The following is a 140,514-nucleotide window of genomic DNA, read 5'->3' on the forward strand; positions in this document are numbered from 1 at the left end:
TGTTTTGAGTAACTGGGCAGCCTCAGATTCAGTTTCATTGAGCTGTACAGTGGGGTGCGCCACTGCTGCTGCCGCAAAGTTCATTGGCATAAAACCAGAGGCAGTACCGTGCAGTTGAACGCATACTCAAAAAGCATAGCCTGATAACTGTATTCCTCTCTGTAGCGCTCCATAATGAATAATTGATTTTGATGCCGAGTTTGATTATCATGACCACTTAACAGCAGAGATCTGTGGAGCTTAGCGTGTCTGTGTGTACCACTTAAACACACACGCACACGCGCACACACACACGCACACGACTGTAACGGGGTAAAAACGCATGGGTTGGTTTTCAGCTCCCCCTCAAGCAGGGGGGGGGGGGGGGTTTTCAACAGCTCTAATAGTTCTATAGGCAGCCGGCCCTAATGTGTAGTATTAGCAAGGATCATGTTTTGTTTACGATATGCGTCCCATGACTGGTTTCATGACTGCCCGCAGGTCTACTGTTCTGGGGTAGGGCAGTCTCACCTCTCTCTCTGTCTCGGCTCACATAATGCAACTAAGATTCCTCACCTGTCTGCGCCTCTCTGAGAAAATACTGCTTCCAATGGGGACGTGGAGGAGGAGGGGGGGGGCGGGGGTGAGAAGGACCCAAACTAGATTCTAGCCAGGGGCTAGGGACAGGCTGTTAGCTGGGAGAGGAGAGGTGAGGACGGAGGGAGGAATGGGTGACGAGTATAGAACTGACGGAAGCAGGGAGAGACAGGAGGGAGGGAGGGATGGGGGGGGCCAGGGGAAAGGGAGAAAGTGAGAGGGAGGGTGTTTGACGGGATGCAGGGTGTCCGTCGTGACCCTGGTCAGACCTGATCTGCAGCCCTGCCGTAGGGGAAGAGGACCAAGTATTTAGTAAACAGCCCTTGCAAGTGAGTGGATTTGAGAACGCGGGAGATTAGCATGCTAATAAGCCGGCTCCACCAATAAGTTCCCTCCGTCGTCCTTTGCCCCTATTAATTCGCACAGCCCCCCCCACCCCATCCCACCTCTCGCATTCACTCTTCACCTACCCTGCTCACTCTCTTTCTCTCTCCCACTCCTTCTCTCTCTCTCTCTCTCTCTGGCTCCCTCCATCTTTCTCTTGCTCCTCTGATACAGTCGGCTTGGCAGCTTTTCGCAGCGCGACAGCAGCAGCACCAGCCATAGCTTATCCGTGCCTGAAACGCCTGCGAGAGACTGTGTCTTTTCTCTCTCTCACACACACACGCACATGTAATTCCTTTGGACTATGGAAGGATTGTTTTGTTTTTGGACTCTCCTGTTTTTGTTGCGGTGTCGTTGCGGATTATACTGACAGTCACCAAGCGGGGAGGTGAGGTGTGTGTGTGTGGGTGCGGGTGTGTGTCGAGTGCTGCCGCCACAGCCAAGAGTGGACCTGAGGAGAAAGTCATCAGAGGACACGGAGGCGGACTACATCAATTTCCACTCTCTTTTTCTCTCTCTCTCTTTTTTTCTCTCTCTCTCTTTTTCTCTCTCTCTGTCTTTTTCCATCTGCTTCAGTTTCCCTGAAGTCTGTCTCTCCATTCTCTTCCTCTCCCTCTCTCTCTCCATCTTTCTCTTTCTCGCTTTCTCTCAGAGTGACAAACACCTTCCCCGGCTTGGACACTGCCAGGCAGGCAGAAATGGATCGTGGAAAATGTCAGTATCGTTTTGACTGATCCGTCACCTCTCTCCCCGCCTTTGCCCCTTTCTCCTGGCTCTCCATCCTGCCTGTCGCGTCAGGACCTGTGTGGGGGTCCGAGCCAGGCCGTAGACGGCCCCTCCAATCTGGAGTGGGCCAGGGCACCACAGTTGAGTGTGTTTGTGTGTGTGCTGAGGGGCAGAAGCAGCCCCTGGGCTCTATGCGGGTGTGGAGGGCAGGGGGCCGGGGCAGTCGTGTGGCCGCTGGGCCTGGGAAAGAGCGACGGGTGGCTCTGGGGGGGCGACCATGGAGAAGAGCGGCTGCATCCCCCTCTGCTGGGCCCGGGGGGCCTGCGTCTACGCACACGCTCCGCCTCTACCAAGTATGTATGCAGCCTGCGGCCTCCTACACTACCCAGTACTAGTATACTGCACTCATACTGACTGCAGCCTCGTCCACTATCTGATAGCCTATATTATGCTTCCTCATCATCCACTACACACAGCATAGCTTTATCGACTGCATATACAACCTTTTCCGCTTCGGAGTATTCCTAGTCTATGACTGCCGGGTTTACGTACACTAGGTACCAATACGTACTGAGAATATTCTGTTCCATATTGGTAAAGCACACTTCTTAATTGTGGACTGATTCTCTCAGTCCTGCATCAGCCTGCGACTGCGAGTCCATGACTGGAGGAGGGGCTGAATTCCCACCAGCCGTGAACTGATTAAGCGACAGGCCGTGATTGGTCGATCGGGGCGGTGAGGGGGCTGAGAAGTAGGCCAGGTACAGTGGCTGGCAGTGCCCAGAGGGGAACAAACACTGCCAGAGCAACAGATCTCTTTCCTCCTCCTCTGACTAGAGGCTGGGGCTCAAATCTATCTTCCTCGGCACCAGGCCTCACAGGCATATTGGTCCAGGGGCTTTGGGGCGATGAGGGTATGAAGTATCTCTGATGGTGCTATGGGACAACTGTGGGGGTGGCGAGATTTGTCTTCCATCTTATTTCTAGGCTGATTGCATGAGGATGTAGCCCCCAGATTGTGAAAGGAAGAGACCCTGGTGGAATGCGGAGTGGGAAGCAAAGCGAATGGGTGGGTGGAAGGATGGAGAGGAGATGTAGAGAGAGCATGAAAAGGGACTGAGAACGTCAAGTCGAGTAGAAAAGGAGGCAAACCGGAGGCTACAAACAGGGGAGAAGATGATGGGATCCGAGGATGAGAGGAGCAAGTCGTCCTTTAATCCCGTCTGTAGAAGCAGGTCTTAATGAGGATGAGAGAGGGAGGAAAGGAGATAGAAGAGCGAGGCTCAGGGATTCTGCTAAGCTCAGCTATCTCCGATGCATTCACTCCCAGGGAGGAGATCTGTTGAAATGCGCACACACACACACACACACACGCACACACACTTTATATATTTCTGGAGTGAAAAAACGGTATTCCCTTGCCTGGAATATGTGTTCTAATCTATCGTATCCCCAACACAGATAGACTGAAGCGAAGCTAAGTGGAATGTTTGTGATTGTCCTCTCCCAATAAATAACCAGCACTGCGCCAGACTCGGAGAAGCATACTCCCAAAGGGCTGACAGGCAAAATGTGAACCTGGCCTACAGGACCGTTAGTCCACCTGGGTTTCCTAGCGTGACGTGTTCCAATGCAGTCGAGGCCAAACTGATTTGACGCGACTGGAAAACCGTGTCCCGTCTCCTTTCTATCGCTCTCACTCTGTTCCCCCGGGTCAGTGTGGGGTTTACTGCCGAGCACAGCTATCGGTCTCCCAGGCCTCCCAGCCACGGGCTGATAAGCTGCAGTAGCTGGGAGACCTGAGGAAGGAATGCTACGGTTGGTTCTCAGTAGGAAATAGGAGATGCGGAACACAAGGAGACAGCCCTCGGAGGCCTAGGCGTTAGTGTCACGGGTGGGGGAAGTTGAGCGAAGGAGCCTCTCAGAGAGAGGGTCACGGATAAGTAAAGTGACGGTGAAAGCTTTTTGAGTGTGTGTTGTTGTGTGCGAGAAGGTGAGAAGGCGAGAGCGAACGTAAGAGGGCGTGTGAGAAAATATCTGAGAATGCGCGGAGGATAAGAAAAGGGACAGGAGCGCGCCATGCTAGCGGGGGCAGCCCGGGCGAGCCCCTGAGCCTGATGTAATCACCCCTGCGCCGCGCTGCACTGTCCTCTACAGCCCTGCGGTATAGCTTTACACAGCGGGAGATACGACTCCTCTATCTCTGCCTCTCTCTGTAATCCCCCCCCCCCCAGGAGCCAAGTTACTTCCCAGAACGGGGGGGCTGTAGGGAGTGAAGTTTAGAGTAAGAGTAAAAAGGAGAGAGAAGGAGAAAGAAAGGGGGAGGAGGAGAGTCGGGGGTGTCTTTCATTCCTTCTCCTCATCTGCATCACATGGGTGGTGGTATTTGAGTGTTTACAAACTGGGCAGCTCCCTAGACAGCCTGAGAACTGAGGACTTTAACCCCCCCCCGCCCCCACCTCCCCACACACACACACACACAAGCTTACAGGGGCCTAACAGGGGAACACCGAGGTGAGGTTTCTAACGATTTACATGAAACAAATGAGTACACGTAGCGTCCACTCTGGGAGGACAATAGTCATTCGGTTAATGCTCTTTCATTCATTTAAATCCAATACACAAGCACGGGCACATCATATCTTTTTGAGTACTGTTGTTGTTTCACAAGATTAGATCAAAGAGTCTGTAATTGGATTTGCGGTGGAACATAAGCCGTGTCTGTCTGCAGTGGTCCAATAGGAATCGTGCTCCGGTCGTGGAGCGTCGCTCGGTTGCCGGGACGCTACTAAGCTGGCTGTTAGAGGAGAGAAGCACCTCGTTTGCTGTTGAGAGTGGCCTACTCAGACGGAATAGAAGGCCTTCTGCAGCTCACACAATTGACAGACCGTTTGAGGGAGGGACGAGTGGGAGGGAAATGGAGTGAAAAGCGAGAAATGGGGAGCAAGGGAGAGGGCTGGAAGGAGGGAGAGTGGGAGTGAACTGTAGAGAAGGAGCGAGAGGTTGAGAGAGGTTGGGAGGAAGGCAGCCAGAGGGAGAGGGAGAGAGAACGGGCATTGTTCTCTCCTGTGCTACTTGATCCCTGCTGTGTGAGAGGATGGAGGGGGAGAGGCAGGGAGCCGGAGAGAGATGTGTGTGTGTTCAGTGGAAGAGGCTGCCTCGGAAGACAGTCTGACAGAGGGACCGGGAGACGGACCTGTGTCACGGTTGCGGCTCGCCGAGTCGTCTCTGCCTCAGTAGTGGAGAGACAAGCCCTCAGGTTTCTGAGCGGGCTCTCCCCTCAATGTCCCCAACACGCATTACTCCAGTTTGTTTCTGTCAAGTAGATGTAAGGGCGGGGGGGGGGGGGGGTGTGTCTCGGGGTGTGTGCAAACTTGTGTTGCCAACCACTAGTAAGCTCCAACAAGTCGTGTTCTAGCTGTCTTGCATGACACTTTTTTAATCCTTTTGACATTGTGGTTGTCTCACTCTTGTACTGTCTAAATTGATGTGCTATTATTTTCCAAAATGCACTTATACATGAATTTATTTTTATTTTTTTTATTTTTTTTTACAATCAGGGCCAACAAGTCGTGTTCTAGCTGTCTTGCATGACACTTTTTTAATCCTTTTGACATTGTGGTTGTCTCACTCTTGTACTGTCTAAATTGATGTGCTATTATTTTCCAAAATGCACTTATACATGAATTTATTTATTTTTATTTATTTATTTTTTTACAATCAGGGCCACTGGAACTCTATGCCCTATGACTAGGAGACAGGTGCCAGAGGCTGATGGGATATTTTTTTTGAAAGGCCGTGTTCATATCTGCAGCCTGAAAACTGGGGAAGATAAATCCATGATTGCTCAGCAGTGCTAACCAAGGCATCCAGGACAGAGATTCCTATTGACATGTGTTTGTATAGCAGCTGGGGCTAGCCAACCACTGCAGCCAGTTCTGTCAATATCCCCTCAAAGTGCAGTCGCAGTGTTCAAACTGTGTTGGCCTAGCTTCTGCTAGCCTCGGTTCTGTTCCACTCCACCAGCTTGTTAATATCTCGCCAGCCTATATCCTGTTGCCATCCTCCACAACTACTTTCTCTCAGTTGGTTGCTTACTCGTGGATAGTGACTCGTTTGGCTACAAGTTGGAGTAGCCACGATTTTGAACAGCAACTTTTTTGTCTCATACACGCGACGCATATGTGACCTGTGTATGTTTCTGTGTCGTCATGAACAAATCTTTCAAATTGCAGACTACGTTAAGACTATAAACTCAAAAGCAAACAGGCCATTCTTCACAGAGCTGATAGGTAGAGCTACCTATTAGTGCTAGCTTGGCTTTTCTGCTACTAACGCCTCTCCGACTCAACCACTCTCTAATGTTGAGTTCATTAACTAATCAACCCTATGTAAGCTCCTCTCAGAGAGCGATATCAGGCTAATGAGACTATTATCCTCAATGGATGTGACTCCTCCTTTTGTAACAAAGGTACATAGGTAATTTCACTTCTCCCATCCCCCAACTAAGGATTTGGTTGAACAACTCCACAGGAACAGTGGACATTGTGTGATTTTGTAGTCTTGTTCTGTCTGTGGAACGTACCAACCTACTTAATTGTGCCTGTACCAGGGAGGGATTTCAGTGTGAAAGTGCAAGACAGCTGTTATGACACAGTGAAAACTGTTCGTACAGCTGTTAACTATTCACTCAGGGAGATTAGTATGCAGAAGTAGCCTATGTTACTCTGAGCACTGCTTACAGGCATGCACATATTACAGCCTTTAGCCCTTTGTGTTACAGTAAAGATATCCTCTCAGTTGGACTGGCTCATTATTGCCTGCCTTTTACCCCCATTATGATCTACTGTAATCCACACCCTGTCGTGTGTGTGTGTGTGTATGAATGTAAATGTGTGGGGAGGTTTTGGGTGTTGTTGGTGTGAGAGATGACTGGAGTCTAGTCAACTAGTAAAAATCCTTAGTCAGCTGCTTTAGCTAAATCCTACTGCCTTTCCCAGTCTTACTCCTAGCCTCCTCCCCGCTTCTCTGTGTAAAGGGTAAACCTATGACAGCCCCTTCTCCTTCCCAGCTTCCACAGAACTGCAAGCAGGGCCATGTTTACATCCCCATGCTCACCCAGCCAATCAGAACCAGACCCTGGACTTTGGCTCCTGGGTGAGGCTCAGCTTGGCGGTTTTCGGATCAAATGACCTCCCCCGGGTCCTAGCCCTGGATGGGTTGAACAGACCAATATGTTGAGGAGATAATATGAGTTTGTTGCTCTACAAGGCGCTATCCCTGCCCTGTCGGCCTCAGGACAGGAAGATGAGAAGTCTTTGTGCCAGGAGAGAAGGAAGTGACACAGGAAAAGGGGGAGGGCCCAACGTGCCAGGAGAGGACAGGAGAGGGGAGTGACATGTTGATGACTCACTGGGGCGCCTGGGAGGAACGACACATTGTCATGCCCAGGATGTGAGGAGAGAGAGCACAGGAAACACCGGGCTTGTGTTGTTTCAGAAAGAGTAGGGACAGAGAGAGAGAGAGAGAGAGACGCCGAGAAGGGAGAAGCAGGCTCACACGTCAAATAGAAGAATGGAAGATAAGGAGAGAGAATGAAAGTGCGTAAAAAAAGAGAGAAGAGAAATCGAGCGGGAGAGTGTTTGTCCCGTTCTCAGAGGAATGTGGTTGTTGTGACATTGAAACCAAGCGCACACCTTGTGGGCAAGGCCAGAGGGACCTATGCAGCTTATGTAGCAGCCTGCCTACCTGAGCTGCCATGTTGTCAGAGGAGAGGAGGAGCAGGAGGAAGGTCTCTGACCGGGACTGTGATGTGACATGTGACTGCTGGCCCTTCCTCCACACAGGTAGGACCCACAACTGTTTTGGGACTACGATTTGGGAGTTGGATTTCATACAAGAATTGGGCACAAGGATTTGGGGACTAGGTGTAGGACAGACTTCGGATTAAATACATACTGATTTTTTTCATCCTCAAAGGTAAATTGTGGACCATTGAGATACCTACATCAGGTTCCATACCGTTTAGAGTCTATAGGACAGGCTTGCAGGTTAAACATGGTGTTTGACGTGACTGGGTGGACATGTGACGACTGTTAACTAGCTCGTAAACAACTGCTTGGCTTCCACTTCAGTGGTCGTTGCAGCGTCGTCTTGCGTGCGTTGCTCACATTTGTAGCAACCCTGGGTCCTGCTGTTGTTCACTCAATCTCTGATGATGTTGTGTGGGAATGCGGTAAAAGTGACATGTTGTGACAAATGCCTTCAGCTTCACTTAACTGAGATGTATGTTTGCGTTTCTGTACGTACATGACATGACACTTCCGGTTGGAAATGACAAGCAAAAGGTATACAAAGCATGAACACAAAATATTTGATTGTTGACCTTGCGGTCGGATAAATCCCTCTGTCATAAATCGTTCTTGTATGTCACTTTGTTTGAAACATTAAGCCCTTTCTCTTAGGTAATCTAAAGGACGGTCTATTGAGTGATTTGTGATCCACTTCTAAAGCCTGATGCCCCTCTGAATGTTGTTCCAGTGCTCTCACAGTGTATTAAAAAACGTGCATTTGCAAAAGATTACCAAGAAGCAGTCATCTTTGTATTGCATCCTTGAACTCATTGTCCTCCCTTTCTCCCTCCCTACCTCCCTACCTTCCGCCCATCCTCCCTCCTACCCTATTTCTCTGTTCTCTCTCTCTTTCTCTTTTCCAGAATATGACAGACAGCTAGCACCAGCCAAGGGCGGCATGGCATCTGCGTACATGGAGCCCGGGCTGAACCACACGCTGGGCTGCGGGTTCAAGTCCCGGGGTGGGCCCGGCATGGAGCGCCCGGCGGCCAGCATGGACCGCGTTCTCAAGATCTTCCACTACTTCGAGAGCAACAGCGAGCCATGCACCTGGGCCAGCAACATACGCCACGGAGACGCCACCGACGTCAGGGTAGGGCGACCACGCACGCACACACACACAGAACTTTGCAGTTGGTCAACCATAGCCCTGTGTCTGACTGTGTCGGGTCCTCATTGATGCGTGCCAGTGATAGATTCTCTAAGCTGCCTGGACACGAGATGCAAAGCTGCAACCCTCCTGAGTGTCCAATCTATCACTACCAGTCAGTCAGTCAGTCCCAGGCACACTGCGCTGCCAAGCTCGTCTCCTTAGATCCTCTCAGATAAGTCACAGCGCGTACTGGGACTCGTCTTGTCTATGCTGGGGGATCCCTTTGTTGAAGTGCACACACACACACGCACACACACGCACATACTACCAACTTCTTGACCCTCTTGACTTTGTCTCATGCTGTCACTCAATAACCATCGTGTAGGACAGTTAGGACTCCGGTCTGTCAGCTTTGCGTCTGGTCTCCTGTGTGCCCCCTGGGGGGGGGGGGGGGGGGGCCTGGGGCACAGGAGGAGACCAGCCCCCCTTCTAAGCCTCCATCCATCCCTTCCTCCCTGTCTGTCTGTCTGTCTGCCTGGTGATGTATCTGTCTGCATTCTCAAGATGTAGAATGACTCTTACTCCCTACTTATCTCTGTCTCTGCGGTCTAAATCCCCCTTCCTCTGACATGCTCTCACTCTTTCTCTCTTCCCCTCTCTTTTCCCCTCTGTCTTCCCCTGCTATCTCTCTCTCTCTCTCTCTCTCTCTCTCTGTGTCTGTCTGTCTCTTTTTCTGTCTCTCTCTTCCGCACTCTCTCCCTTTTTCTCCCTCTCTCTTCCTCTTTCTCTCTTCCCCTCTCTCTCCCTGCCCCCTCTCTCTCCCTGCTCCTCTCTCTCTCTCTCTCTCTCTCTCTCTCTCTCTCTCTCTCTCTCTCTCTCTCTCTGTGTCTCTCTCTTCCTCTCTCTCTCTCTCACTCTACCCAGGGTGTCATCCAAAAGATTGCAGACATCCACAAGGTGAAGTGTGTATCGTGTCTTGGACTCCGCCTCAGCCACCTGCTGTCCGGCGAGGTCCACTGGCTCCACCCAGACCTGGGCGTGTCCCACATCAGGGAGCGCTTTGAGCAGCAGCACCCCCTGGAGGAGTGGAGGTGAGGCTGACTTACCCACGTTTCCTAGCCGATGTTTAGGTTTTGTGGATGTCAACTGCAAAACCATAAACACACAGGGCTTATATTTCCCTACTGATCTACATATTTTCATTTGGTTCCACTTATTTGATTCTGGTCCACGCATTGCTATTGGAAACTAGGTTTTGGTCTCCTCCAACTGTCAAAGCAGCTAATATGGTTGCCTGCAACACTTTCAGCTGTGTTCAGCTGGGAGGAGACAGCAAGAAACTTCTTCTCATGTTTAAATGGATTCAGTCCGGGGGGCAAGCTCAAGGGCAGAAATATGCCCGGGATATATAGTTACTTTTGTTGCCATGGTGATGTGCGCAAGGCAGCAGTATGGGACGTGTGATGGTTTGGGGTGTGGAGAACTGTTCTGGTCTTCTTGAATGTAAACCCATAGCCTGCTTTTGGAGGTCTGGGTGGCATCAACATTCAGGAGCAGCAAGCGAATGAGTTTGGACAATTTTTCGTTTTCAAACCAACCTGGCGCTCAGACTCTCCCCTGCGGCCTGATGTCCAGCAACGGCAGCATTTATTCTGCTGAAGCCCTCCCCCAACCACCGATAAAAGGAAACCTCATACCCACTTCCCCAACTGTAGTTAGGATTTATCAACACCGAGGGAATCTGTGTGTTTGGCCTTTAGAGCGGTGGTGGAATCGTTTTTCGATGCAATCAGCTCTTTTCATTTGACTTCAGCATGACTGACATTGTCAGTGGTCCCTAAGAGGCTGGTCTGTGGGGGCATGCAGGGAGGATTCTTGAGCAGGGGTTGTAGCTATTCTATCTGAGCTCCGGTGAATTGAACCTGATTGGTTTCTCAATTGCACATTGGAAACTGTCCATCATTCCAGCTCCGACAGAATTAGATTAGCCCTGCCGTTGACTCGTCGTGGTTGCTTAGGAGTATTGTGCATGTGTGTGTTACTGTTTTGAGTGTATTGCATCCAAATCTAATCTAATGTATTGTCTGTGTATGCGTGTCTGTATCCGTGCACGTGGTGTGTGCTAGTATGTATCGTGTGTACGTGTGTGGGTGCGCTCATCCTTCAAATGTAATTAGAGACGATTTAACTGCGTGTTTCCTTCACCCCGTATGCGTGTGTGATGTGTGATGAGTGGATGCTGACAGATATATTGCCGAGGGATGTCGCGACATACTTAACATCTGAAATCATTGAGATGGCCGGAAGATGCTTTCGGCCTCTCCCTTTGCAGTGAGCCCTATGCTGGTCTGTTGAGTTCTGTTCCCAAACGTATCTGTGTGTATATTGGGTGTGTATTTAAATAGCAATACATATATTTAAGAACAGTTTGAGGTGAAAGGAAAGGTTATTTAATGTATTATGAATTGTAAAAAGAATCACGTTTTGCATAGTAAAGGCATAGTATTTCTACTTCCCTGAGCCTTCTTGAGAATACACCATTAAATCAGGGATGTGTCTAATGATAAGCCTACAAACTTTGAATTTTCGCTCTTACTTAATCGGATTTGTAACGTTAATGTTCAAGTTCAAGTCTTTTATTTGTCAGGTACACAGACCAACCAGGCCCGTCACGGAAACGCATGAGGCCCCGCCGCAGAATAAGCTTGAGAGGCCCCCCCACCCCCACCCCCCGCGATCAACTGAACTTTTTGGAACAATCTGAAGAGCCGTATAATACATGCAAGATATCAAAACTCAAGCTTGTCTTGTTAGGGAAATCACAAAAAAACGCTCAAACAGAGCATATGGCATATGTTACAACAACATAACAAATTACGAATAGGTCTACATATAGTCGATACACTTTCTACAAGTTTGAATACACATGTGCGCGTCTTTTTGCAAATCTGTGTGCAAAGTCTTTTACCACACTCTTTACATCTAAACTGCGCGCACGTTCATTTTCTATGCTAAGGATGGCCAGACCTGACAGCCTCTCCTGTGAGATGGAGCTTTTGAGATATGTTTTGATCACTTAATTTCAGCTTGGAAAATGACCTTTCAGCGCTTGCGACAGTCACGGGTATTGTCAGAAATAATTTGATGGCCGGGGCTACATCAGGCACACTTGATAGTATGGAGTTTTGTTTTATTATTAGCGTGTTCGCTAAATCATAAATTGAGCCACCTCACTGCAGCCTGGCTCCTCACTGCTGCCTGACTTCGCTGGACTTGCAGAACCTTGCCGCACGCCTGGCTCTCCCTTATCCTCTGTCACAGAATATGATTTAAGTGTCAACGGTGAATGGGACTATTACTTTGACGCCCATAGAGATCGTAACTAGATCGTTATTGTAACTTTGATTGTTTTTTGTAGCCTATGTTTAAATAGTCAAACGCAATCGCTGCAACTACACGATACTGTCGCATACGTTAGCATGTTTGCTAATAATGTCAGTTATGGAATATTTATAATTAAGCATTTTTCTACTTTCTCTTTTTTGTAATTTCACGTTCAACGTTTCATGTTGTCAGCTTGATAGGAAGTCAAAAAAGGAACAAGAAGGCTAATTTTCCTGGCTCTTGGAAAGGAGGCTCGCACAACACAGACAAAGCAGTACAGCTGTCGAAGTATAACGTTAGCTACGTGGTAGGCTACAGTAATGTTAGCTAGCTATATACAGCAAACAGTAGGCTACAATACCTGTCTCTTCTGGCAGATGAGTGCATCCTTCACCGGCTGGTCGAAAAAGTTTGGCATTTAATTCAGAAATGTTCTGTTTTGAATGCCGCTTTTGGGCACCGCTTTTAAATGTACGTTTCATTTTTTCTACGCGACAGTTAGCTAAGCTACCTATTTGCAGCGGGCTCGCCGGTCTGTGTGACCATCTGACCTACTTCATCACGTCACTTACCTAGCTAACAAAGAAAGCACAATTAAATATACTTTATTTTTATATCAACTCTGGAAACACAGACAAGACAATAAGACATCCCATGTAATTCAAATTGGATAAAAAAATGTACAAAACGGGGGGCCTGCCATGCGAGGCCCCCCATCCCTGCGAGGCCCCCCCGCGGTGCGGGGGCTGCGGGGGTAATCTTTACGGGCCTGAGACCAACACAAGGTGAGACTGGGCACTGACATTCTTAAGACAACGCAAGCACCTGGCGTAACATAACATATACCAACCCTAGTACTAAAACTTCCTAAATATAGCCTACAGATGACAATGAATAATACACTATACTAAACCTAAATGCACATAAAACCTATTACAACCCTATAACCTATTCTAACCTAGGTAGAGTACAGTACAATAGTGCAAAATTGCAGATCAGTGACATGCAGTAATGGACATGCCTGTCGAATTATCTAGCTCTGTATACATGTTTTAAAAGGATGCTAGTAAAAACATAGCCATTTGTCCATCCAAAATTAGATTTTTGTCCATCTACAAATGCACGAGGTGTACATGAAAAATAAATATTGTATCGACCGATGCCGTATATTTTATGACAATCGCAGCCTATGCCGGTTTTCCATCCAGCTCTGGATTATTTAGTTCCGTCTCTACTGCCTGAGGTGGATTCAGCTGTGCTATTGTTAGCCCACTCAGAGAGCTAGTGGCGCTAGCTCTGGGGAATCTCTCTGGGCTCTACCCCCATCCTCATTCATTATAGAAGGAAATCTTTTATTCAGTTGTTCTTCCACAAACCGAAATTCTTTTGTTGGTTGAAAAGAGGAACCCCTAGCGTTCAGAGAAAAAAACCCACACACGTACAATAAACTCCCAAATCGAGGCTGAAGATGGCCCAGTTCTTTAGATAGAAGGAGCATGGCTGCTGTCTTTAGTTGCTAGGCTGCTGCAGCTCTCCTGGGGTTCACTTGCTTTCTGGCCACACACGCCATGACGTACTGGATGACCTGGCGTTCCTCAGAAATCTCCCATGATGAACAGGTCAAAAAGAAAGCTGTACGATCGTGTGTGTGTACTTGATCCTCTTTTCATCTTCCCGCCATAGGCATGTTGGCACTTGTTTTATTGTGTGTGTAGTATCAGTGTATATTTTCCACGGTGAAAAAGAACTTGTCTTTAGAATTTGGAATGAGAAGGCTGTGTGAGTTGATCGCCTGTGTCCACATATTCCTACCGGCGCTCTTAAAGCAATGAATGGGAACTGTCAGGCTGGCTTTCACATTCCAGTAACTCCTGCCCTCATGTTTGCTTAACATCAGGGCTTAATATAGCACAGCACTTTGGCGCCTTCTGAGGTCTCTCTGATGATATTTATTTTTATTTTAAAGAACTAGCAAAGGAACACACACACACACACACACACACACACTTATACTCAAACACATCTACATGCACCCACAAGCTCAATGGCTACCAGTCAGCTGGGCTCTGAGACCCAGATGAAGAAGTCTCCCTCTTCTTCTTCTTCTTCATCCTCCTCTCTGCCGCCTTTGATTGTATCCATGTGAAAGAGAAACCTCCGTAAACCGCGGGATAATGACCACATGTGCCGTCTTGGACTGACGTTAACGACACAGATCAGACAAAGCCTGGAGCACGAGACTCACAGACTGTTTTTAATCAACGTAACACAGTCGGCTGCCTAACATGAACTCGTCCTTGTTCTCCTCCGAGCACAGATTGGAATGAAAACGATTCTTTTGATTACAAACCAAGAAGAAAGCCTCTTCTTCAAACCTCCTTTTTGTCTGTTCTTTATAGTGTAGCCTCTGACAAAAGAAAATAACACATTTGCCACAACACAGCCTTTTGCTTTGCTTTGCTCTTGCACTGAACCCTAGCCTTCCCTGCCATGCTGTCAGTCTTGCGAGCATCGTGTGACTCTTTTGTGTTCCCAGGTATGAACTCCGGATACGCTACCTGCCCAAAGGGTTCCTCAGCCACTTCACGGAGGACAAGCCCACGCTTAACTACTTCTACCATCAGGTGAGAGACAACATCACGCTCCACTCTCCATGCAAAAAAAAAAAACTAACATCTAAGAAATTCCTTGCAAGATAGAAATTAAGAATCTCTCTTAACTGAGTGGTACTGTAACATTTCTGGGAGTAGGCAGGGTTGTTTGCACAGGTTTATCAGTTGACTGTAACCTGACGGGGTCTGGAGGCTGTGTGGAGATTAGGGAAGGGGTCAGCGGGTTTCTGTCCTGCTCCGCTGAGAACCTGTTAGACAAAGACCTGACAGCAGAGAAACAGCTCCAGGCTTCCCTTCTGCTAGGGACGATGTGTGCCCATGTCAGCATGAAATCCCTCATCTCCGATGCCAGAGTCGCACTAACTAGCTCAACCGAAGCCGGAGGTCAGACTTCTCCGAAAACATCCTCTTCATCACTCGTCTTCTTCCTTAATCACGGTGTGTTGCTCCCTCACCGCTGGATTCCACTTGAAATAGCCAGACAGTGTCATTTTCGAGGACCTTTCGTTCTTTTGCGATGTGAACAGTTGGTGCAATCCTCCCGTATCACCTGGCAGGGTCTACAGCAGATAGAAAGCTCAGTTGCCTATACCACTGTATGAATTCTGTCCATTCCTAACTCCTTGTGCTAGTGGTCTGCGTGATGAAGACGTGATGCTGACGTGTAAATGCCTAAGTCAGTTAACTTCTCACTGCTGACCTTGGGCCTATCAGAGCAGCATACAAGATTCTCTCTATCTTGTTATTAACGTCAGAAGCAGGTTTGTCAAACTAACAATGACATGGTTTACTTTCCTCAGGTGAAGAGTGACTACATGTTGGAAATAGCAGATCATGTGGAGCAGGACATTGCACTGAAACTGGGCTGCCTGGAAATCAGGTAAGGTCAAGAGGTTTTGAATAGTCTCATTTTGCATGACAAATACCACACTCAGACTTAAATGCTCACAGTGAACTTGTAAAAATACGCTGCCATATCTGACTTTCGTCTTCTTCTTTTTCTCTGCATTCTAGGAGGTTCTTTAGAGAAATGCCAGGGAACGCACTGGACAAGAAATCAAACTATGAATTACTAGAGTAAGTTGTCTTCTTACTCGACAGTGTGTACAAACATGTGATTTCTGTTACACCTCACATCATTGTTAACATATCCAAATAGATGTGGTATTGATACCCTACTGACAACATTGTTGCTTCGTTGCCCACTTTGACTGACCAGTTAGTGTTAGTGTCTGACATGTCTATTTGATTATCTATTTTACTCTGTAAAAGTGTGATACAAGTAAAAATCTCTTCAAAGTCTGTGTTGTCTTAAATATGTCTTATTATTATTATAATGTAGCAGCCCACTGCTGTAGTCATAACTCCACTCATGTTGTGTACAGGCAGCCTCGTCGGAATCTGTCACTTCATGCTTAAAAAAAAAGTATAGCTGGCTATATGTGGGTCAGGCTAATGGTTCATTGATTGGCCAGCTTTATAAAAACAAAAAAAGGAAAAAGAGAGACTGCTCTTTAGTAAATCCGATCCTCAGTTCAGTCAAGACAATCACGTATTAGATTTGAGCATTTATTGTTACATGACATGGACATGTAGATTTAACTTTGGCGGAGTGGATGATCTAAGGGAAGCACTCCCTGCCTCTTCGATGCAACACATACATACATGACATATGAGGCAGGGAGCAATAGAGATATAATCCCCCTGGTGGATAGAACATACAGACAGCATGGGGGAGAAGGGGCTGGTGGAGGGCGGCAGCAGCACTGATCATACAACAGCCGGGGTGAGTGTGTGCGTATCTGCGCGTCTTTTAAAGACGCCTTATCGGACGTGGTCCAATGGATATTCACTGCTAACATCGGTGTGGTAGTGAGCGTAGGAAAGGAAGGTGGAGTAAGATGCCTTACGTCCCCGACAAATGGATGACGTGCGCTGCCCGATTGCCCTGCCTGAACTAGCTGCGCTTAATTATCTCCAACTGTGTGGTTATGTTCCCCACCACAGACCTCACAGGCCCCCTGGTGGGTAATAGCTGTTACTCCACAGGGGAAGTGCTGTTAGGTGTCCTGACGCTAACAGTTAGCCTAGCGCCAGGACACCTACCTGAAGTCCATTTAAACGACATTAACTACAATTTACCCCAACACAAGGCCATTAAGGACAACACATTTTGTCTCATAAAGGGAAATTGTCTGGGGAAATTGTATTAAAGAGACGGTCAACTCCAAACAGCAGGCCTGGTGCCGACTCTCCTAGTTTGTTTCAGAACAGAGCAGCCTCAGTAGTTGTGTCTTTTGGTACAAAGCTTCTATCTGATGTTTTGCCGTATGCTGTATTCAGCTCTATGGCTTGCATTCTTGGCCACTGAGGATGGTGGTGTAATTTGAAAGCTGAAAGCAAATGATGGTTTGCAAATACATGCAAATTCATTGTAAATATTCCACTCTCACTCTGGCAGGTGGACATGTGCAACCAACTGAAATAAAACTGAAGCTTTCAAGTCATTTAACTCTTGTTTTTAGTGTTTCTGTATCAAACACATAAAGATGATGAAACGGAATGACAAATGTGTCCTGTCTCTATGTTCTCTTGTGCTTTCATAACCGTCCAGTGCTTGTGCTCTTTTTTTCCACAGAAAAGATGTGGGCTTGAGAAGATTCTTCCCTAAGAGCTTGCTGGACTCTCTGAAGGTAAGAAGAACTGGAGCTCTTTATGTCACTGACCTGCCCCAAAGGCTCAGCCATTCCTGAGGACGCAGAGAAGGCTTCAATCTGAGTCATTATAACTGGCTGGCTGGCTAGCTAGCTGACTGGCTGGCTACTTGGCTGGTTGGCTTGCTAGCTGGTTGGCTTGCTGATTGGTTGGTTGGCTGGCTGAGTGGGTGGGTGGCAAACAGCCTGTGTCTGACCTGCTGTCTGTCTGGTTCTCAGTCCTGCTGACTAGCTAAAGAACTTACTGAACTGCTGGTTAAAGTCCTTGCTGGATGATTTGCTATAGAGCTGACTGGCTGGTTCAACTAACCATTTTCACCCAGTCTTTCTGGACAGATAGGAGCCCAAGTTTAGCCTGGGTGACACAGCCCCCTGGTGTCAGATAGAGGCCGAGGCTGCAGTGTCATAGTGTTGGTGGTCTGGTCCCCCTCGTCCTCCCCAAGATTCTTTGCATCTCCATCTTTAGAGGCCAGCTGGTTTTTCATAGCGTAGAAGGTAGAGACCTCACTTGTGTTTTGTTTTTTTCTCTCTCTCGCTCTCTTGTTCTCTCTCTCTCCCCCCTTTTTCTCGCTCTGTGTCTCTCCCTCTCTCTCTTTCTTCCCATACCTCCCGTCCCGGGGGAATACGTTGTGTATTCTAGCTGCTTCACTGGGTCTTCCCCTCCTATTACAGAACTAGAATCTGCCCCGAGGTCTGTTGTTCCAAACAAAGTGATTCTGTCTCTCCCATGTCTGACCAGAAACATTTGTTTACACAGCCCCCCAAAAAAACTGATCTGTGACGAAGCGTGTTAAATCAGGACATTTAATCTTTCAACGTTGCTGAGTACCCAGTCGCTCAGAAGGCCTTGATAAAATGGTTTAGTCTGGCTTCCCACATGCACTCTGAACTCAGACCCTGTCTCTGTTGTCAATGTGGATTCTCGTTGTTCAAGATGTAGGTGCTGCTGTATTGTACTGCCTGCTAACATAGTCCAGTCTGCTCATGTGCTTGTAGTTGAGGTCTTAAGCTCTGTGTGTTTGATGATCCATGTTGGGGAGACAATTAAAGATGATGTTTGTCTGACTCTTAAGTTGTAAGCATAAATATGATGTACACCCTGAGGTAATTAGGAGTGCATCTTTGTCAGGTTAGGGTTGGGCAGGGTAGGGTAGAGATTTGAGCCTAAATGGTAAAATAGTGGAGGAACAACAAAATACAACATATTTCCCAAAAGTGGATTAAATGTGTAAGTGTAAATCTACTATACCAGCATCTTTGTCCTGGGTGTTTTTGCCAGGATGTTGTGCGCTCTACTTGTAAAGAGACAAAGATGAACGATTTTCAATTGACATCTCCTTCAGAGCACATTCACGGATCCTTGTCCTTTGAGAGATTACCCCAACTGTTGTTACCCAATTAGGCGGATGGTAATAGATGCCCCAAGCTAGCATAAAGAAAGATGCTTGTGGCATTTCCATCGTTAACGTCGCCGTAAATGTCCTCAAGAACGCAATTAAGAATGGAAATCGAATGTTAATTGGATTCAGTTGGAAAAGATTTGTGGGATTTTTGCAATTTCTTAGTAGGAGGTGTCAGGTTAGGCTTTTGTCTAAAATCCCAGTAATAAGAGGGAGGCTTTTGGTGAAAATGACACACAATACACAACAATAACTGACAGGATGGGAAACAAAAATACTTATTTTAAGGGGTTTATCTGTAAACATGACATTATCATGTCTCTCGCATCAGGCTAAGACCCTCAGGAAGCTGATCCAGCAGACCTTCAAGCAGTTTGCCAACCTGAATGACGAGCAGAGCATCCACAAGTTCTTCGAGATCCTGTCCCCCATCTACCGCTTCGACAAGGAGTGCTTCAAATGCGCCCTGGGCGTGAGTGGATATGTAAAAGATTTGCTCTAAGGAACCTGCCACACTCTCTTACTCTGTTTGTAGTCTGCTGGTAGACCACTGTGAGGCTGTATGAGAAGTGTACTGTAGCACCACCTGCTGGACTGTTGTGTTCTGCCCTCCCTGGCCTTGGTCTGTGGTCATGTTAGATAGAATATAAACATCTGCCTTACTTGCTCTTAGTGTAATAGATTATATTATATAGTATGCAGGTTCTATTTCAGACATTATTAGCAGTTTGAGTGGATTGGGTTAGATGATATTGCATGTTTTACTTATGCTGTCATCTTTGATCAGATCATGCTAATAGATTGCACATGCTGTAGAAAATTGTAGAAATGGTGTGGTTTTATGAAAGACCTCACAATGCGTCTCTCTCTCTCGCGCTCTCTCTCTCTCGCTCTCTCTCACGCTCTCTCTCTCGCGCTCTCTCTCTGTCTCTCTCTCTCGCTCTGTCTCTTTCTCACCCACTTTCATTTCTACCTCCCTACTGTCTCTCCATTTAGTCGAGTTGGGTCATATCTGTGGAATTGGCCATCGGCCCTGAGGAGGGCATTAGCTACCTGACAGACAAAGGCTCCACGGTAAGATAGAACACTCCCTCACAAACACACCCATTATTTCATTAAATTATGAATATATATTCTGTCATTCAGGGCTAAATCCACTTACTGTATACTGCTGAAGTATTTGAAGTAGTATTTGAAGTATTTAATAGTTATTTGTAGATGTTAGGAGGTATAGGTGTATAACTAGGATGTATAACTATTGATTCAAGTTAGGATTGACTCATTTGGGACTCGTACTGTGAGCCTGCCAGAGAGGTGCTGATATGTAATCTGTGTGTGTTTGTGTGCGCGTGTGCGTGTGTGTGTGTGTGTTACAGCCAACCCACCTGGCTAACTTCACCCAGGTTCAGTCCATCCAGTACTCCAGCACTGAGGACAAGGACAGGAAAGGCATGCTGCAACTGAATGTGGCAGGTGCTGCAGAGGTACACACCATACATACACACATACACAAACACACACACAGACACATTAACAAACACTCATTAACAACCTCACCCCCCCCCCCCCCCCCCCACACACACACACACACACACCAGCTAGATTTGCATGGTTGTGAGGTGCCGTCCACTAACCTGAACGCGTTTTGCCACCCCGCAGCCTCTGACCGTGACCACGTCCACCCTGACCACAGCCGAGAACATGGCCGACCTCATTGACGGCTACTGCCGCCTGGTCGGTGCTACCTCTCAGTCGTTCATCATACGCCTGCTGAAAGGTACTCAGCACCTCACCTGCCTCCAGCCAGACAGTCTCTGACTGGAGGGCTCAGAAAAACATGGCTTCTATCAATGTACACCCAAGTCTCACCCTGGTTCTTCCCCTCTTCAGCAGAGGGAGAGAGGAAACTGCCTTCCATCCCAAAGTGAGTTCACAGTGTGCTTAGTCTCTCTCTCCTCTCTCTCTCCTCTCTCTCTCTCTCCCTCTCTCTCTCTCTCCCTCTCTCTCTCTCTCTCCCTCTCTCTCTCTCTCCCTCTCTCTCTCTCTCTCCCTCTCTCTCTCTCTCTCCCTCTCTCTCCCTCTCTCTCTCTCTCTCTCTCTCTCTCTCTCTCTCTCTCTCTCTCTCTCTCTCTCTCTCTCTCTCTGATTATTACTGTCTCCCTCCGTCTCTCTGTTCATTACTGTATCTTTCTCTACTAATACTGGCTCTGTCTTTCTTTCTGTTTATTACAATCTCTCCCTACATGTCCCTCGCTTTCTCTCTCTGTTTTATTACTGTGTCTCGCTCCTTTTCTCCCCTCCTCCCTTTTCTCTCTCTCCATTTCCATCCTACATCTGGAAGACATCTCCCCCAGCTGCCGAGTTCAGGTTTCAGTTTGTGTTTGATCACTAGTTGGCGGACAGCAGAACTCTCTTCCTCTCCTATCTTTCCCTCTCTCCTCTTTTTTTCCTCTCCTCTTGTCTCCTCTACTTTTTCAGTCCCCTCTCCCCTGCTCTACTATACTGTACTCTACTCCCCTCTCCTTTCCACTATTTGACTCTCTCATGAGGAATGTACCAGTGTGCCGTCAAATCTATATGATCCTCAGTCCCATGGCCCGCCCCCCCTACTGACCACTTCCTTTTTGATAAGCCAATAAGGAAAACATGCAGCCTCCCCACTCAACATGCCTGGCCAATCAAAGGGCCCGTTCAAGTCGGTAGTACTGTGCTACAGTAGAAGCCAGTGTGGAAAGGGCAGGGTCAGTCAGTGTCTCCCTGTGAGAGAGCGTGAGTGTGTGGGTATGAGAGTGTGTGTTGTCAGAAGGCCGTATCCTGCTGTGGACAATGTACAGCATTCAGATCCTCCAGCCTTTCCCCCACAGGGTCTCCAACCACGAGAAGAGGCTTGACGGGGTCCGCACCAGGGCGGTGTGTGTCTCAGGTAAACCCAGCCGCACGCACACACACACATACTCTCCCTATTTGTCTCTTTTTCTGTCTGTCTCTCTCCTCTCCCACTGTCTCTCTCACAAACACACACGCTCACACACGTTGATGTCAGTTGGATGTGTGATTTCATAACAAACCAGACCGATAAAGAAGTAGTTGGCTCGTGGAAAATCTCTGAATAATAGCCTATATTACTGGAAGTGCACTTTTTGGTTATTAATTCATGAGACAAGTGTCGAGGGTATGCCTGTGGAAGCCCCTGATTGGTTAGGAAGAAATCAGTAGGGTAAAGATGAGAAACATTCCAGAACCATCTGTGCACTGTTCTGGTCTGATAAGGACAACTTAATGCACCAGTCAGTCAGATGTGGACGTGAATGAGATGAACATTCCCTTGTTGTCAGCCACAGACTTTCACTACCCTGTTACGCAGTCCACACTGCGCTAGTCGCACTCCTCCTCCCTTTCCTGTGTGTGTGTGTGTGAGAGCTTGTGTGTGTCCCATTTTAAATGCCATGTTGCCCTACTGCCAGCATCCTGTCCTCACTCCAGCAGAATGTGAATAAGCCTGGTCTGACAGCCATATAGAAGGGTCGATAGAGAAAGCGAGGAGGAAAGAGTGAAGAGAGGAGAAGACTTCATTTAGGGGACACACAGGCCTCTGTACATATGGACAGTGCCTTTGGAGTGTGTGTGTGTGTGTGTCTTGTGGGGTTGCCACTCATAAAGAGACCCTTGTCTGAGGGCTGAGGAGCCCCTCGTTTCACCCAGATGCCACTCTGGAGGAAGTGGGAGTGTCCGGCTGTTTTTGTCAGAACCCCCTCCTCGGCACAAACAGTCGGCAAACCCTTCTGCCGTTTACTCCTCGTCTTCCGTCCACTCATCTTGTGTCCTCTCCTCCTGTCTCCTCTCCCCTCCTCCCCTTTCTTCTGCCCTCATCTCTCCCCTGTTCTTCCCCCCCCTCCTCTACCCCTTTTTCTCTTCTCTCTCTCTCTCTCCCCTCCTCCCTCCTCCTCTTAACATCCTCAGCTCTCCATTCCTCTCCCATCCTCTCCTCTTCTTAACCCCCCTCTCTGCTCTTCTTCTTTTCTTTTCTTTCCTTTCCCCTACCCTACCCCCCTCTCCTCTACCCCTCCTCTCATTTAATTTCCTCTCCTTCTGTCCTCCATTCTGTTTCCTCTGCTACTCACACACAGACCCAGTGAGTGGGACCTTGTTAAGTGTGTGTGTGTCTGTCTTTCTGTTTGGACAGGGATAGTGCTGTGTGTTGATGAGAATGAATCCAGATATGCAATGTTGGGTGTGTTGATGTGTGTGTGTGTGTGTGTGTGTGTATGTGGGATACATTGAGAGATACAGCAGCATGGACAATATATGTGATGAATAAACAGTTGAAACAGCATGACTTCAATAAAACACTGAGTAGTTGCTTTGGTTTAAGATCGACATGTGACTGAGTCCTCCTATATGTCAACGCTTCACTTTACCGCATGTTCTAATAAATAAACCAACATTTCTTTCCTCATCCAGAAAATTCCTGAAACTAACCTCCATGTCTCTCTTCTCTCCCCCCCCCCCCATCCCACCCACCCGCACACCTATCTCTCTGTCTCTCTCTCTGTGTCCCCTGCATGCTTGCTGGATCTGAAGGTCACACTAGTGGGGACGGTAAAGTCAATTTTTTCCTCACTGTCTTTCTACTAACACTAAACTGTGTGAGACAGTTAGAAGACTGGGCATATTATCTCTAACCCCATGTGCGCCCCCCCCCCCCCCACCACCACCACCATCATCCCCACTTCCTCAGGGAAATGATAGCACATTACAAAAACATTCCACAGATTTTAGACACTAGTAGCTAGCTACCTTGTGAATGTTATCAGCAGCGTACGTTCCTCTGGGTCACACGCATAAGAAACAGACGCACGCACATAGACACATACACACTGGCCGTCGGGACAGACACAGTGGGCTGTGGAGCTACCCATGACTCAATCTGTTTTCCCCGAAGATGTTTCTGTGGAAGGAAAAAAAAAAGAGAAAAGCAATCCCTCCGTCCCTCCCACTAGACTCAAATACCACAGCTGTGTTGACTGCTTCTTATTGGGCGGCCCAGGCTGCTGAGCACATGGCCAGCCACTGTGCTGACCAGGTCTAGAGACGAGCACACGCTGTGTCAGGGTGCAGTGGATAGTGTGGATAGGATTGCAGCAAACTCGTTTGACTTCTGTAGTAGGTACTCCTCTACATGGTAGGTGTTGACTATGGGGAGGTTGTTTTGTCAGTGTGTGTGTGTTTCCTGTGCTATCTAACAGTTGGTTCTGCATGTTTTTCCTCGCAGAGACGGATGATTATGCTGAGATCATAGATGAGGAGGACACCTACACCATGCCCTCCAGTGAGTAGCAAGTGTGTGTGTGTGTGTGTGTCAGAGACAGAGAGGGGGGGCTGCCAGCTGCCAGCTCCAGACCTCACTGTTTTAGCAAACCAGATGTTCTCTAAACTAGACAGGCCTGTGCGTGTGTGTACGCGCACAACTTCGACCCAGTTTAGATCCATCATGCCCCACATGATTAGTTCTTGCTGTGGCTGTGTCTCCACCCTCTCTACGCCTAGACTAGAACCAGCAATGTTAACAAGGGGTTCAGCAGTTGAATAAACATGACACCGATTTCCAGCTCGCTGTTCAACGCCATGGTATCTTTAAGACAGACTTTGTTTCAAATTGTTTACATGGAGCATGTGTGCCGTCTGGAAATACAACCCTGTGTGTGTATAGACAATTCTGGCTAATTCTGTCTCCCATCCACAGTCACATGTATTCATATGAGACGAGTCTCAGAGCTGTCACCAGACCAGCAGGCGTCTATTAGTAGAATAGACATGGCATGAGTGTGACTGTCAGCCGCCATCGCTGCTACCTCTGCTGGCATTAGCGCTCCAAAGCTAGCTTTCCACGCAGCTCCCATACCATCGCCATGCCCGCCTGCCTTGCCCGCCTCGGACGGCCGTAAACCGCTTCGGGGGCCTTGAGGGGTTTTTACCTCAAACCTTTAAACCTGCACCCCCCCGCCCCCTCTCCGCGGTCGCGTCTATATACGGTCATGGAACGACCGAGTTCAACGTGCGCTGTTAAGTTATCACAGCAGGCTGGGAGCAGTTTGTAAACAAAAGACTTTCCTCGCAGAGCCCGAGCGTACGGAACACACGTCAGCAGCCAAGGAGCAGCTGCAGAGGCCGTGTTCCAGGAGCGTTATAAATCTCTGTGTTGGTTTTTTTTTTTATTCGACTTGGAACGTCTGTTCCGTGGAACGCAGGTCCCCTTCTCCCTGCCAGCGGAGCACTTTAGCTTGGCCCTCTGGTTTATGGAGCTGTCGGTTTATAGACTGTAGCAGAAGAACGTGGGCAGGTGGAGGAGACTGTATGACGTTAAATGCTACAGACGGATGCCATGCTAAGTAATACCCTCAGCTTCACACCAAAAAAAAGCAGATAAGAAAATAAAAGAATATACTTTTTGATTGCATTGTGAATAACGTTGTTATAAACCCCTTGTGGGTTGATCTAGTGTGTAGGTCGTGTGTTTCTGTGCCTCCCAGACCTGTGTGTGTGTGTTTGTGTTGATCAATGCTGTGATGTTTCTAAAAGCGAGCTCTCTGTTTCTCCTGGCACTAACGGCCTCACAGGGTACTATGGACTAGAGGAAGGTAATGCTGCTGTTCTGGACTGCCCCCTTGGTCGTGTCGTGACTTTGTGACAGTGGTTTTTGTGACAGTGGTTTTTGTGATGACTTTGTATTGCTTTTGCCTGCTTAGATATGTGTTGTATATTGATTTGATTGATTGATTTATCCCCTTTCTGCATTCAAATGTTTAATTTGATATATTATATAGATGCAGAGACACTGTCCCTTTTAACCTGAAAGGGTACTAGCCCTAAGGTGCCCATGAGTCCAGTTATAATCACCGGGTTACAACAAGACAGATCTACTGGACCACCACTCTCTGGCTCTCCAGTTCTTGATGTGACGTTTGAAATGCGAAATTTGCGAGACCTCTATCACAATTTTTGCACTCAAATGGAAAAACACGGGGTATTATCCGACGAACCACTGCATGGCGATTTCGTTTTTGTGTGGTATCATGCTGCTGTTTCCAGATCCTTTCTATCCATTCAGCCATTGACTGCATGTTTGATCCTTTACGGAGGAGGATGTGGTGGATGTGACTCTTGGAGCCCGAACCTTTTGTGGAACAATCATTTTGCTTAAAAGGGATCTGATCTGGCCATTAGGATGTCATACGGAAGGGTTGCACAACCCTGTTCCTGGACAATACCAATTTGTAGTTTTACACTTTAATCCCAGTTACACCCAACCTGAATCAGTTTATCCACCAGCTAAATATTACAATGAAGTGCTGCATATTACGTCTGGAGTAAAAACCTAAAGAATAATTGCACACAAGGAACAGTTTTGGGCACACCTGCCATAGAGGTGTAAACACAGCAAGTGAATATGCTTCCATTCTTGTACTGTTGAAGAACATCATACTGCTCTCAGTCATGAATGGACTGTCAAATGTCTGTGCTGTTGTACCATCCAATACAATGCAGCCATTGTATTCCAAATGTCAAGGTCTTTGGAGGCAGTGTTACACACTCCTGCCATCTGCTTGGGTGTGTGAGTGTAAGATGTAATGTCCTTGTACGTAACTCAGGCAGTGTGTGTGTGTGTGTCCACAGCCCGGGACTATGAGATTCAGAGGGACCGTATCGAGCTGGGACGCTGCATCGGAGAGGGACAGTTTGGAGATGTTCACCAGGGAGTTTACATGAGCCCGGTACTGTCTTACACACACACACAGTCCATTCCGACTTGATACCTGCTGTCTGGATATGGTGACTGAGGTAGTATGTGTACTTGTGTAACAGCTGAATGAATGCACTAGTAAACTGTGTTCATATCCCTACCGGTTAAGAAGAAGGTGTTTTCAAAGTAAGCTGGTGTACTATAGTATGTGTACATATTATGGGTGTAACAGTACATGTATCATTGTGCACGCAGTCAGACAAAGAATACATCTGTGCGGGTCAAAGGCTTTTCTACTTTATGAACACTGATTATGAGTTAGATCAGATTAAATAAGCGAAAAAGTGGCACAATTGTCCATCTGTCCGTATTTTTGTGCCAAGATTTTGAAAAATGCTTGTGACAAGCCATCTCGATTGATGCTCAAAATGTAAAACAGAGGCACTCATCGGACTTAAGATCAAATATCTCCAAAGTCCCAAATGGATAATGTCAGCCCTTTTTAAGTTTGGGTTTTGTAGCTTTTTACCTGTTGTATCAAACCGTGACCATTTATTTATACAGACACACACACACACACACATCGCTGGAGTATATATACACACACAGTTCTACAGTATAAACAGTACTACAGCATGTGTACAGTCATCACTAACGTCGTCCGTGTCTCTGCGCAGGAGAACCCGGCTCTGTCCGTGGCCGTCAAGACATGCAAGAACTCCACCTCCGACAGCGTCCGAGAGAAGTTCCTGCAGGAGGCCCGTAAGTCCCCGCACCTGTCCCAGCCTCAGCCACCTCAGGTCAGCCCCGGGTGCAGGCACCCCCTCCGCGCCTCGTCTGGAGGTCAACCGTAGCAAGGGTAGCAGTCCCACTAGCCAGGCGCACCTCACCTTCCTCCCAACTGAGGCCTTGTATTCCGTGGAGCGCGCAAGCTATGAGGGGAAGCTGGGATAGTTCTGCCTTTTTAGGAATCGGATGTGTGGGTTGGGGGGTGGGGGCCTGTGCTCTTCCTCAGCCTTGGCTGGGAGAGGGAGGAGAGACGCCCTTCAAAACTTGGTGAAATACCCAGACAAGGAGGGACTGAGCCCCCCCCCCCCTTCTCCCTGTAGAGAAGGGGAAACTCAGCCTCTGTGCGGTGCCGAGGACGGAGGGTTGAGACTGTGTTTGCTTTAGTGCAAAGAAAATGATTTCCCTAGTGACAAATACACACACACACACGCCACATGGATACTCACTCAGTTTGAAAAGCCCCTGCTCACCATGGGGTCTGTGTGTGTTTGCCCCAGTGCCTCTGTAGCAGATAGACAGCTGTGGGGTGAGGGGGGGGGGGGGGGGGGGTCAGAGTGTGTGTGGGGTGGGGGGGAGGGGTTGTCATGTGATTGTGTGGGGGTTTGTTTAGGTTGAAGAGTTGTCGCCTAGGAGCAAACACGCTTTACGTACACACACAAAATCTTCTGAAATGAAGGATTAGACTGGCTGCTGTTCTAACTCTGATCCTCCCCCACCTTCCTCCCTCCCTCAGTGACAATGCGTCAGTTTGACCATCCCCACATTGTGAAGCTCATTGGCGTGATAACAGAAAACCCTGTGTGGATCATCATGGAGCTGTGCACCGTGGGAGAGGTACGTACACCAAACTAGCCCAGCCTAGCCTAACCCTGGCCCCTCCAATAGCCCAGCCTAGCCCAGCCCTGGCCCCTCCAATAGCCCAGCCTAGCCCAGCCCTGGCCCCTCCAATAGCCCAGCCTAGCCCAGCCCTGGCCCCTCCAATAGCCCAGCCTAGCCCAGCCCTGGCCCCTCCAATAGCCCAGCCTAGCCTAACCCTGGCCCGTCCATTAGCCCAGCCTAGCCCAGCCCTGTCCCTTCCAATAGCCCAGCCTAGCCTAACCCTGGCCCCTCCAACAGCCCAGCCTAGCCTAACCCTGGCCCCTCCAATAGCCCAGCCTAGCCTAACCCTAGCCCCTCCAATAGCCCAGCCAGCCCAGGCCCCTCCAATAGCCCAGCCTAGCCCAGCCTGCCCAGCCTGCCCAGGCCGCTCCAATAGCCCAGCCTAGCCCAGCGTGCCCAGGCCACTCCAATAGCCCAGCCTAGCCCTGGCCCCTCCTGTAGCCCAGCCCAGCTCAGTATCTTAAAAACATACTAAATGTATTCCACCTCTTTTAGGCAATGAACAGGCTCCATCTAGTGGTAAACAGATGTACTTCATCCTCATTGCAGAAGATTATTTTGTTAAACAGCCTTGGTACTCACAACATGGCAGGAGGGAACTGAGGTTGTAGGAACATACATTCAGAAAGTGTAGCTTAGTTGAACTAGTTCAACTCACCTCTCAGTATAAATACCACCCACACGCTTCATCAAAATTGCTAGCTTGTCCACGGCGCAGCTGCCACCAGCGACATTTCTGAGAGACGGTCGGTAGCATGTACAAGTCAGACGACTCAAAAGTGTAACCCCGTAGAGAGGCCAGGCGAGAGAGGACACGAAAGCCAATAGCAACGAGCGACACCATCTGTGAAAATCAGTCCGTCCCTAAAGTAGCCGCCCTCCCCCATGGTGCTGATCTCCTGGTTCCTGTGTGCTCCCCCAGCTGAGGTCCTTCCTGCAGGTGAGGAAGTACAACCTGGATCTGGCCTCCCTCATCCTGTACGCCTACCAGCTGAGCACGGCGCTCGCATACCTGGAGAGCAAGCGCTTCGTACACAGGTAGCGTGTGACCACCTCCGTCTGTCAAGCAAGTAGGTCAGCTGACCCCGGAGTCAGGTTCAGGATCAAACGGCGGGGGAAGGAGGGTGGCGTTAAATGTTGTTTATTTTTGCGATGGGAGTAACCTGGTGTACTGTCCTGCAGAGACATAGCAGCCAGGAATGTGCTGGTGTCCTCCGTAGACTGTGTGAAGCTGGGAGACTTTGGCCTGTCCAGATACATGGAGGACAGCTCCTACTACAAAGGTACTGTACACAAGCACTATCACTCTCCAGTCAGCGGTCCAACATTTATATTAAAAATATACATTGCAATTTATTGTATTTTATTTATATAGATTTATATTGTCATTGAATATTGAAAAGGCTCTGCTGGCATGTACATATCGGTTACAGTTGTTGTGTTTTTGGTGTCCTCTCAGCTTCCAAAGGGAAATTACCAATCAAGTGGATGGCTCCAGAGTCGATCAACTTCAGACGCTTCACCTCAGCCAGCGACGTGTGGATGTTCGGTGAGTCAAGGGAACTCATCATTCCAAATTCTTCACTCAAAGAGTTAGGAGGGACAATCGTTTCAAAGCCAATTTCCCTGAAGTACATGGGTCCGCTGGACTGTGTGTGTCTCCGTGTGTGTTTGCCGTGTCCTAACCCCACCCCTCGTTTACTTTCAGGGGTATGCATGTGGGAGATCCTCATGTACGGCATCAAACCCTTCCAGGGCGTGAAGAACAACGACGTGATTGGTCGGATCGAGAACGGCGAGCGTCTGGCCATGCCCCACCAGTGCCCGCCCACCCTGTACAGCCTCATGACCAAGTGCTGGTCATACGACCCCAGCAAGAGACCCCGCTTCACCGAGCTCAAGGTTCAGCTCAGGTCAGTCCGGCCTTGACGTCAGCACACCCTCTTTAAAAAAACCTGGATCTGAAACAGAGTTGAGTTTGAATTCCACATAGATGATGCTACAGTATTATTCAGGAGAGGTGTTGCAGTACTACACCCGGAACATGTATATTTGATAAATAATAATTTAGAGCAGGAAAGTATCATATATACTTTATTTAATCTAAAATATATTCCATCACCACAAGGTGGCGCTGTGACAAAGCTAGCCACTCTTGTGACTGTAGAGCAGGGGTGGTCAATTTCATTTTCCCGAAGGGCCACATGAGAAATTGGGACCGTTGTGGTGGGCCTAACCAATGGGCTGAACTTAATTCTGCTCAATATTAATTGTATTACTTTATAAAAAACTGTAAATTACATTTAAATAGTTTTTAACATACCTTTAATCCTTCACAAAAATGCATAAGATAGACCAGCAATTGATTCACTTTGTAGAAAAGCAATAAGTTATTTTTATGTTTTCCAGTTCAGTTGTTCTTACTCAGTGAGAAAAATCCAGTCTGTTTTGGTGCTTGAACAAGTGCATTGAAGTCTGGTTGAATGTCTGGGGTATATATGCGAACGACAGTCCCGTAGTGCCGATTCAAAATGAAATCCTTCAACACAGCGACCTGTTCTCCACAAACTAAGCACACATCTTTGACTTCAGTAAATAGATGTACTTAGAAGTCCATGTCTTGTTAAAAACACATTCTGTATCAAGCTTTGTATTTTACCGTGAGATGACATTTTTGAGGGCTATCCAACAGCTGACTCAGTGTCTCCTGTCGGTGTAGCTGCGTAAGCGCACATACGTAAACGCGGGCCAGACTGGGACAGCTCCTAAAATGCCCAGGTCTGCTGTAGAAGAAATTTACAGACTGATAGTGGGTTCTGTAGATGGCTGTACCTTTAGCGCGAGTTCAAGAAAGGCGCATAACAAATATCTTTGATTATTTTTACTGAACCACTGACCCGAGTTGAGGACACCAACCCACTTCCTGTCTGACACAACCTTGTTGTCGGCATGGTTACTTAGCGGGAAGACGCCATATGAGCCACACCCTATCTTTGCTCATCAAAAGTGTGCTCATCTGAAACACTCACACACACATTCAGGTCACATCAAGCCCATGTTGCGGTGAGGCAACGCTGGAAGTTTCCCAGCATTTGCAGTGGCGGTGTCTGTGGACGAGGGAGCTAGCTGACTAGACGGGACCAGGCCTGTCCTTCTCATTGACGCTAACTGGCCAGGTAGATGGAGTTGTTAAACCCCCCTCCCCTCTCCACACACTACACTAGTTTCAGGGCTTCCCACGTGCTAAAAAGGTGTATTTATATTGTTTTGGGTGACTTTTTCCAACCACTTATTAAAATATTTGAGTAAGCTATTTCTTTGCCAGATTTCTAGTTCTTACTGGAGACATTTCTCCTCCGTGGGCAAGTTTGTGTAGCACAGCTGTGTAGGAAATATAGTCCTTGTGGTGAGAAACCAGATGAGGCCTGCTATTTTTCCTGGTAAAATGTGACACACACACACCTATACACATACATAAAGAGGCAGGAAAGTAAGTGCATGTAAGAGGTTGTGGTTTCGTCACACTGAAACCCCAGCATGACTCACACCTTCAGTTTTCCTCCTCCTCCTCCGCTCTCCTGGTCTCCACGGTAGCAGGCCTGTGTCTAGGAGACCAGGTCAATATTTAGACTGAGACCTCTTTAAATAGCCAAAGACTGCCCTATATGGCACCTTATGTCAACGCTGTTCAGCGTGGTTTTAAATCATAATCATGTCAATTAGGAGTAAGGCTGCTGGGGAAGTGTGTGTGTGTGTGTGTGTGTGTGTGTGTGCATGCTTGCATGCAGGGATTTGTTTATATGATCCAACAGTGCAGTCCAGTAAAGTACTAATAAAGTTGTGCTCTTCCAAATGTCCTGTTTAAGACGTTTAGGGTGTGTTGAGTGCAGCACGTTCATCCTCCCAGGATTATCTCACTCTCCTGCGACTCTAAAGCCCTGATTCAGAGACTGATAAGCGAGGCCGGATCTATTTGGATTTACAAAAGGCAGTAAAGGAGATTGACTTTGATGTCTTTCCTACTGTTACGTTGTGGCAAATAGGTTAATGCTAACAATTGTGTCATCATTTGGAGTCATCAATAAGCCAATATTGTGAAATCATTTTTTAATGGAAACCTCCATCATTGAGGAAAGTGACTAAGTTAGGGTTGGAAGCTGGCTGGGCCTGGACTTGAAGAATCTTCCTTTGGCTTCTCCTAGCCTACTATATATCTTGCAGTCTACATCCTCTCCCGGTCTACAGCCTCTAGCCTCACCTATTATACTGCCTCTCCCAGTCTACAGCCTCTAGCCTCAGCTATCATACTGCCTCGTCCAGTCTACAGCCTCTAGCCTCAGCTATCATACTGCCTCGTCCAGTCTATTACTTCTAGCCTACCCTAGAATACTGCCTCTCCTGGCCTCCCCAAGAATATGGTCTCTCCCAGCCTCTAGACGCACCTAGCATACTGCTTCTCCCAGCCCCTATACTCACCTACCATAGTGCCTCTCTCTCCAGTCTCCAGCCTCCCCTGCCTGCAGCTGCGTCTCTGGAGTGGCTAGTCTCATGTGCTGCTCGTGTGTTTACACAGCAGCAAACAGCTGCCAGCACCTCCAGCTTGTTAGAGCAGGGAGGAGGCAGCTAGAGAGACCAGAGGGGGAGAGGGAGAAAGGATTAGTCCTTCCCAGGGCTAGTACTGAGGGCACTTCCCACCGCCACCACTCTCAACTGGCATCAAGACTCCCTTGCAGTCGTGTCCCAAGACTCTTCAGAGTCTCGCTGCTGACTCACTGCTTCCTGGGACCCGGGGCTGCTGGGATACGGGGTTGCTGGGACTGTACCCGTACTGCAAACGTGCATGTGGGCGACCCAGGCTGACTCTGACTCTGTGACTGGCCGTACATGGACTTAGTGTGCCAGCATCAGCTGTAAACTCGGACGGACTCGGACCTCGAGCGTCAAGGTAACAGTTAAGTTCACAATTTAAAAGTCTCCGACCGTAATCAACGTTGTAGTCCAATGTGTCTTTAGGCAGCTGGTGGAGCCGCGGAACAATGTGGGCGCGTGTGCGGGCCCTGTTAGTCGCTTTTGCATTTGAGGAGGGGGAAATAGGACTGTGTTTAAATAGCGATCAGATTGTGTGCGTGGTCAGGTTGTGTGTGTGAGCGTGTTGTCACCACAAGTGACAGGACAGGTGGCCGGCCAGCATGTTGACGGTATGTTGTTGTTCCCCCCTACTCTGCTGTTGTCCCCCCCCCCCCACCCCCCTAGAGGCATAACACTAAAGCTGTGGCTACAAATAACCCCCCCCCACCCACCCACGGAGAGGGAGAGAGAGAGAGAGAGAGAGAAAGGGAGAGGGAGAGAATGTAAAGCAGAGAGGAGAAAGAGTGTGGGAGGGGGGGATGAAGTGGGAGAAAAGTAGAAGAAGGAGACGAAGGAAGACTGGACCTGTTGAGGTTCAGGGCACGCTGCGTGTCTGCTCCGTTTGGAACCCTGCCCGTCCATCTTTCTCCTCAGCCTGTTTAGTTTGGAATTAGTCCACTAGAATTCTCCCACACCATAACCTGAGGTATGTACTGTTTACAGTGGAGCGGGGAATGCTTTCTGTTCAGATAAGCCTTTTTTCTGGCATTGCGTACCTTAGCAAACGTCCATTCTGTTTGTAACATTGGCATCCGTGATGTAAAACAGCATTTTAATTATCTTTAATCGCTTGTTAAGGAACGTTCTCCAGCATTTTATACCCTGAGGGCTGAGCCCTGGCCTAATAGCGAGCTTTAAAAAATCTCTTGCTTCTCTAATGGTTGTAGCAGGCTCGGAGGAAGCAGTTTCATATGTGTGAGCAGCTTTCTTCAGGGTCCTTGTCCTTTGCCTCCCTCCCTGACAGAGCTGGGGAAAATCTATCTAGCAGATCCTGATGTACAGGAACCACTATCTAACTCTTTATTTCCTGTTACTGACCCGCTGTGGCACGTGTGTGTGTGTGTGTGTGTTACTGTACCTCAGGGTTGGGGGATATGGCTAATTTGAGCCAGTCATTTTAGTATAGTGTGTGTGAACGTGGACACGTGATCCAGTATTCTGCTGTACGGTGGCTTTGCATGCAGTGCTGTCAGGTATCTAGGTGAGTGAAGAGGACAGTTCCAACCGCTTCCACCCACCCTCTGCTACAGAGACAGTCACCAGAGGTATGACGTCAGCGGCAATGCTAGCGTGCCTCTGCTGCCTCTGCTACCTCTGCTGCTGGCTTCACGCTTGTACAACAACGACCCCCCATTCCGTGACCATAACCTTTGGCACGGAACTGCGAGGTGCTATGAAGCCGGAACATTCCCACAGGCTGTGTAAATGGGTTTGGGATTACCCCCGGACAGCTACCCATGTAGCTGTAGGTGACCCTGCCACCTACAGCTCTGTGGGAACTCGTTTTTCACTGACCTGTCTTAGACAACTGTTTGTTTTTTTTTTACTTGGGATATTACTGCTCATTTGCATTATCAGTGAAGTTGTTTATTCATTAACATGAATATCATATTCCCTGTATCTGTACTGAAAAAAACAAGGTATTTACCTTATATTGTCTTGTTGCTAGTTAGCAAGCCAGCATTATATCATTGCGATCAGCCAATCACATTGTGAGGTGGGAGCTACTCGTTATATGTTGCACCTGATATAATTGTGATCACACCCTGTCGTGGTTTGAATGCTTGAACATGTCTGATATATTTACTTGGATGTGTGTGTGTTGAAAGCTCTATCCGTGTGTGTGTTCACAGTACAATCCTTGAGGAGGAGAAGGTCCAGCAGAAGGAGAGGGCCAGGATGGAGATGAGGAGGCAGGTGACCGTGTCTTGGGACTCCGGGGGGTCCGACGAGGCACCGCCCAAAGTAAGTCCCCCCCCTCAGCACCCCTCCCCGGTCCAAAGTCCCTACTTGCCTAGTCCCTGCACCCTCATCCCCTGTCTAGTGTCCTACCCCCTGCCCAGTCTCCTAGGGGTGGGGGGGTGGTCCTGTTGTGGCGGGAGCCCGGTCTCAGCAGGGTGTCGGGGGGGGGGGGGTGGTGGGTGTTGGCAGGCTGTAAAGAGGGGCCACTTGTCAGCCTGGACACCTGTTTGTCTGGCTGTTTGTCTGACCACTCTGACCTCCCTATGAAAACAAGATTGCATTGTTGTTTGTAAAAAAAACAAATGCAAAATCAAATGTTTGTCAATGCAATGTCCTCCACCACAATGTGAATAATGCATATCCATTTGAGCCGGGGATCCAGTCAGGGTGAGTGTGTATTGCGGCGGCTTTACACCATCTCAGGTTGTTTTCTCTGTATCTACGTTTACCCTGCATCTAATGTCAGCACGTCAGATCTGGTTTGTGCTTGTCAATCATTTATAACGTAGATATCCATGTGGGTCCCATGTATAGTAATATTCTGTTGTGTTCAGGATCAGTTTCTTATCTGGTAACTACACACCCTTCTGTTCTCCACCTTCTGTAAATGTTGACGAGTGCGTAGACTTCTTTTAGTTTCTTAAACATGACGTCGTTCCTGGTAGATTTGTTATGTTTAGCTTGTTGGCCCTGCCCTCTAATGTGCGCACACACACACACACCTGTTCAGAAGCACACACACATCATCACTTGCCTGCTTCTGGCTTCTTCTGAACTCCATGCTTCTGTGTGTCTGCGTTGTTATTTGTTGATGTTGATCCACTGCTCAGCTAGCTAGCGTCTCTCTCCCTATTCTGCTCTGTTTATCTCATCCCTGTCTCTCTTCACTCTGTCTCTCTTCACTCTCTCTGTCTGTCTGTCTCTTTCTTTCTCTCTGTCTCCCTGTCTCTCTCTCTCCCTGTCTCTCTCCCTGTCTCTCTCTCTCTCTCTGTCCGTCTTCCCTGTCAGCCCCCCCGCCAGCCCCCCTTGCAGCCCAGCTTCAGCCTGGAGTGCCTGTCGTCGGCCCCGCCCCCCCTATCCCAGCGCTTCACCTCCCAGCTCTCCCTCTGCTGCAGCGCCCCCCTGCACCGCTACCCCTGCCCCCTGCTGCCCCCCCCCGCCGCCCCGCACCCCCGCTGGGGTAGACCCCCGCCGCGGGCCCCCCGCCACCCCCATACCCCCCCCCCACCCCCCACTGTACGGTCAGCAGCAGCTGGGAAGACCCCCCAGCACAATCCTACAGGCAGGTGTGACAGGAGAGTCTCAACCCGCAACGGCTCTAAACTAAAACCACCACACGGTTTTAATCTATAGACCAGCTCTAAACTACTAAGAGTTTAACCTCACTAACCTGTGTTTTAACCAGAGGGTTGGTCACCTTTGTGTGTGTGTGTGTGTGTGTGCGGACCATGTTACTAAACTAAAACGCATACACGACCACGGACTGTCGGCTCAGTGTACACATGGCGCGTTGGTTTGCATGCTAAACCAGACCTCACATTGTCACTATTTGCAGACTGGCCCGAATGCCTGTCTAATCCTCAACCCAGCTGAGCAATGCAGATCACCTTCACACCTCAACGCTGTTCACACTGCTCCGCTCAGTCACCTTGACCCCTCTGGAAGTGGGGACACCTCTGCCAGGCCTTACGGTGTCATTGTAGGCTTTTTGAGTGACAGTGTATATAGACTGGAGCAGACGTCTTGGAACAACTGTTTTTTGGGCTCGCAGGAGTAGTTTCCCCTCAATCTTTGTTTGGTTCAGTGTGTTGATATTAAAGGATGTGAGGCGTGAGTCTATGATAATATTACACGTAACCATTTCTGCTAGACTCTTGCTTATCCAGTGCATTTAAACCAATTGAATAGCAATGGCGAGTCAAAACAAACTCTCAAGTACTTTGAAATACTCTGTGTCATGGTACAGTCTCTGGTGAAATCTTCAGGACTTGTGAATGACCTGATGGAGGGAAAAAACGTACAAAGCCAAGACAGTACTGTAAAACTCCTGGCCTTGGTTGGTAACCTGTCTGAGGAGGGTTTAGCCCGCCTAGACCCTCTTTGTGACGCCGGTGAATGTGGCTGTACAAGCCAGGGGAGTCCATTAGATGGAGATGTTGCTCTGTTGGAAAGTTCAGGGGTCTCATTTATAAAGCTTGCATACTCACAAAACGGGCTGAAAATGTGTGTACGCCACTTTCCACGCAAAGGTTGTGATTTATAAAAAACGAACTTGACGGGAGAATGTGCAGTCCCCCACGCAAACTCTGACCCTCCCGTAGGCCTACGCACATTTTGGAAACATTTGGAATTGGCGACGCAGATGACCGTACTGTAGTCAGACTGCAGAAATTGAATGAGGGAAGAACATTACTCGTAATATTTATATATTTTGTTTTCCCCACACTTTTTTTTCATTCAATTTCATGATTATCATGAAGATTACATCCAGCAGTGTTATTTGCTCTTGTACTGAGTCATAATTGTTCCATAAAAACCTTGTACAATCCAACTCAAATTTTAAATCAAAATTCAGCGCTTCCTCACCATCAGATTGTCCACTACGGGAGTGCAGGAGGGGGAGACTCCCCGACTGCATGGAATAGGCTACAGGATAACATCACATATCCTACCTTTAGATAACTGCAGAACACAGTGTATAACTAAATATATTTCTTTAATACTGTACAAATATCCTCATATGTCAAAAACTGGAAATACAGTTTCACAATTACAGTTACAATCGCTACACCCTACGTCCTCGTTATCAGTCCAGACTTAAATAGATACTGTTCATAACAAAAAGCTTTTCTTTTCAAATTGTATCTCGACTCCGGGTATGGTCTGGCACAGTTGACACCACTTGCACAGTTTTTTTTATTGGTGATCCACCGGCCACCAAATAATGTGGTTTTCGGGCCTCCACCAATAGGTTAACAGTGTCTGAGAACTTTTTTTTGCTTTTTTGTTTTTTTGGTCGCCGAACAATCGCATGCCAGGGTCATGAGATACTAGATTAGCATTCATGAGGTGCTTTGAATTGACCAAAAATGGGCGGGGTACAATGCTGATTCACGTACGCACACTTGTGGGTAATCAGTGATTTATAAAGGGAACATTGCGTACAGGTGTGCGTACGCACGGTTTTATAAATCTGAATTTTTGTGTGCGTACGCCATTTTAGGCTTTAGGGCGTACGTACACTTTTAGGAAGAATCCTACGCATAGTTTTATAAATGAGAACCCTGGTGTTTGGAGGGACCACCACACAATCATCTCCCCTCTCTCTCTTTTTTTTTCTGTCTTTCTCTGTTCTCTTGTTTTCTCTCTCTCTACCCCCCCCCCCCCCCCCCTTAAGACACATGTTGAAATGCTCTGTCCAAACCCCGTACGTCAATCACGCCAACATCCTCCCACTGTCCCACATCAGACATGACACATCAGACACGTTCCTCGTGTTCCCCTCCTCCATGTCGCTGTGTTGTCTGTCTGTCTGTCTGTCTGTCTGTCAGCCTGTCTGTCTGTATGTCTGTTCTCACCCCGCTGTTGTCTTTCTGTCTGTCTGCCCTCCTCTCTCCCTCGCTACTCTGGAGCACTGGCCCCGGGAGGCCTTCTATGAAAGGCTGTGTAAGGTACACCCTCTCCCCCCCCCCCCCCCCCCTCCATGGTCAAATTAACATACAGGGAAAACCACTGCTCTCAATTCAGAGTCGGTGAGAACATTGTGTTGCAAGTTCATTACCCCCTTCTAATGATATTTACCCATCACCACCCCCTCCCCCCCATCCTGCACCAAACCCTAACCCCAGCCCCTTTAGGTTCCTCATAACCGGACTGTGGATGTCCAACTAACTGCCTGCTTGTTCTGCAGCCTTGACTGTGCCCCCTCCTTCCCCATCTCTCCTCAGACTGCAGCTCTAACCCTGTCCACACAAACAGCATCTGGGGGGGTCTGTGTGTCCGTTGGGAGTGATCACCTCCACCCCCTCCACCCCCACCCCTCTCTAACCAGGAACATCGGGAAATACAACGTGTCTGACGATAACCTTGTCTTTCTCTCTCTCTTTGTGTGTCCGTGTACATTTCTGTCCTCCTCCCTTCTCCTCTGCCTGCCCCCCCCCCCCCACCCCCATCACTCCTTCCTCCTCCACCTCCCTCCCCTCCCACCCTGCTTCCCCACAGCCAAGCAGACCGGGCTACCCCAGCCCCCGCTCCAGTGAGGGCTTCTACCCCAGCCCCCAGCACATGGGGCAGGGCCAACACAACCACTACCAGGTACGCTTCTACACACACACACACACACTTTGGGTTGCACTTGATTTAACACACCAGCGTTTCAAGTGAATAATATACAACAGTGTGAATGGCAGTCTAAGATATCCTCCCTCCTCTCAGATGGCGGGGTACCCAGGCCCCCATGGCTTGCCCTCCATGTACCCCCCCCAGGCCTCCCACCTGGACCCCCACCACCCCCGCCACCAGGACATGACCCACTGGGGGCCCGGCATGGAGGTAAGAGGGCCAAGGCCTGGTGATGTTGGATCCATTGCTCTGCTTTGTGTGGGAAAAGGTGCCCTGACGTTGTGTGTGTGTTCATGTGTGTGTGCATATTTGTCTGTGTGTGTGTGTCAACGTGTGTGTGTATCCACGTGTGTGCTATGTATCCGTGTGTGTGTGTGTGTGTGTCAGGACATGCAGGGCCTGGGCCAGAGCCTGCCTCCTCTCCTGATGGAAGAGCAGCTGATGATGCAGCAGCAGCAGATGGAGGAGGACCAGAGGTGGCTGGAGCAGGAGGAACGCTTCCTGGTAGGAGCACACACACACACAGACCTGCTGCAGGAAAAACACTTCCTGATATGGATACACACTCACACACTCACTGGAGCATTGTCTTTGGGTTTCGGGTGTTGACACAAAACAGTGTCTTAACACCATGAGAAGCTAGAGAGAGATTCCTGAAGGGGTGAAGTTAATTGTTTACAGATGTGGTGCATGATGGGGTTTTTTCTGAGCCGGTTTCCACCCGTCAGTTATTTCAGTCGTACCGTGTCATTATCTCTGAGATGTTCCTCCGCGAGACCCAATCCACTTCCTGTGCCGTGTTTATGTTTCTACGAACGAAAAGATTCCCAGAGGAGAGAGAGTGAAACATTTATTTTCATTTGTATTCTTTCGTATTTTTCTGCTTTTTACTCTGAGGGAAAAAGCTTGGCTCGGTGTCTGAGTTTGATTTGTGTGTGAACCGAGAGAAAGAAAAAATATTTTTGTATCCATTTTTCTTTCACAAAGTATAGTAGAAAGTCCTCAGTTTTTTTCATGTATAGTGTGTGTGTGTGTGTGCCTGTGTGTGTCTAACCCAGGTGTGGCTAGAGTGAATTCCTGGCTAATGATAGGTTTGTGTCTCTCTATGAGCCATGAAGTATGGTAAACTCACTCTGACCCACAGTTGGTGAAAGCCAAACGATCTTTGCTGGAAAGCTGAGGAGGCTGAGTGCGTGTTTTTACCCCAGATTCCTATAATCACTTCTCCCCTAAGAGGAGGATGGACTGGGAAGGAGGGAGGGGAGAAAGAAAGGGAGGGGAAAGAAGGAGAATAGAGGGAGGAGAGAAAGAGAGGGAGGCAGTGAGGGATAGGCAGACGGAATGATAGACAGCTAGCTGGCAGCACTTTTCTCTCTCTCTCTCTCACTCTCTCTCTCTCTCTCTCTCACACACACACACTCCCCCTCTATCTCTCTCTCTCTCTCTCACACACACTCTCTCTCTCTGTAAGCTGGGAAGACCGATATAAGCTCTCCTCAGACAGGAAGTGAGGCGTCAAAGCGCCCGGAGCCTGCCGTCTGGTTGATGGCCTTGCTAGCAGCTCACAGATAGACAGACAGACACAGACCCAGGCAGCAGAGAGGAACAGCTCAGAGGATGCAGGTCTTCAAGTCCTGCCTCGGAAGACTGGTACAGGACTGGGGGGGGGGCGGTGGTGTGGGGGGTCACAGGTTTATTGTGGAGGGGGCAGAGGGGGGAGAGCAGGGGAGGCAGATGTGTGTGTGTGTGTGTGTGTGTTTGTGTGTGTGAAAGGAAAGGAAGAACAGGGGGGGTGCAGATGTTTTATGGCAAATAGTTGGCGCAGAACGTATGCAGGCGCAGAACGAACGGTGTGAAGATGGCAAGTTGAGATAAGTTAGCCAGAGGAGCTAGTGCTGGAATGAGACTGTGTGGACCAGAATTTACCATTGTTGTCTTTAATGAGAAGCAGAGAGGCTGAATGCACACTTCCTGGAGTTTTATAACATGGACTTAATTCCCATTCTAGTGGATACACTGGATTCCTCCATATGGTGGCCGTGGTGTAGATGTATAGATGAACTGTATGGGTTTACATTTTTGTTGTTTACGGTGCTTTCCACTTCATTCGAGATGTAATGTTTTTTTTTTTCCTGTGTGCTGCCAACCTGTTACTTATCATACAGTTTGTCAGGGAAAATTATTTGCCAATGAAAGTGTTTTTATTCTGTAAAAGAATAACTTCCTTGACTGGTGCTACTTGTGTTATTGACTGGTTGGTGTTTATGTATGGGTGTATGAATTATTTTCCTCTCCCTCTTTTTTCTCTGACCTTGACTGCTCTGCCCTTGTTCTGTCCTCTCTCTGTCCTTTTCACCACTGTCCCTTCTGCATTCATTTGTCTCCCTGTTTTCTAACCGTCTCCCAGTTCTCTAATTCTCTCCCTCTTTCTTTTTCTCTCTGTCTCCAGAAGCCAGAGTCAAGGAACTCCAGAGGGAGTCTGGAGAGAGAAGACTGCGCCCTCCAGGGAACAGTGAGTCCCCTCATCTCCTTTCCCCCTCATCTCCTAGTCTCAATATCACCCTGTCACCTCGTCTCCTAGTCTGTTCATCTCCTAGTCCTCTCATCTCCTAGTCTCATTATCCCCTTGTTGCCTCATCTCCTAGTCCTGTAATCTCCTAGTCCCCTCATCTCCAAGTCCCCTTATCTCCTAGCCCCCGGTTTTTCTCCCTACGTCTAATGTAGCCGCATGTCACTGCGTGTTGTGGCGGCACATGGTAATGGTTGCCAGGGGAGGTGTTGGGTTACTCTGCTAGGCAAGTCTATGGTATGATGACATCACCAATTGATCAGCCTTTAGGTGCTCACATGCCGTAGTTTCCACAGAGTTTGTCCTGGGTAACCTTGCCAGTGCGACAGACTAGCCAGAGTGACCACGGAGTTTGTTGGGGCTGTGTGTTTGACTAAGCTCTCAAGGGGGAAATGGGCCCAGCGCAGTATTTGACCTGGACCAGGGAGGGAAGGGGTTATGAGGTCACCAGATTCACACACATAATCTGGGGTTTGACGAATGGGAATAAATGAGGGAAAGAAAAGATAAATGTGGAAAGGGGAAATGGGGGCGGGGTAGAGTTTGGTGTGGTCCTTTCACACGGCTGGAACTCTTCAGCGTAGTAGAATACACTCTCACACTGGGCCAGTCTCTCAGTATAGGGTAATACCTGCTCACTTACATTAGACAGGTCAAACTTCAGTTTCCAGCTCATGATGATTCTTTTTTTCCCTCAGACTGTCTTTGGCCCAGCCCAGCCTATGCTAGCAACACCAGCCACATTAAAGCTACTGTCACACCAGCCTCTCAAATTTACCAGTCAATTTGCAAAACTCCAACTTCACAGCTAGATATCTCTCTGTAGTTGTGTAGTAATTATGTCAGGGCAGAATGTTGCTGGGAGGAACAGACTGTTTAGCTAGCATGTTTGGAGAGAGAGGTTGGAGTGTCCTTGGGAGAATTCAACGTGGGTGTTGGGAGTAAATGGAATGGAAATGGGTGCTGATGTTAGTCATTGGCATTATTTATTTTTTAGCTTTGAAAGCAGACCTAGAGATGTAGAGCAGACTGGAGATATTTTCGACTGTGTTATTGTACACTGCTTGTCGTCCCTTTGAATTTGCTGTGGTCTCGTCAAGTGTGTGTGTGGTTGTTTCTGTTACTCTTTCTGTCTGTGTGTGTCAGCGTGTGTGTGTGTGTGTGTGTCTCGAAGCATGCAAAGTATTTTGGGTGTTGGTTTGAAACAACCACAACAACTCAGAAGGCACTGGGGACGTTGAACCAAACAAGAACATTTTGGAAAACAGGGTTGGAACCCTTGGCTGCATTCATGCATATTTTTAATCCCCTGTGTGTGTGTGTGTGTGTGTGTGTGTGTGTGTGTGTGTTTGTTTGTGCAGACAGGAAACCAACACATCTACCAGCCTGTTGGCAAACCAGGTAATGCCCCCATCCATGTGACCGCCCCATAGCACTTGGCTTAGTTACACATCCTCAGCCCTGGTATTGTGTTCCGTCTTCACTGCGGTTCAGCTTTGGATTCGACTACAAAGCTCTGAGGAGGCCGGAACTTGGCTCACATAGCAGCCATTTCAAATTCTGTCATTTGCTTGAATTGCACTTCAATTAGCCTACCCAGCTTTATAAAGTATGCCATAATACCACCCATAAGCAGAAATCAAACGGACCCAGGTATGCTAAACCTGAGGAAACACACAAAGCTCCAATGCTGCGGTCACAGTTATTTTGTTAACTGTGTGTTAAATTGCTGTTAGTCTCTAGATTGATTGGAAATCACATATTCATTCAGATTGGACTTGTAACCTATAACACTGTCAGAACATCAGAAGAGAAACTGTCCTACTGGACTCGACATGAGGAGGGTGCTGATACAACCCACATGTTTTTTTTTTTTTTTTTTGCTTTGAAAGCTTCCTAAACTACTGTAGCATTTTTGAAATCCAACTTGTCTAACCTTATTGAAAATACGTACATAGAAACATACTTTTTAATCCTTGCATCTTGGGCAACTGTTTGTGAACTGCCTTCAAATGCATTCTCACTGTCGGTTTAAGACAATTGGTTGATGTTGTTTGTGAGTATTTCGAAACCAAACTGTATGTGCTCATCACTGTCTATCCCCGGGCCCACCAGAACATGCAGCCCCCCCTAAGAAGCCCCCCCGGCCAGGAGCCCCCAGCCACCTGGGCAGTCTGGCCTGCCTCAACCCTGTGGACAGCTACAACGAAGGGGTCAAGGTACACATACACACGAGTGACACATCTGCTGCTATACGGCCTTGACTGTTTGACGATTTACACTTAGCAAGTGATATTGTATTACTAAAACTGTAAAGGGATTGTAACCTAAAACTGTCCACATATTCAAGGCTAAAGTGAACGTTTTTAGCAGCTATGTCGTCCAGTTGCGTTGCATGGGTGTTCTATTTGCTGTGTGTTCAGTGGAACTCGTATACAAAATGCAACCAGCTAACATATCTTTGCTAGTAGAATTTTATTGAATATAAATAATTGTACTGTATTACTCTAGCTGTTTGACCTGATTCCATGGCATGTACCACCAAATCTTGCCTAGATTGCATGGCAGTAATATTAGCCATTGGAGTGCACTTGATTTAGGTCACTCGGTAAAGTCAACAGGAGAGTCCCATGGTCCTGACTGCAATCTTCAATCAAACTCAGACACATACTGCATTTCACCCTGGCTGGATACATGTCTGGCTCCCTCTATAGGGAACAGTTATCTGGGTTCATCACACACCCACACACACACACACACAATGTTTGCTAAAGCAGTCCCAGCTGTGATAGTCCCACCCTTCATTCAACACTCGTAAAAAACACCTCCAGTTAGGCCTGCGGTGGAAACTCTCCATTCTATGACACTGCCTTTTAAACAGCCCTGTGGAAAGTTAGCATTGTTCCATAAAGGGGGGGATAACTAGCTACAATGTGGTTCCCTCTCTGAGAACAGTCGAGTACACACGTTCCTGCTACACCGTGACCAACTCCATAGTGGACTCTATAAGGGGTCACTGGATCTGAGCTTAGCGATTTGTCCTTGCACTAGCCGTCATGTGCTAGCATCTCTACTGTAGCCACATGCCTCCTTGCCCCTTGGTCAGAGCAGTAGGATTCATGCTCAGATTGGCTTTGGTCAGACGGCTAGTTTGTTCTTGGTTTAGCATGTTGCTCCTACCACACACAGCCGCTGTCTGTCTCTGTGTGTTTGTGTGTGTTGGTTTTACATCCCAGGACCGGCCTAGCTGCCCTGGTGTTGGTGCATGCGTGTTTGCGATTGCTTGTGGCATTAATCTTCTCTCCTCCTTTTTCCTCTGGCTGCCCTTTGTGCTCCTGCTCTTCCTCCTCTTCTCTGCCTTTCTGTTGTTGACCTTATAGCCCTGGAGGGTAAGCTCACTCTGTGTGTTAGTGTGTGTCACACACTCTTGTGTGTCTGCGTTGTTAGTGTGTGTGTTACACTCCTAGCTTGTGTGTGTTTTACCTCATGGTCTGTTCTCCCACTCAGTAGCCCTATCACTTATCAGCTTTTCGCTCGAAAACATTGATCAGAACAGCGAGAGCGTGGCTCCTCACAGGAGATTGTAGCCGTCCATAGAATCATGTTCCTTGTCATCTTGCGTCGACCCTACTGTTTCCTGAAGCTGTAGATACATAGGCTGTCATTGTGATTCATGATCATGGCTTTTGTGTGTTTGCGTCTCCACAACGTTTGTCTCGGTTGTGTAATCTCACGCAAACCACCAAATCCTTTAAACTAACTCGCCGATGTCCTAAAATACAATCCAACCTTGTGGCTGTTTGTTTTCAATCACCCCCGTAGAGATTCTGCCACATCACTCACTATCTGATCTGTAGCTCTCCCTACTGGTGAGAGTAGAGAACTACCATGTGATTTTCATATTATTTTTTTACCCTAACCCATAACCCTCTTATCTGACTCCTCCTCTTGTCTGACCGACCTCTCCGCTCATTGGTCTAGCTCCAGCCTCAGGAGATCAGCCCGCCCCCAACAGCCAACCTGGATCGCTCCAATGACAAAGTCTACGAGAATGTGACGGGATTGGTCAAGGCGGTTATCGAGATGTCCAGTAAGATTCAGCCGGCCCCTCCAGAGGAGTATGTTCCCATGGTGAAGGTGAGAGACTCCCAAGCCGCCCCAGTCAGCAGCGAGGCGGTGAAACCATGTGACACAGCAGGGACATTGCTATAGATTTTCAAACAATGTATACTGTTTGGAAAGGAACATCTTTTTTTCATCACACCGTTTGTCCAGCCCCTGGGTTATCATGTTGAATAGAGTGTGTGTGTGTGTTCCCAGGACGTAGGTCTGGCTCTCAGGACGTTACTTGCTACCGTTGACGAGACAATCCCCCAGCTTCCCGCCAGCACTCACAGAGAGGTAAACACAAACACACACACACTCCAATGCTCACAATAGAGTTTGGCCGGTCTGAAGTATCCACAATCTGTCAACTCTGCGATGCACAAACCCTCCTGTCCCTGTCCAAAACAGACGTAGACGCAAAATCCATCACATGGACGCCGGTAAAGCCTGTAACTCACTCTCTCTCTCGCTCTCGCTCTCGCTCTCTCGCTCTCCAGATTGAGATGGCCCAGAAGTTGTTGAACTCTGACCTGGCGGAGCTGATCAGTAAGATGAAGCTGGCCCAGCAGTACGTGATGACGTCGCTGCAGCAGGACTACAAGAAGCAGATGCTGACAGCCGCCCACGCGCTCGCCGTCGACGCCAAGAACCTGCTGGACGTCATCGACCAGGCGCGCCTCAAGATGATGGGACAGGGCCGGGGGCCCGCCCCCTCCACGCACTAGCTCCGGGGGGGGGGGGGGGGGGGGTGTAGGTGCCGTCGGGGGGGATAGGGGGCCAGGGGGAAGGGGTTTGGTCGAGGATCCCAGAGCCGGTCCTGGATTGACTGTGGATGGGGAGGGAGGGGGGGCTGCTTCAACTGGCCTGGTGCTGAGGGAGGAGGAGGAGGAAAGACGGAGGAGGAGAATGATATGAGGAGAAGGAGGGATGATGGGGCGGTTCAGCTAGATTAGATCGGGGCCACAGGGGGAAAGGACTATGGAGCCAGCTGAAGAAGCTCTGCACAAGCAGCGACAGGACACACTTCTACCTCCCCCCTCCATCTCCCTCCCTCCCTGAACCAGACCTCATTTTTATAGACTCAGACTGTGAATAGGTCCGCCTGGACAGACTATGGGATATTATTTCAGTTCCTACTGGCTCCTCCTGGTTTCCTACAGCCGAGGGTTGGTGTCACACTGTAGAAGTGTCCCCAGGGGGACATTCCCAGAGACATGGGATCTGCAGAAACGACAAAACTGGAACCTCCTACAAGAGATAGGACTCTGAACCCTACACACTACAGATACAATCATTCATTGATGACACTCACTGTTGCTTCCTGGAGACAAACACGGAGAATCCCGTTGAACTGGTATATAGAAGATATACTGGTCTACACTGGTATATATTTTGTCTCGGCTCAGTCAGCCATCTTGTCAAATAGATGAAATAAACAAATGAAATAAAAATGACAGAGTAAAAGCAGGCAACCTGTCACTGCCTCCTATTTTCATGTATTGCTGTGTCATAGTAAGGCAATGTCATGTTTTTGTGTTTTTAAAGACCCAACTATTGGCCATTTAGAAATGGACTTCAACATGTCATTCATGATAGCAATAACAAGATAATAACTTGTACAATTGGGTTATAATAATGTCCACATGTTAGAAGAAGATATAGTATGATAGAACAGGTCCTCCTTTGTAAACTAGGGATCTTCATAAGAATGACAATCAAACTGGGAAGGTGTTGAAAGTTAACTTATCTATTTAATTTAAATGAAGGATTTACAGTTTCAGAAATGATTGATCTTGGTCTTATATACTGTAAGACCATGAGGATGGTCACGCACTGAGTGAACTGCATATCTAAACAGCTAAAAGAGTTCTAAAAACTAAAGTAACTTAACCCTTGAGAAACCAGGTTGAGCACTGTGGAGTCAGGCGCCTCTTAGTGGTAAAGACTAGGTGGTGCAGGCACGTAAACAGCTTCATGCTTGAGACCTACTTATATTAGTAATCAATGAGGAACAGTCGTATAATGCCATACAGAGAGGTTGGGTGCATCACATGCTATTAACAACTGCTGATTGCTGTCTAACATGGTGGATATGGATGTGTTTCTGCTTCTGTTAAAAAAAAAAGAGGAAAGAAACCTGCACTGAAGTACAATTCATTCATGCAGGCATTTATTCAGTCATCCTTCTAAACTCATTCATCATGGCCTCATCCATTCATAAATATTTAACTGTTTCATTCATTAATTTGTTGTCTTGTTCGTGGTGATTGTCACTGTCTCACTGGGCTTTGAGTTTCTTGCTGTGTGCAGCTCTGTATTCCTGCCCTGAAGTCTTGCTGACAGCGTAACGCCTGCAGAGGGAACAAAAGGAGGGCTCAGAAGGTTTGGTGTAGAAAGAGGAAGAGCGAGAGGAGGAAAGATGAGAAAGAAAGAAAAAGATGGGGAAGTGTGTCTGACCTCTGGTAGAGGTAGATGGAGGGGAGAGAGAGAGGTGTGTGACCTCTGGTAGAGGTAGATGGAGGGAGAGAGAGAGAGAGAGGTGTGTCTGACCTCTGGTAGAGGTAGATGGAGGGGAGAGAGAGAGGTGTGTGACCTCTGGTAGAGGTAGATGGAGAGAGAGAGAGGTGTGTCTGACCTCTGGTAGAGGTAGATGGAGGGAGAGAGAGAGAGAGGTGTGTCTGACCTCTGGTAGAGGTAGATGGAGGGGAGAGAGAGAGGTGTCTGACCTCTGGTAGAGGTAGATGGAGGGGAGAGAGAGAGGTGTGTCTGACCTCTGGTAGAGGTAGATGGAGGGGAGAGAGAGAGGTGTGTGACCTCTGGTAGAGGTAGATGGAGAGAGAGAGAGGTGTGTGACCTCTGGTAGAGGTAGATGGAGAGAGAGAGAGGTGTGTCTGACCTCTGGTAGAGGTAGATGGAGGGAGAGAGAGAGAGGTGTGTCTGACCTCTGGTAGAGGTAGATGGAGGGGAGAGAGAGAGGTGTGAGACCTCTGGTAGAGGTAGATGGAGAGAGAGAGAGGTGTGTGACCTCTGGTAGAGGTAGATGGAGAGAGAGAGAGGTGTGTCTGACCTCTGGTAGAGGTAGATGGAGGGAGAGAGAGAGAGGTGTCTGACCTCTGGTAGAGGTAGATGGAGGGGAGAGAGAGAGGTGTGTCTGACCTCTGGTAGAGGTAGATGGAGGGGAGAGAGAGAGGTGTGTGACCTCTGGTAGAGGTAGATGGAGAGAGAGAAAGAAAGGTGTGTCTGACCTCTGGTAGAGGTAGATGAAGAGGAGGAGCTCATCTCTGAAGCAGGACAGCTGGAGGGAGGAGTGGCCACTGAACAGACTGGAGAACACGTCATTCACCAGCGTGCTGAGACCCTTTAAACACACACACAACACACGTACATATACACACATGCACACACAGGCACAGTCATCGATATTAGTCGATGATTAAATCCATTAGGATGTGAACTAGATTATATCATGAGCAGGGTTCAAATTGAGTGTGTGTGGGGGGGATTAGAGAAATATTTAAATATTGGGGAGGGTCCCATCCATGTACTGTTCCCCACCACCCCATTTATCCTCCACCTAAGGAACTCCTTACACCTCTGACACAATTCAAACACCGATAAATGTTCGGTCGATGTGAAGCACTCACCCTGTACACCAGCACATTCCCCTGCATGTGAGCCACTGATCTCATCTGTTAGAATGGGCAAGGAGGGAAAAAACGGCAGCATTGACTTCACCTCCAGTAGGTGTCCTTCAAAACTGAAGAATTACCTTCACATGACCTTGACGGAACTGACCTTGTAGTTGATGAAGAGCTGAGGTGTCATGGACAGGAAACCAAAGGCATACACCCCTGCAGGAATGGAAACATCTTGATGTGACTAGGTTGGTCTCTACCAGAGGTGTAGTAAAGCATGCGCTGTTTTCCAACAAGTAAGCCACAATTAAATGAGCAGTTAGCTGGAATATGGTATAGGGATGAGGGGGAGGCTTAACCAATTACCATCAGTGGGCCTGTTTACTGAAATAACACCTTAGCTATTGGTCATCTTTAAAGACTACTAAGGAATACTGCAGCTACATCTTGAAATATGAGTTATGTTCAACTTACCGGTTATAAGACTGTTGATAAACCACAAATAATAACTGTGAACATAAATAAACGGTTTCAGATATGCTAGTCAGCCATCACAGCTACTAACACTGAATGAAACTAGTAAAAGATCAGATTCATTGCTCACCTCTTATACTTGAGGTAGACCAGAGAGAACATGACTCCACTGATGCACAGAGGGTACACGAGGTAAGACAGGTATCTAATGGCCTGGAGAGAGAAACCTTTGTCATTACAATCCCTTTTTGTTACAAAAAAAATTTGAAAGCTTTTGATCCCTACTGGTTTCTGACCTGTGAATCATGTTCCATGGTCTTCTTCTCTGGTTCGTCCAGCTTACCTAACTGCAAGAAACATAGTTTCATTACAATGGACTCATAATAATTGTGTGTTTTTTGGCAATTAATATTATTTTACTATATAAAATGATCTATGTTGTTTGTATGGAACGTGAAGAATCTGGATCACAATGCGCTTACTTCAAATATGGACCGAGACTTTTTCCACTGGAGCTGTATCTTGAAGACTTTTTTGACCTTCCAAACCTAGAAAGGAAAAGAAAAGGCAACTTTGAATAGTAGCTTCCTGTCAATCAGTCTTTCTATCTTTTCTGTCTCTCTCCCTCTCTCTGTCTCTCCTGCTCTCTCTCTCTGTCTCTCTCTCTGTCTCTCTCTCTCTCTTCCTCCTCCTCCTCCATTCAGATGTACCTCAATGATGGAGCCCACAGCGAGCGGCAGCAGGACCAGCACACTGCTGCCCTCCTGCAGGAGGTGGAGCAAGATCACCACAGTGCTGAAACACCTCCACAGCACTGACACACACACACGGTCCGGTTACCAGACAACAAAGAAAGTCAAAATTAAAAACAGGTTCGAGTACTGAGTCATTCTGAAAGAGCTGTTTGTATTCTTTCCCTTAAAAGATAATAAACATACGTTACTGTATAAAATGTTTACTGTTTATATATTTGAGTTGCTCTTCCTCAATCCTACATTTTTCTTTTCCCTTGCATGTGCAAAGTAATGGCATTCATTATTCTCACCTGACTTGCGAGACATTCCCACCATGGTTTTTTTCCTCCTCCAGAAGCTGATGTCATTCTTCAAGGCCAGGAAGTCACACAGAATCTGTCAAATAAACAGCAGAGTGTGACATATCAGTCTCGAGTCAGCAGGTATAGGATGACAAGTGTATTTTTTTGTGGCTGTATTCCGATAAAGTATATATCTTACATGGAAGACTGTGACCAGGGCAGTCAATGCTAGGAGATAAAGATTAGTATCCACTAAGATCTCTTTGATTTCATCAATACTGTCCTCGGTGAAGCCTAGACAAACACACCGACCAAAAGAAGGTTCATATTATTTTTACCGTGATTAATTTACTCGCTAAACTATATCTGACTTATCAGAATTTACAAAATCTCCAAACTACCTTCTGTGGCTAGGCTCACTAACTTAAACTACCTATCAACTTAAGTCCCAACCTACTAACTAGTAACTGTTGACTAAATAGTCTGTACCGTGGCTAAATCCGGCTCTCTCACCAAACTGTCGGAGGGAGTACACCACATCCTGTAAGTGGACCCAGAAGCGGAAGTTTCTCAAGGAGATGCCCTCGTAGGAGATAGTCAGAGGAAGCTCAGTCAACGTGCCGTTGATTTCCTAAGATCGCAACAACAACATGAGGATACTTTTACGTTCTTATCTCATAGAACAATATGATCTGTCATTGCAAGTGTCACCCAGGTCCTGTAGTTTTTGTGAGTACTACCCCACCCACCATAAGATCCTTCAGTCGGAAACTGAGCTCATCAATCAGAAGAAGGGGCAGATATGTCATCATCCTCCCGTCCTTGAAACTAGGCATACGGACACAGACAAATGTTACAAATCTAATCATTTTATAACTAATAAAATATTGTTTGTGTGTTTTTCACAATCTCTGTTCTAGTGACTGGGAGATGGGAGGAGACGTACACTCTCATGTAGCGTCGTACGTCGCTGGGCAGGTTGCCCCTGGTGAAGGTGAACTCCTCTGCCATGACGGAGAGTCTGAGAGTGGGGCGCCAGAAGGAGACTGAGCCGTCAGCTCTGGATACTGGGATGGGGTTAGGGTTCTGGGAGAGGTCAAAGGTGAAGAAGAGATAAGAGACTGTGTTTCGGCCTCACAGGGTACTATGGACTAGAGGAAGGTAATGCTGCTGTTCTGGACTGCCCCCTTGGTCGTGTCGTGACTTTGTGACAGTGGTTTTTGTGACAGTGGTTTTTGTGATGACTTTGTATTGCTTTTGCCTGCTTAAATATGTGTTGATTTGATTGATTTATTTCCTTTCTGCATTCAAATGTTTAATTTGATATATTATATAGATGCAAAGACACTGTCCCTTTTAACCTGAAAGGGTACTATCCCTAAGGTGCCCATGAGTCCAGTTATAATCACCGGGTTACAACAAGACAGATCTACTGGACCACCACTCTCTGGCTCTCCAGTTCTTGATGTGACGATTGAAATGCGAAATTTGCGAGACCTCTATCACAATTTTTGCACTGTATTTATTTGATTAAATGCTGCCCTCCAATAAACTCCGCCCTGGATTAAATGCTGAATTAAAATCTGATACATATAAATCAACACAACCTTCGAATAAACGCTGCAACATTTTATTTGTATTTACCGTAATTTATATGAAATTTGACTACACACAAATACAAGTACAAAGAAACTGTCACTAAATATACCTTTCTGCATCACTATCAGTGTCCTCACCGACATTAGTTAGAAACATCTAAACAGCATCTAACTCTACGCTCACAGTTTATGCTTTGCTGGCTGTTAACATTGTTGACAGCACGCTTACTTGCTTACTTACACTGTTACGAGACACCAGATATGTACTAATAAAAAAACTTCTCTGTGCTGTTCTTACTTAAATAACAAATAAATAAACGCTGCCTTCGTATAAGCGCTGCACTACAAAAACATGTAGTTCTATAAATGCTGCGGGGAATAGAAATACGGTACTTCAAACTGCAGATTTAGATTAGTTTCAACCTCAGATTGTAGTGCATTGAATGAGCAGTTCCTGTAAAGGGTCATGCCGTTTAAAGAACATACAATTTAAAACGTACATGGATTAAGTTAATTCTGTGTTTTACTTTGAGTTTGTGTTTGCCTGGGCTCTTTTGACGTCTGGGCAGCATCTGGGTGGTCATCTTAGTAGCAAGGTGAACCTGTCTGCTATCCTCCAGTGGAGACCGTCCAGCCTGGTGTATAAACACCATCACATACAAGGTCCCATTGTTATGAGTCTCCTCTGGCTGGGACACATTCACTGTCCTGGAACACAGGCACACAGTGCTGACTCATGAGAAAGGACCGCATGATTGACTTGACCTTGAAAGTAACACAGGCTATTGTTTGTGCTATGTTTGTATACCCGTTTCTTGAGGATTTTAGTTTGCAATGGAATGAAATGATGCGCTTCGCCTACCTTTCATATTTAGAATGTATGTCAAACTCATCTATCTTGGTGATGAGGTTAAGCTCACTATGGTCTGGTCTCAAACAGGAGTATATGCTGATCTGGAATAGAATGGAATAGTAAAATCACAGTCCCTATACAGATTAAAATTGTTAAGCGTCTCCGTAAGAGCAGAGTCCGTATGCAGTAGAGTTCAATCACAGTACACAATTGTGAGTCTTAAGACAGCATTACTGACCTGAAGTCGGGGCCTAGTTGCCAAATAGGAGGATATGCAATGTTCCCCACTCCCGCTTTCGCAAGGTTTGGTGTAGACAAAGCCATATATCACCCAGCAAGTGTGTAACATGTACACGATAAAAACTCCTAGCAATATTTTTGCCAGAGATGTCCTTTGAAAGACACTGTCCGTAGGTTTAGAGTAGCAAGAAGGAAACATGGCGAGTTAACACGTCAAACCGTCAGCTAGAACTGTCTGTATTATTTACGTTCATAAACACTGCAACACATTAAACTGCCCGTTCGAAATTGCAACACACTGCCCGTCTGAAATTCCAACTGGTCAAAATAATCCCCTTTCCTCATCCTACGCATCCTTCCGGGGTACCACGATCTGCATCCCGCAAAGATCACGCCTCCTGAGAAACGTCACAGGCAGCTAAACACGAAGATTGCAAAGGGGGATAACATGCTAGGCTATTAGCTTGTGTGTCTTGAATGGATAATATGACAAAAAACACTGAGAACATGCATTATTGCAGAGACAGCGCACTAACTGACAGTAATTATATCCTCTTCAATCACTCATCAAAACTGACATGCACGTGTACGTAGGATAGCAACAACACCCCATTGCATTGTGGTTATCGTCATTCGCCCCTCCAGTCGGTAATGCCTGCATGTAGCTAGTTAGGCTAGCTTACGAACTCAAATGTGTTGACTTCCACATTTGTAGCTTCAGTAGCTATTCAATTCGCCAATTAACCTTAAACTAGTCGATATTTTATTTGCTAGTAAGATGGCTCGCACGTGTTCGTCATAGCAAGCTAGCTAGAGCAGTCTGTCTGAGGTTAAAAACTCAATAGTTCAACCCAAGTCAAAAGTACAGTAGCTAGTTAGCTGCCAAGGTAGCATCGAAATAGATAACAAGCTATATCTTTTATATTTGTCCTAGCAGATCAATTAAGGCTTAGTGGATATATTTAGTGAGCCTATACTCCTGTATTCCCCTGTCAGCGTAAAGTGACTCCAAAATGCAGTGAGAAAAGTGCAGTAGTTTAAAGCTACAAGCTACTGTAAAATAATGGAAGTCATTTTCAAGTCATTGACGAATGGAGGTTTTCGGAAAACTATAGAGTTTAGGTTTAGCAGAGTCCTCTTCGCAAACCTTCTGATCTGCAGGAGTCTGAGTAGCTTATCAGCTGTTACTTGTGCGCCCTCCAAACATCAGCTGAGGAGGTCGACATGTGGGAGAGCTGTAGCACTACACAGATCGTGCCCGCCTTGTGAGTACGGGTTACATCATCTAATACCCCTTGATTGTTTTTACGTGGTGCAACACACTTTATTATTCATGCAGCATGACGTTTGACTCATTTTAAAGAAGAAGAATAATTAAGTGTTTTCTTTAACAGGGTCATTTATTCGTCACAGAGTGACAGAGGCATCTCTTTCCAGTGTGGCACCTGTTTTTGTTGTCGTAAGCTTTGAGTCTGTTCAAATGTACTAATGGATTCATTATCAAATGTTTAAATGTGTAACATTATTGTAATGTGCTAGACAAAACAGTGTGTACTTTTTGTTCTCACCCAGATGAAATTTGAACAAAATGGAAATGTTACCTCATTTGGTAAGTAAGCTAGTTACTTCTTCCAGCTTCATAATTTTTTGGGTGAAATGTATAATGTTATTGCCTCTGATAAAGGTAAATTTCTATAGTGTGAACCCCCTGTCCTACCTGGTCCACTAGAGAAGAAGAAGACTGAGCTGTACCAAGAGCTGAGTCTGCAGGCCAGAGATCTGCGATTCCAGCACCTCACCAGCATCACCACCAGGAACAACAACATCATCATACGGATGGAGGTAACTGTGTCACACACACACACACACTTAAGTAAATGTAATCATTTATTAACCATCACCCAGTACAGGACGAGATGAGTCAAGATGCACCCATGTTCTTTGTAGTTATATTATATGAAGCTAGTGGGAAAGTTCACTTGTCATCAACAAAAAGGGCAGTCCTCACAAGTAGGACCCCTGTACATGTTTGAGCACACACACCTTTCACACATGCAGTTTCCCTGGTTGTTACAAATCAACTGGTTGGACGCCAGGCAGGAAGAGATGCCCATGGAGCAATCACAGCTACTTCCTGTCCAGTCGACGTCGCAGACGCACCTCCCGCACTCACAGCGACCGTGCCCCCCGCACAATACGCCATTGGCGCGTTCGCAGGTGAAGTTGTCGCACTCGCAGTACCTGCCGCTGTAGCGCTCCTCTAGATTTATCCTACTGTTGCACTCGCACATCCCTTCCACGCAGTCACCGTGGTTACTGCAGACCGGGGATTTGGGAGTCTGCCTGCATTGGTCATATAACGAATCATCAGCGAGTTCAGTCTCACAGTGTACGCCGGCATGTGGCTTGTTGCACCTGCAGACGCCGCACTCGAGTGCTCCGTTGGTACCGCAAGCGAGGCTGTTCTCCACCCGTTGCTTTTGACAGTCGCAACTGCAAACCGGGTTGATCTCAATGTCCAGCTGCTCAGTGAAACCCAGTGGCTTGATGCTAATGGTTGTTGGAAGGGGGCCCCGCTTAGGACACTGGGTAAGCCCAAGGCTGAGGTTAAACACCACCTGGTGACCGACGGAGACGTTCCGGCAGGCGGCGCCGTCCTCGCCCTCCCGGAGGAGGCCATCCAGGCAGCGGGTGCGGTAGGACAGGGTCACGCCCTCCGGGACTGGGCTGTTCCTGAGGGAGATCCCCCTGCTGCTCTGGGCGTTTACGATCAAGTCGACGAGGTTGTCGGAGTTACCCGACAGGGTGCCTTCCATGTTGTGAGCAATGAGCTTTTGGGCCAGTGAGATAAAGTCCGATAAAGTGCCGGATCGCTGGTTGTTATTCAGCAGGTCATCGGTGACCGCCAGGAGCACCGCAATGTCGTTGGCGTTCACCGTGTCAAAGGTCCTCCTGGCGTTGACGCGCTGAGGGGAGCTGGAAGGGGTGTACACGTTGTTCTGCAGCTGGCACGTCTTGGCCTTAGACCCTGCGACGAAGTTGCCTTGACGTTTACGGTCGGCCGAGTAGACCAGCAGGCGGCTTCCGTTCCTCCAGCCAATCTCTTCCTGACACACGGACACCTGCACTATGGCGTCCACTGCCCCCTGCTGCCCCCTGTCCTCCTCCTCCCCAGGTGCCTGGCTCCGTACCTGGCCAATCGCCTCTGTAAACCTCTGGAAGTCTCCGGTGAGGCTCAGCACGTGTCTGAACCGGGGTGCCTTGGTGCCCGCGCTGGTCTCGATCAAGCCAAAACCCAGCCTTAGGTCTTTGGTGATGTGGGCCATCTTCTGGGCCAGTCTGGTCCCTAGCTGGAGGATGTTCTCCAGGTGGTCCTTCATGGAGGGAGACAGGTCCAGCAGGTAGTAGACATCCATGGGCTGCTCACTGGTGGGAGATACCTGCAGACTGAAGGACCAGGCCTCCCCAGGCCGAAGGCTGGGGCTGAACCTCCGGGGCTGGACTTGGGCCCCAGCCTCTACCATGGTCCCCTTTGCCACCTCCATGCTGCTCCATGTGACCTCAATGGTGGGTTTGGGGACATGTGTGTGACTGAGGATCTTCAGGCTTCCATGGGGATCATGGAGCTGGGACAGCTCACAGCCAGCTTTCCTCAAGTCCTTTAGTTTGCCACAGCGAGCCCTCTGAAAGGATGGCTCGGAACACCAGGCACACCTAGGATCTTCCTGGATACACTCTGCACAATTGGTCGCTAATACACACCTGGATTACAAGGACAAAGATGGTGTTCATTTAGGATACTCCCTGATAGCTGGGGCTGCATTTCAAATGAACGGTCTGTGGTACACTGTAACCTTTACGTAGTGTAAAAAAAAGATTGGGTAAAGTCAACATTACCTGTTCCCATCAGTTTCACTGTTGCCACGGGAAAAGAGCCCCAGTAGGAGACTAAAGCAGATTATCTTCCAGTCCATGACTTTATTTCCAGTCCTAATGTCTCCTTAGTATTTAAGGCTATAGGACTATTCTGTTCGGGTTGGATTGGCTGCTTTGATCAACGTCATCATGTATTCTCTTTTTTGGGCATCAGTTAGCAGACATATGAACTCTGGTTTGGAGATGGGACACCGTCAAATATTTACCGGTCAAAGTAACAAATTGTTATCTGAGTGTTTTTGTGTGTGTGTGTTTTTTGTGTGCGTGCGTGCACGTGTGCTTCTCAGTCTCTGAAGGCAGTGGTGACTCCCCAATGCCTGCTGGTGCTGGACTTCCGAGGGTTGGGTCTGGAGCGCTGGCTGGTGCTGGAGCTGGGCCCCCAGCTAGCGGGGGACGGGGGCCTGGCCACACACTCCCTGCCCTTCGAGTTCAGAGCCCTGGAGGCCATCCTACAGCACAGGGTAACTTAGCCTTAGATCCAGGGTATCAATCAAGTCAGTGCCCCGTGTGTGAGCTAACTGAGTGTGGGAATGCATCCATGTGGAAGCCAGTTTCAAATGCTGTAGCTGTGTTGGTTTAACCACATATCAGAGTGATTGGATGCCTTGTTAGGGAGACCTGGAAGGTTCAACATTGGATACGTCTACAGGGCCGGCCCTAGGGTTTTGGAGGCCCTATACAAAAATAGCCTTATGATTGGCAATTTTTCAAACTAAACAAATGTTTAGTTTGTTTATTGGGTTGGGCCAGCCCTGTATGTCCACTATAGAAATATCTCTCATAAGAGGTGTATCCCAGCAAGAAGGCAGGATGTGCTACTATTAAAACCATATTCTGTACTACTCGTCTCATCTGATATTGTACGTTAGATATATGATGGATACCAGTTCTCAAACCATGTCTTATCATGTCAATACCCTGTGTTTTGTTGTTTCCAGGTCAACACCATCCAGGCTCACCTGAACGAGATGCAGCCGGTGATCCTGGACACACTGGAGTCTCTGGTGGACCCCAAGTTGCTGTCTGCCGACCGCAGCAAGCTGCACGTGCTGCTGCAGAGCAGCAAGGGGTGAGGGGGACGGGAGAGACCGGCGCCTGGACACACCTCGCTTGTTGACGTGTTCACGTCCTCACAGGCCGACCACAGCAGAATTTGTGTTATCTACTTGTTCCAGATTAACCCAAAAAATTGTATCTGGGTAATGTTGAGAAACTGTAAATTTAACCCCCCAGAGTCCTAGAATCCGGAATGACATTCAGTACAGAACATATTGGTCCGAAGCCAACAATACATTTAGAGTGCAGTCTCTTTGCGACTTTGAGTATCTACTCTATGAAGCGCTTGAGGTAGCCTTTGAGGTAATGACCTAAAAAGGTTAATGAAATTGTCTCATGGTTTTGTGTGTGTGTGCGCTGCCTGAAGCCTGTCGGAGCTTGAGACAGACATTAAGATGTTCAAGGAGACCTTGCTGAAGATCCTGGACGAGGAGGAAATGATCGAGGAGCTGTGCCTCACCAAGTGGACTGACCCTCGAGTGTTGTAGGTTCACATGACCTCATCGCAAGTCTCTGATTGGATGTCTCATCACATGCAGAAGTAATTTTCTAGCTGGTCTTTTGAGATGCTCCTGTGGTGTGTGTGTGTGGGTGTGTCTGTATGTGTAAATGTGCGTGGGTGTGAGACAGCGAGGAGAGCAGCCTGGGCATAGACCACGCTGAGGAGATGGAGCTGCTTCTGGAGAACTACTTCATGCAGGCAGAGGAGCTGGGGAACACCACCAGGGAGCTGAAAGGCCTGATAGATGACTCCGAGAGCATCATCTTCATCAACCTGGACAGGTATCCTGTCTCATCGCTAGACTCACCGGGTAGACATTTACCAAACATTGACCAGACATACCTTAGCAGTGTTTCCCCTAGGCAGGTCAGGTCTAACCCCCCCCCCCCTCCCACCTCCCCCGGCCAAAACAAAGTGCTAACCCTAACCCTATATTTCGGAGCAGATTCATGTAATAGTCTAATAGCTAATAATATTGCACATATTTTCGTCCTGTTTCCCCTAAAGAAAGTTAGCATACTTAAAGACACCTTACAGTATGTTCTAAATTGCAGAAATGCTGCCAATTAATAATTGACGTAACAACTTATTGTTAATGGTCAGTGGCCTAGCCTATTGATTAAGGTAGGCCACTCGGAAGCATGTACACTGTCTGCTTCATTTGATCTTGATAGGCTAAGCATTCTGTAGCAAATAATAACAACATACCCACTATTTATTCATTAAAACTACTTAAGCATAATAATGCACCTAAGATACAAACGTGAGCAAGGGCAGCAATCGCTATCAAATCAACAGACGTGCAATTTCGCTAGCAGGGGAAGAATACAAACAACAAAAATGACCAGTTAACTTCATTTACATTTGCAAGAACTATAGACTAATACAATAACAGGCTTAAATGAACTGACGACATACGTTATACAACTTACAGTTCTCAAGGACGCACACGCGCAATCTCAACTGCGCTGTGAAGCGCGTCTGTGCTATTCTCTGACATGCGCTCTAACAATCACGGCTGATAAGACGGCCTAAAATTGTGTACAGCCCTATTTCTGATACCGTGGCGGCAGAAATGTTTGTCACCGTGGCGGGCCGCCACGGAAAAATCAACATAGGGGAAACACTGCTTAGCGTTGATGGCCTAAATGTCTTGTTCAAGCCTCGTCACCCTTTTGTTTACATAATTTCTTACTATTGGTAGCCTGGGGTCTTGACTCTATTTTTCTCTCTGCCATCCCCACCCCCAGCCACCGAAATGTGATGATGCGTCTAAACCTGCAGCTCACCATGGGAACCTTCTCCCTCTCCTTATTTGGCTTGATGGGCGTGGCTTTCGGTATGAACTTGGAGTCGTCCTTTGAAGAGGTGTGTTGTGTTCTTTCCAGAATATCATTTCTGTGTGTGTGATGACACGCCTCTATACCTGCGTAGACATGTAACGCAGTGAGTGTGTGTCTAGTTTCAAACTGCAGAACGTTCAGTTGCATAACATACAGGCTAGTTTACAATGTTATAATTTAAGGCTAGAATGCAACTACAAAGGTATTGTGTGGATGTGTGTTCTCCCCAGGACCCCCGTGTGTTCTGGCTGGTGACAGGCTTCATGTTCCTGGGCAGTGGGCTGATTTGGAGACGCCTGCTCTCCTTCCTGGGCCGCCACCTGGAGCCTGCAGTCCCTCCTCCGGTACACTAGGGGAGCCCCTGCCCCTCCTGCTCCCTGTGTTTAGCTTAATGCTTTGGCGGCTAATTTAAGTTTCAAATCTGTATGATATGAACTTCCCTTTATGTCTTTCAGTGTCAATGACTTTGACCATGAAAGTAAATGATCATGTGTGGGTAACATACTAAGAATGTATACATCAGGGTGTAAATGGAGAACATATCTTTGGGAGAATAGTCGAGAACCAGGCTGCCGAAGCGTGTGTTGATGTTCCATGTTCGTCCCCAGATTCCACCAGTTTGGAAGAGAAACCACATCACCCAGCTGAAAGGAAGTGAAGTGAAGAGTGGCGTCAGATGATGATGGAACCTTGCAGAACCAGAACTGGCTTTCAGACAAACCCACACTGGTCAAACTGATGGTCTGACTGCAAACTGGTCTGCACTTGACCAACATTCTGATCTCAAGGTAAAGCATATTGATTGGAAAGGAATGTTTTTTTTAGGTTTGTTTTGTAAGTACTGTGTTTATTGATTGTATTATCATGGGTTTAATTATAACATTTCAACACAAAGTATACCTCAATCTGTATAATATACAGGAGTATAGATATTATAAGGATGACCTTGTGAAAAATCAACAAAAGAAAATATTGAAATAATATTCATCCTTAGAGTGAACTTCCTAGTAACAAATCTTTTTACAAAAGTTGTATGTGAATCATGCATCTGATGCAATATATGTACACAGACAGAGATCCACATACGTAACTGGCTGCACTTTAGACTACATGTTTGTCTGCTAACATGTGAAAGCTAGGTAGTGTCCCTGGTTGTGTGTGTGGTGGTCTTGCCAAAAACAATTTGTTGACCTTGGATAGGTATACACAACTGCCAGAAATTCACAGATGGCCAATCAGTGGGCAGGATCTTCTTATCTCATATCTGAAGGCAGATAAAGATCTGGAATGGAATAAATCACCTTGTTAGAACATCCCATTTTACTTAGTTGATGGACTACATACTTCCAACTCTGTTGAAAGTATTAAGGATCCCAACTGCATGAGAGACTGTTTAAATCATCATCTTTACAACTAAAATGTACCTTCAACCGCAATTTTCTGGCCTGCACATAATATGTTACTGGATGTACTGGATTTCCCTCTGTTCTACTGCTTGAGGATTACGTGCCATCCATGAACAATAACTTTTAACTTTATTTTCAAGTAAATTGCTTTTATTTAATAAATGTACAAAACAGGGAATTGTGCAGTCTTAATTTCTCCATGAAACCAATGTTAATGAACCACTATATTCCAATAGGGGGTAGCAAAATGCAATTTACCTTTCATGGTGGTAATGTACAGTATATGCTTTTGATATAATTTTTTTTTTTTAATCCATTGGACCTCATTGTAGCGTATTTTATTTGCTTTGACTTTGGCTACCTTATATTGGTTCATTATAACCTCAGTTAGAAGTAAGTTAATTTTGGCTACCTTGTATTGGTTCATTATAACCTCCGTTTAAAGTTAATTCAATCATCTCTTGTATTATTTACAATAGAGAATCCTGAGCACTGTTTGCGGCGTACAAATAAATCTGAAAAGGCTGATAATAGACCAGAGTTTCATCACTCGCGCCATTTGTAAAGGTTAAAATGATCAGAGATCTGTAATCCAGGACATACAAGAAAGGTCTTTTTCGCATTTTTTTCTTTTGAGTTTCTCGAATCATGCTTTGCAAGCTGAGCGCATCAGTTTGCGTAATACCCTCTACGCTAAAGAGCTCTTCGTTTCACGTCCATAGAAAAGTAGGAAAGCAGGTTTAGGAGCATACGTGGAGGAACTGCCTATATATTTATCATCGCGGTGTACGTTTAGCGGACTTTCGAATGATAAATTATTTGGTCGTAGTCTTTTAGGAGTGAAAGAGTGACAGATTTTAGTAAATTGTTAGCGCGTTTTACAGTTTTTTTTTCTACGTAACATCACAGCACCAGAGAATAATGAGGAATGTTTGGATGCTGCTGTTTGTCGCGGTAGCGACGAGTTTTATGAGTGAAAAGGTAAGTTATTTCCCATAACTGAGTTCTGAATTAGTTTTACCACCTATATGTCGTGTCGAGGTTTGGTTGCGTATTTCGAACCAGTCATGATGAATTCATATAAACATGAAAAATGTGGGCACAACCGCTGATAGTCCATTGGTTGTTTTGTTCGTCTTTAAAGTATATGCTCATTAACATAATTAGGGGACTTTCTCTTGTAAGGGAGACCAATTAAACCCACATGTAGCCTATAGCCTCTACTCAAGATAAAGTTATTTTGAGAAAAGTGACGTTAAGGCTAAAAAAAGTTTACTCTAATGTCAACATCGAGACATGCCACTTGATATAATCTCGTTATGGTTTGAGTTTACTTTTGTCCTAGACCTGCATCGTCTGTGTAAGAATGTCAGTTTTTACAGCATTGGCTGGCATTCTGGTATCATTACTTCAAAAGAGCAGTTTCATATCGTGTCATCATAGCGGAGGTGGTATACCACCACTCGTGGTTAGCCTTCCAATTTACTTAAACAAGCTCGGCTGGCGGATTTTGACTAGGCCTACACCACACAGTTTTCTTCGTCAATGTAAATCTATGATCTTAATTTTGTGAAGTGGGACCATGACTCGAACCCAGGCATTATGTCTTTGTGTTGACCAGGCCATGCATCTTTCCAGTTTGAACCTGGCAGGTTATATAACCATAAACAACAAGATCATAACATCTACAGCGCCCTTCACAGTTTGAAAGCTGATGTGAACCTATTTGTAAGCACCTGACAAATTCTATCATGAGCCACTCGGTAGGCTTGGCACAGAGGTGTGAAGGACTGCATGCCTCTACTGCTACTGGAATAACCAGTATTACTTGATTACTATTGACATATTTTGCATTGGGTCTAACTTGGAATTTGATTGGATGAATTAAGTACTATATTTAGAATTAGACGTGTCATCAAAAGCATGAAGTGGTAGTGATAATTGTTGTTCCCTTTGTTGTTCATAAACCTACACTGTAGAGCAGTGGTCTTCAACCCTGGTCCTCAAGGCCCATGTTTTTGATGTCTCCCTGCTCCAACACATCTAATTCAAATGAAGGGTTGTTATCTGGCTTCTGCAGAGCCTGATAACCACCCAGTACTGCTGTAGAGCACACCCTCTTCATAACCGCCATCAGATTTTCAGCCAAGTGAGACTTACTATGTTGAATCTGCACCTGAGATTGACTTGTTACAACTATTGCGTCGATTCCCTGAGTGGCACAGTTACCTCTGAGGAGGCCACCCATCCACCCTTCTGTCTGTGCCTGCCTCTCCAGGCTCTCTGTCACTCATCTTGGCTACACTTCCTAATAAACACTAGCTGGAAGCCTCCTGCAGCAGCCTTGGAGGAGGTGATGAGATGACTGGAAACTCCCCACCATCTTAGTCTGCGCTTGGGTGTTCGTGTGTGTGTGTGTGTGTGTATAAGGGAACAGATTCTATTTGGATAATACTGAGGCTTTAGGAAATGACATGAAGTCATAACATTCCCTGAGGGTTTGTTTTTTTAAGGTGCTCAATGGGGAAGTTCCACATGAAGCTCGTCAATGCGCTGAAACTCTGACTACGGGGAAACACCTGGGGTTAGTCGCAGTGGCTGTCTGTGATCAAACACCAACCCGCTCAAGACATTTGTCAAAAGCAAGAGTGGTGAAAATAGGGTATGAAATAGAAAACTGTCGTACAGAATTCTCCCCGGGCTGGAAAATGGCAGAGTGGAACACTGCGTTGAAGCAGCTCTGCTTTCATTCCTCCTCTGGGTTAATTAGCTTAGCTAACGGAAAGTAGTGGTGAAGACCTGGATTTAGTGAGTGGAGGAGGTAGAGAAAATTGACATAGACATAGCCCTAACCCTAACCCATAGGAGACAGATAGGCAATTCAGTTACAATAAAGCGAAAGACAGACAGAGTGTGGAGGCATACAAAAAAAGCTTATTCCCGTAGGAGAGCATCCTTGGAACACATCCTGTTGTGAGCCTAAATGCTATAGCTCTGGACATAGATCAGCTTAACCTGGCGTTGGTTTGATGAAGATGTTGGAGACAACATAATGGAAACTGAAAAGAACATTGTGTGTCCTTTATGACTCATGGGAGAAGTTTTTTTTTTTTTTTTTTTTTACTGCGCTTGTGATTTTTGACCTTCCCAGACTTGGACATGGATGGTTCAATACAGAGCAGGGAATCACCTTGGTCTATATGGCATGTATGTCTGGCTAGGGTTAACTGAATTTAATTTGTACCGTACCCTATATTCACCTTCCTAAGAAGTCGTTCCCGGTGTCCTCTGAGCCGTTGAGGGTCTGTCCTGGCGTTGTCAACCCCGATGTTGCTCACCTCCCTTTGACCCAATGTCTCCACAGCAACGGGGACCAGATGTTCCGTGATGGCAGCTGACTGTACTAAACTCTGTTTATACACCGCCCCCCCCCCCCCCACACACACACACACACCGTTGTGTGTGTTACGCAAGCTGACATGTTGTTTACCTGAGCCGACGGACGTCCTACGGTCAGAATCACCCTCTTGTCGACTGTGCTGATAGATATGACTGCCTATCATGCCCGGAATGCTCCCCCCTTCCCTCCCTCCTCACGATGTATGTCTCCAGCGCTGTCTGGGTAACAAAGCTGCCCTCTCCAGATGTTTTTTGTATGCATCTGCTGCAGATGTGTGTTTCTTCCTGGTAAAACTGGAACCAAACAAGTGAGTCAGAGTTGGAAGGTCAACTGGATGTATGGCGAGAGAGGGGGGGGGGGGGCGGAGTAGGGGGAGAGGGGGAGACGTAGGTTACCAAAATGAGCACAGAGGCCCATTTGGCAATTGTAACAATCACATTTGTTCTGGAAATCAGCAACCAAAGCTGTGCACTGTATATATTTAGTTTCACCAAACAAGATGGTAGTCAAAGCAGTCTGAAGTGGACTTCTGATCCCACACAGCCTAGCACCTTGAGAGAGTAGTCTACTTGATTTCATCTTGGGATAGAGAAAAACACACCCAGCCTAACATGTCCTAAATACAGCTGTGTGGCTTTGCAAGAGCCTCTCAGTCTCTAAGTGCCAGAAATGTCTGTCTCTGGTATTACAGTGGCAGCCTGTCACTGTAGCTTAGTCCTTCTGGCCTACACAAGGAATGTAGAGAAGTATATAAGTATATCTGCGCTTGTAGACAAGGACACTGAGTTTACTCTGTGTCAAGGGGCTATAGGTGACCCCATAGTGAGGGGGTTAACTGCATGAACTGTTATCTGCAGTTACTTTCTATGGTTTGAGCCTGTAGGTGCAGTCAGATTGGATGTCTGCATGGTGAGGTTGGATGACTCGGGAGAGCTCCCCTGTAGCTCATTTTCCAGTCGTGTAGTTCTTCCCCCTTGTTAGCTTTCCCCTGCTAATGATGCCAGTTGTTCACTCAGACTGCTAATTGTTTTAACCCACTTCAGCGTGGCAGGCAGGTGTGCAGCAGAGACCACGGAGCTGTCTCAGGCTACCCTCAGGTGTTTGTGTTTGTGTGTGTGTGTGTGTGTGCATCTGCATCCACAAACGTGTCGCATGTGTGTGTGTGTGTGCGCCCCAGTGGTGTCACTTTAGCTCCGTGCTCAGTTGGGAGTGATCGGTTGCTCGGCGCTCTCAGTTCAGAGCGTGGGATCCAGTTAGAGAACTTGTGAAAGTCTGTAATTACCCCGAGTCTGACTGAGACAGTAATTGTCTGGTAATCCCATGTTATGAAGGGATCTGTGATGGGCACACTCCACCACTGTCAGCAGATAGCAACGCTGAGAGAGAGAGAGAGAGAGAGAGAGAGAGAGAGAGAGAGAGAGAGAGAGAGAGAGAGAGAGAGAGAGAGAGAGAGAGAGAGAGAGAGAGAGAGAGAGAGAGAGAGAGAGAGAGAGAGAGAGAGAGAGAGAGAGAGAGAGAGAGAGAGAGAGAGAGAGAGAGAGAGAGAGAGAGAGAGAGAGAGAGGGAGAGAGGGAGAGAGGGAGAGAGGGAGAGAGGGAAGCTAAAGGAGAGTCAAGTCTTGAGAGGCTAAGGGTGGTTTGTTCCATTAATTTGATCAGGGCTGATGTCCAGACAGCCGAAGTAGTAGTCTTGTGACCTCTACTGAACATCTCCTCTCTAAGTGAGGCGGTCCCAGGTGACATCTGCAAAATGTTCCATCATTGTTCAAACAAAAAGAGCTGCTCAAATGCAGTTACATTTAGATTTGTAAATATTTCAGAGGGATTTGCAACATTCCAGCTGTCAACTCCCCATCAGCTAGTCTCCTTGGATCATCTCCCTGGAGGACAAGATCATTATTGTGCTAGTTACTTAATGATGACACAGTGTTGTCAAAAAGCAAAGATAAGCCATTCATTAACACTTGTCAGTCGATTGCAATGTGTTGCATCAGACTGAGCCAGAGAATGTGTCACACGCCGACTACATGATGGAATGTAGAAGTGGCCTTTGGGGCTCCAAACTGATTGATGGTGATTGACGTAAGACATCGACCATAGGTTATACAGCACATCCTTTCCTTAAAAGTCTTGGGGCAGTAATATTGGAGAAAACAGTGTTCCCTCCTCCCTCCTTCCCTTCCCCCTGTCCCCCTCCTTTGCTTGCGTCCTGGCTAACACCTGTGTTAGTGGAAGCACATCAGGCATACCATACATGCCTGTGGTCTGAAAGGGCTGTATTCATCCCTGAGCCGAACGTAGCTCTCTCTCTGCCACCGTGCTCTGCCTGCTTCGCGATGGTGTGTCGGTGCTCCTCCTGTGGTCTCCTCAGTTTGTGTGTGTGTGTTTTCGTTGATGTCCTTCCTGTGTTTTCTGTGTGTGGTACTGTACCATCTGGCTTACCACAAGAGTTCCTATTCTTGTAGGTGTATGTTTGTGTACCACACTTCTACCAACAGTCCTAAAAACAAGATACAGTTTAGCTATAAGTAGATTTAGAAAATGAATCCTCTGACTGTTTCATTGATGGAATATGTTATTTACTTAATCTGGTGGGGTAGGTGGCTGGCTGAATGGGGAGCTCACTCATTTTTTTGGGAGAGACCAAAACAGAGAGATGCGCTAACAGGAATTCAACCTGGGTCGCTGCATCAGGGGCCTCATATGGCACTCTACCTGGTGAGCCATGGGGGCTCCCCCGAGCTGACTTTACTTACTGCCTGGATATCTGTCTGGGTGGACGTGTGGCCGATTTCTTTACTCACAGGTCAGCCAGCTTGCCGGCTGGCTGACTGGCTTGTCATCTGGCTGGCTGTCTGGCTTATCGGTGAGCTGTCTGGGTGGGTGTCTGGCCGGCCTGCCGGCAGGGTTGTGTGTAGGGATCAAGCAGGAGGTTGGCGCCCGGTGAGCAGAGGGTGTGTTTCCTTCTCAGCTGCGGTCCTGGCGCTGACTGAAAGACCTGTCTGAAGCCTAACTTAGACCGGCGTACAATGTCCCCCCTTGTTCTGCCTTCATGCTCCTGACCAGCAACACCAAGCTTACCTTCGTATGACACATGCACACACAATTCTGTATATACAAACACACATATTCAGGCATACGCAAGCAGATATGCACACATGGGTATGTACACACATACACAAACAGGCACACGTAAATGTACACATACGAACACACACACAGCCATCCAGTCTAAATTGGGGGTTTTCAGCAGGTCAGGTAACGGTAACTCTGTCCTGCTCCATCACCATCTCTTTCTCATTAAACAGTGAGGAGAACGAGGGTCAATCTGTCTTGCCATGACGTTGTACACGTTTAGCCTGAGGTGCTCAACTGTGCTAAAATTCCTGTCTAATGACGTACCGCAGCCAGTTAGAACTTAGGCTGGCTTATTTGAACTTCCACAGGCTTGTGTTGGCTCTTTTCTTTGGTCACATAGAAGGGGTTAGGCTGACTGTTTTCAAAGACATCCTGAAGATGGATGAAAACTCGCCAAGGCGGTTGAACGATGTAGGTAGCAGGCAAGAATGTTTGCTTTTGTGTGTGTGTGCGTGTGGTCCACTATTTATGACATTTCTATGAACGCCATCTGGGATTCACCTCCATTCATTTGTGTTTTTACACACTCATTCAGTTTGTGGAATACAAATGGCCTATTTGCAATTCTCCCTCTGATCTTTTAGTCACACACACACACACACACACCAAAGGCCGTTGTTGTCTTGTGCAGAGAACAACAGAACACAGGGGCACCAGTCAACTGCTTGTCTGTGTCTCCACCGATTCCCTGACTGATCCCAAACAGAAGACCAGAAGTGAATGTCTGTTTATCTTGCAAGGCTGTTTAGACTCACACAAGCGCCTTCACGTGTAGTCTTTTGAACCCATGTTCTCCTTGAGTGGGCCTGAAACAGCCCGGAACCACCATGGCCAGTTCTGCTCTGCTGATGGCTTTGAAGCAGCAGTCCTGGCCATTAGCCTTGTCTGTCACTTTGTCTTTGTCATCCTCACAACCAGCACTGTGTAATTGAACCAGGGCCTCGCTATTGTCGACACATCAGCTGAGCCAAATGGCTCACGCACGCGTAGAGATGCACACATCCACCCACAGACAAACACACACAATGCAGTTTGTTGTACGAGTTCAATGAACCCCTCCCCTCTTCCCTCCAGACCTTCGTCTCGGCCCGGTCCCCCTCCCACCCCTCCTCCTCCTCCTCGGCAGATGACCTGTATCTGGAGGACCAGCAGTCAGGTGACTACCCTGACGATGACGACTTCAACTCTGGTTCAGGCTCCGGAGACATCAGTATGTACCGCTCACGTCCGCACACACACACACACACACACCAAAGAGCTTAACCTTGTGTAGGCACGATTTTAAAAACAAAATGACTGAATGGCATTTTTGTAGTGTGCTATACTGTTTGTGTTGTTTGCATGTTTCTTTGTAGTTACAAAATGGTCCATAATGAAAATATTGATTTTAAATGGATCCAGTAAGTTTCCCTTAAGGTTTGTTGGGTTAGACAGAGCGGAACTGAATATCCTGACATCAGTGGTATTATCAGGAACTGAAGCTGACACAACTTGTGTTAGCCAGACAGTGGCTGTTTATCAATCCACGTTTTTTCCTGTTCTTGCGAACTCGTTTGATGTCATCTTTCATTGCCCAAGTACGGTTCCAATCCAAAGAACACAAGTCACCAAGAACGCCAAAAATACCCGGAAATGTTCTTGATCCGCCCCTTTTATTGAAGATGCATCGGATGGTGACTTGGTCTGCGAGAACGCATCCGATTTCCAAGAAATAATTGCAAGAACACGCATCTCAAATTGTTCTCCGTCCTTGCGGTCTTGCGAGACCGTTCTAGCAAGACGCTTGGCAAGAACGTTCTTCTCAAGAAGTTGCGTGTGTTCTTGCAATGACTTTTGGGAAATCAGATGAAATAAAAATGGATTGATAAAAGGCCATACTCAACCACCCAGTATTCTTGTATGAATTGCAACCAGAGACATTATAGGGTGTTTACTTTGACCAGTTTCGGCATTCATTTCTGAAAGAGTCTTTTAAATGAGGATACATGATTCTATAGTCCTGCAGGTTACTTTCCAGTGTGAAAGCTGTCTGTTCCAACACAGATGTGTGACCTCGCGGTGGTGTGCGTTCAGCCAGCGCTGGTGTAATCACACAGCAGATGTCTGATAGAGAGGCCATCTTAATAATGAATGACTTGTTCCGCGAGCCCGCTACACAAAAAGGATGGTGTGGACACACTAGACCAACTACATCTGTGGCCGGACGGCTGCGTTTTGTATCTCTCCTCATTGACATGTTTGCTTGCCTTGCCTTGTTGTGATTGGTTGTTTTATTCACTAGGTGTTGATGAGGTCGTGGATGCTGTCATCTTGAGTAGGAACTTTGCCCCCAAGGAGGAGCCTATGCAGAACACGCCCACAAAGACCACACCCCTTCTACCCACCTACCCGGTAGAGACGTTCAGTCGCGAGGAAGATGACAAGCTCGCCGTTACAGAGGTAGGTCACCTGACCCTCCGTTTCTTTGGCTAGCACACCTACCAGTTTGCCCACCTAACTGACTGCTCCGTCTGGCTGTCTGCCTCTCCACCTCTTTCATTTTTATTTGTGGATGTTAAAACCTGTCTGTCTCTCCCAGGTACCAGTAGATGAACCAGAAGATTGGATCAGCACCAGTACCAGTATCAGTACCACTTTCAGCAGCAGTGAGGCTCCCAGCACCATTTCTAATAGCAGAGAGGTGCCTGACAAGGACTCTTTGAGCAAAGAGGTCCACTCTGAGAACCTGTTCCAGAGGACAGAGGTGCTAGCAGGTTGGTTTTCAGCTGTATCCTCCTGGGCAGAAATATTCTGTTCCTGTCAATTCAATGATTCACCCTTTTCCCCAAGTATTACCGATTGGGCTGCCTTGTCTGATTTCCTTAAATATGTCTACTTTATTCTATTGTCTTCTACTTTTTGATGTAATGACACAAGCGTTGTTTGCTGTTCTGGTGCAGCGGTGATCGCAGGCGGGGTGATCGGCTTCCTGTTCGCCATCTTCCTCATCCTCCTCCTGGTCTACCGCATGAGGAAGAAGGATGAGGGCAGCTATGACCTCGGCGAGCGCAAGCTTCCCCCCTCCACTTACCAGAAGGCCCCCACCAAGGAGTTCTATGCCTGAACTACGAGTCCCTGAACCGCCCTCAGAGGCAGCGTCTCAATAGTGTAGAGTGGCTTCCTTTCTTTGCCTCCTTCCCCATAGCTGTACTTGTGTGTTGGAATAAGGACAGGCTTTTTTATATCAGTGTAGGTGATGGATGGCAATCAAAGTGAGGGAGCCGCTTTAAAGTATTGGGAGGCATCCATAGACTTTTCTGAAACAGCAGAGAATTTCAGGCTCTTACAATGCTGTTGGTTGATACCACATGGTACTGAAGGAGGAATTTTTTCAACAACAAATATATACCTTTTTATGAGGCCAAGTTGGTTCTAATTTTAAGTTCAGTTGTGTTACATTTCATGTTTATTCTGGAGATGTTTTGTTGAGAACATTGTCACCTAGGAAAGTGAAACTGATTTTCTATGTTGTTGGTGTCTTGGTCTTTGACCTTTTCGTTACTTTATAGATACATGTGTAGCCTGTCTCTTTTTGACAAACGATGAAATTCAAGAAATAGAAAAATGGCTAATTATAATTAAATAAAGACTGTCAGAGCACGTTAGCTTGCATTTCCATATTATGATGTTTATAGTTCCATAAAGCCAGTAGCCGTCTTATTTTTTACTTGATGAATTAATATAGTTGTTGTCATGTAGCATAACCATGATCTCATGTTCCTAGAACTGACTAAAAGAGATATTCCTTTTTAGGAAAGGTCTTTTGATGAAGGTCCAGCCCATGAACTAACTTGAATCTCGGTTCCCATTTTTAGCACAGATATGCTCCAGTTAGTGTTTCATATATCTGCTAGGATTTTGTAGATGTCAACAACATTGCAACCAGCTGAAGCAGTTTCCGTCCGTGGTGCCCAGGCATACCCGGTCCTCTCAAATCTGTGAAGGGTACGATCAAGGGTACAAAGGAGGGAGCATTTTTGGTAATGATATCCATGATGTCTCCTTCTGTCTAGTGTAGTCTGGTATGTTAAGCACCGTCTCTCTGTCTTAAGTACTATAATTTATGTGCATTAATTTATACATATTAGGAGTATTTCATTTGAAAATCTTACCATGTATGGTCACAAAATATATTTTAAGCCTTTGAAGTGCCTACCATTCTATCATTTCTTTTTTTGTTACGGACCAAGGAAGTGTTTTTAAGTGAACATAAGCATAGTTTAATATGGCAATGTTGTGTTACAGAATCAATCAGTATTGTGATGGCAAATATTGAATAAACAAAGTGGCTTGATATAAAATATTTCCCTTTCTCCGTTTTTTTTACTTATATTGATGCAAGCTCCATTTAAATTCGGTTTGAAAATAGTGTTACGATGATTTTGCACCTAAACTACGCCTACTTAATCGAATGTTGGATGAAAGTTCCAAAATTACATAGTTATCAGCGATGAGTGGGCCTATTAGTGGGCCTTAAGTTAAAAAGATGCTAAACGGTCAACTGCTGGTAATTTGATTACTGACAGTCACAATAATGACATGAAGATGGTAGAAAACAAGCCTGTGCGAAACGTTGGAGCTGTAATTGACAAAGGCACTGGCAGCAAAGTTAAAGCACCGCTCCTACATTTCTTGTTAGGCACTGTCTAATCCAATTGAATATGACAGGGTACAGCTGGCAGCGATGTAGGAAACCCATAAACTTCCTTTGTACTATATGTCCTCACTGTTACTCCGTATTCATTTGTTATGCTATCACGGAAGTTAGGCTACTGACTAAAATCAGAGAACCGCAGTGTTGTTACTTAGCTACAGGAAATACCGTTACAGTATCAGTTGTAGTGAATAGACGTTTCTCTGAACATCTTGCAAACCGAAAAGTCAAAGGTTTGTCAGATTTTTTCTTAGTCTTTTTCTTGTTGCGAGAATGTCATAACACTGCTGCACAGAACAGCATGCGTGACAACATAAATTAGGGTGACCAGACGTTGTCTCAACCCGACATGTCCTCTTTTCGAGACCCAAAAAATGCGTTCGGCAGGGATTCCAAAATTGTCCGCTAGCTAGTATTTAACAGCTGAACACTGCCGAAGTGTTTCGAGTAATGCTATCTAAACAGTGGCGAAAATCTGTTATCAATTTTGGGGGGAACAATTATATGATATTTTCAATTGCAATTTCTGAGGAGGACACAAATTACGGCTGTAAAACTTAGCCTACATTGTAATATGTTAAATGTAAATTATTAATAATTTCCTTGTGTTTACAGTGATTTATTGGGGGGGACAAATCCTATTTTTCCCTGGATGGGGGGGTTGTGTCCTCCCGGTATTTCCAACAATGTATCTAAATGTGTGGTCTTTTCCCCCCCAGATGATTAAACAGTTGAGAAAGCTTATTTTCTTAGCTGTCCTCCCCTACCTACTTGTTAAACAATGTGACTGCAACCTACACCATGTGAAACCCTTCTCACATGTAGCCAAGGAGATAGCCGGCTATGCAGACGTGGCTAAAAGCATCATAGACTTGGCCGTCAATGGCAAAGCTCAGAACCGCTCTTACAACCGGCTGGCAGACTTCACAGATACCGTGGGGAACCGCGTTAGTGGATCACAGAACCTGGACCTGGCCATTAAGTATGTGTATAACAGCCTGCGTAAAGATGGCCTGGACAATGTTCACTTAGAACCGGCAAAGATCCCTCACTGGGTGAGGGGGAAGGAGAGTGCTGTGATGCTACTGCCAAGGAACCACACCCTTGCCATCCTAGGGCTGGGCAGCAGTGTGGGCACACCAGTAGGAGGTAAAGCCACACTACATACACAGGTGCTATGTGTCTCCCTTTACCAACCCCAACACCCTGCTAAGCACCTCCCCAGATCACTGCTGAACAATTGATGGTTTCGTAGTCAGCTCTCAAGTGTGAAGACAAGACACATAGGTTATGCTACTCTCATTGAGTGTTGTCTGACGGGTCACAGGGGTGATAGCTGAAATAATAGCACTTGTTGACTTCTTGAGGCCTTGAACTAACCTGACGTCACCAGATGGTTCATAACACAACCATCTGGGAAGTCGTCCTTCGGAACTGTTTGGAGAAGGGCAGGTACTTTACTTGCAACACCTTTGCAGGTGATTGGATGAACCACCTGTCTATCACGGACTAACTTTAACCATGCCTGCAGCTGCCTTCCTCATAGGAAGCTGATTTGTGCCCGAACCAAAGTGGTTTGGACCAAACAAATAACTTTGAGCTTGGATGGGTGGATGGATTCTCGCATGGTCATGATCTCGCAAATCCAGCTGTCACGCAAGATGAGACTTAAACTGTGTCTATAGATATAACTATGTTGGCTATAGATGGAACACAAGCCTATGGTAACACTATTAGCAGCTACTAGAAACATGTTTCTTAAACATTCTGGCTGCTGCTGGACTGGGACCCCTCATCTTTTCCCTGGTCAGGCATCCAGGCGGAGGTGCTGGTGGTGGAGTCGTTCAAGGAGCTGGAGCGGAGGGCAGGAGAGGCGGAAGGGAAAATTGTGGTGTTCAACCAGCCGTTCGTCAGCTATGGGGAGACTGTTGAGTACCGCGAGCTGGGGGCCAGCAAAGCTGCCAGGGTGGGAGCAGTAGCCTCCCTCATCAGGTCCATCACCCCCCTCTCCATCAACAGGTGGGCAACGCCATATAATCCCATCCACCTCAGGATCGATCTGTGCGATTTACTGATTGGTATTTGTCAAACCCTGGGCTTGTGTCTAGCAAGAAGCTTATTTCTCTGGGATCAGCTTTCACTTTTTGAAGGTGCTTGAATTGACTGGTTCCAGATCAGATATGATGCTTGTATATACTCATGAGCCCCTGTGATGTTGTTGTAGTCAGTGTTTGAATTAAGGGGGAAGTTGATGGAGTTGGTAGCTTTGGGAGGTCTGTGCTAGTAGTGTAACCCATATGCCTGTCGTGTCTGTCAGCCCTCATACAGGCTGGCAAGACTACGAGGTGGGGGTGAGGAGGATCCCCACGGCCTGCATCACGGTGGAGGACGCCCAGATGATGGGCAGGATGGCCCGCAGAGGCCAGAAGATCTTGGTCCACCTCAGCATGGATGCTCATACCCTGCCTGATGCTGATTCCTTTAACACCGTGGCTGAGATTAAGGGCATGGAGCATTCTGAACAGGTACATGCATGAGGTGGGGGTTTACGGCAGGGCTTGGGAATAGGGAGGGTGGGGGTGCATTCGTTTTCAAGTACCCCTCATTGCAATAATGTGCAATTTGGGGCGTGGCTCAATATGGGCGATGCACAACGTTGATTAACCAACAACAGGCTCAACGTAGCCTCAATGTGGGCAAGGCTCATTTTGATTGACCAAACACAGTTGACTTGAGCCGGAAGTAACATTCTCCAAAGTCAAAACTGCCTGATGTTACCTGTCTCCATCTCAGTAACTTTGTTTCATGACTTGGTTATACGATCCTGGTTTTTACAATGCTTCGGTTTTCATTTAAGGAGTGATAGTAAGCTATAATGAGCTTTTAGCCGTTTCCGAGTTTTGATGCTTAAGGTGACGAGTTGCCTTATGTTATAGTCATGTTGAATAAAGCAATAACTAGCCTATGAATAGGCCACTGTGTGGTTAGGAAACCAAACATGTCCAGAAAGGAAAGACTCACAAAGGATGTTAAAATAGCCAGCAAGACAAGTTTTGCCAATAGACTATGTCATTGTCTTGCAACTATGTGACAGAATACTTTGTATTCTTTCCTAAAATTCATATTCCACACACCCACCATTAGCCTACACTTAAAATGTCATTGTATATAGTTCAGTATTCCATAACTGAGCCAGAGCAAAGTTGGCTCGTTTTTAATTCAGTTGGAGCGGAATGCCTTTTTCTTTTGAGTTAATAGTGCGCTCTTTTGCAATCTGCTGTCTCATTTGAGAATGTTACCTCCGCCTCAAGTCAATTGTCAATTAGTCAATCAAAATGTTGAGCCTTGCCCACATTGAGGCCTCGCGACTTCTCATCGTTTTCCGAGTAGTTGGTGTTGAAGAAGCCAATGCAGAACCATACAAATGTCGCCTATGGGTGCACTCCTTCTGTTGGCAAATCCTTCCAGGTGGCTACCACATATAGCTGGCTGGCATTCACCGTTATTATTCACTGTGCAAAATAGTACAAAACAATAAACTGGAATGAGTAGGTGTCCAAACCTTTGACTGGTGCTCGATATTGATTGTGTGGGAACACTCCTCTTCGCGTGCCGTTGTGTGTGACCTTATATGTAGTCTAGTCAGGGCAGCATGGGCACCATTGCCCCCACCCTCTTCCAATGATCCTATTAGAGAGCCAGCTTGGTATTGGAATGTCAATCAAAAAAAAAAAAAAATCTCTCTCCGGAGGACAGAGAGCAACAAATGAGCCCAGCCAGCCCACTCCATACCCGGGTCATTATAAATGTGCTCAGACCTCCAGCCGTGCGTGCCCACACAGGTTCTCATTAGCCACCTAGCGCCAGGTCTCTGCGCAAGATCTGACACCACTGTCACTGCGCTGGTGTGTGCTCGAGTCCAACATCGGACCGCTGCTGTCACTCCCAGCGCTAGTTTGTACTCTGCTGCAGCTGTTCGTCTGTTGGAAGGAGAATCTGTTGATGTTGTTGTGGTGCTATGCACCGTGGGGTTTATACTGCCAAAATGAAATTATTCATGTGGATGTATGTTGTGTTGGCAATGGAAAGATCTACTAAAGGCTATCAAACGAGGCTCAATGCAGCTTGGATCTAGCCCTCCAGATGCTTCCATACTGCTGTTGGTGGGCTCTTAGACCCTTGAAATATAGCACATATTTAGAGGAAGACTTGTGTTGTGATTTGGAATGGTATTGTAAACTCCATGGCACTTTGTTCATTCTGGCGCTATGCACGTTTGCTTGATTTGATTTATGTAGCAGACCCTTTCACCTGAAGTGACGTAGGCCTTCAAATTGTGCATCTAAGTGCAGCATATAATTAAGGACCAGAACTGCACAGCATTTCAGTGGTTAGTGCCAAGGAACGGTTTGTATTTAATATTTCAAGCGGTATGTATACATACTGTACATGCACATCTGCAACCCTAGATTGTCAGGTTCAACTTGGTATCAACATTTCTTAAGTCACAAATCAGTTGTTCCAGCGTGTTCAGTTGGGATCATGCTGTATATGTCTGTATACACCCCCCCCCCCTTCACCAGTCAGCCTCGTGGGTGATGTCATGTGGAAAGATTGCTCCATCCCTCTGCTGACTGCTGCTTCCCACAGCTGTTTGCTCTGTGCCCTGCTCTGATGTCATCAGGAAGTGTGAATCTGAGAGCCCGGGATATTGTTTCGACACTTGAAGGTGACTACATTCCGAGTCATCCGGGTCATCAACCTCCTCTTCCTTTATTGCCCTGACCTGTGACCTCTATGGGTCATCAAGGGAAAATGGATCAGTTTGTGTCTTGCGGATGACTACAGCCTAATACAGTTTGTGTGAATGGAAGTTATTTACTTTGGTTGGTTAAATTGGTATTGTAACAAATTCTAATTGCATGTACTCTAAAATGAGATGGTTAGTCCAAGGCACACTAAAAATCACCATTCTAAATCCAACTTTTCTTATGGCATACAATAAGGAAAAAGTGTGAAGTACCAGCATTAGGATTACCCTGGTGGATGCTGTATTTGACAAAAAAAGTTTTTGAAATTGAATCTGTGAAATGCGTGCCTTGGACTATTTCTCAAGGACAAATACGCTTACTTTCAAATCCTCTTGTCAAACTTTTTTTTGACATGTAAGTAGCATTCCAGTGTCTCATCTCATCTATTGAAAATCTGATGCAAGTGAAGCAAGTGCCTCAGCTGTAATATGAATATCAGCTGTAATCCCTCTGTGTCCTCATCAGTAAAGCAAACTCATTTAGTGCTTTTAATTGTCTTCACCAGGTTGATGTCACCTCGACAAGCAATTTAATCTTTCTTTCTTTCCATACAAATGGACAATGTTGGAGACAACCATGAGACGTATGGATGAAACGGCCCTTTTGTTACATCAGAGTTTTAGCGCTTCTTGAGCCTTACTGTAAACTGATTGGAACATTGTGACAGTTAATCAATCCGTGAGTGAGTCACATCAGCGCTGAACTGGGCCTCACTCTGCGCTTCCGCGCCGTGGGCCGCTGTTGCTAGGGCAGGCGTGTGTTGACTTGCTGTTGACTTGAGTGACAGCTTCCTGTCTTGGCTGACTCATTCAGTGACTGGTTCAGGGAGTGTGCCTGTCATGTGGCCTGCCCGTGGCAGTAATTGGTGTCACGAGCAAAAGATTTTTAAAGAAGATATGAATGAAGGCTGATGTTTCCTCAGATCAGTACAGTCCTGGGTTGCCTAGCAAGAAACAAGCTTATGGGTCGAGGCCACTGTAAAATCTTCAGGATGAAATCTTCACAATGACAGGCAATTACGCCCTTTTTCTCTAGAAGTATATTAGCTGTTGTGAGGATAGGGTTGGTTTCCCTCTGTCTGGGTTTTCGTGAATCGGTGGTCAGGTTTAGCTGTACCACTGTTGTGCAGTGGCATGACTGAGCGGGCCTGGGTCTGTTGACTCTCCTTCATGCCCAGTTTCCCTGCTGGCTTTCAAACGACAAGTTCTTCTGGGTCAAAGTGGTGGCCTTTGCGGGCAGCGCTGGGGAGGAATCAATCAATCAATCAAACGATGCGTGATAGATGGCATCACCCACCTGTACTCCAAACCTCCTTCGCTCTCCCATCCTGCCTCACACACACACACACAAGCAGTCTCCAGCCACACTCCCATTCACCCCCCCCCCCTTCCCCCCCCCCACACACACACCTCACTGTTGTCATTAAGAGGCGGTGGAAAACAAAGACAGAGGGATCAGCTTCACTTCTTCTACAGTCCATTCATCATCCATGTGCAGTGTGCCCCCCCCTCCCAATCTTTGTTTCCATGTCCTCCCTCTGTTCGCCTACGTCTCCTACTGCATAACCGACCTCACTCAGTTTGACAGGCTACCTTCAGTGTGTCAGATCCCCCTGCGGCAACTTCCCCCTGTCAGTCAAGAAGCTTTTGTCTCTGGAAAGAAAATCACTCTGCAGTTTGAAGGGGGGCAGCCGTTCTTGCGGCGATGCCATATTCTAGGAGAGGGGACAATTATCAGAGCGATGTCAAAGGCGTTCATCTTCTGAGTGACTGCTTAATTGATGCCTTTTTTATCTCTAGAAATGTGAGGTGGGGTGTGGATGGGGGAGGAGGAGGGGTGGATGAGGGTGTGTGGGGGGGGGGGTGTTGGCTAGGCTAGGCTGGCCTGTTTCTATGATTCTACTGGTAGAAAGATAGGATAGTTATTACAAAATGGACGCTCCGGGGTATATTTTGGTGAAGTAGCAGTCAAAGGTTGTTTCGGTTGTGATTCTGTGATTTGTACCTCCAAGTGTTTTATACAGTAAATCTTTCTGAACAAGATGATTTTGTGGTAGCAGTTGTCTGTGTGTGTGTGTGTGTGGGGGGACCCAAATGGAAGTCATACTAGACAAAAAGTGATCTGCGTGGAGATCAACATGAGATCCACCATGTCTTTTTGTCCAGTCAACCGTGTGTGTGTGTGTGTGTGTGTGTGTGTGTGTGTGTGTGTGTGCCGGTTTATGAACAAACAGAACCTTGAGACTGAAAGGTATTTTCTCACTCTTCAGTCAGCCAGCCAGTTGGCTGTCTCTGTAGCAGGACAATGTCACTGCAGACACATCAAATAAATCCCCTTCTGTAAAACCGATGGGCAGCAAGTGTTATATCCACAGAATGACGAGCTGACACATGAATTACTTTTAGGCATTTGAAGCGTGGAACAGTCAGATGTGCTGGACCTTGCCAGACCTGCCTGACAGCATCTCCTCATTCCACAAATCTGTAATTCAGGAATTTCTCGGCTCGGAAGAGGGGGGAAATGGTGCTGTTCACACCAGTATGCAGAGTGTCAAGGTATCTGCGTTTCAGTATTCTGTGTTCAAGTTGGATTGAACTGGTGTTGGAGACAAATATTCTTCAGTTTACTCCAGTACCGCTGTTCTATTACAAACAAGCATAAAGGGGATGTATGTCTTAATGTGATTGTGCGATCATGAGATGGGGTCTGCAGCTGCGAGGAGCGGGTCTTGTGCTTCTAATTCCTCTGGCCCAGACCTCTCGTTTATCATCTGCCACAGGAAATGAAATATGCACGACCAGTGGCCTCATATCCTGTCGGAACATAATCCAGTGCTGTTATGTTCTGGAGCTTTTGATTTAGCTAGATCCAGACAATTGCAGTTATTCCAACCTCAAAACCTTGCATGGAAGCAGCTTTGGTATGTGAAATGGGTTATCTCTGTAACAGTAGGCTCCATTAGTAATAATTATAGATGTAGGTTTGTAGCCTAAAGAATAAAAAAATAACACCCTTTCACTCAAATACAATACATTAAAAAAAAAAACATATTTTGACAGTTTAAGTGGTCTGGTGGTGTATATTTTGGTCCACGGTACTTATTAAACCAGCTAATGTAATTAAGCCTTAAATATTCAAAATCCCAAAATTCATATCCTTACCACATTTGAGATTTTTGTTGTAGAGTTAATGTATTGTAAGTCATGGAATGTGATTTGGTGTCATGATCCTAAAATGTGAATCTGGTAGTAGTAGTAGTGTTATAAAAAGTATTTTTGTTAAATGAAAAAATAACATTCAGCAAGTATATGTTGATTAGGGATTTGAATTTACACTAGTTTTTTAAATTTTAGCTTTTTTTTTTTAAGACACTTGCCTTGTTTGCAGGGCCTTTCAGAAGTAAAGCCGCAATTAGGAAATGATTCATGCAAATGGCCTCACGCGTCAGATGTTTACTAGGAGTAATTCTCCAAATGCAAGTTTCAACAGCCATGCTTTGGCATCCACCCTGCCCAGCAAATGTGTCAAACATTTGCCCGATGGCCATGAACCTAGAGATGCATACTAAGGGATATAGGAGAGGTGAGGTTATAAAGCTCCATTTCCTTGTTTCTCAAGGCTTTAATAGAAACACCTCAAGATCTTGGCAGCCTCTATCTGAAAACTATCATCATCAATTTCCCTCAAAGTGCAGCATGAAAATGGATGAGTCTAATGTCCATTTGATGTTGAACTCCGGCTCCAGAACTGTCAGCCAGCTCTGGATTTCAGGACAACAACCCTCCCTCGAAGGATCTTGTGTTTTTCACTAAGTCCTCCTCTGTTTCCCTGGCTCCTGGGACCCATTTTCTTCATCTCTATCAACATATCTACCTCTTACCGGGCTTCGATGAATCCTATTTATGGCTACCTGCAATGCTGTGCGGTTGAGTGGGCGGCCATGTTGTGGTTCAGAGTGTTTATTGATGTGATATGGTGTTGGGCACTGCGGCCAGTGTGTTGTGCACATGTGTGAATTGTGAAGAGACACGGGTAGGACTAGGAGACAGAGTTGGGTATAGTGGGACTAGGAGACAGAGTTGGGTATAGTGGGACTAGGAGACAGAGTTGGGTATAGGTATGGGAACTGGTGAAGAGATGTCTGGGCTGGAGATGATTTGGTGAAAGCTTAATATTACGAATAGTTCCATGGCTGTTTGGGAATGGTGAATATGGGATGTTATCAGCTTTCCCCTTTTGTGTAAGTAGGCATGAATAGGAATCAGAAGATGGTTGAAATGTGAAAGACTGGCCGGAATTTGTTTCTTTTTGGTGACATCGGCTTTGACGGCGCCTTTCAAGTAAAGTGTTATTTTTCTGCATGCTGTGTGTTGTTGGCATGGTAACTAAGCCAACTTTGAGGAACTGTGAAAAACATCAAATGAAATGCAAGTCATGGATGTGATATTTAGTGTTTGATTTCACGCTCCAGTCCCAGAGGTCACTTCTGGAGGATGATGGCAAACCCATCACATGGTTTTCGGTCTCTTTTCACAGATCCAAATAACAGTCCTAGATGGTTTAGAAAGGCCATTCAGAAGACCTTAAAACGTCAGAATTCATTCATTTCGATATAATCTTAATGTAAATCTATTTTACAGTATTCGGAGGCGTACTGCTTAGTCGATGGCTCTATTTTTACCGCATGTCACACAGAGCAGTAGGAGGTCTGCTGGGGTATTTTCAGTCCGTTCAAAGCCGCCTCACCCCAGTAGACCTCTCTCTCTCTCTCTCCATGTACACTCTTATCCCTGCTGGCCCAACAGCGCGCATTTCAACGTCTGTTTTCTAAAGTCTTCTTTACCAACCAACGTTTTCTATGAAACTTTTTATAATCCAACATTTCGGTCTTTGCTTCCGTTCTACAAACCATGTGTATATGAAATATGGGAAGTCCCTGCGGCCTGCAGTAGTGTTTGCACACTGAGAAGCGGACATGCCGTTTCTCTGTTAACTGACCAACGCTCCTCCCTGCCTGTAGGTGGTGCTGTTGAGTGGCCATCTGGACAGCTGGGACGTGGGGCAGGGGGCCATGGACGACGGGGGTGGCGCTATGATCACCTGGGAGGCCCTGTCTCTGATCAAGGACCTGGGTGAGAGCAGACAGTCGACCTGCATTGACTAAGTGTTCAGTGTCGGTTGCAGTTGCTGTTGACCCTCTTGCGTGTGCGTGTGTGTGTGTAGGACTGCGTCCCAGGAGGACCCTGAGGGCTGTGTTGTGGACAGGAGAGGAGCAGGGAGGGGTGGGCGCTGCCCAGTACTTCCAGCAACACAAGGTAACTGTAGCAGTCAGGACAGCCCCTTTAGCCCAGACGCTACTGTAATGCTATCCTGTCATTATGCATGCTACTTAATGTTTTTTTTTATTATTTTTAAACACGCACACATTATTCAACTCAATGCCAGTCATTATATTGAAGAAGCCCTGGAGTTAGACATGTGTCTCATCCCCTATGAAAGGGATGTTATCTATACCCTGGAAAAATACATTGTCTTCAATAGGCCAGGCATTGTGCCTAAGAACAGTTGGTTTTTCATTGGTTCTTAGCTGCTTATAAGCTAGAATACCTCCCTCCATGATGCAGGGTAGGGGTTCAGCTTCTGTCAGGGCCATGGAGAGATACAGGGCATACTGTTCAAGAAAGAATCATCTTTAGACCACAGTAACTACATGCCTATATTCTGACTTTCTGTGTGGTTGCATATAAAATATTGAAAAATCATAGTTGGATGTGGTTCAAGGACAAAAAGGGTTCAATTATTTCAGTCTTGGAACCCCCTTTCATCCTTGTGACATAGCCAACTGTGGGCAACACTTACTGCAGCATATACCTTTTGGGGGATGGCGAGCTGTCTTCATTTGGAAAGCTATTTTACTGAAATGTGAAATGATTATGTAGAGATGAAACGGCACTGATAGAGAATACCAGTTGGGGCTTGCTTGTTAAGTAGAATTTTGGTGTTTCCTAGCCGTTTCCGTCATTTCAGTATTACTATCTATGAAGAACGTTTGATTGTGGCAGAAGTTATTCCTTCTCTAAGCCTCCACAAAACAGTAAAAAATAAAAATCCCCCGCTTACCAAGATTTACATGTAAATGAACAGCAAACCTGGCAGCATGACACAAGTATCTGGGTTGTTAGTGTTGTAAGACGTCTTAATTAGCGTAAATTGTCTTTCTCCCTCTTTTTGTCTGCATTTCCAGGCGAACATCTCCAACTTTGACCTTGTGATGGAGTCAGACATGGGCACGTTTGCCCCACTGGGGCTGCAGTTCTCCGGCAACGCCCGTGCCAGGGCGGTGATGAGAGAGGTGATGAACCTGCTACAGCCCATCAACACCACCACCTTGGAGGATCACGGAGAGGGCACCGACATCTCCATGTGGATGGACGCCGGCGTGCCTGGTGGGTCTTGTTCTACGTGCGTGTGTGTGTGTGTGTGACCCTGCAAGCCGCCCACACACACGTACACATGGTGTCTAAGTCTCAAGCTGGATAATCAGCCGAACAGCCAGGTCCTTTCCAGACAGTGTGTCACACATCCTCAATTAGCAGTTCAGTTTCTCGTGGTAACTGTGTTTTATTTCTGTGGAAGTTGCTTAAACATGGGTTCTTGGATAATAGAAGTGAAAATCACATTATTCATAGCAACGAGACAGGCCTGTAATGTTTGGTAAATATAAAGAGGAAAAAGGAAGTATAAAAGAGAACTCAACATCATGTATATTGCGTTGACTTTTTCGGACATTTGTTATGGCAGTAGAATTTGGTATCTGGCCTACTCTGCAATATAAACAATTATAGGAGCTTTAACTAGAATGCTACTCTGCTCTGACTCATTAAAATGGTTTCATTCCAAGAGCGAAGGTGAAGATAATCAAGACCAAGGCTAATTAGGAACCAGTAGGGAGATGGAGGGTATTTTGAACAATCCTTCCGTATAATAATAGATTCTAGCGCTGGCAAATTTGATTCAAACTTCAAGTTTCGAAACAAGTCCTGGCTTTTGGTTAGAGAGAAACTGGTTGATAAAGAACTCGGTAGAGTGGGTTTGAAAGTGAATGACCTAACTTGGAGAAACACTCAAGAAGAGTAGTATGAGCTGGACCCTGACCCTTAACCACACCGTTCAAATCCTGTAACCACATGAATCCCCCCACCCAGCTAAGGAAACCCCCTTCCTTTTATCCACCATTTTCCTGCAGCCACACACCCTAACGCTCACCGACTCTGTGCTCCAGAAAGTGTAGCGTGGAGTACGACCATCATCGTTAAAGCTAATGGTTACGATTCAAACTACTGACCCGAGACCCGTTTGGTTGTGGTGGCTCCACGGTGGCCTGCCGTATGTATATGTACTGACAACATTTTGTGTTCAAGCTGGTTTATTTCAGTTGTTGTTCAGTACTTTTTACTAAACAAAACATTTGTCCCAGTTGTTTCTTTGCTGTTGGCCCTCCCAATGGCAAGTGAAGAATTTCCTGATTGCTGCTCATCAAAAAAATTGACACGGTAGAGTCTGTAATGCATAGGAGAGCAGAACCTCAGGAGGAGAGGGAGAAAGCATAACCCCAGGAGGAGAGGGAGAGAGCAGAACCCCAGGAGGAGAAGGAGAGAGCAGAACCCCAGGAGGAGAGGGAGAGAGCAGAACCCCAGGAGGAGAAGGAGAGAGCAGAACCCCAGGAGGAGAGAGGGAGAGAGCAGAACCCCAGGAGGAGAAGGAGAGAGCAGAACCCCAGGAGGAGAGAGGGAGAGAGCAGAACCCCAGGAGGAGAGGGAGAGAGCAGAACCCCAGGAGGAGAAGGAGAGAACAGAACCCCAGGAGGAGAAGGAGAGAGCAGAACCTCAGGAAGGGAGAGAACAGAACCCCAGGAGGATAAGGAGAGAGCAGAACCTCAGGAGGAGAGAGGGAGAGAGCAGAACCCCAGGAGGATAAGGAGAGAGCAGAGCCCCAGGAGGATAAGGAGAGAGCAGAGCCCCAGGAGGAGAGAGGGAGAGAGCAGAACCCCAGGAGGAGAAGGAGAGAGCAAAACCTCAGGAAGGGAGAGAGCAGAACCCCAGGAGGAGAGAGGGAGAGAGCAGAACCCCAGGAGGATAAGGAGAGAGCAGAGCCCCAGGAGGAGAGAGGGAGAGAGCAGAACCCCAGGAGGAGAGGGAGAGAGCAGAACCCCAGGAGGAGAGGGAGAGAGCACAATCTCAGGAGGGGAGAGGGAGCAGAACCCCAGGAGGAGAAGGACAGAGCAGAGCCCCAGGAGGAGAGGGAGAGAGCAGAACCCCAGGAGAGAGCGAGCAGAAACGCAGGCGGCTGCTGCTGAAGGGGATGCAGGAGCTGTGCACTCAGCAGACCGCTAAACCCCGGTCCTAACGGCTACCAGATGCAGTCCCTCCGCCCCGGATCCCAGGGCCTCTTTGTGTTTGCGTTTGTCTCACAGTTTCCATCACAAGTTGAAACACAAACGTAATGGATCCGTAATGAGCCCAAGGATTTACTTTGTCAACAGTATGAGAAGCGAGGATAGGGAACGTGATTACAGTGCAGAAAGGCTAGGGGGAAGTGCACACACACACTCTTGCCTCCTTTCCATGCCTTTTCAATCTCATCCCTCTTCTTCTCTGCCCAGGCGCCAGCCTACACACCGCCAACAGGAAGTACTTTTGGTTCCACCACAGCGAGGGCGACACCATGAGTGTCCAAGACCCCCTGGAGATGAACCTGTGTTCGGCGCTGTGGGCCGTGGTGGCGTTTGTGGTGGCAGACTTGGAGGACATGCTGCCCAGGTAGCAGAGCGACCGAGGGGCCTCCAACCTCCAGGAACAACTTGATCTAAAATGACCTCTCCCTCTCAGGAATGATAAACAATGACCTGTATGTGAAACCTACATAGAGCACTTTTTCTAAGCTGTTCAATTTACACAATTATTTTTGTGCACAACTAAATCCAGATTTACATGAATCGCTGTAAAATTACAAAAAAAACTAACGGGTGTCCTTCAGATTGTTGATACTTTACTCATACTGTAAGGCCAAACATAATGAATGCTATTGGATATGGTGTATTCTTAATGTTTGTCCATTTTCTTTTATAATACATCCTTTCAGTAACTTATAATGTAATGCATTCTCAATTTAAGTGTCAGTTGTACATAATTATACACCTGGTGTGAAATGTGAATGTGATTGTAGCCATTAAGATTCAAAATGTAGAGCCTAACTGTTGCTGCAGCATAACACTTACAGTAGTTATTGCATCAACCCATAAGGTAACAGAATGACTGCTTTTGAGGTCTGAATAAACATATTGTACCTTGTGTGAAAGTACCCTGGATATGTTTTTCTTAAAATGTGCTAGTCTGTACTGTCGATGCTGTACTTTCTCCAGCAACTTTAAAGATGGTTAAGACTGTGGAAGACATTAAATCTATTCTCTTACACGCCCCCCCCCCTCCTTCCCCACCACACGCGCGCACACACGCACAGACAAGACGTCATTACTGGAAGCAGGTGTGTTTTGCATGTGTGTTTCTTCCATGGAAGATAACATGCGTATCAGCAGTCCAACATCAGTTCCGACATGGAGGTAAACATCCACTCCTCTCCTCTATCTCCCAGCTCCTCCACTCTTGTCAACCCTTAGATGTCCTGCCAGCCACTGACCTGCGGGTCACTCAAGAAGACGAGGACTCGTCTCTGGATCCTCCTGTGAAGATAAACATGCCTGGCCACAGTCCAGCATTGGATAGCATTGGCAATTGGTTGTGTGTGATTGAACCCACACCATGAACTATTGTTCTGTACTGTTTATTACCTCAGAGAAACAGGAACGTTAACCCGCCTCAGGCTTGACCGTTTAGATCAGACACTGACAACTCTGGTAGGTTTCCCAAAGATGGGGAATCTGTAGCCCGCTTCAACCCTGTCGTGCAACAACGAGTTCATAAAAACATGTATGACACATTTCGTCAATTAAAATAAAATAGTATTAAAAGTAAAATATTCTATCTACAATATCTTAAGTCGGTTTGTGCAAAACTTTTTTTTTTACTAATATAAGAATCAAAAGGTCATTGTTACTGTGTCAGCAGTTGAGATGTGGAGAGAAATTAACCCTTGTGCTGCCTTCGGGTCACATGACCAAAAGGTTCATAACGAACCATCGTTGTGTTTACCAAATTTTACCCAATACAAAAGCAAATAAAAATAATTTTCTTTTAACCTTCGCAATGTGGGGGGTCTGAGACAGCCCATTGGTTAAAAGAAAATGCTTCACTTTGTTTTTGTATGCGGTAAAGTTGTCGCAAACGAAGGTGGGTCACAATGACTGATGGGTCAGAATGACCCGAGGAGAACACAAGGGTTAAGGTAGTTTTACTACCTGTGATGACTGGCAAGCCACTCCTAAAACAGTTAACAAACTTCAGAGCTTTCCTTAAATCAACCTCAGGGCTTTCACCAGTTCCTAACTCTGTGTTCCTTCTGGAGCAAGTCACCATGTTCTCCCTGAGCCTGGGGGAGGGACATTCACTGCAACAGGAAGTACAAGGATGTGTGCAACCGCAGTCTATACATGTCGGCACAAGTCAGTAGATGACGTCAGTGTTTGTCAGCGTTGGTGAGCGTTGGTGAATGTGGAAACCCAGACATTGGTACAACCTCAGACAGGTCGCTGTGACTCAGACACTGGCTTTATCACTGGGTGATGCGTACTGTTGATGAATGTTCTGTGAGGTTAGGAAGACCCTAATCCTGCCTCCCCTTAGCTCTCAATATAGTCACTGATTTGTCAAGCCTGGATTGATGACAGCTGTGGACGGAAGCACATGTTTTTCATTTATTTAAACATGTTAGATCTGAGATTACTTCAGGGAGTGAAGGATGGAATTCGGGGCCCTTTGCCTTCTGGGTTACTTTACTTTCCATAACCAAAACATTATGAGGGATGTTATTTTACTACCCCTTCAATCACTTAAAAGTTGGCCTCTAACCTGTCTTTAAGGCAAGTCTTTCTTCCTGATTTGACTTTTTTTATTTTGCACACTAGATGTGCCTGAAAGCGAGAAAGAATAGACAGAAAATGCCTGAAAGGAAACAACACAGGCTAGGACGCACCTGAAGTGAATCAGGGAGCAGGGAAAGATCTGGAATGTCTTTGAAGAAAGGCAGGCTCCAGGCTCCTGGCCGTAAGACGTATTATGAGGAAATCTTACCCCCCATTCAGAGATGAAACCGGATTGGTCCAGGCCTTGACTTCAACAATACCTCCATGGAGCTGATGGGTGGAGGTGAGAGGAGGCTGCTGTTCTCCCATCGTGCGAGGGGTGGTCCCCTGCTGGCTGGAATGGAGAACAACTTTGGGAATGGCCTTGGAGAGATCAGGATTAGTGTTAGGATGAGATGTCTGTCAAGGCAGGCCAAGGATGCACAACAATGTAAAAATGTTGACTCGGTTTAATAAGCAACCACGTCGGATCATGCCACCAATCCACAACAGAATGGCTGGCACGAGTGAGAAACATCTCTCAGATAGCAATTATAAACATGAGCTGGACAGTACAGATATAGTAACCACCAAAACATGCCCTTAAACAGCACACATTCCACGCATGATGCACATGGGACACGGCCCACAGGTGATGCGGTCATAACTAAGTTTGAAGACTATTATCTACTTCCACGCTCTCCAGAGGTTACACAAAGTGCATTCCTAGATCTATACTTGTCCTTCTAGGGGCACACGGAACAACCTCTTAACCTCACTGAGACACAAGCTTCGTGTATACAGAAAATCTGCATTTCAATGAGAAAAGACAGTTTTCACATGTACATCAGCCACCTTCATTATTAGACTGAGATTCTCAGTCTGGAGAGTAAATTCTGACCAATGACCATGTGACATACATGATGAGTCATGATACGTGATGGTACCACAGAGAGAAAGAGGAGATGCCAGCAACAGTGATGTAACCGGTTTGCAAGACCGAAATGAGTAGATCCTTGTTAATTCGGGCACATGGTCAAGAGAGTATTACGGATAAATCCGGCAATACCCTGACAAGGTTTGACATCATTCTGGTTAGAAAGCATAGCTGCACAAGCATCTGGAACTATGATACACTAGGTATCTTAATGGAGGTATTGCGGTACACTCAGAATCTAGTAAGATCTAGTAAGATCCATTTATGTCTGAGCTTGAGGTGAAACTGAGAAGGAGGAGGGCTGTGCGGAATGCTCTTGACAGAAATGGTCAGAGACTTACCATGGGATTGAGGTTTGCAGAACGTTTCAACGGTTGTCGACCAGCGTGCCTCAGGACTCATTACGGCACCACCGCTAACTGTTAGTGGCTCACGTTCACAGGACACAACAGAGAACGCTCTGTGAGAACGCTCGAGGAGAATAGGAGAGATAAAAGGAGAAGGTTGCTTGAGAGGTTGTACGTGCCTGTGGAGAGAACTTTTCTCCAACCCTTCTATGTGCAGGTCAGAGCATCTGTGGCAGTTTGATTGTGTGTGTGTGTGTGTGTGTGTCTCCTGAACAGGGCTGCCAGATTGCTCTCTCATCAATGGAGGGTCATTACCCAAGAGCTGGGCCACAACCAGCAGCCTCAGCTGTTTCTAGACCTGCAGCCCCTTTCACAGGAGGGGGAAATGTGAGTGTGTGTGTGTGTGTGTGAGAGAGAGAGACAGAGAGAGAGAAAGAGAGAGAGAGAGAAAGATGAGGGATAAGGAAAGATCAAACAATGTCTACAGCCAACCTTGAATACTGATGATTGACCGTGCTCCCCAGTCAAGTCATTTCTGCTGCCATAACAACTCCATGATGTGTTTTTGAGCCTGCTCTTGCTGTGTTGGGCTGCTAACAAGAGAGAAAGTGTAGCATTAGTTCCCTCCTGTCTCCTAGCTTGCCAAACACACTGAAATGTTTCCTCGAAACAGAGACTCAAGGTTTAGGGTTTTTTGTATCTTTGTTGTCTTGTAAGATGTTTTTTGAAATAAGAAAAGCTATTAAAAGAGGGATGGAGAGAGAAAGGGGAAGAAAAAGGCATGCGAGGAGGATTCAAATGACAATGATTCTGCAGTGTTGCAACAGGGATGCAGAAGGACATTTTTCTGGTCAGCTCTACCGACATCTAGCCCAGCATTAAAAACTAAGACAATATCAAGTCTGAATCTTTCTTTCTCTTTCAAGTAATCACGGAAACGTTGGAAAAAAAAACTGACAATAAGACAGTAGTGCACATATTATTATTCTTAGTAGTAGTTATTATTCTTATCATTAGTCAGGCACATATCAGATCCGTCAGACAACCGGTCTGATTTCTCGTCTAGTCAGCAGAACTAAGTGTGACACATCTAAAACCCTTGACATTCAAGGCTGTCATGTTCAGGGGCTGTTAAATGCGTTACACCAAAATAGGGATATAATGTTGTTTTCTTGTTTTTTGTGTGTGTTTTTTTCTTTTCTTTTTTTTTTCTCGTTAACCTGATTTCACTCTGTATCTGGTCTTTGGCAATTTGGCTGGAAATAGCTTGTTTCCAGAAGTCACTGCACAAATCTCCCACACATAAACAACACTGCATCTCAAAATGTTTAATCCAGCCAGGGAGAGATGTGAATCTTTATTGGCCTTTAATCTCTAATCTTCTTTATGGTAATAACCGTGAAATCTTTAGATCGTCCTGAGCTAAAGCATTTTATATGATAATGATCTCTGAGTCATCGCTTTCTCTCCCTTTTCCCCTTCTTTCTCCCCTTATGCGGTATTTTCATTAACATTCACCCATCTTCTCTTGTATGTACTGTCTGCTTTCTTTACAATGTGTGTTTTTAATCATCCAACAGAATCTCGTTTCGCCAGGTTCCACCTCCTGTAATTGGACTTTGCCTCTGTACAGAACTGGAGGTATCAGCAGCTTTGTGTTTGATCTTTGTTCTCATCACTTTTGGGCCTTTTCTTTGCTCACTACAGGTTATATACCGCCATCTAGTGGACGTAGGCTGACATTTTCGCTCCTGTTGATGCAAAATACGTATTTCTTTGTGTGCAAATTTAGCAATTTTAACTAAATTAATTTCATTCATTTATTTATTTTGTACATCTTTAGCATGCAAACATTTGGCTTGATGTGTACTGAAACACAAAATGTGTAACACAAGAGTTGAGAGCTTGGTATTCAGGGAAACAATGTCTCGATGTATGTTAAGTTGTAAATACATAGATAGGCCTGTGTTTATTGCCCCGTGATTTTATTGCACTGTGTTTCACCCTGTGTACAATTTTGGGGATTGTATATTTGTTTTTCATGTATTTGTATTCTGTATTTTGTATTCCTATTTCCTCTTCTTTCCTGCTGCAAAGTGTTTTTTTCCCTTTGGGATCAATAAATTACTCACCACTATTGACTACGGCTAAATAATTGAACAGTTAGTATATTGAATATTAATTCAACAAGGATTAGATTAATATGGACCCCCCCCCCCCAAAAAAAAAAAAAATGAACATGAAAAATAAGAACTACTAAAATAAGAAACAAGTCACATCAGTGTGTGTGTTCAGTGAGCAGGTTACAGAGGAAGCTGCATTCAGCCCCAGGGACCATTTCTGTCTGTAAGCAGAGTACAGGGACCGACCAAGCCGCCAAATAGGTGAAAGAGCAGTGGTTTTGTCAACAGTCCCAGCATGGCGGTTAGGCTACACAAACCCACTCATGCACACACACACACACACACAGTATACATATACACAGTAGGCCTATGCATATACTGTACCAATAGTGAAGCGTCTCTTGCCCGAATATAATTCTGCCTATTAGTTATTTGTGTGTGTGTAGTGTGTGGGGGAGGGGGGCACGTGTGCCTGTGTGTCAGATGTTATATTCATTTCACATAACCCAGCAACCGATGGAAAAACATTATTAATCAAAGTTTGTATGTTTGTTTTTTCATAAGTGAGCTCTGTACAGTCAACACAAGCTGTTATGACTCGTCTCAAGTAACCAGTCTCACTGGTTACTGGAGCAGTGCTTTGTAAATGACCTCAGCAGCTCTGGGTAAACATATAGCTGTAAAACTCTGTTAGCCTAGATAGCTGTCTAGTTTTTCATTGTCTGTGCCCTCAGTGTTGTCCCTGAGATGTTCAGGGATACAGTAATGCCATTCTATCTCTCTCTCTCTCTCTCTCTCTCTCTTTATCTCTCTTTCTCTGTCTCTCTCTCTCCCTCTCGCCACAGAAACAACCATGTTTGTTTTCTAAATGGGAGATGTTTACATTCCTCCATGTGAGTGCGGGATAAGATTGCATCATTCAATTAAGACATAAAGAGAGCGAAAATACAGCCTCTTCTCCGCTCCGCTCGCCGTGGATATCTTCCCCGCGTGCACATACACAAACTCTCGCTCGCTCTCTCTCTCTACATTCCATTCCAGGCCCTCAGTATGGAAGGCATGGAGCTCGCCCAGAGTTTGACGTTCCAGTTTACTGCAACACCCCCCTGCCCCCCCCCAAATCCCCCCCTCCCCCTTACAGCTCTGAGAGCTCACAAGAGGAACGTCCCTTTAAAAAAAGAGGCAGCCATCCAGATGAGAAACTCTTAGTCGGCAACAAGCCATTATCCCAGAACACTGAACTACGACGAAGTAGATACAGCGGACTCTCGCTAAGACAGCTTGACCAGTTCTTTTTCACAGCAGCTACAATGACCGTGAACTTCTTCGCTGTAATTTAAGGGGACAGCTTAAGAGAATGTCCTCCAGACTGACGATGCTGGTGATTCTTCATCCGTGTCCACTGATGGGAACCAGTCTTCATGCCCTGTTTCCCTCCAGACCCTCTGACTAGGGGACTGACAGACCTGCGATGTTCTGAGAGACAGTTGGTCAGGCTATCTGATTCAGGAGGACCATTTGAGGACTGTGTAGTGTCCACGTAGCTGCCATGCTGTGGCCTCCTTCCCCCCTGCCCTGGTCGCTGCTCCTGCAGGCCCTGCTGTTGTGTGTGAGTCTGGGGGAGCCAACCGGGGAGCCATCTGGAAGTAGCAGCACCGCTAACACAACCAGCCCTTCTCCTGCTGCCTCTCGCCAGGACCTCTCCATCCAGCACGGACCCTGCAGCTACACCTTCCTTCTGCCTGAACACAGGGCTGGGGCTGGGGGTCCTGCGTGTTGGCACGGGGTGTCAGGGGGGCTGGACGGGGAGAACACACTGCAGGGGGATCCTCCCCACCAGCCCACCAACCCCCCAAGCTCGAGGATCCAACATCTGGAAGACCTCATGGAGAACTACACTCAGTGGCTCCGCAAGGTAAGACTTGCTGCTAACTGCCCTTCAAGCGTGAGGAAAGGGAAAGTACTGCTTTTTTTTTTCCTGACTCTCCTCACCATCATCAGGTAGGTAGATCCATTATCTTTCTGAAAGCAACTCAAATGTCAATGAGCATGCATAGAAAGTAAGGAATGCAGAATTGAAATGTGAACTGTCATTCTGAAGTAACTTGACTATCCTGCTAATACGTTTGTGTCTATGGTAGGTAGAGAATTGTCCTGCTGTCTCTGTGTCCTTGCTGGCTGGGCTCAGAGCCAACAGCACAGGAACACCACCGAGTGGGCTGCTGGAACTAATTGGCTGAACATTTCCTACTGCCCCGTAGTGGCCTCTAAGAATGAGGTGCACACTGCAAAGGAGACAATAAAGTTACATAAAAATGTGCTTTTAACACCTTCAATGGATGGGGCAGTGTCCAACGGTGGCTGTCAGTTCTCTATTCAGTGACATGATGGAGTCAAAAGCACATTATTAGTTGTGCTCATGTTGAGGGCTTAGGACCTCCACCTGGTGGCTCAATAAATAATTACAGTATTGGTACAAACATATTTTAATATATTGAATATATGGTATAAATGGTATAAGTTAACTGCATATGGGATCCTGCTAAGTGCTTGTAAGCTCAATTTATGTGCACATTGAAAGCATCTTCCTGGTCTTGAACTTGCGCTTGACCTTGACGTTCCTGGTGTGTGTATTTGAAACCCACCAGGGAATACGTTTGACAGGATGAAGATACATGTGTGTCTGAATTCCTACATCCTCCATTTTGTCTCAATGATTTAGAAACCGGACTTAACAAGTCACCGTAACCAGTGTCTGAATGTGAGTGAGGTCCAACCACAGACGTACATCATGGCTCTGGAACATTTGAGATATTTGGAGCGGGTCCGAAGCTTGGGTACCTCAAATGAACTAACGACCCTGCATAACAAATCTCCTCAAACTTGCTCCCCCAATAAACTCCACCAATGGCACGCATGTACCAACCTAACGAATGTGTGGCTTGAGAGGGACTTTGTGTAAGCTATATGCGTGCAACATGTCAACAAAACTCTCACTGTAATGGCTCGTTCTGGTGCACAGACCAGCGCTTCTTCTCTGTTTCTGAACTGATTGTGGAACACACAATAGTATACTATTATGACATGTTTAGTCTGGACGTTGTAGTACTACTTCTCTGTGATTGTTATCCTTTAGTTAAGTCTGAGGTGGTTGAATCCATTAGTCAAGTCCAAGTTCAAATCCCCCCTCTGTGAACAACAATGAAATATGATGAAAACATCAGTATTAATATTATCTGGACTGGAAAGCTGTGTAGACAGCAGCTAGGAGACAGCAGAGCTCTCAGGATACACACAGCAGGTCTGCTATCTATCCATCTATCTATCCATCTATCTTTCTATATATCTATCTATTCACAGCTACACACACACAAAGACACTTCATCATAGCTTGGAGTGATTATTTAGAACTAAAGTCAGAGTTGTAAAGTATCAAATATAAAACAAATAATGACTGTGGTCTCTGGGAAAACCTCGAGCCTCGACAAATGCTGAAATAATCGTCCTTATCGGGGGAGTAGGTGTAATGATGTTGGCAACCACAATCACCAGACAGCCCCGGTAAACGACAGAATCCCATGACTGATTTCTCCCCCGTGAATGAAACTGTAACTCAACAACTCTGCCCCCTGTCCCATCCCCACCCCCGTCTCTGACTATCCAGGTAGCAGACCAGAACCAGGAGAATCTTCAAGAGTTAGAATTAGGGTTCCAAAATCTTGAATCAATGAGTGAAATAAATGTGCAACTACTTCATGGGGACCATGTGGGACCATAACACTTCAATTCAATTTCCTGTCCCTCTGGTCCTCTCTTTGTTATTTCTGGTTGGTTTCAAAGATAAATATGTCATTTTATGGGAAGTATTTTATGAAAATATTATTTGATATGTTACATCTGTTCAAATGCTTTGCAAAGTCATCCGCCATGTAACATTTCATTTCACATGACTCAAGGGATACTAAACAGTTTCCAAATATTTCCCCAAATTCCACAGTGGACAAGCACATTATGTTAGAAATAGTATGACTAATTTGAATTATATTATCCATCTCTTATTCTTTTGAAATACATGTCAATTTTCTGTCCAGTAAGATACTGGTGAAGCAACATGTTGCACAGGGCTGTATCTGTGTGACCCTGCGTGTCTTGGGGTGACTGTTTATTGTCTCCCCATACAGATTGAACGCTACGTGAAGAACAATCTTGGGGGGGAGATGGCTAAAATGCAGCAGAATGCAGTACACACCCAAACTGCAGCCATCTTGGATTTGAGCACCAATCTCATCTCCCAGACTGCTCAGCACACCAGGAAGCTGACGGATGTAGAGACCCAGGTGCAGTAAAGGTCACTATAGCAACATATTGCACACCCCTGTCTCAGTCGAGAAACGAGAATGCTCACAGTTTGTAACTGATGTCCAGACTGGCCTTTGAACTCTGAGCAGATGCCCTGGACATAGGCTAAGCCTAATGCAGTACTTTATGACCGCCAGGTGTTGAATCAGACATCAAGGTTGGAGATCCAGCTGTTGGAGAACTCCCTGTCCACTAACAAGCTGGAGACTAGGCTGCTCCAGCAGTCTACTGACATCAGACAGCTGTATGACAAGAATGGGTAAGGAGGCTTAGTCGGATTAAGTCATGAAGAACCAACAGAGCAGTCCTGTCTGAGACCTGGACACCAGTCATGGCGATGACCTCTTTCTCTTTCCCGCCTCGTGAGGTCAGCATGCTGGAACAACGGATCCAGGAAACAAAGCTTCGCCATGGAGACGGTTTGGAATCCCTGCTTGGTGAGATGTCCGGTCTGCGCATGCTCCTGGTCAGGCAGAACGCAACGATCGCCGAGCTGCAGACCCGCCTTGAGCAGGCCATAGGAAACAACAGCATCCTGATGAGCCAGCAGCAGCAGCTTACCGACACTGTCAACAACCTGCTCATACTCTGCTCCAAGGACAGTGGTAACTATCCACCAATATTCTCTCCATATGGCATATTCCCTCAAATCACATGGGAATAGTATGTGGACAGCACTCAGTGTATGGACACTTGCTAGTTGAACGTCTCAGTCCAAAACCGTGGCCATGAAAACAGAATTGGTTCCCAATTTGCTTCTCTAACTGCCTTCACTTTTCTGGGAAGGCTTTCCAACAGGCGTTGGAACATTGATGCCAGATTTGCTTCCATTCAGCCACAAGAGCATTGGAGAGGTTAGGCACCGATGTTGGGAGATTAGACTTGGCTTGCAGATGGCCCATACAGAAATGTTTCATTGAATTTGGCTTGGAAAAACGTTACTGGCCCGACCTGCACACCATCAAACACATTTGGGATAAATTTGAACGCAATCTTCAAGCCAGGTCTAATCACCCAACCACCCTTATGTTTTTGTGGCTAAATGAGCACAAACTCCCCCAAACACACTCCGAAAACTTCTGGACAGGCAGCTGTGGCAGCTGGGAAACAAAAGAGTGGGCCAACTCCATGTTGATGCCGATGGTTTTGGATGTTCAACAAGCTCATAAACTGTAGGTGTGATGGTCAGGCATAACTATTGTATAATTCTTGGGGATACATTAGGTACATGTATGTTTCTCTGTACTTTTGTGACTGTGTCAGGTGTTTTGGAATGTAATGTAACTAACTACTGTAGCTTATGTATTCATACTCCAAATATTTTATGTACACCCCAAATTGCGTTTGACCTAAGTCTTGGGGTGTACTAAGGACAGTAATAACAGCAATTACACCTTTAGGATTCACCTGCCCAATCCCAAATCTATTCTGTCAGAGTTCACTATTTATATCCATTTTAGGACCAATCTTTAGATATTTTAGGATGACTTCATCATTCAAAAAACAAATGTTGTGACATATATTGGCATAGAAGTGCTTTTGGTTTGATGTGAGGAATGGATTTCTGTTGTTCTGGACCAAGTTAAAGTTTCTGACTGTACAGCAACCACAAAGAACAAAAATTATTTATAGCCTGAGATTTCTACTTTACATTGACTCACAAAAAATACTGTAACTTTTTAACAGGCACTTTTGATGCACTCCAGATCATTTTACAGGAACATGTTCTGCGATTCACTTCTGGTCTAGAACACTATGAACTATGGGACATGTTGAAAACTGTAGAATGTATTCATGAACTTACCACTTAATCATTTCAGTGGGGTTACACAACCGTTGCCTAATCTTTGGATGATTCATACTATCCTACATTCAGAATAGCCAAACTAACAGCCAAATTAATACAGGAGGGAGAGATCTCAGCTGGACAAAACCAAAACATTGACCAATCGATACAGAAAGAAGTTTGAAATCAATTTGAATCTTCAGATTGGGGTGCCCTGGTAACTCACACAATAGGGCACGTCCAATATGGGCTGATGCCCTAACGCAGCTGCCTTTAAGCCGACTTGGGCAATTTCTGCAAATCTTCCCTTCTCTCTCTCTCCCATACATTTCCTTTCTAACTGTCTCTGTCCACTACACCTATAAAAAGTTACATGTTTTATATATCTAAGTTGCAGTATATATATAAAAATAAATCTCTAGGTTATATTAACGATGACTCCAACTGGATCCTAGCCAGGAAGTGTTTTTCCCCCCATTTCCTGATCTGTTTCATCAGTGGCCTTGCCCAGCTTGAAGCAGAGAGATGAGGAGAGGAGGTTCAGGGACTGTGCTGATGTCCACCAAGCAGGCTTCAACAGCAGTGGGGTCTACACCATCCATACATCTGTACTGGACACCAGGAAGGTAGGACACCACACTGTCTGGGGATGTGCAGGCCCTAACATGGATCAATTACTTTTCATTTTTAATAAGCAAAAACACTGTGCACCTGCACTCACATCCAGTGTGCAGAGTTCTCTATGGCGTCAAGGCTTCACATCTCTATTCACACAACAACAAGACCTCAGAAAACATCGTTCTGGTGGTCTCCTCCCAGTGTCAAGATTCCACAATCACACCTACAGTATACCGACCTATCAGGCTAGCCCCACAGGCTCGCTTAGGACTTCATAATATCATGTGGTGGTTGGACAAGATTTGTTAAATATAGAGTTTGTTGAAATCCACGTCATGGGCTTGATCCACTGCGCACAAACCCCAATGTGAGACATCACAGTACTACTGACAAGCTGCTTTGCGGGAAAGTGCCATGCAGCAATTTGACTGTTATCGAATATATAGATATCAAGGTCACAAGTCCTCTGTCTGTAACATATATAATGTTCCTGGAAGTAAGGATACGGTGCAACATTAGCCTGGTCTATGCTTGGTATGGGTTGGCTCAAGAGTCAGTGCCTGCAGAATGCACAAGGTCTAGAAATACTGCTGCACTCTGGCTGGCCTCCCCAGTCAGCAGAAAGTAAGCACCATACAAACCAGACTATCAGTCAGTCAGCCAGCCAGCCAGCCAGCCAGCTCTCGAATGGCTGGCTCTGAGTATGGGACTATTCTCAGATCAGACCGACAGTGGTCTCACTGTACTTATATGGTGGAGTGTAGTTGGCCACCATGCAGCTTAGTGTCCAACCTGGGTCAAGTGCATGAACTGAATGCTTGAAGGGATTTGCTTGAAGGGATTTATCTTGGAGCATGCCTTACGATTATTTTCCAAAGAAAAGAACAGCAGGAGCAAGCAGACACAAACGTTAGGCTCACCCGTAATGGAGGTTGTTTCTTGAACCTTGTTTCGAGACAGTATGCGTGTGTGTGTGTTCGTGTGTGTGGTGTTTCCTATGAGTTCTCAGGTGTACTGTAACATGGAGTCATCCCGGGGCGGGTGGACGGTCATCCAGCTCAGGTCAGATGGGACCACAGACTTCCACCGCACCTGGAAGGAGTACAAGATGGTGGGAGGAAGGAGATTCAAAACACCACTTTCACTCTCATACCATTTGACCAAAACCATGCCACACCATTACTAACAGCAATAGCACAAGAGGGGACACAACTATATGTATTTTGTCAGCAATATTCTGTTGTGTGGAAGGTGTTGTTGACAAGTAAAGTGCACATGCTGTGTAACAAGGCTCACTGGCTAACATGCTAGCAATGCTAACAGGCTAGCAGTGCAAACAAGACTGACAATGCTAACAGGCTAACAGGGCCTGCATGGCCTTGGATGGTCTTGTTAGCGGTGCTAAGCACAGGATGGCAGCCTTCCAGCAGAGGGCTAACAAAGTGTGGAGCTGGGCTGGCAAAGACACCTGAATACAAAGGCTGCCATCTTGATTGTCTCTCCCTGGTTGCCCTTACAAAAAAGAAGTATATTTAAGTATACTATAAGTATACTAAAATATGGATAATACACTTTTAGTTAACTTTTGATATACTTTTAAGAAGTATGCCTTGAAAATAGTTCACTTTTAATATATTTTTGAGAAGTATACTTAAAAATAGTTTACTTTTAATATACTTTTAAGTATGCTTTGAAAATAGTTCACTTTTGATATACTTTTAAGTATGCTTTGAAAATAGTTCACTTTTGTAAGAAGTATATTAAGAAAAAAGTTCACTTTTGATGTACTTTTAAGTATGCTTTGAAAATAGTTCACTTTTGATATACTTTTAAGAAGTATGCTTAGAAACAGAAAATGGTCATTTAGCAGACGCTCTTATCCAGAGCGACTTACAGTAGGTACAAGGACATTCCCCCCGAGACAAGTAGGGTGAAGTGAGTTGCCCAAGGACACAACGTCATTTGGCTCAGCCGGGAATTGAACTGGCGACCTTCTGATTAATAGCCCGATTCCCCACCACTCAGTCACCTAACTCCCTATAAGAGTATAGGGCTTCAAATGGTATACATTTCTTCTGTAGTAGGATGTACGTTTTCTATTATTATACAGCAAAAACAGTCAAAATAATAAAAGTACATTACAGGTTAAATTTCATGTCATCTCATTCTAATTATTCATGTCTATGAAAATGTATTATGCATTGCACATTGAATCGTTTTTTGTTACTGAAGCTGTAACCTTAATTACTGCTAAAACATTCTGAAGCCCTATACTCTTATACTAATAATTATCACTTAATGGAAAAAAAACGAAAAAGCAACTTGAGAATTTGAAGGTTATACTGTCAAACTGACTGAAGGACGAAACAACGACGTGAAATAATGAAGATAGTGTGGCTCATTTGCTAGGCTAGTCAATTCCCATGATGCAAGGCGGTAAATTGTGTAAAAATTTGCTGATAATTTTGCCGTTTGTTCAAAATACAAATGTAATTTCATGAATTTCTTTTTTTAAATGTGTTTGCCTAAAATACAGTGTTTTGTTGCGTGGTAAATGTCGTTGTTGCTGGTTTAACATTGTAACCATGAGTTAGTTGACTGTTACGTTTAATTATATTAGCTGGATTCAAGATGCTAGTGTCAACAATTTAAAAAGTAGCTCCTGTCAAAATTTGGAGTGTAACTTTATGAGGGCCCCAATTCTTTCAACGTGATACAGGATAAGAGGTTTCTTAGGGGCCTATTGTCATTTTAAATTATTGGTAACCCATAGTAAATTACATTTAATAATTATACTTCTTGAGGTACTTACATCAATTGAAGGAGCACTTGAAAGTATTGTAAAGTGTACTTTGAGGCTCTTAAGAAAGTATACTTCATGAACTGAAAGTACATTACACAGGTTACTTTAGAGTATTCCAAGGTATACTTTAAGTACTTTAGGAAGTATACTTTATGAACTGAAAGTGCACTACACAGGTTACTTTAGAGTATTCCAAACTATACTTTGAAGTACTTTAGGAAGTACACTTGAAGAACTGAAAGTGCACTACACAGGCTACTTTACAGTATTCAAAAGTAAACCTTGAAATACACTATAAGTGTACTTTAAAGTTTACTAAATGACCTAAAAAGTGGCCCAATTCAGTTTACTTAGTACAAAAATAGTATATAAATAAGTACACTGCTAGTATACTTTAAGTAACATGGTAATTACAAAATAAACTTACAAAATAAACTTGAAGTATACTTCTTTTTTGTAAGGGTGATTTGCTGCTGATTTGCTGGTTGCTTCCCTCTAATCACACATACACTCTTTCACCCCCACCCCTTCATTCCTAAACCCACCCATTTCTTCACTTCCCACAAAAATTGACTCAACCTTCCTCCACTTTGTCCCCCCTTTACGCAAATCTCTCTTTCTATCCCCCCCCCCCTCCCTCTCTCTCTCTCTCTCTCTCTCTCTCCACCCCCTCCTCTTTTTCAGGGTTTCGGCAGTGTGTTTGGAGAGCACTGGCTGGGTAACGAGCTGCTCTTCCTGCTGACCAGCCAGCGTCCTTACGTCCTGAGGGTGGACCTGACTGACTGGGATGGACAGACAGCCTTCTCCCTGTACGACCGCTTTGCCGTCGCCAGCGAAAAACACAACTACAGGTGCGATGACGGGAGGGGGGGAGAAGAGATGGGAAGAAGAGGAGAATAGAGGAGAGGAGAGGTGGAAGGTACAAACAGGAGATGGAAAAGGTCAATGCTGGAGGAAGAGTAGTAGGACTATAGAGAATGGAAAGGAAAGGGAGGGAATGAAGGGAAATGAAGGAAAGGAAAGGAGGAAGAGAAGGTTGAGTTGTCAAAGGAGGTTGCATAAATGTTAATACAACAGTACTACTAAATAGTAGATAGGATAGTGCTCCTACACTCTGCCCCTACAGATCTTGGATCTATTTTCTGTTTCTCTTGGCAATGAGATGGGTTAATACACTCTCACAGGACAGCTGATCCTAGACCTGCACTGAACATCCTCTCATGACATAGTCATAGGCATTATATGAAAGATGAAATGAGAAACAGAAATCAGAATCAGAATTTGGTTTATTCTCCATGTACAGTAAGTTCATACAAACAAGGAATTTACTGTGGCAGGAAGGGTGCATACAATAAATATATACGGATCTTAAACTAAAAAGTTGAAATGTTCAATAGTCTAACTAATTCTAAAGAACTAAACAATATGTAAAATGTAAAATAGATATTTTAAAAATCAAAGCAAACAACAAAGCAGTTGAAATGTGTTGCCTGCTGTGAATGTGAGATGCTTGGTGGCGCAAAAGCAACTGAATGAGGGACAATGATGCTCTGGGGAAGTTACTCACTCATATCATGATCTATTTCATCTGTCCCCTCATAAATCCACACTACTGGCATTTTGTCCAGTAAATTATTTGTATGATTACATTTCTTTTGGCAAAAAACAAATGTAAAATAAATTGTTTTTCATTTCATTTTTGGACGGTTCTACCTCTCTTTCCATATCCATGATATCTGATAGCAGTTGTCATGGAGACACGCCAAGACATGATGAATTGCTTCATTTCCCAACAAAGAATAACAGTTTTTGATCTTAAATGGGATCAAACTCATTCTGTTTCCCACACCATAACCAGAATTAATCAGATTCACAGGAAGAGTACTCAGTAAACACACATGCACACAAAGACACTCGCACACACTCCATATGGCAATGTAAAACCCCTGGTACTCAGGGCACACTGTACTGTGTTCCCTGCTCCCACACACCTGATTCAAATAAACAGATCGCTATCAGGCTTCTGCAGAGCTTGTTAACAACCTTTTATTTGAATCAGGTGTGTTGGAGCAGGGAAACATCTAAAACATGCAGGATTGGGGGTCCCTGAGGACAGGGTTGAGAACCACTGATCTAAAACATACAGGACTTGAGTACTGAAAGGGAAATGAAAAGAAAAATCAGGTTTCAGTATGACGACTATGACGTATCTATCCAGAATTACTATAAGAATACACAGTAGAGTTAGCCTGGCTGCCAGCCCAACTTCTCCCTGCCCACAAAAAAATTTGGTCGGGAAATTGGATCTGGAGGGTCTCGTATTGGGAACAACTACATAAAACCAGGATCTGGATGGACCAATGAAATTGCCAGGGCGGGCTTTATACCTTGATGGACAGATGATCAACAGTAACGTAATCAACAACATCGCAAAAGAGCCCTTGGGTTGAATTCGTTTTTTAACAAACAACATATTCCGTTCCTCTGATTGGTTGTAGGTCTATCCAATTGAGCGTAGAGGCATTTGTTTTATGAGTTCGGTTGAAACAAGCCTGTAGTCACAGCCCAATGGAGAGTTTTCAGACTCATATTCTGACTAGAATTATGAGTATGACAACGTCAGGCTACAGTAGAGTAGCCTTCAGAACACACAGTAGAGTTATCCTGTTAAATCAGGGATTCATATTATCCTACTGTTTCAGGGGTTGGTATTTGTTATCCTCTTGTATCATTTTATTTTGTACTCAACTACCTTTGAGTCATGCAACAGCGCCAACTGGAGCGAATGGCAAACACTGCAGGTGCAGTGAGTTTTCAGTGGATTCTGTGCAAGCCAAGCACTTGCCCTCCACACGCACACCATTAAACCCTAGTCTTATGAACAAGCTGGATATATGACCACAGAGAAGCAATGCAGCTATTAAACACAGCTGTCCCTGTCCATATGGCCAAAGTGACAGATTTAATGTTGATGCAAAACAGCATGCGCACAACTATGGCGATAGACAGACACAAACACACTCACGCAGAGCCATGGTTGGTCTGCTCTCCCCCCGACAGTACAACCATGAGGTTAACATGAGTCAGATGTTAAAATACAGAGAAAATGGTCAAATCTGTGACATTGGAAAAAGGAGCTCGGCCCTGAACAGCTGGTAACACATACAAGATGCCTGGCTCAGAAACCAGAAGAGGAGCCTGACATGGCTAAGAGAGGAGATGGCCCTATAGCCAGAGGGTTAACTAGGGACAAGTGAACCGAGTCTTGAACCAGGAAAACGTTGCAGCACTCACCCTATCACAGTAATCTCCTTTCCAACACTTTCAGAGACTTCCTCGTATCTGTCTGTCATTTGTTATCCAGTCAGTGCTAGAACAAAGCAGCAATAGATATTTTTCTGTCTCCAGTCATGCTACTGTACTTTGTGTGTGTGTGTATGTGTGTGTGTATGTTCAGGCTGTTTCTTAAGAGCCACAGTGGGACAGCTGGAAGACAAAGCAGCCTGGTTCTCAACGGAGCCGACTTCAGCACCAAGGACAAGGACAATGACAACTGCATCTGCAAATGTGCCCTTATGCTGACTGGGGGTGAGAACTACTCCAGGAATGCCAGCTGTTATGTGTGTACGTGTGTGTGTGTGCACATGCATTTGTGTGTGTACTTGTGTGTGTGTGTGTGTGTGCGCGTCTGCGTGTTTCTTTATGTCTAAAGCAGGGCGCTTTCCTTATCCCCCTCATACACCCTTACACAGCATCCACACCTCACACCCACATCATCCCTTGCCTTTAGTACACCAGAGTGTAACATACTTAAAATAGCCAGTAAGGCAATGAGGCAACACAGAATTCTAGATGAAGTCAATACCAAGAGAATCCAGTCAGTACATTAGTATGGGGTGGGTCAGAATGGATTCGCGTGCAGTTCAGTGAGAGTCTGTTGTTTCATTCTGTATGTTTGTACAAGGATCTAACTCACTCTATCTCTTTCTTCACCTCTCACTCGCTATCTCTCTTTCACTCACTCACTCTCTCTCTCTCTCTCTCTCTCTCTCTCTCTCTCTCTCTCTCACTCGCTATCCCCTTCTGTCTCTTCATCTCTCTCTTTTTGTCTCCATCTCATTCTCCCGGTCTCTTTTCCTCTCCCCACACACACACACATGCACACACAGGTTGGTGGTTCGACGCGTGTGGGCCCTCCAACCTGAATGGGATGTATCACTCTCAGGGCCAGAACACGGGCAAACTCAACGGCATCAGGTGGCACTACTTCAAAGGCTCAAGCTACTCTCTCCGCTCCACCACCATGATGATTCGGCCTCTTGACTTCTGAAACAGAGCGAGACGGAGTGCTTCATTTGACATGCCTGTCCAGCGCTACTTTCCTCTGGTTGAGTCAACAGCTGATTCTCATCCCCTGTATCACCGCTGTAATTTACCGTATACCACTCTTGTGAATATTTTGAGAGTTGGTAGGATGACATGTTTGCTGACAGACTTGTGTCCCTTTGGAAAAGACAGTGTGTAACCTATTTTATCAGCCACCATCTCAGCCCCATAGAGCCAATATCATTTCTGGAACATGGTCCGTTTAATGACTTCTCTCTGTGGAACTGATCTATAGCATATACTGCCCCCTAATGGTTAAACATGGAATCTGAAATCTGAGCTGCATCCGTCCATCAATTTTCATCAGTGAATGGTGAGAGATATTTGAGAAAATAGAGTAAAATGTTTGATGTATTAATTGAGTGACAAATATTTTATATTCTCGTTTTGAGTTTTATTGTCTGTTTCAGATAGGATTTTACAGTACATTATCCTAACAAAATGCAGAGTAGTGAATTGATTTCTTAATAAAGTGGTTAGGGTTAGGATATAATATTATTACAATGCTAAGATGATAAGCCTTTCTCAGGTAGAAAGTACTAGATAGACATGCTAACAGAGCTCCACTCAGATTCTGCCTGCATTATCACAACCACATTTAAAGAGTCATTTAATTTGACCTGGGTGAGCATTTACATAAACCCATACGTATCCAAAGAAGACTTCCAGCGACTGCAAGACTATCATTGATCAACCTTTATCTATTTAGGGTGTTTTAGGTTAGAATCTCTGGCGTGGGCCCAGTTCAGATCAAGCTTTGGAGTACCATGTAAACAGTGTGAACTGTTGTCAGAGGTCAGTTTTAGTCATCAGGAATGGAACATCGTATGCAAATAATTCCAGCGTGTTTATCCAAGTTGGCTACTTTCCATCAGTTATTTTTAAATGTATTAAAACCAGAAACAATATTGTTGTTCCACTCTACACGCTACATGTTTCACAGGCAGTCTGCGTTCCTCTGTGGAGGAAAAATATTACTCTGTGAATTAAGGAGGGTGTCTATCTGTTCACACAGGCATGTATCAGGGACATAAATACTTAGCTGATGTACAGTAACTGCTATGCCACTGTTATTTCCAATGGGGAATAAAGTCAAGGAAATTTGAACATAGTTTTGTACATACACTCATTGGGACCAAATACTGTATACCATAAAACACATGATATGGTTTTATATCAATAGTAATTCAAATAAAAATATATTCCGTGCCCTCACCTCAACCTTTTGAATGAAATATCTTCAGAGTCATAAAAATCCCTTACTTAAAAGCTAAACGTTTTTTTATGGCAGCTTGGTACCTCTTCATATGAGAAAGAAGTATACTTCAGTAATTCACCAAAATAACTTTCAAATGCTTATTCTGGAGATTATAATAACTAACCATATAATAACTGTGTAACACAAATATGTAAGTAGTTAACTGTGTAAAGATTGTAAATATATATTGAGTAGATTAACCCCAAATATATGAATTAACTTGATAACCTTACAGAACTTTCAAATGCTTGTAACCGATGTAGACATGCAAATAGTGGGTAGATGCTGCTGATAGTAGAAACTGTTTTACGGGTATGACCGCTCGCCCCACCCCAGCACCTTGTTGGAAACCAAACGTCAGCAGTATTGGAGCCATGCTGCGCCAGTGGAGCTGCACTGGCGTGCTGAGGTGTAATGTCGGAGGAGAAGGCGAAAGGAGGCCCTCTGCTCCTCTGAACCCAGGCCGGGATCACCATGCTGTTTGTAGCAGCTGGTCGGCTACAGCCAGGCCACCAAATGTCTCAGAGCAGCTGGGAAATGTAGTCCACAGCACACACATCTGAAACCTTGAGGAATGGACTGTGGTGAAAACAAAAAAAAGATGTAAACTGATTTGTTAGATTACAATGTTGTTTAGGAGTATGGTGGTGACACAGGGCAATTCATACTGTCTACAGACCAACAGCCTGTACACACAATGCATATACTGGGGCTGGAATTACACATCTTCTTCCATCATATACACATCTTTGAGTAATGGAATCCTTGTCTACTATTTTCAACTCTTTTGCACAGTGTGTCTTTTTCTGTAGCCTGGTAGATTAGAACCATCCAGTTAATTATATTCATCACAAGCTATTCTATTCACAATCACAATACAACACAGTGGCTTTTGGATTTTTTAGTCATATTTATTAATGTTCACCATCTTCTTAATTCCAGGAACATATGTCGACTGACATCTTTGTAGTGAGAACATGGTTTGTGTGTTCTTGCCTCTTTGGACACAAGAAGCGTACCCTTTCAATCTTGAAAATCCCAAGAGTGAAGAACATAAAGCAGCCTGTCATTCTACTGCTCGCCATCTTTGGATCGCCAAGTTTGAAAACTGAGATAGGTGCTTCCTGCGTAGCATAGGGTCACCAGGAAGGCAAAGAACTGCAGAGAAGCGTCAACAAGGAGGGGAGGAGAGAAGACGAGATGCAAAAAAAACAGTTTGAATAACAAATTGCTGATGAAAGTTAGACGGCACGCACAGAATACACACTTTTACATACATACAGATAATTATTTCCGCATCTACAGAATGACAAATATAAAAAAGAAAAACTAAACATTTTGCCCAATATACTAGTTTAATATAATCCATAATTAGAGTCATAGAGACACATACAGACACATAAAGAAATAACTAGATCTCCAGAGTAGACAGAATCTGTATTTGGCCCATGCTCAGTGTTTACTGACCGATGATGCTGCCCAGCAGTTGTAGTTATGACCTCCCCAAATGTCTTTCCTGATGAAAGCTGTGTCCACAGCTGCTGACACCAGGTAGAATACAGTGGCGCTGGCGTTGAAAAACAGGCACTGCATGTGTGTGTGGGTATGTGTATGTGTGTGTTCGTAAAGGAGGGAAGTGGGGACAGAAGGACTTAACATGAGTACATAATGGAGTCAGCTATAACTGTGAAAAGATTGTCACTGTGTGTGTTTGTGTGCATGCGTGTGTTGTATGTGTGTGTGCGAGTGTGTGAGAGTGTGTGAGAGTGTGTGATGTTCACTGCAGTACCAATGCGGGACTTCTGATCTTGGTCTCAGTCAGGCCGGCGAGGAAGAGGACGACAGTGAGGACCCAGTACATCACAGCCACGAACATCACCCAGCCAAAGCCTGGGATGAGAGAGTAATCAGATCCTCCTAACAGAGTCCACACCAGCAAGCCAAAGACCTGATGAGAGGAGAGGAAAAGAAAGGAGAGGGTGCGAGGGGAGGGGAGAGAATGAGAGAGGAGAGGAAAACACAACTTATCAAATTGTATTTAGTGTAATCTTTTACCTACTTTTTTTTACATGCTCTCCCTGCTACAAACATTTTGTAAATGACAGCACCACCAGAATATAATACAATAAATTACTTCCAAATAACCCAAGAAGATATTTATCAAAATGTCTTTGGTAATAAAACAATAGAAGGGTTCCTCTTGGTTGGTTTGTTGCCTTGCTGGTTGATAAAACGAGTGCTGGCCTGGAGTAAAGCCTTTATCACAAACATCCAGAGATTATGTAGAGAAACTAGAAAGTTCTGTTTTCTTCTGAAAAGGCATGAATTTGCTGCATAATATCTGACTGGTCTATTCACGGCATTTAAAATGTAAATTACTGAGGTAAAACAACACCCACTATCATCAAGATGCCAAATGTGTCAAATAAATTGTCTTCCATGTAATAAAATGAGTTTAGGCTTGACGTATAGGCTCAGCAACAATAGCTGCATGAAATATTTTTCTTACCATTTCAAAGGAAATAAGGGCCCCCGAATAAGAGCGGACAAAGCTGTTGTCATCAGCCAAAGTGGAAGCAGGAAAGCTTTCAGTTGGACTGCTCCTGGAAGTTATTATCACCATGTGGGCAGCGACAACATCCATCTTCACTGTTGTTCTGTCTATTTAGGTCTGAGGGCCCGGATGTCCTGAATTTGCACAGACATTAACGGAAGACATACAATAATGTCTAAGTGTCACTTTAAACTATGTCTTGTAATTTTTCTGACAGACCGATGCTAAAAGTCCATCCAACCATTGCCTATTCACTTTGTTGTGAGTGGGCTTTCTATCATGGTATAAATGGAAAAAAAGAGGAACTTTTTCCACATCCTGGGGCACTAGGCAAATGTCCAATGATAGGATTGTTGCCGTGACAAAACCAGTTTCAGACTGATTTACATTTACATTTATGCATTTGCATTAGGACAGTCAGCTTGATTATATTTTTATTTTACATTCAGGCAAGTGTTTGAGGCAATGTCATCTATTGCTTTGAATTAAAACAGACTTTGGGTCAAGCAGAGTGATCTTCTCTGTCTATCTACCCATTTTACAGTAAATCAAGATTTCACTTTTTCCGCCAACAGATGGCAGAATATTGCCATGCATGGAACGATCATTTTGTTTTTTTTCAAAGGAGAAACTGAGAAAGCCAAGACAAGGTTTTAAGAGAATGAACTACAATTGTAGATATAGATTTTATACAATTATAACCACACCTTTGGAATAACAATACATTGTTATTTAACTGCCACAAGTCTTGCTAGTGGTCCAAAAAAATACAAGTGTATGTTTGGAGTAACTGCTTATGCCCAGACCTTGAAATGCAGTGCAGAAGGCCTATATTGGTGTTAATATTATGTATGTTATATTAAGTAAGGAATTGACAGCATGTTAGAATAACTGTTTGAATGTCTTTAACAGGAGACTTAACCTACACATCGATTTACTGAATCACATATCACCATCAAGTAAATATTTTGAAAGGAGTCCTCACACCGGGACATATATTGCTCTCCCTTGCACACTCTGTCAGTCTCTCCCCCTTTCTCTCTGTCTCTCCCCCTCTCTTTCTTTCTCTCCCCCCTCTCTCTCTCCCCCTCTCTTTCTCTCTCTCCCATTCTCTCACCCCCTCTCTCTGTCCCCCTCTCTCTGTCCCCCTCTCCCCCCCCTCTCTCTCTGTCTCTCCCTCTCTCTCTGTCTCTCCCCCTCTCTCTCTGTCTCTTTCCCACTCTTTCTTTCTCTTGCACCTTTTTATAGTTTTCTGTAGCATACGTATCAGGACACATCAAGAATCCATCTTCCACTAAATTAAATCCCACCTGAGTGGTTGTCCGATAATGCCATAGTGATCTATAACCCAACATCAAAGCCAGTTTTCACTTTGTTGTTTACATTGTTTATTTATGAATATATATAGGTGAAAATGCTGCAGAAGTATTTTGCTGTAGCCAAGCCTTTTCCAGCTGCTAGTCATCTGCCTCAGATCTTACTGTAAGAGCACAATACTTTTTCTCAAAGATCTCTAATGGAGGTTTGTAGGCCAATGCCAGGACTATGGATTTTAGACCATACAGGATGTGGAGGTGTAACAGTTATGTAAAACATGAAATAAGGGGTCACAAATCTTTTTTGTCCTCCAGCACTCTAATGACTCACAGTGAGTTAAAAAATACAAACAGAGAAGTATGAAATACTGTAATACAATTATTTTTGTCAGTGGATAACTATTTCAAGTATTCAACAAGGGCCACTGTTTTGAAGGACTGAAAGGAATTCATATTTAAGCAATAAGGTACTCGAGGCAGTACCTACTTTATCGCCAATAAAGTACGTGTTCAAGGGTGTTGTTAGGCAAACCCTGGAACACGTACTTTATTGGCGATAAAGTACTGCCTCGAGTACCTTATTGCTGTTATAATACTGTTGCAAGCGAAATTATGAATAGTAAATAAATAGTAAGCTGCCTTTCAGCACAAAATAGTTATAGACAACAAACATTTTGTATCGCATTTCAGTAGCCGAGAGAAAATAGTCCCTGTAAACGGTGGCTGTTGCTATGCAACGGACAAACAGCATTGTGCACTGCACGTTTGTTAGCCTAGCTAGGTCTCGCACCATCTCATTCATTCAATGCTCATTTTATAAAAGCTATCTTTAAAATAACCACGACAATGGGACACTTTCAATAAAATAATATTTAATTTAAACACTAGGCCTAAACATTCTAAATCAATCATAAATGTTTCGTAGGCACTGGGTATATGGTAGCTAGCTAGCCTACTAACCTACATATGCTGTAAACAAGTTACGAGTGACTTGGGACTCGATAAACGAACATTAGGCTGTTGTTAAGGTTAGCTTATGTTGATTTGGATATCTCCATTAATTGTGCATCCGTGGAAAACGTTGTTTTAAGAAGCTAATTCCAGGTCATGTAATTGCGTGATTACGAAGCTCAAATTAAATAAGTGTAGTCTAGTTAGCAACTATAGACCTGAGCTTCCGTCCAACGTTTCAGTAGCTAGACCAGCTAGTTAGCACTGATAGCACGGGACAGTGCAATATTAATGCTCAAAAAATTTAAGGAATGTTGCTAGTATAGCTTGCTAACCAATAAATTGCTGCATGCCAGTAGTTACTTGTAGACAGTCTTTTTCTTCGGCAACATTTTAGTTATTTTGAGTGTGCACTAATATGGAACGATCCCGTTTTAAGGTAAATGTAATAAGGCAAACCAGAGCATTTTCTGGGCGTACAGTACTTTATGCTTAATAAGCACACCCCGTGACTCACTCTCAACCAATCAGAATGCTTGATTTAAACCACCCGTATTATAATTTCTCATTAAACATTTCTCTGTAATATTTTATTGTCATAATTGAAGGATATATGATCCTTAAAATAAACAGCAGAATGAAATCTTTTGATGATGTGAATTATTTTCTTTAACTCTTAGATTCACATAGTTACAGTTTTTCTTGATTGCTAACACACAAAAATGGTATGTGTAAGCCATCCTCCCAAAACCATTTGGCCAAATCCCGGCAGAAAGACAATGTGCCCCAGTCTTTAAACACAATTGACCCTTTTTGACACATTTCTCAGGTGCATTCACACTTCTTTGCAAAATATAAGTAAACTCAAACCAACTCAATTCAAAAACCCTGGAATTTAAAAAAAAACATACATCCTGTATGGTTAATGCTTACATCCATGTGTAAGCTTTACTGTAACAAGCAAAGCAATCAAGGGTTTGGAATGAATAAAAAGGTAAGCTTATCTGTATTTTGAAATCATGGATGCAAATATCCGGTGAAGAGACAGAATTGTCAGAATGAGAGTAGGTGGACAAGGGAGAGGAAGAGGCAGAGGAAGAGGAAGAAGAACAACAATTTCAAATGAGATCCATGCAACATTATGACAGAAATCCCTATGTACAGAACAACCTTCTCCAAGCCATGAAAGAAGCTTGTGTGGACATTGCTGTGTAGTCTTGTCAGGGAAGGCTCAGGCCTGGTCAGAGACAGGATATTGACCCAGAATGAACAGTACAATAGCGTACTCAAACCCTGTTACACTGGTTTGTTTATGAATTTCTTTCCTTAGCCTTTATTCCCCAAATTCCAATTTACACTAATGAATTTGTGTTGTTGACTAACAGTTCAACTAATTGTATACTGTGACCACTACAATAACAAGAGCTCAAAAGGCAATTGCATTTAGCAGACGCTCTTATCCAGAGCAAGTAAGTACAGGGACATTCCTCCGAGGCAAGTAGGGTGAAATGCCTTGCCCAAGAACACAAATCATTTGGCACAGCCAGGAATCGAACTGGCAACCTCCTGATTAGTAACCCGATTCCCTAACCGCTCAGCCATCTGACTCCCAATTGCTGTATAATGTAAATAGAAAATAAACATCCTGTAAGAAGGACAATTGCAATATTTGTGATTTTTATGATTTACATCATGTGAAACTCATGAGGTGGAACACATCTAAACCTCAGCGACACATTATAGTCAATGGTTCATGAAAACCTTTTTATAACAGTTTTCAATTCCTCCCAGCAGTGTGTAAAGGGTATTCAGAAGGTTGATTTTATTTGATGAACCTTCTTGTATGCTAGTCTGCATCATATGAAGGCCCTGTAAATGGTTCTTGGCCTCATTCATGGTTTGCAGTTTACATCCACAGCAGATTGTATTTTTGAACAACCCATTGGTGAAAGACCCATCCCTTTTATAATACACCTTTTTAAAATGTATAATAATTTATAGATTTGCAGTGAAAAGAAGCTCTAGTGATCCAGGCGGCTAAATATTTTCAGAGAGAATGGACAAAGAGATTCACCCTGAGAATACAACCAATTCATTCCAAGTCATTTCAGCCAATCTCAGCAAGTTTTTATAATTACCTGCAGATAAAGGCTTTGCATTAATCAATATGTAATCCTGCCTTGTACATGTAAATCTTAGATTTGGTGGAGTAATTATGAAGGAGAGTCCATTGTTTGACTGGTTTCCCTTGAATTATCCGATTTTTTAAATGATTATCAATACCAGAATGTCTAGCCGGAGATACAGGTGTTAAAGGTTTAGAAAAGCATTTTTATGTAATCATACATAAAGAGATGCCTGTTTAATGATACTCTTGGGTAAAGTAATCCAGTTTAAAGCATTGTAATGCAGGTGCAGCTCTGGCAAGATTACCAAGGAGATTTAGCAGATAATCTGGATAAATTCAAATACTAAACTTGCAAGCTGTGTTTTAGACAGTTTTATGTGATCAATCTTCAAGGACCTTACACAGTATATCTTGTATTATTTAATGAATACAATTTATTTTTGGTGTAAAAATGTTTTTCTCCAGAATATGAAACAGAATAGAGAATGCTAATTATCATCTTTAAAGTGGACGATCTGAGTTTCCCATAATTGGATTTTTGAATAATATCTTTGGAAAAACTACCTTAAGGTTACATAAACTACCATGTAATAATCTTATTTTGGTAACTCAATCTTTTTCTTCACCTTTACAATATCCCCTCACACTTATCCCCTCGTCCATACTGTGCTACTTACACTATTGTAAGAACTTGTACTGGTAACATTTAATACTATTTTACTTCCTATGTCCCAACATTATTTTTGCTATTGGTATTGCTATATGTTGTTAAATGTTACAGGTACATGTCATGTAACCGTAATGTACATCATCCCTTATCCGTTTTTTAACTAAGAAAATAGTGAGTGATCTTGTGTATCCTAGATAAAGGCCTCTTGAAACCCCATACTGTAGTATACAATACTGTACAGTATTGTACTGTACTGTACTGTACCATACAATATTGTACTGTACAGTGCTGTACTACACTACACTACATATACTATACTATACAAGACGACTGACCGTGTAAACTATAATAGAACTGAAAGTAACAGCAGAATTCCTTCCTTCCTCCTGTCTCTCCATGCAGTCACAAGTAGCAAAATGGTGAGCCAGTGAAGGTCTGAAACAGAAGGAACACCAGGGGAACTAATTAGCTGTGTGTCTATGTAGGACTGCAGCTGTCTGCTCAGACTCACTCAAAGACCCAGTTCCTCTCTGGATTAAACACAAGTCTTTGCATACAGTGTAACTTTCAGCTCACCTGATAGAGGAGAGGGAGAAGACAAAGGGCCCTGAACAAACCTTGGCATCACTCACCAAACTGTTGAATGAACAAACTACTTCAAATTTGTGAAGCAAATATAGGCAGGTTTCTGTTCTGATTATGTGATTCTGAGCTTTGGACTGCATGAATACAATCAAACATAGGCTACATTATTATATTCAGAAAAAATATGTGTACATTTACATATGTAACGTACATTCCTGTCACCAGATGTGACAACTCCATTGGCTTTGTTAGCTTGCCAGCAGGCACAGAGGGCACCTATACCAACCCTGGCCCTGGACCCAGCATGAGATGTTTACCATGGCAACCACTAATGTAAACAAGTCAGAGAAGAGCCCCCAGACAAACTAGGAGGCCCTGCTAATTATCAGTGTGTGTGTGTGTGTGTGCATGTGTGTGATGTTTCCATATTCCTATCTGTGTCTTTTATATACATATATTATTTAAAAGAGCATTTTTTTTATTATCCAGAGATATTACCGATCGAGCTGTTTAGAATCTGGAAAAAAACATTGTCGGGGGAAGGGTAACTTCATACATCGTCATACATCTTCCTGGGCTCCTCCTATGTGCTGGAAACAGAGGAGTTTTGTTATGTTCAAATGGTGTGTGTATTGTGTTCTGGTTCCTGGTTCGCTGTTTTTACCAGGCTACATCATCATGTAATATGTCAGCCACACCCCTCGTCTGTGGAGCTGTTTGTCGGTCCGTGGTGTGGTCTGTGAGTGAATGTGTAGCCGTCTCACACTGCCGTCTCACACTTCTCAGTTCCCAGAGCCCGCTGAGAATTCAGGATCCATATCCGTCCCCTAAATGCCCCCCTGTAGCCTAAACACATACACATACACCATGCACACACACGCATGCACACGCAAAGACAAAGCTGCCAGACTCTCCACCTATGCGAGCACACACACACAGAAGAAGCCACCAGCTTCCACCTCTGTCACATGCCAGCCCAGATGCTGTCACATAATTGGCCACCATGACTTCCTGCTGTGGGGAAGATATTGTCACTAGTTGTCCCAACAAAGTGAAAGTCACACACACATGCACACACACACACACATGCACACACCCAATCACATTTATATTTATATTTAGGAAGTTTCACTTATTTAAGCTCAGTATAGATGTAAATTATGTTCTGTGTACTTCAATGTTATGTTATGCCAGGTGCTCGCGTTGTCTAGTCTTAAGAATTTCAGTGCCCAGTCTGACCTTGTGTTGTTCTGTGTACCTGACAAATAGAACACTTGACTTGACATGCGCACACACTTCTTTCAGTGTCCACACATACACAAACACATACACACACGCACACGCACACCACAGTCAACTTGACCTGTTTATTGACAGATACTAAATGTCTTGTTATAGACAGATGCTGAATGTCTGGTTATTGACATGGGCTGTATGTCAGGTTATAGACAGATGCTGAATGCCTGGTTATGGACAGATACTAAATGTCTTCTTATAGACAGATGCTGAATGCTTGGTTATTGACAGGGGCTGTATTTCAGGTTATATACAGAGACTGAATGTCTGGTTATAGACAGAGGCTGTATGTCAGGCCATATCTAATCAACATTCCTGAAGCGTCGCTATAGTGAAGGAATAGATCTTCAGTCAGACTGCAGCGCACAAGACCCCTGCTGGGCTACCTGTCAAAGCCAATATCTCTTCCTTCATCGCCCTCTCTCTCCTGCACTCTCTCTCTCTTTTCTCTCTGTCTTCTTACTTTTAATTAAATAATCATCCCAGCATTGGATTAAAGCTTCGTTCCCACACAGTTATTCTCCCACTCTTAAAATCAAGAAATCATTTTGGAGGATTTCTTTTTAGCCTCAAGTACACAATGTGCTCCAAGGTTATTTGTAACCTTGAGAAAGGAACTGTTTGATACTAAATGTACCCATTCAGAATTGTATTTTTCCGTTAACCATGAATTTTGTGGACCTGATGATTTTTGATGCAGTATTGAAACCTCAAAATTGAGATTTTGGGTGGTCAGTCAGTTAGCAATAATGTCCAAAACAAAAAGGGCAGATGTGTGTAGAATGAATCCACCACCCCCTGTCCTCAACCACCCCCACCCCCCAGAATGAACCCTGGTTATATTATTCATTGTTTGGCCACAGATCGTATCGTTTTCAAGAGAGATATTCTCTCCATGTTACAGAAAGAGAGTCATTTGCATTTTGTTCTGGGGGAGTGAGAGGTATCAAAGCAGACTCCCTGCTGGGCAGGGAATGGAGAGAGCTGGCACAGGCATGAATTTTTCAGCAGCCCTCTCCCTTTCTCTCTATTTCCTTTCTCTCCCCCCCTCTCCTCTCTCTACTCTCTCGCTCTCTCTTTCCCTGTCGGTTCAGTCGATACGCCGTTCAGACGAGGGGGTTTGTGTCTGAATAAGAACGAGTCTGGCCGCAAACCCAAAATTTAAGGAGCTGGGGAGAAATGGCTCCTGAATTTGAATCCTTAAAAAACGACTAGTCGTTTTTGGCCCCACCGTCCCCTCACCCCCACCCCGACTGTGTAATGGTAGCGTCCATGTTTGACAATAAAAACACACACAGGAGTGGATCCACATCTGTACTGTGTCACCTGTCATGGAGGCTCTGAAGATTTGGGGAATTCCATTTGAATGGCAATTGACACAATAACAAGCTGATTAACAACCTGATTGTTTTTTTTTTTTTTTTTCACAAACTAATTATGAAATGTATTTTCAAAACTGTAAACATCCTCATTTTACAAACAATACCTTTTAGGTTAAAATTTGAGATTGTTTATAGCCTAAAATGAACTACCCCGATCAAATTGGAGCTGTTTGTAAAATTGTTATTTTTCTAAAAGTGTAGTTTGTATGAACTGATACCTGCTGATAAATAAATATTATATATCATAGGTATCATATTAAGATTTATTATTAATAGATCTTTATTTCTTCAACAACATATTTTTACTGTCAAAACTGCTATAAAAATGTTGTTCGTAGGATGGCTCTGGTACAAAAATAAATGAACCAGTCATGTTGATTAGGACAGGTCATAGGACGGTGCTGAATAATGTAATAATGTGTGTGGAGGAGTATAGGCCGGAGGCCAGAGGTATAAAGGTATTTTTGAGAACAATAGCTGCCTCAAATGAGCCCTTAAACTAATATTACTGCGATTTTATGCTCGCTATCACTGTCTCTCTTGGCTGACTTAGATAGTAATAGTAGAATTGAATATTCAATAATAATACTAGGAATATAAATTTAAAAAGAACAAATACTAGATATGTCTTTCCGTGCCTAAATTAAATTTATTGGGGCTAGAACAGAATACACAACAGCATTCTAGACTGAACCAGAATAGAATAGTAGATATAATGTGATTATGTAAAAAAGAAATTGCAGGGGGTTGCAAGTGTGACAAAACAGGAAAAAAGTTGTATTTGAACTTTCATTCACTTTTACTGAAAATGTCAATCGGTTGGAACAGTGTTTACAATTATTATCTGACAAGACAATCCATGCATCAAAATAATTGGTCGAAAAACTAGTTTTCATACAGTATATGTAAAAATATATACATAAACGTATACATAAGTCTCCAACAATATTTTCAAAACTCTTATGTGATCCTCTAGGTAACACATAGTTACATTAGTTTAGTGTGATGCACAGTAAAAAAAAAACTGACTACATGGTGTGTTAGGAAATGGATTGGCATTGTTTATTCTGAGCATAGAATGTTGCAATCTCTCAACCCCTACTGCCAGTCAGAGGAATGCAAAGGAACGTTTATTTAGTGTATAGTGAGACTTGGTCAGCTCCAAGAAATGTTTAAGGACGTGCCTGGTGGAGTGGTCTTTCCCTGGGGAGAGAGGACTGTTCCCCTGGGCATAGGGCGCACAGATCCATCCCACTGAGAGACAGCACCAGGATTCTTTTAATGAATGTTTTAGAGAAATATTTGTGTCTGTTGTTGACTACCAAACAAAGCCCAGTATCCAAAAATAAAATACAAAATACAATTCTGTTTACTACCATCCGCAGAAAATATAAAGACACTGTTTCAGATCAGTATACGTGAACTTGAAAAAATAAGTAGTATTATCAGTAATATAAGTAATTATTAATATCTCATGGCCATCCAGTTGGAGGTAGCAAAACTGGAAAAACTTGCCTTTCTGCTGCATTTGATCATGTTTTTCTACTTACAGGCAACATTAAAATTGTCCGTTGTAACCTTTAATAGATGGCTATCAATCGGTTCAGCGTCTATGTGTATGAGTGTGTAGTATATATGTGCACAACTGCATGTGTAATATGTGTGTTTATGTCTGTGCACAGCGCGTGTTCATACATTGACCCAATCATGTGTGAAAATGGATGTACTGAAGTATAACTACAAACCACAACACAAGTGTTTAGGGTGCAGATAGTCCATCTAGATGTGCACCAACATACTTTCACACCCCCTGTACCCTCCTGTATCTGTCAATATCATCTAATGGGCCAATTCACTTGATCTCCCTCCGGCTAATGCATCCCAGATAGCCTCCTTAAGGTCAGGCCATTACTGAGGAGTGGACTTATCAGACCGTGACTGAGTCTAGAGACCACATTCCATTCCAACAGGCTAGTCCCTCAAACGCCACCTCATTAACTCTCCCTTACAGATCTCAGGGATAGGCATGCATGGTCACATATAGCTCTTCAAGGTTACTTCCTTGCTGTTCACACCCATCCAGGCCAAACAGATCTGTGATGAGGATGTGTGTTGCTGTGTGTGTGTATGTTTGTGTGTGTGAGGATGAGAGGCCTGGTAGTAGTCGGTCTCTGTGTTTTATGACAGTATTACTTGGTTGTGCTTCATAGCACTGTGGTGCAGCAGCAGAGTCTGCCCAGCCCTGATAACACACATCTGATGGTGCCCGAGAGGTCCAAAGGCACTCCAAATTCTTCACGCATATGTGCGAAGCACACACACGCACACATACACACACACACACTGCAGGCACGGACATTCAAACATTCTTGCAGTTCTGGCACACACACATCCACATTCTCAGGCATACGGACACACGGATGCAGAGACTAACAGACGCACGCGCACACACACACAGGACGCAGGCTCCCTTCTTCCCTCCACTCAGGCCTGGGTGAGAAAGCCTTGTCAGAACACAGAGCAGTAGACCAGTCTTTGCTGGCCATATCCAAAAGGTCAGTGTTGAGTGCTGTTTATATCCTAACCGATGCACCAGGACTGTTGAAATGGAAACCACCCACTTGACACAGTCACTTATCCAGATAAAGTAGATTTGTTACACATGGGTGCCACCTAATTTGTTACACATTACTGCAATTGAAATATTGACACGGTGCCCAGAGATGATTATCACCTTATTGAAATATGTTATTACAGACCAACACTTGTGTGATATTCACATGTGTAAATATCATAAATTTGACTGTCACTCTCGCAACAGTTTTTCATGTTTAAATTCAGGTTTTGGTGAAATGCTGTTTTTCTGTGTTCTGCAATAACGTAATTGCAGTGGCTGTTTCACATATTTGATTGTTCAATCAGATCAATACCTGGAATTATGCATCACATAAAGCACACAACTACTACACATGATATCAAACTGTGCGTATGACTCATTATCTGAAATGGCTGGACAGCATGGCATCTAGAGTTGCTGAGTAGGGAAGAGAAGTGAGAGAAATGTAGATTACGGAGCTGGAATTCCTGCAGCACATAAATGTAATTGCATCCTATCTGCCCAAACGAAAATGCCATCATGGTGTCCAATCTGGCAGGAAAATGACTGCGGCCCCAGACTGAAATGTCAGGAGAGGAAGGAAGAGCTGAGGATGGCGAAATGTGTTTACTATCTGGACATCTTTCTATCCATTTTTTTTCCACCTGGAGGTCTGCCTGTCTCACCTACTCTGTATCTCTTCTATCTATCTATCTATCTATCTATCTATCTATCTATCTGTCTGTCTGTCTGTCTGTCTGTCTGTCTGTCTGTCTGTCTGTCTGTCTGTCTATCTATCTATCTATCTATCTATCTATCTATCTATCTATCTCTCTCTCTCTCTCTCTCTCTCTCTCTCTCTCTCTCTCTCTCTCTCTCTCTCTCTCTCTTTCTTTCTCTATCTATCTATCTATCTATCTATCTATCTATCTATCTATCTATCTATCTATGTGCCCTCCTCCAAATCTATATTGTTCCATTGACCGGTTGGCCAGAGAAATATTGTCATAGCATATCAGCAATAACTGACCACTCAATCCTGTATTGACGGACACTTTATCCCTTTGTGGTAAACATTGGATCAAATCGATGACATTTCAGGCACAGTTTTTGATTGGCTAATTTTCAGATGCAACCGATTCTTCCTGCTTGACTTTTCGATAGCCCTGAGCTATCAAAGCATCAGCTTGGGCTTTGATGGGCCAACCTTGACACTTTAATGGCCAATGTGCATCACATCATTTTTTCCCACTGTTTAAACTCGATACATTTTCCAATACACATCACATCTTTTGATAAAACTCTTTTGGACTCCACACATCTTATCTCTGCTGTATCTTCTCTTTGTGTATATTTCCTTGTGCACATGGCACACGATTCACAGTCAACGACAGGGAGCCTAAGTGATTTGCAGTGGAGTTTAAGGGAGGTCCATTCTGTGGTCAGTCGATCCTTCTGACCATAACAGGACAACGTAAATCTGTTTGTGGTTCTGCATAATGATTTCTGACAAAGGCCTCAATAGGACTGGGGGCGGCTATGCCGCAGCCTCAATAGGATTTAGGTTTCCTTTCACAGGGGCTGGGCTTGAGTAGCCAGGCTAGGCTTGAGCTTGGGCTGGGCCGGGGGGCTGTGCGGGGGGGGGGGGGGGGGGGTGGTGGCAGGGTTTAACACCAAACCCAGAGCCTCTGGAGTCTTTGTCCCCTTGGACTTCAATGACATTCCTCGTTTGATCCAACTGACATTGTTGCTGTTGCTCGTCGGGCACAGAGAATGAGTTTGCTTTTCAAAGCGAGGGCTCGGTGATCCTGTGCTCTTGCTGAACCCCCCCCCCAAACACTACAACAACAAAAAACGAACAAACACTATTAAAAGAGTGTGAGTGTGATTTCACATGGTCATGATCAGTTTCTTAGCATGGTCTCTTTGTATTGAACGGTCACCTGTGTTAATTCGTTTTCACAAATATGGCAGGTTCTTACATTTTTTTACCCATCCTGTTCTTGGAAGGAAGTTACTGCTCAACGGCACAGAGAGCTGAAGCTATCTTCTTCTTTTTTTTAAGACTACCGTGGCATTCCTGCTATATACATCTATGAGGGGAAGCTATTGTCCGCTTAAATTCATTAAGCATGGTCAGATTTCTCCAAGAGGGAAATACATCATTTTTACTCCTTTGCTGCCACAAAAATCAAACCTTTCAAAAGTAGGCCACGTTGTCTTCTCACCCATCATTTGGTACATGGAAACACAAAAAAAAAGCAAATCATAGTTTACTTTCACTTCTGTGAAAAATGGCCACCTACTTTTCTCTTTTACTTTGATACAAGCTGTAAGACAGACATTAACCCACGTTCACAAAATCAAATGTGTTATCTTTGTTCACTTTCTGCTGCACAACCAGTCTAATTGCATTCCGGCAGTTTCCACTGTATACCCCAGCCTTTTAAAAGAAACAAAGACATAATGAGTTCATAATTGTATCCACGGCTTGTTAAAAAACAACCCATCCGCAGCTCTACCGAGGCACTGAAGGTGTTGTTTACATCGTAAATGCCTTAACGTTTGACTCCAGGTGAGGAATCACGCCAGCAGCAACGTGAGAGCTGTCGCCCCCAGTGTCTGTGAATAAACACACACACACAAACACAACACTGTCAAAAGAGCCCCAGCCCTCTCTGGAGGAGGCACAGTAATTGGCTGTTGTCCTGGAAGCCTAATCTCCTACTGGTGAGAAAACACATTCGGCTTCCCAAACTGGAGCACAGAGCACAGGCATCAGAAAATCCACTGTGAGCATTTAGCGTGGAGACCCCTGACTCAGTTGGCTGCTGACTCTAAGCAGCCCTTGGTCACTTTACAGTAGTAGATCCATTTCCTGACAGTGTTTTGAGAATATTTAAGGTGCATTTGATTTGAGTCACAGTTATGGCTGTAGGCTGGTTGGATTCATTGTTGTGTCGCACAGAGTTTGATCAATCAAGCGCATCCCGAGGGTCTGACTGTATTTGCAAAAAGTAATGAACCCAGCTCTGAGCTCTTCAGTTGCCCCCTCCTCTAATCTCATTGACTCTCACTTTGTGTTTTGACTGTCATTGCTCTGAGGTGGACTATAGGTAAATTGATTGGCCAACCCATCACTCTGCGCATGTCAATAAAAGATGGTTGTTTCTGTGTTAACAAGGGGATTTCATGTGCTAGACTGAGTTCTTACTATTGTTAATCTGGGCAGATATGTAATCGCGTTGAACATTGAGAAATGTGTTCACCATGGTACTGTGAAATGAAGGAAGGGTTTTGAAGTCCTAATGAACACATGCTGAATCGATGTCTCCTTCCTCGTGTGGTATCTACACATATTATACAGGGCCAGAGTCTGTGAAATCACAACAATAGGACCACTGTGTGTCTGCATGTGTAGTGTATTAGTGATTGTGTGTGTGCTCGGGTGTGTGTGTGGTTGTGTGTGTATGCATGCTGGCATTGTGTGTGGGTGCATGAGCGCGTGTAGTTCGGTTATGTTTGTATGTGTGTATTTTATGTATGTGGTTTTTGTCTTTGATTTAAACAAAGTCACCATCAATGCTCCCCTCTATCCCCCCGCCTTCCTCCGGTTCTAAATGGCCCAGACCAGGCAATCATCGATCTCCGATACTGAGCACTGAGCAGGAGGGACTCTGCAGGAAAACTGTCTGGTCTCTCCTTAGTATCCCTTTGGCCTCTTTCTGGGTTGCCAGAAGGAGACCAGCTCAGTAGCAGTAACTTAGGTTAGTAAATTACCACAGCATTTGGACATTATGGCGAGAGTAGGGAGGTATTTCATTAGAAAGCTGGTTTCTAGGTAATACCCTTACACCAGGACATGGGGGTGGGCATGTGTGTGCCTGTGGGTAGCTATATTCTTTGTTTCGAAATCATTCTACACAATTGAGTAAGCTGCCAAAAATCTTTAGAATTTAACTGACTATGACAGTTACATTGACCTCAGAGTGCTTACAATTAGACTTACGCTGTGAGGAACCCATCAGCAAACTCGGTCAAATGTTTAGTTTGACACAAGCTTGCCTAATACCTAGCTAGGTAGCCTAACTATAGGTTGGAGTCTTTGGGGCAACCATGCTATCAGTTGGCCTAGCTGGCGTCTAATGGCCAATGCTCTGTTTTATGTTGGCATTGGTGCATTTGTTTCACCAGTCTGCCATGGGGGTAGGGTAGCGCAGGATATGGATGTGTCGCGAGGAGGTGTCAGGAGAAGCGCCATACCCTATTCTTCATTAGCGATAACACAACGTATTTACTATAATTCCAAAATCAAAATTCATCAACCAATCAACCAAACACACTTATTACTGTAATAGACCACTATGCCATCTATGTTAATCAAAAATGTATCAATGTGCCTATTGAATGCATATTGGACATTACAAACCATACAAGATCTAGGCAACTTGATAGGTGAGCTTGGAGATTAGCCGGTGGTAAAATAGCAGGGCATTGCACCCACAGCACAAGAAACATTTTGAAAATTGTAGTCCTAAATCACTGCCCATAGAAAGAATTACTGGAAAAGTCCGTAGGCCATTACTGTAATGTAAAAACTTGTATTCACATGAAAAGACGATCTTAATGTTGTATTTTAACCCCCATGCGGTTGGGTTGGGAGATATAGAAGTTCCTTGGGTTTAGCATCAGTGTTGGTTAACGTTACCTTTTCAAGTAACTAATTACAGTTACTAGTTACATTCCTTGTAAAGTAACTCGCTGCGTTACTTAGTTACTTGCTGTAGAGAGTAGGCGTTAAGTTACTTTTGCGTTACATTAGGAAAAGTATTTAATTTCTAAGACAATTCACCTTGGTCACTCTTATGCCCAGAAGGCACATTTAATGGGTTGACCTCAGCAATAGCACATATTGTACTGAATATTCAGTGTCACTCGCATATAACATGATCAATCCTCATTGATCCTCAGCAAGATGGATCAAGGTAATAATCCACCATAATGAAAAGCAAATATTTGCATTAAGTTCTTGAATCAAGAAACTGTTTAATCAATAAATAATGTTTTAAAATGCCAGGCAGAAGTCTAGTAGTTAGTTAGCTCTACAATTTACCAAGCCTAGGTTTGAATCTAGGAGCAAAACGAAGCTAATGTAGCTATGTATAGTAGCAAAATGGTGTTCACTTATATACTGAACCAGACAATTTTACTTATTGTTATATAATCTTAAACCTAAACCACTGAACAATACAGCAACACATCACACAAGATTGAGTTCAATACATTATTTAATGTGACATTACGTAGGCCTGTACATGTAAGTCTTAAATACCTATTTAGCTGGTCGGCTCCATGACACCGGGTAAATTGGGCTTGTGAGACTGCTCACCAAAATAACGAATGGGAACCCACCTGTCCAACAGATTAAGATGTCAACCTTCAACCGACATCTCAACCTTCCTAGACTTTTAGCTACATGCTGAGGGCTCGCGACTAAAATACTAAATTAAGTAATGCGTTACTTGTTTGAACAAGGAACTAGTAATGCATTCATTCAATTAAATAAGTAACACGTTACTCGTTACCTAAGAAAAGTAGTCTGACTACTGTAACACGTTACATTGAAACGCGTTACACCCAACACTGTTTAGCATACGGGTCAGCTCCGTCATGTTAAACTCATCCAGCCAGACTTGGATGAAGCGTCCACCTCCTCGCTTGGTTCGACTCTCTTTTAGACTAAATTGCCATCCGCGGAGGAATAACACACTCTGATAACTCAGGGTCTCTGGGACAAGGACATTAATTAACACATAATTTTTCTTTGGATTGAAGTGATTATTCAGGCAGATTAATTACATAATTCTAATCAATTGAAGACTTTCACACAGTTATTGGTGACTGCAAATCGATCAACTTGAAGTTTCACAGCAACATAGGCTACGTTTTATGGTATCGAAAACACCTGAAGAATTGGAAGTTTCTGTCTCTAGACCTGGCGCGCACTCTTTGTGCCAGTTAACTTTCAATTATTTTTTTGAATATCTACGTTGGTGAACTTTCATCTCAGCACTGGTGAATGTAGGCGTCTTAATCTCTCTGGTTACTCACCTACATTGACATTTTTGCATTTAGCAGACGCTTTTATCCAAAGCGACTTCCAAGAGAGAGCTTTACAAAAGTGCATAGGTCACTGATCATAAAAACATGAAGCATACATTGTGAAAAACCAAAGTGGAAAAAAAGAGTCCCAAAGGGAAGAACCATAAGAGCATGGAGTTAAACAAGTTATAATTAAACAACATGAACCTCAAAAGTACTCACTTCTTTTCACACAACTCTTGTTTGTACGTTGAACATCTGATTGGTTATAGATCATACTGTATACCCAAATGACTCGGTCATACAATAAATTGTAAGTTGTCATTACAGTAAATTGCAAGACCAAGATTCCAAATAATTTCAATTTGGCCCAGAACATTGAGTAGGCCTATGTAACCATAGTGATTAGATGATACCTTGAAGCCTTTGTAGTTCCATCATATCAGCCTTACTCTGTGTGTCATGAAGCATAGCGCAAGTTCAGTCAGGCAAGACCGATCCCTGCACTCGGGCATACTCGATAATGTACAATACTTATTCCCCCCGCTAAGAACGCTCTACTGTCCTCCGTTCCATGTCGGCTGTCATCGGCGTTCAGTTCGATTAGCGCTCCCGTCTGTCAATTAACGCTGTCATATGATCCCGTGCCTTTAAATATGATTCTCTCCCTGTGTAGTTTGTCCATGCTATCAAGTGCGCGACCCTCCTTCTCCCCGTCGCCACCCAGTTCCTTGTCTCTGCTCTTCAACTCATTGGTTGTCGGCTGCCGCCACCGCCACCAGTGTCTTAACTCCATGGGGGATTCTTCTTCGGATGTTGAGGCAGGCGCCCGTTGATCTATAATTCCCCGTGGGGTCTAAGCTCCAAACACTGTAGTTCATTTAACATTCTGTAATAAACATCCTTCACTCATCCCAGGTCTCTCCTGATTGAAATGACATGGTAACCATCTTAGGTAATCAGAGTTCAAAAGTTCTAAGAACCCACAGACAACAAAGTTCACAAAATTAGATGGTGAAAATTAGATGGTGAAAAATGGGTGATGGCGCTAAGAGGGGAAGGAGAGAGAAAGAGAGAAGTATAGCTGGGGTCAGAGGGGGAGAAAAGAGGAATGTGAGGTTAGGAAAGGTGTGCAGAGGATGGGAGAGATTTGAGAGAAGAGGAGAGGAGACAAGGAGACAAGAAGAGAAGGGTGAGTCGGGGAAGAGAGAGATCGGGTGAGGGGTGAAAGAGTGTCTGTGTGGGGCCTGCACTCATCACAGCTGATGCCCCCTCCATCAGGACTGAGAGAGGGGGAGGGAGAGAGGAAGGGAGAGTGAGAGGGAAAGAGGGAGAGGGAGAGAGCTAGCTCCACACAGGTGGGACCTCCAGTCTTCCTGCCAAGTAATTCAGCCTCTATTCCCCTGGGCTTGCTGAGTACGTATTTGTGCCAACACTGGCAACACTCCCCTGCTCTCTGTAGCTGGAGGCAGAGCTGGGATGTGTGTGAGTGTGTAGGTGTGTGTGTGAGTGTGTCTTTGCAGAATTTCTGCATTTCTATGAGCCACCAGAGACAGACTGTTGCGCAGGGGGCAGGGGGTTGAGGGGGGAGCAGGGAGCCAGGGTATACAAGAGGGAGATGGATTGTCATAATAGATTAAGGCTAGTTTGCTTCTGTGAGGAGACAAACAAACACAAATTCTCATTCAAAATACAATTAAAAATTGATTCCCTATACTGCAAGAGAAAAATTGTAAATTCATTGCAATATGTGTAGGTCAATATTGGTCTTGAACAGATCCATTGTGTTTGTGCTGTTTTGTAACAACAACAACAACTATACAGCAATTGATTATGTCATCTGGACTTTACCTCTGGCATGTTGCAGTTTTTTACAGTCGCTCGGAGACCTTTCTCAATACTTAAATCCCGTTTTCAAAACTCTTCACACAGTGAGCACAACAGAAGTACATGTGGGCTAAACTGTGAACCATTTATCATTGCTATGGCACAAAATGTATTCAATGACTACATCTTTCAAATTTCATTCATTCTTTTCTCACTTTGACACAACAACTGCCAAAACTCTATGTACCTACAGGCCAATTTGCACATGCTTACATACTGTTTTAAAAACTGTTAAACTTCAGTTCAAAACAATAACATAATACAAAGCTGAATAAGACAGAAATTAGCTACATTTCTACAGTAATATTGTAATGAAATATATTTAGAATAAAAAAATTCAATGCTATAAAATGATCTCTCCAGAAAGGGTTGTGCTAGGTGAGGAAAAGGATGCAGAGAGAAGAAAGCCAACATTTCTATGGGACAATGTGGCATGTCACCACTCCCGTGCAGTCACCGAGTGGTTTGCAGTCCATCCCAGAATGGTGTCACTTTTCTTCCCACCTTACTCTCCATTCATCAACCCCATAGAATCATTATTTTCCTCATGGAGGTGGAAGGTTTACTGTATGACCACCATCCACATGATCAAATGTCCCTCCTGGACGCAATGAATGCTGGATGCCTGGGCATTGCAAAGGATGGATCAGGCATGCCAGAAGATTCTTTCCTAGGTGTATTGCCTTAGATGACATAAGATGTGGTGTGGATGAGAACCTATGGCCAAATGCAGAAGATTACAGTAGCATTCCTATTGTATCTGTATCAGTGGATGGTGTGTATACAAATTCTTGTATTCTGGAATTACTAGTGTGAAAAAAAGAAAGATTACACAACACTTTGAAGCATACTGCATCATGTCTGATTCATTCCAGTAACATATATTGCAGTAAATTCTAAACAGTGTTGTCCTGGTTTTACATAGTAAAAACATTGTATAATGCTACTTGTTGTTAGTGTTTTTTAGGTCATTGTTTTGTGGGTGACAAAGTATGTTTGTTGGCTGTCATCCTTTGCTAGTGTTATGGAGGATTGAGTTGATTTGAGACATGTATGAAGTGATTTGGTAGTTTTAGTGCATTTTGAATGTGAAATTAACTGCTGTGCCGAGCTGAAAGTTGGTTAGGACAACTGCGTTACGAGTTTTGAAAACGTGACTTAAGTATTGAGAAATGGGTCCTAGCGACTGTAAAAAACTGTAACGTTGAATGAATATGAGATCAATAACTGAGGTGCAACCTCACCTTCCTGCAGCCGAAGGCTTTGCATTGCTGTGCTCATTCTCTCTCTCCCTTTTTCCTCTGTCTAAAGGACTTTCTGTATGCCTCTTTCTCTCTCTCTTTCTACCTCCCCATCTTTCTCTGTCTGTCTGTCTTTTTTTCCTCTCTCCCTTTCTATCTCTCTCTCTCTCTCTCTCTCTCTCTCTCTCTCTCTCTCTCTCTCTCTCTCTCTCTCTCTCTCTCTCTCTCTCTCTCTCTCTCTCTCTCTCTCTCTCTCTCTCTCTCTCTCTCTCTCTCTCTCTCTCTCTCTCCACTTTCATACGCTTTATCTGTTAAAGCTGTCAACACCTGCCAGAGTAGGCTACATCCCAACCAATCTAACACAGCCTGGCTAGTTTAACCAAGCCTTCAGGGGGGCAGCCATCTTGTCTTTCACATTAACACACTGTTTTATTTCAGGCATTTTACACCGTTCCACAAGTCACGGTGATCAGCTGTCTTAAACAATCCACTAACTGAAGTCAACGTTTGACTTGTTCATTATTTTGCTAACATTTTCACAGTTCAAACGAGGAAACAGTTTCAGCAACCCTGTCTCAGCACACTCACTTTAGCAGATGAAGCAGTTTAGTCCGGCTTTTGCCAACTGCCTTTTTCACACCAAACTCTCCTTACGAAAATTTAATTTCACTCCCAGACAGCTGCTGATGCGACGAGAAGTTTTGCGCTTCTCTCCGATCGGCGAAACAAAGGCCTTTTCGATTTTTTTTCTGCCACTTACCTTCTTGCCTTCATTGTGACCGGTCTGGTTCCTATTGTGGTTCTGGATTGTCTCTTGGAGCTGCTTGTAATCTTATCTCAGGGCCCTCGATGAATATCAGACAGGCACTGGAGGGGGGTTTTGTGTGTGTGTGTAGTGTGTGTGCGTGTGTCTGTGCGCGTGTGTGTGTGTGTGTGTGTGTGGAGGGGGGTGATGGGAGATTAAACAGTAAAAGTCCTGACTCCTCTCTTCCATTCAGGGGTCCAGAGCGACTCCATAGTCTGTATCCAGTGAGGCAGCGAGATGAGGAAGAGAGAGAGGGGAGGGGGGGGGGACACAGACACAGACGTGGAACAACCCAGACTGTAAAGCCTTTTTTGACGTTTCTCCGTTCTCAACAAGGAGACCGTGTCCTCTTCTGTGCCACGAAGGACATGTTTGATTAAACAAAATGGAGGAGTTGTAGTCTCTGACTCACAAACATGCTTCCTGGAAGCCTCTACACACACACGCTCGATCAACAATTTTGAGGGAGTTTTGAGTGAGCGGGTTAATTCCAGCCTGTCCCATGTGGTGTGTGTGTTCTTTGTTTTGTGAATGGTACACTAAGAGTATGTTTCATTTCGAGGTAGACTCAATCATATGATGAGATATCATAACTATAGTGCTTGTAAAGAGCATAAGGGTGCTGTACACCTAGCGTACAGTATCAGGACAAAACAGTAAGCCCTAAAACAACAAACCATTAACATAAATGACAGTCTATATCTGACGACTCAGATTAGAGAGATGTGCCACTTGACCAGGGGCTCATTTGAAATGCTAAACATTTCCCTACTCATGATGATTAAATCACTTTTGACTGTGTCTCACTCCCACTCACCTGGCAGGGAACTCTTGTGTCTCTCTGTGTGTTTGAGTGTGTTTGAGTGTGTTTGTGTGTGTTTGTGTGTGTTTGAGTGTGTGTCCACAGAGAGGACTTGTCAGTTCTTCATCACAACCTCTGAGCCAAAAGACAGAATGAGAAAGAGAGTGGGAGAGAAAGAGAGAGACAGACAGAGAAAGAGAGTGGGAGAGAAAGAGAGAGACAGACAGAGAAAGAGAGTGGGAGAGAAAGAGAGAGAAAGAATTATGTGTAAAAAGAGGTGTAGAAACACAAGGAACACAGGCCCGCCCACTCAAAACCGTGCCAATCAAAGATGCTTCTTCAGCAGTTTATTGACTAGTATTCATGAGCCTCCACTCACTGAATAACCATTTTCTGTTTGACTTTGAGCCTTTTGTATCACAGCCATGTAAACACAAACACATAACACAAACAAACACACACGCTCACACACGAAAGATATCAGAAAGTGTATAGATTTGGAGAACAGACTAAAGTTGGGTGCAGTAACCAAGATCAAGTTCATGAAGATGAATTAAAAACATGCTCGCACATAACAGCTTGTCCTGATCCGCTGCCTTCACCTTGGCCAACATCTATGTGTGCGTATATGTAAGCGCACGCACTCGTGAACATGTGTGTATGCTTGTGCGCTAGCTTTAAAGAGTAGCGTTTTGGAGAAAATACGGTGGGCATGTGGGAGTGAATCCCCCTCCTTCACTCCTCCATTGCCAGGCGGGGGCGGGCGGGGGGGGGGGGGGGGGGCAGCAGGAGGGGTGGGTAGGATTGGCGAGGCGAGGCGGAGGTCACCCCCCACCCCACGGCAGCCTCATTAACATTCGTTCCGAGGGTGGAACCTGAACGCAGCCCGGTCGCTGCCTCTCCGTAGCACGCCGTCGTTTACATAATTGATGAAATATGATAATAAGACAAGCTGGTGATGGTGGTTCGGGGGGCTGGAGTATGGCTGCATATCAAGGGAGCTGGGCCGTATAACAGCTATCCAGCCCCTGCACGGGGGAGGCTGCTGGTGCTAGATGCTGAGAGGCCGGGGGGTACGAGAACAGCAATGGGGCTGAGGTGGTTCACCATTTTACATTTAGTAATTTAGCAGATGCTCTTATCCAGAGCGACTTACAGTAAGTACAGGGACATTCCCCCAAGGGTGAAGTGCCTTTCCCAAGGCCGGGAATCGAACTGGTAACCTTCAGATTACTAGCCCGATTCCCTAACCGCTCAAAAAAATGGATGTTCCTTGGGAACCGAGCTTTGAATTCTAGTCCCTGACTTTTGTTTACCTCAATTAAATACAAATAAGGATTCAAATGACAAAAATCCTAAATCAAATACAGATGTTGTCTATTGCTATTCCAAAGCTTTCCCTCAATCTCTCTCTTGGGCAGACTGTGTGGTTAAAACAAATGTTCTCCTCTCTTATGTGACGGGGCAGTACAGTGTTGATCTCAAAATCAATCTACTTCTGTGGGACCAAATCTTCCATTTATAACGGATATAGGACAAAACACACTGGAGTCCATGGTGACATAAGGTCCTAGCAAGGTAAAGGACCTGTGTATGAGTAACTCGCTCCTTTCTCTCTCTCCCTCTCCTCTCTCTCTCTCTCTCTCTCTCTCTCTCTTTTTGTGCCAGGCCCTATGTGTCTCTCCTCTCTCCCAGGCCCTGGCATATGCTGTGTGAGTGGCTGGCTGGCTGCCACATGCTGCGGCTCTGCCCGGGGCCGTGCCACGGCTCCCTGCCACCTGTGCTCTCTCCCAGAGCTGGACCCCCGCTCGGCCACACTGGGCCCCGCCACACACCTGTGACAAGGACAACACGCATGTGGAGACCCACGGGCAAACACACATGCACACACACTCAGATACAAACACACATGCACACACACTCAGATACAAACACACATGCACACACACTCAGATACAAACACACATGCACACACACTCAGATACAAACACACATGCACATACACACAGATACAAACACACATGCACACACACTCAGATACAAACACACATGCACATACATACAGATACAAACACACGTGCACACACCCTAAAACAACAAACTGAACGAAATTTAAAACGACAAGAAGAACACTGATTGGCAAGTCATGGGAGGAAGTAGAAATGAATGCAGGTGCAGTTTACCGGGTGTGAAATGAGGACAGGAAGTGTCAGGGACCTCATATTTACTGACACACCATCCTTCATAACACTCCATGCCTTAAATGCTGGACTTAGTTTTTAATTTGACGGTGGTGTGATTCCATTCTATTGTTCTCACCCGCCAATGACCTTTACTTTAAGATGCTGAGAATAAATAGGAAATAAACAGTCTGTTGGCCTGACCCACGTGAAATGGATTTGTTTTTGATTAATAGATTAGTTTTTATTCATCCTACATTCGCCTTCACAGAAATGATGACATTCAGCATTGTCATCCTGTGGACGAAATCAGATTAGGGGTCGGGGATTTTGTTTAACCTGACCTCAATGTGCCATGAGAACGCACTGCCATGCACATCACATTCCTGACCCAGACCTCACACACTCCACCAGGCCATGCACGTCACATGTGAGCACTACGTAATGACACACACCTCGCAAACGACGGCGGCACACACTCCTCACAAGCTGCACGTTGACATCCGTTGACATCCGCTTTTAATCAGTTCCTGTAAAGCTGCCTCAGGTACGAGATTCCGGCAGCTTCCGACCTTTTCGTCAGGGAAACGCAATTAGCCAATGACGGCCTGACCTAGAGTGACAGGGTTGTGTTGGAAAGTATTTGATGCGACTTCCTCTCTAGTACCATGGAAATGCTACAGGAAATGGTGGTGTGGTTGAACTTGTGGTCAGATTAGTTTATTGATGTTGCTGTTTGCGTGCATCTGTTTGCCCACACAGCATTACCTCTGCACTGAGCACAGCAGATCTGATCAAATGTTAGGCTCTTATCAGATCTTTTCATCTGGAACAGCGAGCTGCGTATGCACCTATCTAGCGCTGTGTGTGCATGTTCTTTGTGCGTGGTGTGTGGTGTGTGTGTGTGTGTGTGTGTGTGTGTGAATCTGTGTCTGCGTGCACGTGTGATGTGGGTGTGTGTGCATGTGAGAAATTGAGCTTTGCATGCAGACAGCATGTGTGTATGTATGTGTGTGTATGTGTGTATGTGTATGTGTATGTGTATGTGTATGTGTATGTGTATGTGTATGTGTATGTGTATGTGTATGTGTATGTGTATGTGTATGTGTGTGTGTGTGTGTGTGTGTGTGTGTGTGGTGTATGTGTCTGTGTGTGTTTTATAAAATGGTTATCCTGTAGGCTGAGAGGCCTGTGTTCTAGCTCTGAATGAGGCGGTCTGCAGGAGTAAACACTCTTAGCTCATAGAAATTAGGTCAGGGATCCAAAATCAAATAGTTATCCTTGAGGCTCTATCCCAGTTAAAAACGGACATAGCTGTCATAGACTGTACAAGAAGATGTGGCCAATATTCAGATTTATTTCCTCACTCCTCACGGACTTACTTCCATGCGTTCAAAGTTTTAAAAAAAATCCTCCACGATGAGAGAGTCAAGCTAAGAGTCAAACTAAAGAGTCAAAACTTTCAAGGTGAGATGTCACTCAAAATCAAACAAATAATGAAAACAATCCCTCTCTCTCCTCCAACCCCCCAGTCCCCACTCGCCCCTCCTGAGTCAAAGAGGTCCTCAGCTGAGCTCAGCATGGGGACGGTTTGGCCCTGGCCTCGTCACACCTGACTCCGCTTCCTCCCGTCCCTCTCCATCCTCCCCTGAACGTGCCAAGCGGCAAAGCTGTTAGCCACGCTCGACTGCTTTGCCCCTCTCGCCCCTTGACCCAGGTGGCATGCTGCGCCCACGCCCACACACAGTGGGCCAGCCTGGGAAGAGGAGCACCAGAGGCCTCCAACCCCTCCCTGCCCTCGCCCCACAGGATCAGATGGGGCTCCAGGTTTGGGGGGATTAGAGAAGCTCTCAGTGTTCTGTCCTAGTGACTGGGTGATGCCAGAAGGTTGAGAGGGGTGGATAGAGGATGTGGGGAGGGGGGGGTGCTTCATTGACGTCATGACTGGAGGTGATGTGGAGAGCTTGGGAGGGTGGGGGAGGGGGGGGGGGTAGAGGCGGGGGGGTAGAGGCAGGGTTGGGGGATCGGTGTGGTGTGTGTGTATGTTGGTTGTGACCCATCTGGTCGGAGTAGAGGTCACCTCCCAGGGTAGCTGGGATAGGTCGAGCTGCTCCAGCCAGCAGCCCACCTGGTTTATTTGTGCACGAGAGACGTTTCTCTTCACTCCTTAGGACTGTTGTTGTTGGAGTGTCTGTGTGTGTGTAGCTTAGTGGCCAGCTATGCTCAGGTCAACAGATGGTCTGTCTGTATGTGTGTGTGTGTTTGTGTGCATACGTGTGTGTCTGTTGTCCGTCAGTCCCCTAGGGGCCAAAGGCAGACTACCGTAGGTCTACCAGAAAAATGATCTCCGAAAATATAGATACATGAAACACTAAAACACCATGGAATGAACCAACGAAGGTAGTTCAAATGATGCGAGATTAACTTGTAGTCAGTGACGTTTCTTTACGACTCAACACATCTGAAAGTTCCTCCAAAAGCTTAAGACACGTTAAGACAACACAATTAGCCTTCATGTTTTCATGATCTCAAGAATACCAGCGTGTACTCCTGATGAAGAAGAACCGAATAATTGATCCCACTGTTTATCGGTTTCTGGTTGACTCACTGATTTCCCACGGTTCCCAGGCTGGACGTGGTTCCCCTCCCTTGTAGCTGTGGATAGCTGGCAGGCTGGAGTGTTGTGTTTGGATCCTGGATTGAGCAGATGAATCAGCCTAGCTGGCAGGGTATCCAGTTCATGAGTCTGTATGCGTGTGTGTGTGCTGTGTGTGCGCCCATGCCGGCATGTGTGTAGTGTAGAGAGGAAAAACTTTCAGTTTGGACCCCTTTTACCTCTACCGAAGCTAAGCCTTCTGTGGACAGAAAAGGAGACTCTCGTCAATGTGGGGAGTGTGAAATGGAGAGGCCGGTTTCTCCATACAGACTAAATCTAGTCAATCCAGTTCTTGAAATTGGATGAGTATGCGCTGTGTTGTCTTTTTGAGCTAAAATGGTACTTTCACTTTTTTGACACCCCTAGGCTGGGTTTCATTTGTTGAAGCAGAAATTGTTTGATATCAGAGTGGAGGATTAGTTAAGGGCTGAATTGCAGAGACGGTCCCTGTTTACCCCCTAGCCTACTGTCTACCCCTATCCTATTGTCTAACCCTATCCTACTGTCTAACACTGTCCTACTGTCTAACCCTATTATACTGTCTAACCCTATCCCATATACCCCTTATCCTACTGTTTACCCCCTATCCTATTGTCTACCCCTATCCTAACTGTCTACCCCTTTCCTATTGTCTAACCCGACCCTACCTACTGTCTAACCCTATTATACTGTCTAACCCTATCCTATATACCCCCTATCCTACTGTTTACCCCCTATCCTACTGTCTAACCCTATCCTGCTGTCTACCCCTATCTTACTGTCTACCTTATTCAACTATCCCAGTCCACTCTCAACTGTATGGGGAAGCTTCCTCTGCATCCCTGACATCTGCTGCTGCTGCTGTGGTGCTGAGGCCTGTGTGCAACAGGAGTGCCAGTAAATACTGGTCCAGAGAGCCACAGAGCTGGGCTGTGGTGGGGGTGGGCTGGTGGAGAGATGGAGGGATGGAGGAGCTGTGGCTAGCCAGGCTCTGAGATAATTACAGGCCCAGACTCAAGCTGCAGGGCTGGGCCCCAAGTTCTGGGAAATGATGGGCCAGATGGTTGTAGCTTAGAAATGCTAACGACTGGTGCTTAAGAGTGAAAGAGTTCAGTGAGTTTGATCTATTTGAAGTTCAGCTGAAGGGGGAATGCGTTATCTCTCCATTGTAATGGCATGGATAGCCCTACATCTGATTGGCCTTCATGTAGAGAAAGTTTGAAATAAAAGTACTTGGTGGGAAAGGTTTTCAACCCTGGCAATGATATGGACACTTCTTAAATTCAGCAACATTTTAGACAGTATATCCTATCAATCTAACCATCTATTTATCTACCTACCTTTCTATCCTAAACTACCCAACTACGTATTGTAAATTCACTAGAAAGAGATCAAATCTGCTCCTCCCTCGATCCCATCATCTTTCCTGTCTCTCTGGTCTCCTTTTTCTTCACCACCATCCATATCTACTTCTGAGAACCTTCATGTTCCGCTGGGTTGACCAGCTATCCAATTAGGTAGCCTGAATCCAGGCAGATCCGATTAATCTTTCTATTCAAACTAAACATGACTCTTCAAGTAAATGTTTGTAGTTACCCCCTGCCCCCCACCACACACACTCTGAGGAGATGCAGAGAGACACAGGGGGGAGGATGAGTCAACAAAACACCCCCATCGCAATTAACAATCAATCTCAGGGATATGAGAGGAGCGTTTCACGTACATCAGTATTGATTTCCTAGTTTACATCCTCCTGGAGTTGTCCCCAGCAGTCCGAGAGGCCTGCATCCTATGCTCGTGAGGTACAGGCTGGGGATTCACCAGCCTCGGAAGAACTGGGAGGGAGTCAGGTAGCTGAGCGGTTAGGGAATCGGGCGAGTAATCAAAAAGGTTGCCGGATTGATTCCCGGCCGTGCCAAATGACAATGTGTCCTTGGGCAAGGCACTTCACCCTACTTTCCTCGGGGGAATGTCCCTGTACTTACTTTAAGTCGCTCTGGATAAGAGCGTCGGCCAAATGACTAAATGTAAATGTAAACTGATGGGGTTGGGTGGGAGCTGTTCAGGGGCAATGTACAACACAAGTTATGATTGACCACCGCGCCCCCCGCTCCCAGTCCACTTTCCCACCCCCACCCACAGATCACTGCACATCGGGTCATGTTCTGTACATAGCCGCACCCAATCTTCTCTGGATGACTGGGTTTATTGGTGAATAATGGGATAAGTAGTTGGGGTTGTCATCCCCGGTGCAACGTATTTAATAAACTCGGATGAGAGGCTGGGATGTGCGGCCCCTGTGTGGCCCGGGAAATAACAACATGTAATAAGGAGTCATTCATCATCCTCATCTGGACCGGTTGCTGGGAGGAGGCTTATAAAGCGCTGCTGTGTGTGTGTGTTTGTTCGGGCCTCAATTAAACTTATTAATACTCAAATGATTTTAGGGAAATGCTGTCATCACACTTGATAAAGAAACCATAATGTGTCACGAACTTCATTTATGTTTTCCATACAAGATACTAGATACAAGATATTGCCTGTAGAGAACTTCTAATTTGAAGGTTCTGTGATATCAAGAAATGTCCCCTCAGCAGATTGCATTGCTGTAATCCAAATCTATCCTCAAGGAGGCCACCTTCCATCTTTTTTCTACCCGGCACAGGTGCAGAGTCATCAGGTACTAGAGATCAATACAGGGGGTTGTATTTAGTTGAAGGTTCCAGAGGGAGTAACACTGTCACAGGTCTAGAATGCCAACGAATATGGCAAGGGAAAGGTTCTGTGTTGTAGAACAAGAAAATGTCCTTCCAAGAATTCCCTCAGATACAAGTTCACGATACTTCCTTCACTTCCCCCAGCTCGATGTCGCTCTCTGCCCTCTTTTGATTCCCTCTCTCATTCTCTCTTTTTTCCCTCTCTTGTTCTCTCTCTATCGCTCTCTCATCCTCTCTTTCTCTCATTCTCATTCTCTCTCTCTCACTCTCCCTCTCAGTCTCTCTCTCTTGTTTCATACTTTTTAAATATCAATCCAAATATCTCGGAACAACTGACCCCTGGCTTAAATGGGGTGTTGTTGTACAGAGAAGGAAAAATGAATAAGGAATAAGGAAAGGTAGGAAATTCAATCATATTTCCAAGTGCCAAGCTTGTACAGGTCCTACATTGACAGTCTCTTCTTGCTGGTATCATATCCTAACATTTTATTGCATCAAATTAATATGGTATTGGTAATGCCGTGTCATATTGGGTTGCATCATATTGAGACAGTAAAGCGGGTTTCTCTGTGTGTGGTGTGACCACAGCCACAGGCTTCACAGACCACAGTCCCAGTCACTTACCATCATTACAGTCATTCTGTAGCACTAGCAGATGTGCTTGGAGGGAGTGACTATTTCAAGTCACTGGGGAGAGCAGGAGTGTTTGTCACAGTCTGAACTGTGTCACTATGCCGGGTCTGAGCATCGCTTGTGATTCCTTCGTTTAGGATTTCTTATGTACCTCGGCACAGTTTGGGTTAGCACTTTGAGATGAATGTGCGAGCCCTGTGTGCTCGTGTGTGTTTGATTTGAGCGCGTACTTGTATGTGTGTG

General features: G+C 45.3%; 9 protein-coding genes across 25 annotated transcripts; 6 read left to right on the forward strand and 3 right to left on the reverse strand.

Annotated features, from left to right (window-relative positions):
• Positions 1-7,030: 7,030 nt before the first annotated feature.
• On the forward strand, positions 7,031-15,929 carry LOC146300703 (focal adhesion kinase 1-like). The gene is made up of 6 exons (XM_084704718.1): positions 7,031-7,532; positions 8,402-8,631; positions 9,556-9,722; positions 14,552-14,639; positions 15,428-15,507; positions 15,642-15,929. The coding sequence occupies exons 1-6, from the start codon at positions 7,445-7,447 to the stop codon at positions 15,706-15,708; spliced, it is 720 nt and encodes a 239-aa protein (XP_084560844.1). The 5' UTR covers positions 7,031-7,444; the 3' UTR covers positions 15,709-15,929.
• A 5,623-nt stretch (positions 15,930-21,552) lies between these two features.
• On the forward strand, positions 21,553-46,778 carry LOC146300704 (focal adhesion kinase 1-like). Of its 6 annotated transcripts, XM_084704659.1 has the most exons (21): positions 21,553-21,664; positions 23,323-23,340; positions 24,014-24,070; positions 25,350-25,379; positions 26,416-26,513; positions 27,160-27,244; positions 28,005-28,105; positions 29,073-29,188; positions 29,333-29,433; positions 29,610-29,699; positions 29,859-30,063; positions 34,912-35,023; positions 39,242-39,334; positions 39,455-39,571; positions 39,749-39,865; positions 41,811-41,873; positions 43,292-43,331; positions 44,046-44,149; positions 45,912-46,067; positions 46,251-46,331; positions 46,535-46,778. In XM_084704659.1, exons 1-21 carry the CDS (start codon positions 21,568-21,570, stop codon positions 46,760-46,762), a joined length of 2,109 nt encoding a protein of 702 aa, XP_084560785.1. In that variant the 5' UTR covers positions 21,553-21,567; the 3' UTR covers positions 46,763-46,778. The 6 variants fall into 6 exon arrangements, with proteins under 6 accessions (XP_084560785.1, XP_084560815.1, XP_084560824.1 ...); XM_084704689.1 differs by lacking the exons at positions 21,553-21,664; positions 23,323-23,340 and adding an exon at positions 23,771-23,923; XM_084704698.1 differs by lacking the exons at positions 21,553-21,664; positions 23,323-23,340 and adding an exon at positions 23,771-23,923 and having other exon boundaries at positions 25,359-25,379.
• Positions 46,779-47,768: 990 nt separating this feature from the next.
• On the reverse strand, positions 47,769-54,223 carry LOC146300705 (lipid scramblase CLPTM1L-like). 5 transcript variants are annotated; one of them, XM_084704771.1, is made up of 17 exons: positions 53,872-54,223; positions 53,643-53,734; positions 53,308-53,488; positions 52,129-52,268; positions 51,932-52,010; positions 51,696-51,813; positions 51,382-51,476; positions 51,192-51,276; positions 50,857-50,960; positions 50,629-50,694; positions 50,443-50,493; positions 50,277-50,359; positions 50,147-50,181; positions 49,833-49,888; positions 49,682-49,726; positions 49,283-49,395; positions 47,769-48,388 (listed from the first exon to the last, which is right to left on the reverse strand). In XM_084704771.1, the coding sequence occupies exons 1-17, from the start codon at positions 54,070-54,072 to the stop codon at positions 48,316-48,318; spliced, it is 1,617 nt and encodes a 538-aa protein (XP_084560897.1). In that variant the 5' UTR covers positions 54,073-54,223; the 3' UTR covers positions 47,769-48,315. The 5 variants fall into 5 exon arrangements, with proteins under 5 accessions (XP_084560897.1, XP_084560888.1, XP_084560905.1 ...); XM_084704762.1 differs by having other exon boundaries at positions 47,769-48,390; positions 49,282-49,395; positions 51,672-51,813; XM_084704779.1 differs by having other exon boundaries at positions 47,769-48,390; positions 49,282-49,395; positions 51,382-51,410; positions 53,281-53,488.
• Positions 54,224-54,518: 295 nt separating this feature from the next.
• mrs2 (magnesium transporter MRS2) lies at positions 54,519-62,294 on the forward strand. 3 transcript variants are annotated; one of them, XR_014766566.1, is made up of 12 exons: positions 54,519-55,138; positions 55,268-55,332; positions 55,446-55,482; positions 55,603-55,715; positions 58,097-58,270; positions 58,748-58,878; positions 59,233-59,349; positions 59,496-59,648; positions 60,618-60,735; positions 60,941-61,054; positions 61,319-61,498; positions 61,911-62,294. XR_014766566.1 is itself a non-coding variant. In XM_084704794.1 (11 exons), the coding sequence occupies exons 1-11, from the start codon at positions 54,937-54,939 to the stop codon at positions 61,388-61,390; spliced, it is 1,296 nt and encodes a 431-aa protein (XP_084560920.1). In that variant the 5' UTR covers positions 54,519-54,936; the 3' UTR covers positions 61,391-62,294. The 3 variants fall into 3 exon arrangements, 2 of the variants coding, with proteins under 2 accessions (XP_084560920.1, XP_084560932.1); XM_084704794.1 differs by having other exon boundaries at positions 61,319-62,294; XM_084704806.1 differs by having other exon boundaries at positions 55,067-55,138; positions 55,572-55,715; positions 61,319-62,294.
• Positions 55,748-57,894, reverse strand: LOC146300707 (integrin beta-1-like). Its single transcript, XM_084704732.1, has 2 exons — positions 57,771-57,894; positions 55,748-57,635 (listed from the first exon to the last, which is right to left on the reverse strand). The coding sequence occupies exons 1-2, from the start codon at positions 57,845-57,847 to the stop codon at positions 55,859-55,861; spliced, it is 1,854 nt and encodes a 617-aa protein (XP_084560858.1). The 5' UTR covers positions 57,848-57,894; the 3' UTR covers positions 55,748-55,858.
• A 482-nt stretch (positions 62,295-62,776) lies between the features above and the next one.
• LOC146300708 (syndecan-2-B-like) lies at positions 62,777-72,995 on the forward strand. Its single transcript, XM_084704818.1, has 5 exons — positions 62,777-63,097; positions 69,728-69,863; positions 70,935-71,092; positions 71,232-71,406; positions 71,593-72,995. The coding sequence occupies exons 1-5, from the start codon at positions 63,038-63,040 to the stop codon at positions 71,754-71,756; spliced, it is 693 nt and encodes a 230-aa protein (XP_084560944.1). The 5' UTR covers positions 62,777-63,037; the 3' UTR covers positions 71,757-72,995.
• A 430-nt stretch (positions 72,996-73,425) lies between these two features.
• LOC146300709 (carboxypeptidase Q-like) lies at positions 73,426-92,587 on the forward strand. 5 transcript variants are annotated; one of them, XM_084704862.1, is made up of 9 exons: positions 73,426-73,579; positions 74,066-74,495; positions 75,158-75,365; positions 75,664-75,871; positions 83,178-83,289; positions 83,381-83,472; positions 84,402-84,603; positions 85,404-85,543; positions 86,820-86,911. In XM_084704862.1, the coding sequence occupies exons 2-8, from the start codon at positions 74,066-74,068 to the stop codon at positions 85,499-85,501; spliced, it is 1,350 nt and encodes a 449-aa protein (XP_084560988.1). In that variant the 5' UTR covers positions 73,426-73,579; the 3' UTR covers positions 85,502-85,543; positions 86,820-86,911. The 5 variants fall into 5 exon arrangements, with proteins under 5 accessions (XP_084560988.1, XP_084560995.1, XP_084561003.1 ...); XM_084704869.1 differs by lacking the exon at positions 86,820-86,911 and adding an exon at positions 85,635-86,811; XM_084704877.1 differs by lacking the exons at positions 85,404-85,543; positions 86,820-86,911 and adding an exon at positions 92,166-92,587.
• Positions 92,588-93,751: 1,164 nt separating this feature from the next.
• LOC146300710 (angiopoietin-1-like) lies at positions 93,752-107,640 on the forward strand. 2 transcript variants are annotated; one of them, XM_084704829.1, is made up of 10 exons: positions 93,752-94,496; positions 95,304-95,342; positions 96,763-96,918; positions 97,078-97,199; positions 97,313-97,545; positions 99,225-99,352; positions 100,354-100,455; positions 102,832-102,998; positions 105,605-105,735; positions 106,317-107,640. In XM_084704829.1, exons 1-10 carry the CDS (start codon positions 94,131-94,133, stop codon positions 106,475-106,477), a joined length of 1,605 nt encoding a protein of 534 aa, XP_084560955.1. In that variant the 5' UTR covers positions 93,752-94,130; the 3' UTR covers positions 106,478-107,640. The 2 variants fall into 2 exon arrangements, with proteins under 2 accessions (XP_084560955.1, XP_084560964.1); XM_084704838.1 differs by lacking the exon at positions 95,304-95,342 and having other exon boundaries at positions 93,753-94,496.
• Positions 107,641-108,862: 1,222 nt separating this feature from the next.
• Positions 108,863-110,435, reverse strand: cmtm8b (CKLF-like MARVEL transmembrane domain containing 8b). The gene is made up of 4 exons (XM_084671652.1): positions 110,301-110,435; positions 109,581-109,739; positions 109,259-109,378; positions 108,863-108,949 (listed from the first exon to the last, which is right to left on the reverse strand). The coding sequence occupies exons 1-4, from the start codon at positions 110,433-110,435 to the stop codon at positions 108,863-108,865; spliced, it is 501 nt and encodes a 166-aa protein (XP_084527778.1).
• Between the last annotated feature and the right edge of the window lie 30,079 nt (positions 110,436-140,514).

The sequence above is a fragment of the Hypomesus nipponensis genome, chromosome 2 (assembly GCF_054491055.1).
Source record: "Hypomesus nipponensis isolate SF chromosome 2, ASM5449105v1, whole genome shotgun sequence".
Lineage (NCBI taxonomy): Eukaryota > Metazoa > Chordata > Actinopteri > Osmeriformes > Osmeridae > Hypomesus > Hypomesus nipponensis.

Bases quoted from the DNA above. Each gene is read 5' to 3' on its own strand.
- LOC146300707 (XM_084704732.1), bottom strand. From the start codon at position 57,847: ATGGACTGGAAGATAATCTGCTTTAGTCTCCTACTGGGGCTCTTTTCC. The intron at 57,636-57,770 runs GTAATGTTGACT...CTTGTAATCCAG, and splicing joins AGTGAAACTGATGGGAACAG to GTGTGTATTAGCGACCAATT.
- LOC146300703 (XM_084704718.1), top strand. From the start codon at position 7,445: ATGTTGTCAGAGGAGAGGAGGAGCAGGAGGAAGGTCTCTGACCGGGAC. The intron at 14,640-15,427 runs GTGAGAGACAAC...TACTTTCCTCAG, and splicing joins TTAACTACTTCTACCATCAG to GTGAAGAGTGACTACATGTT. The intron at 15,508-15,641 runs GTAAGGTCAAGA...TCTGCATTCTAG, and splicing joins CTGGGCTGCCTGGAAATCAG to GAGGTTCTTTAGAGAAATGC.
- LOC146300705 (XM_084704744.1), bottom strand. From the start codon at position 54,072: ATGTTTCCTTCTTGCTACTCTAAACCTACGGACAGTGTCTTTCAAAGG. The intron at 52,011-52,128 runs GTACGTCTCCTC...CCGTATGCCTAG, and splicing joins GTACGACGCTACATGAGAGT to TTTCAAGGACGGGAGGATGA. The intron at 51,277-51,381 runs GTAAGATATATA...TTTATTTGACAG, and splicing joins CCCTGGTCACAGTCTTCCAT to ATTCTGTGTGACTTCCTGGC.
- LOC146300709 (XM_084704852.1), top strand. From the start codon at position 74,066: ATGATTAAACAGTTGAGAAAGCTTATTTTCTTAGCTGTCCTCCCCTAC. The intron at 74,496-75,157 runs GTAAAGCCACAC...TTCCCTGGTCAG, and splicing joins TGTGGGCACACCAGTAGGAG to GCATCCAGGCGGAGGTGCTG. The intron at 83,290-83,380 runs GTGAGAGCAGAC...GTGTGTGTGTAG, and splicing joins GTCTCTGATCAAGGACCTGG to GACTGCGTCCCAGGAGGACC.
- cmtm8b (XM_084671652.1), bottom strand. From the start codon at position 110,435: ATGGATGTTGTCGCTGCCCACATGGTGATAATAACTTCCAGGAGCAGT. The intron at 109,740-110,300 runs GTAAGAAAAATA...TCCTCTCATCAG, and splicing joins CCCTTATTTCCTTTGAAATG to GTCTTTGGCTTGCTGGTGTG. The intron at 108,950-109,258 runs GTCAGTAAACAC...GCTTCTCTGCAG, and splicing joins ACTGCTGGGCAGCATCATCG to TTCTTTGCCTTCCTGGTGAC.
- mrs2 (XM_084704794.1), top strand. From the start codon at position 54,937: ATGGAAGTCATTTTCAAGTCATTGACGAATGGAGGTTTTCGGAAAACT. The intron at 55,483-55,602 runs GTAAGTAAGCTA...CTGGTCCACTAG, and splicing joins TGGAAATGTTACCTCATTTG to AGAAGAAGAAGACTGAGCTG. The intron at 59,649-60,617 runs GTATCCTGTCTC...CCCCACCCCCAG, and splicing joins ATCTTCATCAACCTGGACAG to CCACCGAAATGTGATGATGC.
- LOC146300704 (XM_084704659.1), top strand. From the start codon at position 21,568: ATGTACAGCATTCAGATCCTCCAGCCTTTCCCCCACAGGGTCTCCAAC. The intron at 28,106-29,072 runs GTACGTACACCA...GTGCTCCCCCAG, and splicing joins AGCTGTGCACCGTGGGAGAG to CTGAGGTCCTTCCTGCAGGT. The intron at 35,024-39,241 runs GTAAGTCCCCCC...GCTTCCCCACAG, and splicing joins CCGACGAGGCACCGCCCAAA to CCAAGCAGACCGGGCTACCC.
- LOC146300708 (XM_084704818.1), top strand. From the start codon at position 63,038: ATGAGGAATGTTTGGATGCTGCTGTTTGTCGCGGTAGCGACGAGTTTT. The intron at 69,864-70,934 runs GTATGTACCGCT...TTTATTCACTAG, and splicing joins TTCAGGCTCCGGAGACATCA to GTGTTGATGAGGTCGTGGAT. The intron at 71,093-71,231 runs GTAGGTCACCTG...TGTCTCTCCCAG, and splicing joins ACAAGCTCGCCGTTACAGAG to GTACCAGTAGATGAACCAGA.
- LOC146300710 (XM_084704829.1), top strand. From the start codon at position 94,131: ATGCTGTGGCCTCCTTCCCCCCTGCCCTGGTCGCTGCTCCTGCAGGCC. The intron at 94,497-95,303 runs GTAAGACTTGCT...TCAATGATTTAG, and splicing joins ACACTCAGTGGCTCCGCAAG to AAACCGGACTTAACAAGTCA. The intron at 102,999-105,604 runs GTGCGATGACGG...GTGTATGTTCAG, and splicing joins AGCGAAAAACACAACTACAG to GCTGTTTCTTAAGAGCCACA.